The 144,179-nt window shown below is 45.1% G+C and overlaps 1 protein-coding gene across 7 annotated transcripts; it reads left to right on the top strand.

Annotated features, from left to right (window-relative positions):
- The first annotated feature begins 2,105 nt into the window (after positions 1-2,105).
- On the top strand, positions 2,106-61,292 carry ADCYAP1R1 (ADCYAP receptor type I). Of its 7 annotated transcripts, none has more exons than XM_055347294.2 (17): positions 2,124-2,515; positions 12,982-13,103; positions 14,631-14,736; positions 27,785-27,892; positions 30,408-30,428; positions 31,508-31,549; positions 33,944-34,053; positions 34,540-34,637; positions 35,113-35,245; positions 36,183-36,336; positions 36,742-36,802; positions 37,426-37,495; positions 42,463-42,554; positions 45,490-45,573; positions 53,062-53,191; positions 54,667-54,708; positions 56,298-61,292. In XM_055347294.2, exons 2-17 carry the CDS (start codon positions 13,053-13,055, stop codon positions 56,484-56,486), a joined length of 1,491 nt encoding a protein of 496 aa, XP_055203269.1. In that variant the 5' UTR covers positions 2,124-2,515; positions 12,982-13,052; the 3' UTR covers positions 56,487-61,292. The 7 variants fall into 7 exon arrangements, with proteins under 7 accessions (XP_004045317.1, XP_055203269.1, XP_018887184.1 ...); XM_019031639.4 differs by lacking the exon at positions 45,490-45,573 and adding an exon at positions 49,951-50,031 and having other exon boundaries at positions 2,125-2,515; XM_004045271.5 differs by lacking the exon at positions 45,490-45,573 and adding an exon at positions 49,948-50,031 and having other exon boundaries at positions 2,126-2,515.
- Positions 61,293-144,179: the final 82,887 nt, after the last annotated feature.

The raw sequence follows: 144,179 nt of genomic DNA on the forward strand, positions 1-144,179 counted from the left end.
AGCTCTAATGTGTGTTCCATGCCTCACCCAGGCTGATGCTACTCGGGGGGCTGGAATTAGAATCGAAGTCTACGAGGGCTGCTAGCCTACACGGCATCTTTAAGAGAGTTAGAGAGGTGCTGCCTCCAGGTGAATCCACTAGAAAAAACTGCCCTTTTTGGGTAGATGGGGGTATGCCTGGTTTGGTGGGCAGTGGGTAGAGTAGGATCTGGATTTCCAGCCCCACTGGCCCGTTCCAGGGGATCTGGAACCCACAGTGGAAACTGGAGAACCAAGAGTATGGAAAAAGAATAAATCTGGAACTGAGTGCTGAACTTCAAAGTAGGGGGGCCTCTATCTGGAAGCCTGGCCATCCACATTCCCAGGGTGGGCTGGTCTGCCATAGATGACCTTGATCTTCACCCTTCCTCTCACTCCCAGGCCCTCTACGTCCTGCACTCTGAGTCCCTCTTGACTCTGAGACTCCTGGCAGCCTCCTTTCCCTCACACTTAGTTTCACAGTTTATAGAGAGTTTTTATACACATCATCTCATTTGATCTTCACAACACCAGAGTTGGAGGCAGATGAAGAAAGCGGCTCTCAGCTCTCAGGGGTTAGGGCAACAAGCTAAGAAGGGGTTAGCCAGGATTAAAGGGAGGTCCTGTCTGTGTCTGATTTTAGCACAGCACCTGGCCCTTTTCTCTCCATTATTTCTTCTCTCCATTCTCTTCATTCTTTCTTGATATAGATAAGACTGATATTCTCCTCCACCAGGAAGCTTTCCTGGACTGAAAGGAACATGAACCAATCAGACTACCAGTGTGTTGTGTCAATGGGGGTCAGCGGTCATTGGTCAGTAAAGAGAAACATGGACCTAGGAACCTCCACGCGTCTTTCTGGGACGTCAGATTGCTTCTTTCAAGTTTCCATACGGATTCCTCTCCATCCACAGGTCCTTTCCTCTTTGGTAGACTGGGGACCCCAAAGGAAGGCTCAAGGCTCTCCCTCCTCCTTCCCCCTTCTTGAGGCCTCCTGGACAAGGTGGCCATACCTAGAACTTGGACCCACAGGGAAGCTGAGCGAGAATTTACTTGAGTGGGCAAGAACAGAGCCTGGCTGCAGAACTGAGAGCTCTCAGAGACTGATGCCTGAGGCAGGGACCAAAAACCGAGAGCAGAGGCAGGCAGGAGCAGCTGTGGGATGGGGGCTGGGTGGGGTGGGCAGAGGGTGAGAACTTGCCTGGGAGTGGGTAACTAACTACTCTCAGTTAAGTTTGGGCTTCACTGCCAACCCGCTAGGCCACCTTTACCTGTGTAGTTCTCCTTATTAAGCCATTTGCACTAGGAGGAGGTTGGACAGGACTGTAATAACAGTAGCAATAGTAATTTATTCAGCATCGGCGAATCAATGATACCAGGGAGAAACTACTATGGGGTGAGTGTACCATTTTTATTTAATGCTGCTGTGAAGAGCCCTGGGGGCCAGTACTATTGTTCCCTTGTGCAGATGAAGAAGCTGAAGCTCAGAGAGGCTGAGCCACTTACCCAAGCTCACAGAGCTGTGGCACAGCAGGCACTGGAGCCAGGCAGTCTGATATTTTAAGTTGCCTCTGTCCTGTAAGCACCACCATCCCCTTCCTGGTCTTTCTCCGGGGGCGGGGGGGGGTCACATTGGAGGACATCCCGACAGGCACCCCAAAACTAGCTGACCCTCCCAGGCCTGGGCGGTAGGGGCAAAGAAGAGCCCAAGGAGGGTCTGAGACTTGCCTGGTAAGGAAGGCTTCTTGGAGGAGAGGGAAGACAGGCTCTGATACACAGGAAATCTTGAGGACCTAGGGAGAAGAAAGAGGGCTTTCTAGTCCTGGCTGTGATGGAGAGACTGGAAAGAGGGTGGTGAGCCCAGGAGGCCCAGAGACAGAGGAGACGGGGATGACAGGGGGTTGAGGCCTCCACCTCAGCGACCCCGACCCCCGCCGCTGGGATTTCCCGCCGCAGCTCCTGCTCCAGTCTGTGCTGCGGGTGGGGTCGGGTTGAGCAGCCCGGCGCCCCCCACCGCGCCCCTCACCGCACCGCCCTCGATCTAACCCCGCCCCCGGGCGCTCATTGGCCTGCAGCACCCCCTCCCCAGCCTGTGAAGTGAGCAGAGGGAGGCGGTGGTCGGTCGCCTCCCTCCAGCGCCCAGCCTGGCTTCGCGGCGGAGGCGGCGCCTCTCCCGCAGGACGGAGCCAAGCTGGACTGCCGCGCCGCGCGGGGCGGGCAAAGGGGGCGCTGCGCTCGGCCCAGGGCAGGGAGTGACGGCGGCGGCGGCGGCGGCTCCGGGCGAGCGTGGTCCCCGCGTGCGCACACGCACACGCCGCCGCGCAGGGACACACGGACCCCGGCCGCCCGCGGCCACACAGGCGCGGAGACCGGGCTCGGCGCGCGCTCCTCGGCGCACACGCTCCCCATCCCCGCGCCGCGCGGGCCGCGGACTCGCAGGCTGCGCGTCCTTTGCGGAGTCTGCCCCGGCCCCACGGACAGGCCCCGCAGTGAGCAGGTAAGGGTCGCCCCGCCGCGGCTGCCCCTCCACGCCTCGGCCGTCTTCTCCCCGCTCCAGAACCTTCGCCCAGCCGGGACCTCGGATCCCCTCCTCTGGCTTGGCGGTCTCCGCCAGCCGCGACCTCCACCGACGGAGAGCGGGCGAGGGCCGGCGCCAGGCAAGCCTCCCAGATCTGAAATGAAGCCCCCTCCCGCCGCTGCGCCCTTCCTGCGCGTCAGGCTGACACCCCCCAACCCAAGTGTCTGGCGCTGCGCTCGGGGCGGCCGATCGCCGCAGACTGCCGGGGTGGGGGTCGACCTAGCTATCTCACGCCCCTCCTGATGCGGAGAAGGGAGACCAGGGGGGCAGGCAAGCCATGCGGCCGGAGGGACATGCCTCCCTACCCATAGGTGGACGGACGCACCTAAGCGGATCGGGAAGGCAGGGCTGGAGGGTCCCCCGGGGCTAGGTACCGCAATCCGCACGGGGTTTGAGGGCTGGGCAAGCAATGTGCTAGGTGGGGGTTGGGGTAGGGGCCAGTGTAGAATGCCCCTCTGTGGTGACACATTCGGGATTGTTCAAAAGAGTGTCGTCTTCGTTTCCCGTGGCGCGGAGGGGCTGGGGTTGGGGATGCCAGGGCTTCGGTGGTCCTCAGAAGAAACGCCCTGCGGGGTCTGTGGGGAAACGCACCGGCCTTCCCAGGTTGAAGTGGGCCCGCTGAGACCCCTGCCTGCCGCTTTAGAGGCAGAAGCTCCTGCGGCAGCTGCGGGGGGCAGAGGCCATATCCTCGGCGGGACCTTGGCAGGTTAGGGGGCTCAGAAGGGACAGGGGAGCCAATGGATGCAACTAGACCCTCAGGAGGGAACCCAGCCGGAAGCCGATTGCATTTCACTTGGAGCTGAGGAGCGGAGCCTCACCCCTGGATGGAGCTCAGCCCCCTTTTGGAAGATGGGGGTGGGGTGGTGGACACCTGCTAATTCTTCCGACCATTTTTATGTTTTTGAGTGCAGGTGCGTCAGACTCCCTTTATCTTCCCCAGCCTTACAATGTCCCGCAAAGCCCCCCTGGCCCTCTCCAAGACACAGCATTTGGCTCTTCCCATGAGCGGCCCTGGGGAGGAGTTGGGGGATGGGAAGGGGCTGGACGCAGCATGTGGAGGGCAACTTGCCCTGGGACTGCAGCTGGCCAGAGGCAGACAAGCATCCTGAAGGTCAAGCTAGAAGCTTTGAGTGGCGGTAGGATTCCCAAGAAGATGGAAAACTATGTTTGAGCCTTTGGGGGCAGGGGCAGCAGGCAGCACCCAGGTTTTCTCAGGAGACCCCAATTAAATGAGTTTGGTGCTGGGTACAAGTAGCACTGGTGGAGTCCCCAGTCCTAAGCTAAGTTCTGCTCCTCCCTGACCTTGGGGAGGGCAGGCAGAGGCACCAGCTTGGACACAAGCCGAAATCTGAACATACAAATTGGAGGTGGAACACGCTGAGCAGGCCGTGGGCCAGCTCTTCCAACCAATCCATCAACAAGTGTGTGTGGGGTGACGATGGAGGCGGGCCTGATACTTTTCCTCTTTGGTCATGGGTGGTTCATGGGTGGTTGGGTGTCTGGGACAAGACCCCCAAAAGTCTGTTTGTCCCCATGTGTGGTGAGGGGAGGTGTCTGTGGGGAGCCTCTGAAAGGATCCCTCTCCTGCAGTCTCGGGACTGATCTAAGCTAAGGGGTGCGTTAAGTCCTGTTTCGTATAAGGTTCAGGCTGGCAGGGGATTGATTGGAGAAACACTTTGGGACCCATGCCTTTTCACATGGCCACCTCTCTCTGTTGTGCATCAACTTTGGGACACTCCCTCAATTTGTGTCGAATAATTAAATACACACATGGGAGTTTATAGTATATGTGGCTGAGAGGCTAGGAAAGCTAAGGCCACAGGGTGGCTTTTCTCTTGGGGACAGGGCTTAAGCTGGAGTGTCCCAGGTTGCCGCCCTCCCAGGGACAAGCATTTCATTGACCTGGGGCTGGCGCGGATTAAGTGGAGGGCATCTTGTGCTGTCTGCCACAGGGCAGAACCAAGGTGTGCCAAGTGCAGAGCCGGAGCTGAGCTCGGTGCCAGGAAGGCCTTGCTTGCCTGAGACCCACCCACCATGGGGCTGACACTGGAGGTGACAATGAGTTTCCTGTCCTGGGCAGGTTTGTGAGCAGAGGGATGATGCCTCAGACAGGAGCTGCCAAGTGGCTTTCCACCCTGGAAGGCCTAGAGGCCTCAGAGACCCTCAGCCTTCCCTGAGGAGAGGAATCTGATTCCAGGGTCTGAATGAGTTGGGCTTAGTGGTCCAGCTGCCTGGCAAGATGGAGACTGGAAACTCCTCAGCTGCGACGTGTTTGTACCGAGCTCTGGATGCCGTCAGAGGCAAACGGTGACAGCCACCCCCACAGTGACACACAGAGAGGGAGTGACACACAGCTGGGATGGCATATAGGCTTTCTATGACACCTGCCAGAGAGCTGGGGCACAATAGTGACAAGCAACACCAGAAAGACAAATGGACGTTGAGACACACCCTCTCACACAGATCTGGGCACACCCGGGGACTCAGAGATATTTGCCCAAAGAAGATCACAAAGGTCTTCATTAATAAAAGTCCAGCTGAATATTGAATTGAATGGAGGAAAGTGTGTGTGTGTGTGTGTGTGCATGCACGCACGTGCGTGCGTGTGTTGCATAAGCCTAGAACAAGGGTAGACAACCTTTTTCTGTAAAGTGCGAGATAGCAATTATTTTACGCTTGTGTCCATAGACAGCTACCTAATTCCACTGTGTAGCCTACTGCAGCCTTAGATGATATGTAAACAAGTGAGCATGGCTCTGTTCTGATACATTTTATTTATGGACACTGAAATTTGAATTTCATACGTTTTGCCTGTGTCATGAAATATGATTCTTGTAATTCTTTCCAACCATTTAGAAATGTAAAAAGCATTCCTGGCTCACTGGCCGTACAAAAATAGGCTACAGGCTGAATCTGACTGGCTGGAAGGGGTTGCCAGCTCCTGCAATGTAAGGTTAGGAAAGATAAATAAATGGTCAGAGAGGTTGACGAAGGGAGGGGCTTAGCTCTGATAGCTGCAGATGCCTGATGGTACCTAGGATGCTTCGCTCCATTCTACGTGGAGCTCAGAGTGCCCATCTGTTTAATGGGTCAGGCCTAGGAGAGGGTCCCTGCCTGGCCTCAGCACCCTCCCCCAGATTGGCCTCTGCTTTGTCCCTGTGATCGATTCCCCCACTCTAAAGACACCTGGAGACAACATTCAGGACTGAAAAACTGACTGCTGTCACTTGAGCTTGCCAAACAGTTCCTGAGCCCCCTTCACCATTCGCCCTTTGTGTCCAAGTCTGTGCCCATCCCCATGGGTGGGGAAGCCACACGGAAACCTGGGCATGCCCCTTGTTTCTAGACAAGACTCGAAACTCACAATGAACATGATGAGACCTGAAACAGCTCAAAGGAGAGGGGCTCCTTATCTCAGGGCTAGGGCTTCTCAGTAGAGGGCAAGGTCATAAAGGGCAGGTGCTGCCTGAGTGGGCTTCCTGGAGGTGGTGGTGGGGGGTTGAGTTGGCCTTGGAGGATAGCTGGACACTCTCATCCCAGCTCTCCACAGACTCCGTGCATTGCCTTAGCTGCTCTCATCTTTCCCTCCTGATCAATGGGCACTGCAGAGGGTTGGCTGAGACAAACATATATATATCCTTCCTAGGCACCTCTGAACTTCCCAGCTGCTGATCTAAGGCCTGTGGACTTGTGTAGTGAACCAGGTCCTGCCTTCTGTTTCTTCCTTTCTCTACTGCCTCCTCCTGAAATTTCCTTCCTGCCACCTGTGGTGGGGGTGGGCCAGGGAGACACTCCTCTCTCATTTTTCCGTGTCTCTGGATTCTGTCCCCCACTTTCCATCCCAACCGCCTTCCTGCTCAGCTTAGTCCCCCATCACCTCTACCCTAGATCCAGAAAAGGGCCTCAGGGTACATTTCTGCCTGCACTTTCCCCCTTCATCTCTGCTCCCCAGCCTTTGAAGGGATATTTTCTAAATGAGAAGCTGATCACTCCACTCCATTGCTTAGAACTCTTCATTGCCCCACCCCTGTCTGGTGGAACAACCCTCCAGCTTCCACAGACTGGCACCAGCCCTCCACCCTCTCATCCACCTCATCACCTCCTGATATCTTGTTGTGCTCCTTGACACCCTGGAATCACCTTCCCAAATCCATCCAGGGGGCACTCATCCAAGTTTTCTGGGCACTCGTGTGTCTTGCCTGTGCCAGGTGCTGTGGGCACACGCACGTCAGAGCTGGGCTCATGCTCACTTAGGAGAGGCTGAAGCTTAACCAGGGTCTGCACAAAGGGAAGGGCGCTCAGTGCAGAGCTACTCCTCCCCAAACCATACCCCCTGCCGGGCAGGTGCTCAGTGAACATTTTCCACAAGCTTGTGCCTCCCTCTGGCCAGGCTTCCTGTTCCCCTTCCTCCCCTCCCTCCTCTCATTCCCTCCATCCTTTCCCTTCCTACCTCCCTCTTCTCCCCGAATTTATCTTCTGCCTTCTTCCTCCCCCTCCTCTTACCTGGCCCAGGGGGTGCACTCCCTGACTCCTCCAGGTCAGGAGAGGTCCCTGCACTATCCAGTATGGAAGAGAACTCCTCACAGCACCCTGGGAAGGACTCTGCAGCATGACCTTGGGGAAGTTTCCTGGTCTCCTAGGGCCTCAGAGCCTCACCAGTGAGATGGGATGATACTGCCAACGTGCACGGGTGCCCCAGCCTGGCCCTTCCTTGCTTTGGACCTGGTTTCCTACCCAAGCTTGTGCGAAATGCAGGGCATGAGTGGGATCATCACTGGGGCCCCTCTGGTGGCCTGACTCCTGTCACCTTGTCACGCCTGCCATTGCCAGGAGGCCCCTGGCCCAGGAGTTTGTCTGTGCCCTTTATCAGCTCTGGTCTTCTTGAGGAGGAAAGAGGTTCTAGAGGGTTCCCCTCCTTCCCTGCAGCAGCTTCTGTCCCTCCCTTTGAGGGGTGAGTGGGAGGGGGGCAGTGTTTCATCTTTCAGCCTTCTGTCCCTTGTTCCTGGCCCTAGGAGGGAGAGGAGGAAGTAGGGGCGGTCCAGCTCCCCTGTCATGAGTAAATGGAGCACGGGGAGAGCAGGGGAGGCAAGTGATGTACTTAGCCTGGCCATCTCCTTTCTGGTATCCAGGCTTGTCCTGCCCTCTAATGGGGAGGGATGCTGAGTGGCCAGAAGATTCCAGTAGGAGGTGGCACAGATGGCCCCAGCCCCATGGGCAGATGAGAGTCCCAGGGCTGTGTGGCCCAAAGAAGAGGTGGGGTAGGCTGTCCACACCCCCCTGTGTGGGCTTATGTGAGGCAGAGGAAACTGTGCTGCTCTGAGCTGGTTGGGAAGGGCACAGGGACATCAGAGCTTCCCACTGTGGGCCTGGGCCAGACGCTGGAGTGGGGCAAGTGTCCATCTCAAGAGCAGAGTTGCCTTCAGCCAGGGGAAGCAGAAGGGCTCTGCCAGGCTTTGGACAGTACAGGGATGGCTGGAGGGTCTCTGAGTCCCCTCTGCACGGAGATGTGGAAAGTCTTCGAGCCCAGTGAGTCACCGCTCGCTCCCATGTGCTGACTGATGATGCTATCCTGGGTGTGCAGGGGCCACCACTTCCTGGTGCAGCGACTCAGAGGAGGACATGGCTGCTGTAGTCAGTTTCACTCCAGGTTCGGTGGCTGGGCTTATGAGGCCTGAGGAGGAAAGGGGAATGGTGTGCTATTGGGATCCCCCTGAATTCCCTTACAGTCCAGGTATCTGTAACACATCCCATTCTTGCCAGGCAAGCCTCCAGGCTCTATATTGTGTGACCTTGGAAAGTGTGTCGCCTTCTCTGGCCTCAGTTTCCCTATCTGCACCTTGGGAGGTGGCTCTAAAGTCTATTTCAGGTCTGAAATGTTGTGTCTGTAACTAACTCTTCCTAAGGAGGAAACTAGATATAGATATGTGAATGGGTGTAGTGGTGGACCTGACCAGCCCCTGGAGGTGTGTGTAGGGGTCCCTACTAGGGTACCAGTGGACTCTGAACTGATCTTCATTTGACCAGTAAGAGAGGGCAGTGGAAGCATAGGGATGGAGTGCACCAACTTTGGAGCCAGACTGCTTGCGTTTACTTCCCAGCCCTACCAGGGACTTGCTGTGTGATTTTGGGGAAGTTGCTTACCCTCTCTGTGTGTCGGTCACCTCCGCTATAGAATGAGCTAATGCTAGTAACTATTTCAGGCAGGTTAAATGAGTTAACACATGTTTATTGCTTGGAAGAGTGTCTGGCACATACTAAGTATTTAATAAATGTTAGCCATTAGTAAATAAAAGCACAGGAGGCCTGCTGTTCCCATTTTGATTGTGACACGGTGCTGTGGGGGTGGAGGTGACAGCAACAGGGTACAAAAAGTCTGAACACAAAGTGGTGAGATAATAATAATAGTTAACACATGTATAGCCCTTACTGAGTGCCAGGCTATAGTATATACTCTATAGTTTATTTGTATAAATTTGCTGATGCCTCACTGTAACATCTATGAGATAGACATTAATATTATTCCCATTTTTCAGATGATAAAAAGAAGGCACAGAGAAGTTAAGCAGTTTTCCCAAGCTCCTAGGGCAAAAACCTCTGGCAAAATGGTCCCAAGTCTGTCATACTAAATGCCAGGAGGTGACTTTAATCATCCTCCAAAACTATCTGCCCCAACAGAGTCTGGACCCAAGAGAGAGAGCCAGGGAATATGGAGTGACCCATTTTCCCATCCTGAGCCACTTTTGTGGCTGGGCTGAAATCCATCCTCAGGGAGGGGAGAGATCAACCCTGGGCTGCAGTGGTGGGGCCTGGCCTGTCCCTTGAGGGTGTCACTAGCAGCTTGGGAGAGTCTGGAGGAGGAGGAGCCACTGGCAGGGCTGGGGTGGCCAACAAGTGAGGGGACGCATCTCAGAGGGACACTGCAGAGAAGCACTTGGTTTGGGGCAGGCAGCCTAAGTCTGTAAGCTCTGAGCGTTGTCCAGTTGGGGGCAGTGCAGGGTTGTGGTGGGGGCAGAAGTGCCTGGAGGGGCTGAAAAGATTACCGCCCAGAGAGGGGAGAGGCTGCGGGAGGTGATCCCTGAGGTCCCCAGCGGAGTCGAGGCCTGGGAGCTCCCAGGTTCTCTCTCCCCTCCTCTTTGCTGGCGGGGGCGTCTGTGTCCAGTTGGGCAGGGGGTGGACTGTAATGGGTGTGGGGACCAAGAGAAGGTAACAGTGGGAATCAAGAACCCTGGGTCTAGTTCCAGAAGAGGCACCCTATTGAGAGTGCCCCAGCTCCCTTACCCTGGGTCACTGGGCTGGGGACACACCTGTCTCCTAGTAAGCAGCCTGGCGGTGAAGCAGAGGGCTGGAGGTGGGTAGGGGCTGGGGCCTCTGCTGGAGCTTGTCTTCTGTCCCCTGCAGCTACAGCTGAGAAGCTGCCCTTCCCACAGCAGGGGCGAGGCCCCTGCAAGTCTGGGCATCCCTGCATGTGTGCGTGCATGTACACACATGTGCATGTGTGCCTATACCTGCACCCATATCTGAATCCAAATATATCTTATTGCCTCTCTGTAGCTGAATGCCTTTGCTGAGTGAGTGTGTGTAAGCGTGAATTGTTCCGTATATCTACAGTCTGATATGTGACATATCTGAATATCTGAATTGTCATGTGCTTACATCTGCACATATCTTTGTTCTGTGTGTGGTCCTCTATGTGTCTGTGAAGGAGTGTGTGTGTCTGTGAAGGAGTGTGTGTGTGTGTGGTGTGTGTTGGGGGGGGGTGTGTGGTTGCCTGTCGGTCCCTGAAGGAATCTCCACCTTGTGTATCCCATCATGGGAGTTTGTATTGATACCTTCAAGTGGTGGCCCTGGGGATAAATGTCTCTCTTTGTCTCTGTAGGGTTGACATGTCTTTATGATCATCTCTGTGGACCTATTTCTGTGTATTTGTGTGTGTTTGTGTGTGTGTGAGAGAGAGAGAGAAAGAGAGAGAAACAGAATCAGAAATCCACCAGTCCTCAAAACACAAACTCATTCTCTGTTTGCTGCCACCGGCTCCCCCACCCCACCAGAGCTGTTCAAAATCCTAGTTCCTCTGTGCCAGCTCCCTGGGTTCTAATAAAGGTTAAAATAGAGGCTTTATAATTCTAGCTATACACGAGCATCACCTGGAGATCTTTAAACAACACTGCTGCCTGAACCACAGCTGAGAGCTTCTGATTCATACTGGGGTCGGACGTTAGGGCTTTGCTGGGGAAGCAGTGAGTATCTGCTAGGGGGCAGCCCAGTCCTAACGGGGGTAGTGCTGCTGCCACCTCAAGGTGTTGCTGGGAGCAAGGAGCTCTGTTTTCACCTTTTTGGCCTGAGGTTGCGGAAGGTGCAGGGAATCGACGCCTGATCTTGGAGGCTGTCTGCCTTGCAGGATCTCCCCGCAACACTCTGCTGGCCTAGAGAGATGGCCTCCAGCCTCTGTCACTGGTGCCAGACACTCCTCCCTCGCAGCCAGGCAAGTCAGGAGGGTTGTCTCTTTGCAGGCAGAGCCTTGGGTTCCCCAGGGCTGGTAGAAGTGACCAAGCCCTTTAGGGGCCACCAGTGCTAGGTCACGCCAGAGGCAGCCTGTGGCCACCAGGGGTGTGGCAAGCCCTGGGAGCTGGTACAGAGACGGAAGCCTGAGTGCCTGGTAGAGATGGTGCCTCAGGGTGCCTAGAAGTGCTGAGGCCAGTGCTTGCCCAGCCTGCCCTGTCCTCCCTGACCCACAGGAGGAGGCTGGGCCAGTGTTGCCATGGCTCCCAGGCTTCTCGGAGCATCTCTTGGGATATCTGAGGCCTCCCTCCCCAACTCTGAGTGAGCCCTGGTGCATAATATGGGGAGATGGGGGCTCCCTCTTTTTGAGCCTTCCTGCAGCTGGTTTTATTTCTGCTTTTTGGATGCCTGCTTATCTCCAGCTTAAGCTTGGAGAGGCCCTGTGGGAGGCAAGGAGAGAGGGAGGGGACGTGGTTAGGCAGAGAGTGAGGGACACAAAGGCCCCTGGGGTGCAGCAGTTCTGCCTGCTGGTGGGGGGTGTGCGAAGACATGTTGGGATGTACATGTAGGATGTGCTTGGGCCCCCCATGGCCTCCCGGGCCAGGCACCTGTGGGTTAGCAGTGCCCTGATATGGGCCTACTCAATCTCTTTTATAATAATTTAATAGTAATAATAATTTTTAAATAACCATAACCATCGTACAGCTGAACTGGAGCCTATTTAGCAGTGCCTGTTGACGGATGCTTTGCTGTCCCATTTTTTATTGTTGATGCTATTTTAAAGGATGCTGTGGTGAATGTGCTTGCATATGCTTCTTTTTGTCCAATTGCAAATATTTATCAGATGCAGAATTGCTGTGTTGTAGGGTATATGTCGTAATGATCAATTTTAGAAGCAGAGTATACTCTTCCCCTGGGGGCGTGCTGGGCTCTTGCAGCCTCCTTTTTTGACTCCCTGTAACCTGTCTCTCTGGTCCCCACCAGTGGCCCCAGTCCTTGCAGGCCTGCCCCCTTGGAGCTCCTGCAGCTCTGAGGCCTGAGCACATGCTTCAGCTGTCGCTGTGTTTTCCGTGTCATGGTTTAAGACTTCATCCCGAAGATGAAGTAGAGTGAGGTAGGGCAAAAAGTGGGTGTAATTGTTAGGGTACCAGGCCAGGCAGCTGGAACAAAGAGGCCTTTTAAGGGGCTAAATTAGCTAGAAGGTGGTTTCCCTCTGGTGTAACAGTCTGGAGCTAGGTGGGCCTCCAGGCAGGCTGGGTGGCTGGGCTCCACGAGGTTGCTTGGCGATCCTGCCTCCTCTTGCAGCATTGCTCCCTATCCACTCAGATACGGTTCACGTCCACACTGTCAAAGTGGGGTTTGTTATTTGGGAAGGGTTAAAGAGCAAGAGCAGAGATCATGCCATGCCCTCATGCACAGAGGGTGCAGATGGGGCCACATGCTGCCACTCACATTCCATAAGTGCTAATAACTTCATCATGTGCCCACACCTCCAAGCAAGAGATACCAGGAAATATCATCTCTAGGTGAGCATGCATGTGCCAGCTAAAACTTTGTCACTGTGGAGGAGGGGGAAAATGCAAAGGTTTGGGGAGGCAATCCCTCTGTTGCCAAGGAGAAAGCCATTCCAGACCATGCCAGGAGACTGGTGGAGCTGAGCCAGTGTGTGCCCACAGTATCGCCAGCACCTAGCACAGACTGAGTGCCTAGCACATGTTTGCAGGGCAGAAGAAGAAAGAGCAAGACGGATGCAGGCAGGGAGGTGGGGTTATCCTTGGAGGCTGAGAGCCGTGCTGCAGGGAGCTGGGGGAATAAGGAAGGGAGGTGGTCTTGCCCCCGGACACTGCACTGGGCTCACAGGATTCACACCTTTCCTTCCTCTCTAGCCCAGAGACACACTGGGGCTGACCTGCCGCTGCTGTCAGTGGGAGGCCAGTGGTGCTGGCCAAGAAGTGTCATGGCTGGTGTCGTGCACGTTTCCCTGGCTGCTCTCCTCCTGCTGCCTATGGTAAGGGCCCTGGAACATCTCTCTGGGAGCCCCAGGCTCACCTGAGCCCCTGCTCCAGAGAACTCATGTTTTTTCTGTGCCCTCAGCTCAGCTCTTCATCTGGCTGGTATTTCTGCCAACACCACCACTGGGCCACCCAGTGCCTTTGTGTGAATCAGAAAAGACATGCCTTCCTCAAGACCCTGTACTGATTTGACCAGAAATGATTACAAAATTTACAAATCTTTATGATGGTAATGTGTGGCAACCTTTAGAGTTGCACAGTACACAACCTGCTCAACTGAATGCAGGAGCCCTGGTCAGGGCTGCAGAAGCCTCTTTCAATTTTCTCGTCACTAGCCCACAATGCCCTGCCAGGATAGAACTCAGAAGCCTGCCCCCTGCTCAGATCTCTCCCTGAGTAAAGGTGGGGATGGGGAGTGAGCAGAGGAGGACTCCCAGGTTTTGGTCCCGCCACTCTACCTGAGAGTTCAGAGTAGCAGTGGGTGAGGCTGTCCTCAGAACCCTGGGTACCAGTCCTGCCTCTGGCCTGACTCACTGTGTGGCCATAGACAAGCCTGTCCCTTTCCCTGAGAACTGCCTGCACATCTGTGAATAGTAGGGATTGGACTGTGTCCCCAAAAATGGCCCTTGGCAACTCAAATGCCTTGTGACTGCCTCCACACTTGCTGACATCCCCCTGGGGACCATCCCTGCCCTGGGGTTTTGAGTTAAAGGGACGGCATTTGGGAGCAGCTGTCATGATAGCAGCGCATGGGCTGTGAAGTTACTTGGTCCTGAACTTGAAGCCCATATCTACTATTAACCAGTGGTATAACTTTGGGCTGGAGTTTCTTAACCTCTCTGAGCCCCAGTTTCTCCTTCTGTAAATAAGGGTGGCGAGTAGGCCCCACTAAATGGCAGCACTGCTCCTTAGCCTGCAGCTGCTGGGGGCACTTTCTTCCTGAGTTCCTGGAGAAGAGAGAAAATGAGCTTTCTCAGCCTGACTTCTCCCCTACCACTTGTTTTCTCCTCTAAACTGCAGTAGTAGCCTCGTGGCTGCTGGAGTCAGGCCTCCTGGGTTCGAATCCTGGCTTTTCAGCCTACTGAGCCATATGACTTTGAGCAAGTGACTTAACATCTCTGTACTTAAGTTTCCACATCAGTAAAATGGAAAATGATAAAAATAGTACTTCATAGTACTCTCCAGATCCATACACACACACACATATGACACTCAGAATAATGCATGCACAGAGTGAAGTGCTATATGCGCTTGCTAATATTATTATAAGATGTGGAAACTGAGACCCCAGGAGGGAGTGGGACCTGTCCAAAGCCACACATTGAGTTGGTGACTGAGAAGAGCCCTTATGGTATCTCTCAAGGTGAATGTCAGGGCCCCTGCTGGCCCTGACATCTCTTGTCACCCTCCTCTCTGCTTCTGCTCCCCACTCCCCCCAAGACACTGCCCCTGGGGCTTTGGTAGGAGAGCTTACAGATAGGCCTCCTACCCGCTCCCACCATCCATCCTGTGTTCTCCTACAGGCCCCCGCCATGCATTCTGACTGCATCTTCAAGAAGGAGCAAGCCATGTGCCTGGAGAAGATCCAGAGGGCCAATGAGCTGATGGGCTTCAATGATTCCTCTCCAGGTGAGCGGGGCAGCAGGGAGCATGCCACGTCCCCAGTGCCAACTTTTAGAACTGTTTTCCTGTGCTCAGGCTCAACCAGTGAGTGGTCAAGGGTATGGGTTTCTGGGGACTTCAGAAGGCCCTCCAGAATACTGATGTCCTGGATCTGCTCTGGGCAATGATGCTGGGGTTGCTCTCCTCAAGGCTGATGTGGTCTGGATGCCTCACAGCTGTTCTGGGTGACTGGACATGGCTGCCTTCTCTCCCACAGGAGCTGGGATAGCACTGGTGCCTGAGCTGGGCAGTGGCTGTCAAGAGCTTGTTAGCAGGCAGCATGGGCCTGGTGGCAGCAGGGACACAGCTATTGCCTGTGGCTGAGCTGTACAGCACTTGGTCAACGCAGGGCAGGAAACGTGGGGTCCTTTCCCACCTCTTCTGCTCATTGCATCAGAAGCCAGAGAAGAAAGCAGCAGCAGGAACTTCAGTCTTGAAGACTTGGGTACAACGCTTCTCCTGGGGCTGCATTTGAGGAGGGTCCTGCTTCCCTCCACTGGAGGAAGCACACATTGCAGGACATTGAGCGTTCTTAGCCTCTCCCTCTAAATGCCCATAACGTCCCCGATCCCAATGACAACCACAAAATGCCTCCCAAGATTTCAAATGTCCCGAGGGAGTGGCACGATCCCTGGTAAGAACCAGTGGCCCCATCGAACCCCTCTCCTAACTCTCCATTGTGCAGATGGGAAGCTAAGGCTTACAGAGCAAAGGCGCCCTCAGCTCTTGGCCTCAGGGGAAGTTGGGGATTTAGGGGAGGGGGCATCACAGAGGCCTCTCCAACCTCACTTTTGCCTTAATCGTTGAAGGACTGGCTCCGTGCTGCCTAAGGGTAGGGCTCTCTGCTCAGGCTGGAGGGATTCATTTTCCTTCTGGATCCTCCTGGCTCCTCTGAGCACCATCTATTTAAGCACTTGATTAATCTGCAGCCCAGTTAAATGGAATGGTCCCGCTGGACGGAGCTCCCCAGCCAGCTGCTTCTCAGTGAGCAGTAACTGGTGAGGGAGCTACTCTGGACCGTGCCGGCCTTTGCCTCCGCTGAGCTCTTGCTGAGCCCTAACCAAGGTTGAATGTGGATTTGGGGCCCCACCAGTGAGGGAAACTGAGGCAGGGGGCCCAGAAGGGCACACAGTTGGAGGAGACCCAAAGAATATCCCAAGAATATCTGGTCCAAGTCTCTGTTTGGAGGATGGGACTGCCGAGCCCTGAGGGCAGGGATGGTGTGGATCACATGGAGGATCAGGCTGAGGTGGGTCTGGAACCCAGGTGTCCTGCTCCCAACCCAGGGCCATTGTTCCTGCATTGCATGTCTCAGATACATTTGGGGTTGAGCAACAAAATCATCCAGGAGGGAAGAATAAAGGCAGGGACTGGGGTGGGACAGGGACCTCAGTGTAAGCTGTGTGCAGTTTAATTGCACACCTGCTTGTTGAACTCTGGGCTGAGAGGGCAAGACAGGCCTGTCCACAGGGATGTCGTGGCAGAGACAAGGGAGATGGATGCCAGGCTGGAAATACAGCATCCCTGGAAGGGCCAGGACAGTGCTGGGGAGGAGGTCTCACCTGCAGGTGTCCTCAGGAGAGGAAGAGATGAGTTCTTTGTGGGAAGGATTCATATATTGAAACTGGATCCTTGCTTCTTAAACCTGGCTGCACATCTGAATCACTGGGGAACTTTCAGAAAAACGTACTCCAGCCACAATCCAAACCAATTAAATCAGAAGCTTGGGTCCGTCATAGTCACCATAGTTTTTAAAAGCTCCCCAGGCGATTCTGATGAGAAGCTGGTGTTGAGAACCCTTGAGCTAGGCCCAAGGGATAAGTAGGTATTTGAAGGTGGTGGAGAATTGAGGGACAGACGAATGGGTGAACACTGTAGGCTGAGGAATCCACAAGAGGCAGGAGCCTGGTGTTTTTGGCAGTAGTGAGTAACCTCCTGTATTTGGAACTCAGTATTGGAGCAGATGGGTTGGGCTATTGAGGGGGCATGGCTGAGGGCCCAGGGAGCAGATATTGTGTATTTCATGTCATCTCCACTGGAGATGAAGGTGGGGGAAAACAGTGGCCGGCTCCCACTGAGCTGGCATCTCTGCAACTGCCCCAGGGGCTCCACTTGTGCCCTCTCAGGGACCTTGTGAGTCAGGGCTGGCCATAGGAGGTCAGGGTGTGAAGGATTCTCCAAGAAGTGAGTGAATAGCTCTCCTTTAACCCTGCCCAGATGGGAGAGGAGGCTGCAGCCTCTCACGATCTGCCTAAGGAGAGGGTCCCTCATCTATCCCTACTCGTCCCCTCCCTTGAATCATAGGGTGGGGCTTTATAAAACAGAGCTGAGCTAATTAAGCAGAAGCAAAGGGCAGCCATTAGGTGGGAAAGAGGAAAAGAGTAAAGGCCCAGTTGGACCACCAACTCCATGGCCCTTTCCTGCTCTGGGCCTCAGGAGCTTCTCTTTTAAAATGAGTGGGGTGGGGTGGATCATGTTAATAGCCAGACCCTCTATAGACTTCCTGTGTGCCAGGCTCTGTGCCAGCACTTCATTCTATCACCACAGCAGCTGGAGGGTGGGGGTGGGTCTATTATGACCCCTATTTTATAGATAAGTGAACTGAGGCACAAGGAGGTACTTTGCTTAAGGACATAGTCCATTAAGAGGCAGAGGCAGCCTGTACCCTCCACTGCTGGGATGCACCACCTCTAAAGAGTGACATGCTCTGGGTCCCAGCACCCCCCCGGGCGCAGCACCAGCCATGGGATCTTTGAAGGGCCCTTAACACCTTAATTTTCATGTCTGAAAAATGGAGGAAAAATGATACCTACCACATAGGATTGTTGCATTACGTGATAAAAGCCTGTGAGAAGTGCTAAGGACAGCGTATGGCATTTGCTAAGCACTTAACTAAGACACTGTAGTTATTAGGAGCTGTCATCTTGGAGTGTTGGGGGTTTCCAGGGCTCCCACCTTCTGCTAGATCCCAGTTCTTCTGGGGAGTAGAGAGACATCTCTAGGAAGCAGGTCAGTGCCACTTGGAACAATCCTGGAAGCCCCTCTGGAAGAGCAGGGGAGAAGTTAGGGAGCAGATCTGGGCTTCAGAGGGCAGATGGAGAGTACAGGAAGGTGGAGAGAAGCATTCTGCTGGGGAAGGGTGGAAAGGGAGCAGTGAGTAAGGTGGGTGGGCACTGTAACAGCCAGCACTTCAAGGCGGGCACTGGGTTATCTGTCTCTCTCTCTCTCTCTCTCAGACACGCACGCATGTGCGCACACACACACACACACACACACACACACGCACAAGAACGCATTTAACCCTCACCAGCCTATGGGCTGGGTAGAGTTTTACCCCCACTTAACAGATGAGGCTGCTTAGACACAGAGACGTTAGGTTGCTTGTCTCTTACCTAGTAAACCCCTCAGCCGGGAAGGTGGAGCCAAGGTGTGCATGTGGATGGTTCTGGAGTCCATGCCTTCACCCCTGGGCTGCATTTGCTGCTCAGAAGAGGAGTGAGGAGACGCCCTGGCCCTCAGCTTTCCCCTTGTCAGGGTGAAAGGTCATACAGCAGAGGCAGTTGCAATGAGGCTGGAAAGAGGCCTTGGGAGACAGGGACCCTGAAATGTGCTCCAGGTCCACCCTTTTCTTAGCTATGAAAAGGCCAAAGGGTGTTTGTGTTTCTAAGGCCCAGGAGAGAATGAGGTCTCGGCCTCTAATGACTTGCTTGGGAAGGAGAGGGGCAGGCCAGGGTGAGGGGAGGCCCTTGGGGAAGCTGTCCTGAGAAGCAGTGTCCATCTTGCTCACTTTGGGGCTGTTGTCTGAAGAGCTTGCCCTGCAGGCTGAGGTTGGGGGACTCCCCTCAAGGGGCCTCAAGTTCAGGGATAGCATTGACCTTGCTGTCACTCACCAGGAGAGGCCTTACTTTTCCCCCATTGCACCTTCAAGAACCTCTGGCCTGCTCTTAGGGGTACCCTGGCTGGAGCTGGGCTTCTTGGCTCCAAATTAAACACACTTGTGAAAGATGGGCCTCTACCCCTCTCGTCATACCTGCAGCACTGTAGAGCCCCCAGGAGCATTTAAAGGTGCTGATGTCCAGGCCCCTCTCCAGACCAAAGTCCTCAGCATTTGGGTCGGGGGGGTCCATGCAGATCTGTGTTAAAAGCCTCCAGGTGATTCTAAAGTGTACCCAGGTCTGAGAACCACTGGCCAGAGCACAGCATCCACCAGGGTACTCAAGTGATCTCAGGCAGAGAGCAGCCCTTCAGGGCCCAGATAAACCAGGCTGGGGAGCTCACTACTAGCTGAGTCAAATCTGAGCGTACCAAAGAATCGACATCTGTGCGTTGTGTTATTAATCCGTGCCAGTCCTCCTGCTGCATCTCTTTCCTGCACCTTCCCTGCCCAGGTGGTCCCCAAGCACACATGCCATGCACAGAAGGCTGGCCAAAGGTCAGCTGATGTCCTTGAAACACACTTGAAAAAGGAAACCTGGCAGCTTTTTCCAATGCCTGTTGAGTGTAAACTCACAACAGTGTCTTTTATCTAGGTTTAATATACTTGTATATATTTTGTGTGTCTCTCATAATTTTTTAAATCTAGTAATATGAGTCAATTGGAACAAGAGCCCTGATCTGTTAGTTGAATTATGTCTGTGGCACTGTGTGTGTGGCTGGGGGGCTCCAGGGGGATCCAGGAAAGTACCTGTTTCCTTCAAGCCCCTGCTCCTCACTGGTCCTGGGACCTCTACCCTAAAGAGAACCTAGGATGGTGCTGTGCAGAGTGGCCTTCAGAGTGGTAGCCAGGAGACAGATGCACTGAGGGGAGGCACCCATGGTAGCAGGCAGCTTAATGGGGGTGAAAAATAGAGCCCAGAGAGGTGGCCGTGGGGAGTGAAAGCAAGCTTGCAGCCTGCCTTGCATTGTTTGCAAAATCCTTGGCATGTTTTAAAGGTGTTTATTGAGGAGAGGAGGGGGTTTGGAGACATAGTCATTTTGTCCCTCGTTCCAAACCCCCAAATGCTAATGGGATTTGAGCCAATACCAAGTTGGCTCTGTCATATGATGCCCACAGAGGCTGAGGCCAGAGGTGGTGGTCATTGGCCAACCACACTGGGGGCCAGAGCCAGCTCTGGGGTGGGATCCAGGTCTGTTATATCAGACAGGGAGTGCCCTTTCTCCCACAGTGCTCTTGTGACCAGAAGGGAGGGACAAAGGACGCCTGTACCTGGGAATTGGCATCTCCAGGCCACACAGCCCCCAGGCTCCGTTCCTTCTGCAGTCTGCCTGCCCAGAATGAGACCAGCCGGCATCTCCTCTTCATAGGGCTGCAGCTTTTCATCAGCCCAGGAACCTTCCCTGCATCTAAGCAGGGTTGGTCGGTGTGGTCCTCCATGGGGGTCCCCACACTCTAGTGGAGGAGGAATAGGAGGCCTGTGGTGGCCATGGCAGGGGCAGCAGAGAGCAGACTTGGAGGGAGGAGGGAAAGGCCTGCTCATTGCTATTCTGACCTGGTCTCAGAGGCCTGCCCAGGGCACCAAATGCCTTGAACCAGTCCTCTCTACCTTCAATAGAGGGGAGAGGCCAAGAGGAGGGAAGCACATCAGGGCTGGGCCCAGGCTTCCCCATCCTTAGAGCAGGAGGAGCTTCTTGTCTGGGCCTCTCAGCTGCTCTGAGACTCAAAAGGCATCAAGCCTGAGGAAAGGGTGGTGTCTGCAGGGACCCTCGTGCTGAGGAACTTATTCGCTGTCTGACACAGGGTGTCACTTCTATCCAAACTTGTGTCTTCGTGAAGTCTGGTCATTCTAAAACTTGAATATCAGATCTTCTGTTAAAACACAGATTGCTGGGGCCACCCCCAGAAGTTTCTGATTCAGTAGATCTGGATGAGGCCTGAGCATCTGCATTTCCAGCAAGTTCCCAGGTGGTGTTGCCGGTCTGTGGTCCATATCTTGAGAATCACTGACTTCCAAAGGGGAGGGTGGCATCTTTAGTCCTATGCCACCCCCAGCACTCAGCTCACAGTGGGATCCTCATTTCATGGAACAGAAACATTGGCCGTAAAGTAAATTTCGGTAAATTGAATTGTTTTTACCCTTAGATTGCATGCTAAAATGGGGACCTTGTTCTAACAATACCTGGGCATCCTCAGGTGGCTTCTCAAAGGGAGGACCACGGCTTTGCCTGAGTCTCTTTGGTGCCCTGCTCTATGGAGTTTTGAACACTGTGGAACTGGACAAAATCATCACCATGACAACTCAGGATTAGCTCCTTATTTTGTTCCAGACAAAAGCTAATAGCTTATGCGTTCTCTTTCAGTCGCTCTGCCTGAGTGGATCCCTTTCCTCCTGCTCTCACACTTCACTGCCACTCCTGGGCACTTTATAAGGTCTTAGGTGGAAGCAGCTAGGGAGAGTGTACGCAGCACTCCCCGACCCACCCCTGGGCCTGAATTCCTCTCCCCATGTCCCCCAATGGGGGCCTATACACAGATGGAGCCACGAGGCTTGGAGTGCTGTGAGGAGTGGAGAGGTCTCACAGAGAACAGGATCTGTTCTCATTTTCAACCTCTGGAGGAGGAAGGGGAGGACGGGAACTTGGCCTGGGCTGCACTCGGCCATCTCCTCCCTGAAACATGTTTTCCTGGCTGCTGTGTCCCTTGCCTGTCCTGGTTTTCTTCCTCAGTCTTCTTTGCCAAGGCCTTTTCTAAATGCTGGCATTTCTATTGGGGCCAGGCCTATTCTCTCCTGTTTTCTTCCCTGATCTTTGCTCTCTCACTAGACAAACCATCCATGTCCGTGGACTAAATAGTATCCCTGTGCTGCCTACTCCCTGCCCTCTTCTCCAGTTGCTACTTCTCTAGACTCCAGAGTTTTTTCCAGCTGCCTACTTCGACAGCTGTCTCCTCTTGGCTCTTAGCACCATCTCAAACTGAACATACCCCAGACTAAGCTCTTGCTTTCCAACTTGCCTAATTCCCCCAACATCTGGTTCTCACCTGGCCCTTTCCACTGTGGTAAATGATCCATCCATCCATCCATCCATCCATCCATCCACCCACCCACCCATCAATCTACTTGTTCATCCAGACACTGAAGCCAGAAACCTGGGAGACATCCTTGGTACCTCTCTCCCCTGCACTGTGTTGGCCTCGACTCTGCAGCAGTAACAAATCAATCTTAAAATCTCAGAAACTTAGCACAGTAACATTTCTTGCGTGCATGTATCATAGGCCAGTGTGATCAGCAGAGGTAGGAGGTGGAGCTCGACTTCACACAGTCATTCAGGGATCCAGGTTTCTACCATCTTGGAACACTGCAACCCTTAACATGTGGCCTTCAAGGGTGGTCCAGAGAAGAAAGAGAGGCAGGCTGTGGAAGCTTATGAGGGACATTTTAGAGGTGGATTCTGCACTTCCACCCTCTCACCATTGGCGTGCCCTCAGTCATGTGATGTGGGTGAGCACTAACTGTCTTTTGCTGACTTGCCAGACAGGTCCAGCCAGTGTGTTGCCAAGCCCTGTCAGCTCTGCTCCTGACTCTGTCCCACACAGGACTCCTCTCCAACTCTGCTGCCATTGCTCCAAATCAAGCTTTTTCATCTCACCCCTAGACTATAGCCATGTCCTAACAGGCTTCCCCATGTCTGCATGTCTGCTATTGGACTATATGATCTTCCCCACACAACCAAATCCAAGTGTGACTCCTTGTCTTAAAGCCTCACTGTGGTAGGTCGAATAATGCCCCCACCCCGCCCTGAGAGGCCCACGTCATCCTAATCCCTGAAACCTGTGAATATGTTACTTTACATAACAAAAAGAACTTTGCAGAGGGAATTAAGGATCTTGAACTGAGAATTTTATCCTGGGTTATTTGGGTGGACACAGAATAATCACATGGGTCCTTATAAGTGAAAGATGGAAGCAGGAGAATCAGAGAAGAGAGACTTGAGGATGCAAAGCTGCTGGTTTCAAAGAGGGAGGAAGGGGCCATGGGCCCAGGAATGTGGGTGGCCTCTTAAATCTGGAAAAGGCAAGGAAATGGATTCTCCCCTAGAACCTCCAGATGAAATGCAACCCTGCTGACACCTTAATTTTAGCCCAGTGAGACCCATTTCAGACTTCTGACCTGCAGGAATATAAGATGATGAGTTGTGCCATTTTAAGACAGTAAGTTTGCTTACAAACTTACAGCAGCAGTAGGGAATGAGTACACCATCCAGTGTCATCTCTAAACATTGAGCATAACAATCTAAAATTATTAACACAACCCACTGGACTAAGAGCTCTGTGAAGGCAGAGACTGGGCCCTTTCTATTCACTCTTGTATTGCTCTGCATTGTCTGACTCGGTATGTCTTGAATAAACGAGTAATTAAGAGAGAGAGGGAGAAGAAAGTGGGAAGAAAAAAAGATAAAAGGAGGAGGGGGAGAAGAACGACAAAAGGCATCTTGAAATCTTCCAGTCTCAACAAAATTTAGCTTTGTTGAGACTGGAGTGTGGAACATATGGGTCTGTAGAAGCTGGACGTACTGTGTGTGAGTGGAAGGAAAATCAGTTGCTGTTTTTAGTTAGAAAAACCCAAGGCTGTCTCAGGAGCCCAACTCCCATCCTCCCAAGCTCCAGGGAAAGGGGCCTGGGAGGATTCAGCTCCAATCCGCTGAGGCCAGAGCAATTTCCATTCAAAAGAGGAGAGGAGGTGGGAGCCTGCTGGGTCCTCCCATCTGTGCTGGGCTGGGAGGTGGTAACTGCAAGAGAAATGGGCACCAGGGCATTCTGGGGAGCCCCAGGGAGGCAGCTGTGAGTCTCTTGAGACCGCAGCAATGCAGGCTAGAGGGCTGGATGGAGGCCTTCGAGCTCTCGATAGGGTCAGGGACATTGTCTTTGGGTCCTGGGGTCCTGAGGTCTCATTCTAGGTTTCCCACCTGCCCTGGTACTATACGAATTGTCTTTAGGACTCTAGAGGGGGCTTAGGCTGGGGACATAAGGGTTACGAGGAGGGCTTTGAGAGCTGTGGCAGATGCATCCTGAGAGCTCCCAGGCCCCGACCTGGGGTGGGGCACCTTAGCAGATGCCCTTTAGGCAGCTGTAGCTGCCCCAGCCGTCCTCTGGGCACCAGTAGGTCCTGGGTGAATCTCTGTTCCAGATTTGAGCTCTGGTCACTCAAAGCTGGGAGCTCACAGAGACACTCAGTTGTCCCTGTGCACATAGGAAACGTGAATCATGGTGGAGGGGGCGGTTACTGGCCTGAGTCACAAGTGAGCCTGTGGCGGAAGGAAATCAGAACTCAAGTTTTAGGGCTTCCGGTGCTAATGCTGAGTAGAGACCTGCCGTTTCCCCTTACTCTATCCTCAAACATCAATTTCACAGCTTTGTCTTTTTCTCCACCACTGGCCCTGGTGCATAGATGGTCCCTGGCACAAGGTAGGCACTCAGTAAACAGTTGTTAAGAGAATGCATCCCCCGTCCTGCTGCCAACATGAGAGCCCCCTTCTCCCCTTGTGCCACCTGCCCGACCTCTGCAGCCCTCCTCGCCCTCAACACTCATGACCCTGCTCATTCTCTCTGAAGTGGCCCTGTGACCTCGGCAGTGTCAGCTGGCAGCAGCAGCTGGCTGTGCCTGAGCCTAATGTTCTACATTAAGGGAACATCTGTTGGCTGGGGCATGGGCCAGACGCAGCCACGCTCCACGGCCGTTCCACGGTCAACATGGGCTGCTGTAGCCAAAGATGTGCTATTGGGTCTCTTTCAAGGACATGATGTCACAGCCAAGCACATGCTGGCTAGATGTCCTCTGCTAATGGTTACACAGGAATTACTGATGACTGGCCTACTGCTATTAGACCTGATACCCAGCTCCCCTCATCTGGCCTTTAATGTCTTTGCCTTCTTGGGTTATTCTTTTCAGAGCTTTCTATGGTACATCTGGTTCCCAAACTCTGTCTTTCCATGAGCAGGATGCTATGGGCCAATGTGACTGGGTGCGAACTCCAAAATAGCCGGGTGTGAATTCTGAGAGACAGGATTTTCTCCGTCTAAAAGCTGTGGATACCTTCTGGTCCAAATAGCACTCAAGCGTCACAGACCCCAACAGAGACTGTGAGCTCATGGTGCCTGCTCCAGGCCCCTCCTCTTCCCAGGGGTCCTCTGGACCTGTCAGCAGCCCTGCCCCAGGCCATCTCACCTTGCAGGTCCCTGCTTTACCTCCCTGCCTATGGAGGCCTCTCGGGGCAATGGTTCCCAGGGACACCTAACTGGGATAATGAAATTAATGATTCTGTCGGCAGTGAACAGGCATTGAATGACCCTGGCTCTGTTCTGAGAGCTTTGCGCGTATGAACTCATTAATCCTCAGAGCAGCCCTGTGAGGCGGGCACTGTCGGTCACCTACTGTCCCTGACATGGCACAGAAGCCCTCTCCATAGCCTTCCTTTACGATCCCCTAAAAGCTGCAGGCCTCTTTCCTGCAACTCTCCTCTGCTGCCTGGCACTCCACACTCCTGCCTCCCCACCATCCTCTGCCACTCTCTCCTGCTCACATCACTACCTGTGCTTCCTCTGCCCACTCCATAAATATGGGTTCTCCAGGGTTCCTTCCTCCATGCTCTTCTCACTTTATGTCCCTTCTCAAAGTGAGCTGTCTCATCCCATGGCCTCAATCACTACCCACAGGCTGGAAGGAAAAGCGAGTGGCAGGGCCGTAGGTAGGGTCGTAAATACCATGTTAAGGATAGAGGGTGCTAAGAGCCCAGAAAGCATGGGATTGTTGGTGGGGGGCTTGTGACATGGCCAGATATTCATTTTGAAAAGCTTCTGGTCATAGCTGTGTGGGGTTTGTGTACCTGTGGTCTCAGTGAGGGGTCCTGAGCCTCTTCACTGAGTAGGGTGAAGGGATAGAGAGTGGGGCATGGATTTCACAAGGTTTCAAGGTAAAACCAGCAAGGGCTTGATCAGGAGCACTAAAGGGAAGGAGCTGAAGTGGGGTGAGTCCCAGGTTTCCAGCTGGGGCTGGAACAGGCAATCAGGTTTGGGCAGGAGATGCTGCACTGAGTCTTGGACTGCTGTGTTTGAATCATCTTTGGTTCTTCAAGGTGGGGGTGTCCAGCAGGCAACTAGCTGTGGGCTCTACCCTCACAGAGTGGACAGGACAGAGTTGTCCACATGAAATTCTGTAACATCCATGAGCAGGGTGAGCTCATCCAAGGTGGGCAGGGTGGGCGGCCAAAGGCAGGACAGCTACCAGCACCTGCATTCGGTCAGGGCTGCAGGGCGGGACCCAGTAAGGGCTGAAATTGTTCCTTGGATTTGGCAGCGAAGAGGTCGCTGGTGACCTTGGTGAGAGGTGTTTCAGCATTGTGGGAGGACAGAGTCAGAGAAGCAGGGATGGAGCAGGAAGAGGTGGTGTCAGGCAGTGCGGGGAACTCTACAGAGGCTGGCAGGGCTAGAAGGAGAGGCAGGCACCGGGGAGAGGGGAGCCGCTGGGCCCCCTAGACCTGAAAATCTGGTCATAAAGCTTGACAGTTTCCTCTTCCTTGCAGCTCATGTCCAATGAGGCACCAAATCTTGGGGATTCCTCAACACCTCTCAATTCGTCTGTCCCTTCCTCTCCATCAGTCTGGAGATGCTGTGGGGGCCTCTGCAGCAGTCCCGGCCTCCACCTCTTCTGGTTCCGGGTCCTTTCACAATTCTTGCTTGGCGCGTGCAGGCTTCTGCCTGGCTGGCTTTCCCCTCTTCTCCAGCTGATGAATTTGTGTCCCCTGCTGGGCCTGCCTTGGGAGTAGGTGGGGGGAGTGGAGCAGCAGCCTTAGACCAGCCTGTTCCTAACCCCTCCCCTTAGGGCGGATGGGGGGCCCTGCTGAGGGGGTGGATCTGAAGTGGGACCCTCAGTGGTGGCTGAGGAGGGGCTAGGGTGGGCATGTGGGAGAGGCTGCTGCAGAGACCCCTGCCTCTCAACATCTCATTCCTAGGGATCCAGCCCTGGCCTGCTGTGTCTCCCCTCCCCACACACCTGTGATGTTGTGCAGCTGTGAGGCTGTGGGTCTTCGGGGCTGTGGGGCGGTGTAAAAACAGGTGAGGGCTCCCTCCTTCCCGACCCAGGAGCTCCTGAAGTGCCTTGCGTCTCCATTCCTGTTTGAGGGATATTACCGGTACAGGGCTGAGCCCTCCCTCAGACTGTAGGCCTTGCCTTTCCTCTCCTAAACCACTCCCGGCCCCCTGCAAGGGCCTGGCTTGTAAGCCGTGGAGCACACCTCAGTGTGTGTATATATAAGTGTGGGTGTGTGTGTACATGTGTGATGTGTGTGTGGGTGTGGTGCATGTGTGCACATTCATGTGTGATGTGTGTGGTATGTGCTTACATGTGTATGGTGTCTGTGATGTGAGTGGTGTGTGTGTGATGAGTATGTGTCTGGTGTGAGTGGTGTGTATGTGATGTGTGTGGTGTGTGTGTGATGTGTGTGTGGTGTATATGTGTGATTGTGTGTGGTGTGTGTGGTGCATGTGTGTGGTGTGTGTAGTGTGTGTGTGTAGTGTATGTGGTATATGTGGTGTGTGTGTGATCTGTTTATGGTGTGTGTAATGTGTGTGTGGTGCATGTGTGATGTGTGTGTGTTGTATGTGTGTGTGATGTGTGTGGTGTGTGAGTGTGTGTGTGTAGTGTGTATGATATATGTGTGTGGTGTGTGTGATGTGTGTGTGGTGCATGTGTGAGTGGTGTGTGGTGTGTGTGATGTGTGTGTAATGTGTGTGTGGTGTATGTGGCGTGTGTAGTGTGTGTGGTGTATGTGTGATGTGTGTTGCTGTGTGGTGTCTGTGATGTATGTGTAGTGTGTGTGTGTGATGTGTGCGGTGTCTGTTGTGTGGTGTGTGTGTGATGTGTTTGTTGGTGTTGTGTGTGTGTTGTGTGTGTAGCATGTATGTTGCTGTGTGTGGTGTCTGTGGTGTGTGTGGTGTGTATGTTGGTGTGTGTGATGTGTGTGGTGGTGTGTGTGTATGGGTGTGTGTGGCTGGCCCCTCTCACCATGGCTGTCTTACCCACAGGCTGTCCTGGGATGTGGGACAACATCACGTGTTGGAAGCCCGCCCATGTGGGTGAGATGGTCCTGGTCAGCTGCCCTGAGCTCTTCCGAATCTTCAACCCAGACCAAGGTGGGTTTAGCCCAGTCTCTTTAGGCCACGCTGGCCTAGCGTGCTCCCCAAATTCGGCCCCAGGCAAGCACCAAGGACAGGGAGGCCACCCTGTGGGCAGACAGTCCCTGCTCCTGAGCTCACATGTGGTGTGGGGGATGAAACCACAGACACTTGCACACACGGGGACACAGGTACACATGGGAACCATCGTTGTGGATGAAAGCAAGGCTGTGCCCTCACGCGTGGGATCCATGCCAGCTGTCACTCACCCTCCAGCCCAGGCCCCTGTCTGTCAGCTGGGTATGTGTCCCGGTGGCCCTCTCCCAGGGTGCTTCTGTGAGGGTAATGTGAAGCGATGCTGTGGACGCCACTTAGCACAGGACTTGGCGCGTTTTGAATGTGCAGTAGTAAATGTTAGCTGGGATAATTGTCACCATCCTCCCACAGCCACAGATCCTCAGCGCCCAGTGGGAGGCATGGAGAGAGACGCGCATGTAGACACCCCCCTCAGGCAGAATGAGACGCGTGGGGAAGGCAGCTGGACACAAGACACCCACGTCCACATTCAGAGCCACTTAGACGCAGGCACAAGGCCCGATGGGGCTGGCGCACACTCACGTTTGCTCAGCAGAGCATTTGCTGGGCCCTAGCTGCCCTCAGGCAGTTACACAGGCTCAAGATGGGAGGAGCTGGGCCTTGGGCTACCTGGGGAGAGGGTGCCACACACGGGGAGCAGTGCCACAGTGCTGTTGGTGACTTGTGGACGTGGGCTTGGAGGCACGGGTGTGCGATGGCGCCTCCCTGAGAGGGAAGGCTGGGTGGGTGCGGTGTCCTGCAGACCTGGGTTTGGGGCATATCTGTGTTTGAGGTCTCTGGGGGCCACTGAAGTGCTGTGGAGATATCCAGGGGCCACCAAAACGATAGAGCAGCCCATGAGTGGGCAGAGTGGCTGAGCTTTGTGCACAGGTGGGATGTAGGGTGAGGGCAGGGGAGAGAAGGCGATGCTCTACCCACAGGCAGAAGCCCCGGTAGCACCATCTCCATTGCAGGGGGTGTCTGAGGGAAAGGGGTAGCTGTAGATGACTTCTTTGGATATGGGTCCCTTGGGCTCTTCCAGAACGGTTCCTGCCTTTCGGCTGGGACCTGTGAACTCCTCCACGGGCCTTCTACCCCATCCCTGTGAGTGTCACAGGAGGCAGGGTGGCCAGCTGAAGGCACTGAGTTGGGGCTGGGCAGGGAGAGCTGGCGGGACTGGCTCCAGCCAGGTGACTTACTGAGCCACCTCCTGGCCATCAAGCCATGGGGGGGGGGCTCCCGAGGGTATCAGAGGGATCTGAGTTGTGTGTGGCCATGTGACCTGGCCTTAGCGTTCTTCTTTTCCAGCCTAAGGCTTAGGCTGATGTCCTAGAAGGGGCGAGTTTCCAGGCTCCACTCCAGCACTGAGTCCTGCCTGCTGCAGTCCCCTGTCTTCTCTGAGAGGCAAAAGGCAAATTTGCTAATTTGCTGTCAAACCTCGAATTCCAATAACTGACTCTGCCCTGGAGGGGGAGGGGCTTGCAGGAGGTGGCAGAGAAAACAGTGGCCTGTGTTGGGGGTCCCAGGTCCCCCCGTCTCTGGCTCCCACCCCAAGGTTTGTCTAAGATGCACTGCACTCTGCAGCAACACCTCCACCTCCAGACCACCGGCCGGCCCGGGAGGAGGGTGGCATTGAACTCTCCCATCTGAGGGCCTGGGGATTGGGTGTGACCTGAGCAGGCCAGAGTGAATTTTGAAAGGGGATACAGGCAGCGGAAGTGCTGGAGTGAGAGATACAGTGGGACTGGGGGGCAGTCAGGCATGGTGGCAGCCAGTGAGTGATTCAGCCTGATTTCCAATTCATTCCTGTAGAAGCCAACTTAATCACTTCCTCCATTCATGTATTTCTTTCGTTCCGTCATTTATTTAAAGTGTGTTTATTGAACATCTACTCTGGGTCAGATTCCATGCCAGACTCCGTCTTCTCAACAACGAAAGGCAAAATGAATCAATGGTAAAATAAGATTTTCTTAAGACACACTTTCCTCCACACTCCCTCCTTCCTCTGGCAGTGGCACAATGAAGGTGTTATTTACACCTGATTCTTAATGGTTCATTAAGGCAGGGCCTTTTAGCACCTCTGTTCACAAAACTTGATTGGTGAGACTTGCCTTGAATACTTTGCAAGGAGAGAATGGGATTCCTGTGTTTCTTCTCAGTTCCCAGGTAGCCTGTTGTGATGACTGTGGCTGTGTAGGATATTGGAGAGACTGGAGATGTGGGAGCATGGATCTCCCTCCTCCTCTCAAATGCCTCTGCTTGTTTCTGTTCTGGAGGTCTCCAGTGTCCCCAGCTTATAGTCCTGATGCCTTCTGGGTTCCCCAGAGCCCCTCTTTAATGTTTGGGGTTGGGAAGGAGGAGGAAGTGATCAGCAAGACCCAAGGAGAGCAGCCCCTGACTTTTCTCACCCCGCTGCTCACCTCTGACTTTTCTCTCTCTCTCTTTCTCTCTGTTTCAGTCTGGGAGACCGAAACCATTGGTAAGAGGAACCTTGGTGAGGATAGACCGCTGTCTTTCTGTCCATCCAGCAGGAGCCCAGCCTCAGGAGATCCCAGGCTCCGGCTGCTGGGATTGGGGTGGGGGTGGAGTAAGAGGCTCACTGGGTATCAGGTTCTTTCCTCCTTCCTTCCTCCCCTCTCCCCGACCTTGGCCATTCTGGAGGTCAGGGGGCACAGGAAGATGCACAACACAAGCACGACCTCAGGTCCCTCACAGGCTTGTTTGGGAGGACGGGACTTACCAATGGAGGGGCTAAGAAACAAGCTCACGCATGAGTGTAGGTGCATATATGTGCATATGCACAGACCTGAACATGTGCATCAGTCCATGCAGATATTGACATCCCTGACAGCTAAGAAGCCGGAATGCACAGTGAGCAAGAGAACAGAAGAGCAAATGATGCAGCATGCAGGCAGAATAGTGAAGAAGTCAGGGGAGGCTTCCAGGAAGAGGTGGCATGTCAGCTGGACCTTGGGAAAGGAGTTTTGAGAAGGGGGGATGGGGTGGAAATGGGGTCTCATTGCTAACAGGGGGTTTGGCATAAGAAAAGGGTGGAAATGGGAATAAAGAGTAGGGAGAGAAGAAAAATTGTCTGAAGATGAAGTCTTCTGGATTCCCTTTGATGAAGAGCAGTTTTGGAGGCTGAGGTGGAGGGTTGAGCACCGAAAAGGAAACCCCAAGCCCTGGGCCCACGTTGCTGTGGTTTGCCCTTTTTTTGAAAAGGCCCAACCATCCCTTTTCATTTTCTCCCATTCCTCTCCATTCTGGAGGCCCTCCCATCCTCCTGGCAGTACCCATTTCTATTACCTGTGGTGGTGGAGAACTGAGTCCTGGACCATCCTGAACATCACAGAAATGCAAAGCAAGTGAGAGTGGTGTTAGAAGGTGTAGTGTGTGAGAAAGGTGCGCGGCTGCTGTGTGTGATATTGCCTCTTGGCCAGGACTCCATCCCCTACTTCCTGTAGACCAGGGGTAGCCTGAGCCTTCCAGGGTGGAGAGTAAACAGTAGCTAACTGTAAGCCAGGCATTTTGATATATGCCTATGTCTGTATTTTTCAGGAGAGTCTGATTTTGGTGAGAGTAACTCCTTAGATCTCTCAGGTAAGGGGTTAGGCTGGGGTTGACCATGGACTGGCTGGAGGGAGGGCGTCTGCTGACATGTGAGCTTTGAGAACCCCATCCCAGGCTGGGCTCTGCTCCTCTGTGGCTGTGTGACCTTTGGCAGGTGACTTTTTTTCTCTGATAAAGGTACAGATTATCTTCATGGAAAAGCACACAGATAGAACATCGTGTGTAGAATTTCAGGGGGGCCACAGATGTCTTAGAGTCCCTTTGTGGACTTCAAATGAAGAGCTCCTGGATTGGATGATCCTTGACTGTTTCTGAACTCTAACATCTAGAACAGTAGCTCTCAAACTTTTACCGTGCATCACAGCTACCTTGTGCACTTGTTAAACCCAGGTTCCTGGCAGTCTCTAATTTATTCCGCCTGGGGTGGGGCCTGAGAATGTGCTTGTCTCGCCAGTCTCCCAGGTGATGCTGATGGGCTGATCCGGGACGGGCACCCCTTTGGGAAACGCTGCCCAAAAGTTTCGTGTTCCTGTGCAGTTACTGGGGCGAATCAGCCTAGTGAAGTAGGCACAATCACCGCGGGGTTTTGACAATCTCAAGAGCACTCCATCTTCCGGAGATTTCTATCAGAACAATACAGTGGCAAATTCACAGAACAGTTCTGAACAAAAGGGTTTATACTTCTCTGAGCCCACACTGTGTTATAAAAAGGAAAAAAAGAAAGAAGGAAAATAAAAGAAAGGAAACCGCTTTTCCTTCTAGAACACTGTTTTCAAAAAAATTGTTTTTCAAAGCAGCTTCCCTTTCCTCTTCCCACCATCCTGATGTGAGCAAAGCAGAGAGGAAATGAGGCCCAGGGAGGGGAAGGAACTTGGCCATGGTGGTGATTTCCCTGGGACATTCAGACTTTCTGAAAGAAGTGTTCAGAGAGACTTAAAAGGAGGTTGCCTGAGACAGATTTGCTGGAAGAAGGGACAGTTTGGCATCAGCTGTGGGACAGAAATGAGCTCCTTTGCTCTCTCTGGGCTTGCCAAACTTCCCCCTTAGCCTGTGCCGTAGAACTCAGAGCTGGAGACGGACTGTTGGAGTCTCCCTGTTGTGGGCAGAACTCTCCTTTCGGGCGGAGTTACCCATCCCAGGAAGTTCATTTCTGACTTTCTTGGCTAAAGAGAACTGGCCTTAGATCTTCTAATGCAGGAAGCGAGGGACACAGATTGGAAAAGTGGAAGGATCTCTTCTCTTGGCCTCTGCCTCCCACAGAGGCTGATCTGCTGCCCTCCTTGCCTCTTTCCTGAGCTCCCTGGAGGTGGCCTTGGCCACAGAGGGGAGGTTTCTGTCCAGCAATATGGGTACTGGAGCCCCTTTTCTGCAGGTGTCTCTTGTTTTATACGATGTCTTGGTCTTTGAATGCTGTGAAGGGAAGAACCAACCACATGTGTCCTGATAGACCGGGTACGCTCCCAGTGTCAGGCTGGGGCCACACTCAGGTGCTGGGCTGGAGGAAAAGGGAGCTGCTTGCTCACCCCCCTGCCCTGGACATGAGTGGCTCACCATTATAAACCATCAGGTGAAGGGAGAATGAAAAAGCAATCATGAAAGACTAACATGGCCCCGGGCAGGGCAAAAACCAGCCTGGACTCTACTGTGCAGCCAGCAAATGACTCATTTAATGGCCATGACTGATCCCACCCCCTCGAGTGTCCCACTGAATGGCCTTAAAGTCAACCAAAAGCAAATTAAAGTACATTAGTGACAGGAAACAGCCCTCCCAAACTCTGAAAGACAACACTTTAAAAGAAACCCAAATATATATCTTCGTAAGATCCGGCCCTACGTTAGTGGAAATCTGGACCTTGTTAATGAAGCAAGCCCTGTGTCCCCTTGATGTGAGATGTTGCAGCTGCTGTGAGGCTTAGAGCTCCGAGGGAAAGCATCACATCAAGCTGTGTTCCCAAGGTGTGCCAAGGACCCCACCCACACCCTGCAGTCACCAGAGGGGATTCCTGAAAGTGCCCAGATCTCCTGACAGAGAATCCCTAAGGGCAGGCCTGGAATCTGCATTTGTGATCAGTCTCCTAGGTGGTTCTGCACACTGACATTTGAGAAGTGCTGATCCAGGGCCCAGGGGAGGACTCAGGCCCATCCCTGATGAGCATTGGGAAATGTTCGAGAGGGGAGGGATGCAGGGATGCAGGGATGCTAGATTCAGCTGGCGCAGTCTCCCCATCTTTGGTTGAGATGAGCTTGCTCTTTGTTTCTCCATCCCTGTGATCAGCAATCACTGATTTCTGAAACCTTTCCCCATGCTTCCCAGTTGGTCATAGGGGTTTCCAGGAATTCCCACTGAACACGTAATTTTTGCATAAGAATTTCAGGGCCCTCTTAATCATTTCTGGGCCTCGCTGAGTTTTCTTTTTGCTGCAGACATGGGAGTGGTGAGCCGGAACTGCACGGAGGATGGCTGGTCGGAACCCTTCCCTCATTACTTTGATGCCTGTGGGTTTGATGAATATGAATCTGAGACTGGGGACCAGGTGAGTGTCTGCACCCTGCTCCCCAGAGGTGGTGAGGGTAGGGCTGAGGAAATTTAGGTCAGTAGGCAGCATTCATGAGCACCTGCTGGGGATGAGAAGCAACTGGGATGCTGCCTACTCCTCCCCACCTGCACCTGGCTACTCTTCCAGGATACTGGAATTAATGCCACTGGGTTAATGCCAGGCCCAGCAAGGGGCTTCCTGGACCTTTGTGTAGTCCAAGGCTGTGTCTGTTCTGATTGGACAGCACTCTTGCCTTCAACAGCATATATTGAGCATCTGCAGAATGCTGACACTGTGCAAAGGGGAGTAAGAGGCTTGGCCAGGGGTGGGAGGTGGTGGAGATGATATCAGCAGAAGAGAGGAAGGAGGAGCTAGGCCTGGAGGTGGGCAGGCCCTGGCCTGGGAGACTGGGTGCAGGCCTGAGGCAGCCTGGCTGTGGGCAGGTCTCACATGAAGTCCTGCATGTCCTGTGCTCTGCTTCAGGATTATTACTACCTGTCAGTGAAGGCCCTCTACACGGTTGGCTACAGCACATCCCTCGTCACCCTCACCACTGCCATGGTCATCCTTTGTCGCTTCCGGTGAGACCCTCAGCAACATTCAAGCAAGCACCAGAGCTGGCCAGGGCCTCAGAGGCCTTGGTGCATCTCTCCCTTCCCCCCTTGATGTCAGCCCTAGAAGACCCCTTTGAAGGCATTTCCCCCACCCCAAGGATAACAGATGGGAAACTTCACTCCAGAGAGGGCAACTGACTTGTCCAGGGCTATGCAGCCAGGCAGAGCCTGGGCAGGAGATCTGCATTCCTTGCTTTTGTCTTCCTGGTCTAGATAGACAGAGGCCACAGGAGGGAGAAGTCTGGCCATGTGGGGTGGTGGAGCTGGGTTATAGGGGCCTGGAAGTCAGTGAGGATTTAGAGAGGTGGCAGGAAGGAGGGTGGCCTGGGTGGGAGACCTGCTGAGATAAAGCCACAGAGTTGGCCCACCACAGATGCCCACATGGAGGGTGTGAAATGCTGTGGGGTCCAAGGCTTCTTTCTCCCCTGGCCCACTCATGTAGGAAGCTGCACTGCACACGCAACTTCATCCACATGAACCTGTTTGTGTCGTTCATGCTGAGGGCGATCTCCGTCTTCATTAAAGACTGGATTCTGTATGCGGAGCAGGACAGCAACCACTGCTTCATCTCCACTGTGAGTGAGCCAAGCAGACCCATTAGGGCTCTGCCGGGAAGGCCCCGCACCATCCCCTTGGTTCCCCAGGACGCACATTACCTGCCTGACACCCTGCAGGTCAAGTGTGTCCCTGCAGGTGAAGGCATTGCCCCACCACCCCTGGTTTATGTGAAAACTCACGAATTAAGTTACTAGTAGCCGATGAGCTAATGTATGACATCACTTCCAGCCAAAATGCTTCCTGTCTCTTGGCCTGGGTGTTGCATTTGGCAAGGCAGAGGAGGAAGGTCAGGTGGGAACACCAAGTCCCACTTGAATGAAGAGGAAACTGATGCTGAGAGAGGGCTTACCTAGCCCCTGGTCATTTAACTAGCCTGGGATGGAGCCCAGGTGCTGATTGGCCAGGGGTCTTTCCAGACACCTCCCCAGGTCTCACACTTCTGGAGGAGGTAGCATGTGGAGAAGCTGGTCTTTGAGGAGGTAGGTTAGGAAGAAGAGTGTAAAGTCCAGGGCCTTGACCAGGAGGACATGCTTGGGGAGCCTCTATGAGTAGAGATTTCTGGAAGCCAGGAATATGTATCCCCCCACCTGAAAGGTGTCCAAATCCTCATACCAAGGAGCCTCCTGCAGGGTCCTCTGGCTGCTTCTCTCCCTACTCCCCTCCTCTGTGGGAGATAGGGAAGGAGCAGGAAAGTGAAGGAGGATGAGCTGGTGGTGGGGAGGCTCTGTGTCTGCCACCCGTCTTTGTCCTGGGTGTGCAGTTTTGCCTCCATGGGCAGCTTTGACTCAGAATCATGGGATGCTGCAATTTTCAACTCTGATCCAGGAATATTGACTCTCTTAGATCCTTGGGATGTTTGAGCCTGAGCATGCCAGAGCCAATGGGCCCTAGGATTCTCCCTTGCTCCTGTTCCTGTTGGGCTCACGCCCCTCAACCTGGCGCTTCTCCCTGCAGGTGGAATGTAAGGCCGTCATGGTTTTCTTCCACTACTGTGTTGTGTCCAACTACTTCTGGCTGTTCATCGAGGGCCTGTACCTCTTCACTCTGCTGGTGGAGACCTTCTTCCCTGAAAGGAGATACTTCTACTGGTACACCATTATTGGCTGGGGTAGGTTCCTGGCTGTGGCTTGGACAGGCTCAGGTCCCGTGGTCAGGTGTGTCCAGGTGTGTCTTTGGTTCCGCCTTCAGGAAGTGTCAGGTGAGGAGGGGCCACTGCCCTGCCCGAGTCTAATGGCCTAGGCTCTGTCTTGGACTCTTTCTCAATCTTCTTGCCTGTGGAAAGCCCACTATCTCAGGGAGGAGTTAAATCCAGGAGTCCTCTGAGAGACAAGACAGCCCTTGGTCTGAGGGAGATATAGACCCTCAGGAGGCCTGGGTGTGAGGGACAGTTAGAATTCCCAGGAATTCCAAGTCTTATGGGGGAGCAATAGCCTCTCGGAGCCCCACGTCTATGGTGGACATTGGACATGTTGGTTTTCCTGTTCTCACGGACCTCTTTTTCTTGTTCTCCCAGGGACCCCAACTGTGTGTGTGACGGTGTGGGCTACGCTGAGACTCTACTTTGATGACACAGGGTTAGTACATGCTCGAGAGTCAGGGCCACAGCACAGAGTAGATTCTTATAGATGGGTTCTCAGTAGCTGCCCTGACTTCACATGAACTGCCCGCAACAAACCATTCAATGCCAGGCCCAGACTAAAGCCCAGCACTGGGCACCACCTGAGCCATGGCCCCATGCAGGTGACCCACCCAGCTGCGTCTCAGCCAGCAACCCAGCAAGAGAATGTGCTAGGTGTCTGAGCCCTTGTCTACTTCTGTACTCAGCTGAGTGTCTGTTTTCCTTTTAGGGAGGGGATGAAGCATGTTGAGGGGGAGGTCACATCCTAAGAGCTGTAGGTCTTATGGGGAAAAATGGTCCTTTCCCAGGAGCTCACTGGTGATCCTGACTTTTGGGCTTCATGCCCTGCCTTGATAGGTGAGCAGAGGGAAAGATAGAGGCTCAGAAGGAGGGGATTTTCAGAGCCAGGACCAGGCTGGAGTCTGTAGCCCGCTGGAGAGCTCTTGTTCCAGCCAGCCCCTCCTCAGAGAGCTGCGGTGGTGAAAGTGTCGGGCACCCAGCTAGGCAGGGCAGTGTCCTGCAGGCTTCTATGCTGCCGACTCACGGACGCGATCTTGCTTTTCTCTGTCCATCTTTCAGCTGCTGGGATATGAATGACAGCACAGCTCTGTGGTGGGTGATCAAAGGCCCTGTGGTTGGCTCTATCATGGTGAGTGTCCTTGGGATGAAGAGGAAGGGAAGAGACAGGGTCTTGGGCAGAAAGGCACGCGAGGAAGAGAAATGAAAGAGTCCCCACACAATCTGACTTCCTCCTCTGTCATGGCTGCATTATAATCTGTAACAGGGATGCACAAACTCTTTAGCTATTCCCCTAACACTGGAGATTTATATTGTCCCATTTTTTCCTTATTACAAAAAATAGAAATAGTTTTGTGCATAATTTTGAGCATGTGGAAATATTTCTTTAGAATAAATCCTTAGAAGTGGAATTGCTGGGTTGAAAGGGGTACACATTTAAAATTTCAGATCCCAAATTGCTTTGCAAAAACCCTTTAACAATTTATTCCTCCTCAGGAAGAGTGGCTCATTTCCCCATTTCATTGTCTATGCTTAATCAATAATTTAATTTTTTGCACAGGCTTCTGGAGGATAATGCTGGCTTATAATTTTAATGTACATTTCTCCATCTCGCTAGTGTAACTGAGCACTTGTTTCCAAACATTAATTGACAATTTGTTTTTATTGTGAATATTCCTGTTTATTTCTCTTGTTCAGTTTTCTATCAGATTTTATTAGTTACAGTTTAAAGGATAGTTAACACTTCCTATGTTGTGTATGTTGTAAGTATATTTCCATTTCTGCATAGCATTTATACAGTCAAATGGTCAAGATTTCCCTTAGTGAATTCCAAGCCTTATTTCTGGTTGATGGAGGCCTTTCCCAACCCAAGACATAAAAATATTGTTCTTGTTTGTAACACTTTTGTGGATGTAAAACAAAGTCTACACTTTTTGTGGACTATTACATGTGCATCTTCAATCCAGCTGAAATTTTATTGTTTTGTCTGGTCTGAAATGATACTCAATTTTATCTAATTTTCAATGGATGGACATTCTACCCTCTCAATCCTTTTTATTAAATCCTTTCTCCATTATGTTGAAATGTCATTTTATTATAAACACTCAATATACTGGTCTTTGGTTCCAGACTTTCTATTCTGTGTTACTAATGTATTTGTCCATTCCCATGGCAGATGCACCATTATGCTAGTTACTGTAACCTTGTAGCATGTTCTGGTATGCAGATTTTCCCTTCATTATTCTTTTGTTTTCTTCAGATTTTCCTTGCACGTTTACTGTTTCTGGTGTACTTTTGAATATCCTTGTCAAGTTGCACCAAAAAAGTCTAGTTAAGATTTGTGTAGGAATTGCATTGCATTTACAGACTAATTTGGAGGAGAATTTATTTTCTTAAAAGATTGAGTCATCCTCTCCAAGAATGTGGCCTGATTCTCCATGTATTCAGTCTTTCTTATAGAGTCATTTTGGTTAAGTTTTTTAGTTTTCTTCCTTGTTCTTGTTATGTTTACCTCTAAGGTGTTTTCCAGTTTGGGCTTTAAGTGGGTCTAGGAATCATTCTTTCATTGTATTTTCTAATGGGCTATTGCTGGTGTACAGGAAAGCTATTGTTTTTTATGTATTGTGTCCTTTCTTAGTTGTGTTTCTGAATTCTCTTATTGGTTTTTATCCCTTTTCACTTGGTTCTCATGGATTTTCTAGGTGGAAAATTATATAATCTTCAAATGAAAATAAATTTTGCTCTTTCTTTCCAGTGTTTACATCTCTTGGCCCTTGTTTTGTAGGGATGATGTTTGCTCTAGTTTTGGCAGTTACCCTTCATTGAATTGGGAAAGTTTTTCTTCTTGGCTTGTTTCAGTTTTTTTTTTTTTTTAAATCAGGAATGGGTATTGAATTGTATCAAATGTGTTTTGGAGGCATTCATTCAAGTAATGATTTATTTAGTGATGGATATTTATAGTATTCCAGTTTTCCTTCATTATGAGCAGTGCCACAATGAATATATTTGTGCATATCTTGAGCATACGTGAATACGTCCTTAGAATAAATCTCAAGAGTGGAATTTCTGGGACAAAGGGTATGTACATTTAACATTTTCATGCAGATCAGATTGCTCTCAATGAGCAAGGTACAAGAGCGCTCATTTCCCATGTCTTTGTTGATGTTTCTGTTGCTGAATTATACTTGCTGGTCTTATGGGGGATAATGGAAGCTTGTTTTAATCTGTTATTGTAACAAATATTAGATTTTTGGGGGTGCATTTCTGGGGTAAAACCTTTATTAACATGATCTGTTTATTCTTTTACTGTATTGCTAAATTTTGTTTTTTAATATTTTGTTTAAAGTTTTTGGCATTGTTCATAAAATTCTATGGTCTTAGGTACACGTGTGTGTGTATCTGTGTTTTTTCTCTCCTTATTCTGTTTTTGTAGAAAAATTTTGTTAGCCTCATAGGTAATCCTGAAGGTCTTCTTTTTTTTATTTGCCTTGAAACAATTAAGCAGTATGTAAATTACATCTTTGTTAATGTTATTCTGGAACTGGTCTATAAAATTATCTGGACCTGGTACCTTTTAATGCATACACCTTTAACTACTTTTTAACTTCTTCTGAGGTTATTGCTCTACTTAGATTTTCTATTTCTTCTTATGTTGATTTTGTTAATATTTATTTTCCCATTTTGTTCAATTTTCTCTCATCATTTAAAATATTGTGTATGTCTATTGTCTTGCCATCTTTCTCATTCCTAAATTTGTTTAATTATATTTTCTCCTTTTTCATTGACTAACACATACAGTTAGCAGTATTACTAAGTACCACAGGTATTGATGTTTTTCCTTTTTTTAAAAATAATTTCAACTTTTATTTTAGATCCAGGGAATACATGTGCAGGTTTGTTACATAGGTATATCACATGATGCTGAAGTTATGGGTACAATTGATTCTGTCACCCAGGTAGTGAGCATATTACCCAATAGTTAGTTTTTCAACCCTTGCCCCCGATCCTCCCACCCTGTCTAGTAGTTCCCAGTGTCCATTGTTGCCATTTTTATGTCCATGAGTGCTCAATGTTTAGCTCCCACTTCTAAGTGAGAACACGTGGTATTTGGTTTTTCTGTTTCTGTGTTAATTCACTTAGGATAATGGCCTCCAGCTGCATCCATGTTGCCGTGTAGGATGTGGCTACATTCTTTTTATGGCTGTGTAGTAGTCCATGGTGTATACGTGCCACATTTTCTTTATCCAATCCACTATCGATGGGCACCTATGTGGGTCCCATGTCTTTGCTACTGTGAATAGTGCTGTGATGAACATACCAATGTGTGTGTCTTTTTTGTAGAATGATATATTTTCCTTTGGGCATATACTCAGTAATGGGATTGCTGGGTCTAATGATGGTTCTGTTTTAAGTTCTTTGAGAAATCTCCAAACTACTTTCCATGGTGGCTGAATTAATTTACATTCCCACCAACAGTGTTTCCATGTTCCCTTTTCTCTGCTGCCTCCCCAGCATCTGTTGTCTTTTGACTTTTTAGTAATAGCCATTCTGACTGGTGTGAGATGGTATCTCATTGTGGTTTTGATTCTCATTTCTCTGATGATTAGTGCTGTGGAGCATTTTTTCATATGTTTGCTGGCTGTTGTACATCTTCTTTAGAGAAGTATCCGTTTATATCTTTTGCCCAATTTTTAATAAGATTATTTGTCTTTTGCTTTTGAATTGAGTTCCTTGTAGATGCTGGATATTAGACCTTTGTTGGATGCATAATTTGCAAATATATTCTCCCATTCTGTAGGTTGTCTGTTTGCTCTGTTGACAGTTTCTTTTGCTGTGAAGTTCTTTAGTTTAATTAGGTCCCACTTGTCAATTTTTGATTTTGTTGCAATTGCTTTTGAGGACATAGCCATAAATTCTTTCTCAAGGCCTATGTCCAGAATGGTGGTTCCTAGGTTTTCTTCTAGGACTTTTATAGTTTGAGGTCTTATCTTTAAGTCTTTAATTCATCTTTAGTTAAATTTTGAATATGGTGTAAGGAAGGGGTCCAGTTTCACTCTTCTGCCTATGGTGAACCAGCAATCCCAGCATCATTTGCTGAATAGGGAGTCCTTTCCCCGTTGCTTATTTTTGTAAACTTCAGACACTGATCAAACTGGGCATGTAGCAGAGAACAAGACTGACAGAATCCTGCCCTCATGGAACAGCCTTTGTCATTCAATTCATCTGTAAAAACCAACAAACAAGATAAAAGCAAAAATAAAACTTTATTTTTATTGATCAGTTCTCCTATTTTTTTCTTATTTCTTTCTGATAATTTTTTATAATTATTAATTTCTTTCTTATATAAGTTTTGTTTGTGGTAATCTTTCCCTAGCTCTTGATTTGAATGCTTAAGTGTTTTTCAGTATTTATTGTTTTTTTAATCAGTTAATTTTTGGCTCTTCATTTTTTTCTCCAAGGGCTGCTTTGGCTATGCCTGAAAGACATTGATGTGTAGTCCTGTGGAGTCCTGTCATTGTGCCTTGTTTCTATGTCTTTGCTCCCCTTTCTCCTCCTTTGTGACCGTTCACATAGCTTCCTACTTTGCTTAGGAAGCTTTTTTCCCTAGTCTTTATCTGAAGGCAATGCTACTATTACCACTCCCAGGCAGCCCTTTAATTAGCAATGCTTATGGCTGTCCATTCTGGTTCCCCATATTTGATGACTCTGAACTTGGAATTTCTCTACAGAACAACTCTCACTTCTGCAATAGTCTTACTTTCTCTCTTTTGGGCTGTAGTTTTCCCATCACCCTGATCCTGTTTTCTCTTTCTCTTTTAGAAATGGCTTACTTTTCTGACTTACTCATGATGTCCTTTCCTATTTCCCATACTTCTATGGAATCCTTTTTCTTCTATCTCTTCCTTCATTTTAATGATACTGTGGGAGGCTGGAGAGATAAATGGGAATTATCACACCGCCATCTTGGATTAGAAGTGTAGATGGGATCTTGACTAGGTGGGGGAGGGTCCTGCTGGGGAAATAATAGCATCTTCGCCCAGAATCATGTCCATCTGCTTTTTTTTTTTTTTTTTTTTTTTTTTTTTTTTTGCTCCTTAGGTTAACTTTGTGCTTTTTATTGGCATTATCGTCATCCTTGTGCAGAAACTTCAGTCTCCAGACATGGGAGGCAATGAGTCCAGCATCTACTTGTAAGTACCATTGTGTGGCTGCCACAGCCATTTCTGACAGCCGAGCGGGCCCTGCATTCAGGTCACGGCAGAAGGCGGCCTGGGCTTTGCTGATAGGGTGACCTAGTATCGGCATTTGCAGATCTTCTTCTGATTAAAGAGCCTTTAATATAGTTGCCCTTCCAGCATTCAGCAAACCCAGGAGCTCCTCAGCTGCATGGCCATCATATGGATGGGCAGGAAGAGAGAGAGAGAGAGAGAGAGCCTGACAGAGAGACTGACTAGGAAAGTCAAGAAGGAAAACATCAGATTTCCTAAGGGAGGTAGGGTCTTGGTTGGTTAGAAGTTGAGTTTCCTTTGGGGTTCCTGGTTCTGTGGGAAGCTCATGAATACCACTGCATACACTGTTGCCTGATATTCCGACCCCCAGCCCAGACTGTGGAAGTTGCCCAGTTCCCACTAGCGAGTCAGGTGGACACATTCTCACTGGTCTGGGTGTTGGAAGGTGGGTACTTTCTTTCCTCCACAGGCCCTCGGGGCAGCTCTACCTCTGCATGTGGTCCTATTTCTTCAACTCCTTCCTTTCTGATGAACATCGAATTGGTTGGGGATTATTGGGTTACAGGGCAGCCTCTTACCATAGAGCGTAGGGCTTTCTCCACTTCCATGGCCACTTGATTTCCAAGAAGTATTTCTGCAGTCATGTCCCTAACAGCCTATCTTTGCCTGCCCTTTCCCATTTCTCTCTCCGCCCTGTCTCATTCTGAAATCAGACATAGCAGCTTCCACCTCCCATCTCTGGCTGTGAATGGGAGCATGACCAGCTGGGTGTGTGGGATATGAGGACATTTCTGATGCTGGGGAGGAAGGTTGGTTGTCCCCTGTGGTTGGCTGGAGGGGTGGATGGGCACACTCTGGTTCTGAGGGCAGTCCTTGGGGTCCGTCTGTTGGTAAGGCAAAAGCCCTATGTGTGGCTTCTCCGCTCCTTCAGAAGAAAGCGGATGAGGAGGAGCTGAGGTATCTTCACTGGGTGCCTCATTGGGTCCATGGTCCTGCCTTCATCAGAGACCCCAGTAGATGCTGGGGTCACAGCATCTACTGGCTGCCCAGTAGATGACGAGTGGGACAGTGAGAGATCCCAGTACAGGGTTCCCCCAGGGTCCCCTTCCTCAGCCATTCTCCTAGAGGGAGAGGCAAGAACTGCTCGGAGACCAAATCCTAGACCCTTCCCTAAGGCTCCTTGAGGCTTCCTCAGGGAGGTGGAGCTTGTTCTTGGTCTGTCAATCTGTTCAGCCTGGGGAACTCCCCATGTGGAAACCCTTCCTCAGGGGTGGGGGACTAGCACAGGGCCTGGGGTGTTCAGCCAGGTTTTTTCTACCTATACAATGATTACATTACATTGGAAAAAGTGCTTTTTTTTCTATCCATTTACTGTTTTTTCTTTCATGTTTTTGCAAGTTTTTACCAATTCTTGCTTATATGTGTATATTATGTAGTAGAAAATTATTCATCAATATAAATCATAAAGTCTTAGAAGCCCTGCCCTGTGGGGTGGGGGGCCAGCCCTTTGCTACTACATAACCTGCCCTAGAGATAACATTCCTGCCTTCATCTCAAGGATTCACAAAATAGGGCCCCGCTGCTCGCCTCATCTCCTGTCTAGTGTTGGACACTGCCCTTGTGTCTGGCCTCAGTTTCTCCTGCTTGGGCGTGGATCAGGTCACACACTAATAGTTGTCTCCCATATTTGAAGCTGGCAGGGAGCTAAGTCAACCTCATCTCTCGTTTGAGCTCTAGTGGTCTTGATTTCCTCCCATTCCTGGTAGGATTCGTTCTTCTACTGAGGGCCCCCCAACCTCTTCTCTGGGGGGGGTCCTCTCAGCTTTCCCTACTAAATAGGATACCCTACTGAACCCTGAACATACTTTGCCAACTCAGACATTCTGCTTTGGGCAGCAAGAACCCCCAGGGCCTGGTGGGAAAGAAGTGTGAGCCAAGGTTTCAGGTTCTCCACAGACCAGGAGCCTTGAGTCTTGTTAGGTCTTCCTAATGCATAGATAAGAGCTACCTGTAATTAGCACATGGTTTATACATTTAAGTACTGTATTAATCTGGGACATTTAAAGATCCAGCTAGTTGGTTTGCTTCTGGCATTAAAAAAAAAATCCCTTTGCAATCTCAGCAAATCTTTTTTTTTTAGAGAAAGTCAAACCTCTGCTAGTCTTGAGTGCCCATGATTAAAAACTCAGATGGATGAAGTCTGTGAGAGTGGGAGTGCCCACACAGGACAGGGGATCAGCTTGATCCCATTCAGTCCAGCAGCATGTTTGAGTGACAGGGTCAAGGAGACCCTGTCGGCCAAAGTGAGTAGTAATCCAACTGACCACACTGCTAAGAACTGTAGAGCACTTGGAAATACTCGCGACCACATCCGTGCACATTTAACACCCGCAAACGTCCAGCGAATCTGGTGGAATAGGTAAACCACTGTCAAATAGAATCACCATGTTACAGCTGAAGGAACTAGTTATCAGTGAAGTGACGTGAATCCAGGAGGAAGGAGGATGCCATGGCTGTGGTGCGGGCAGGCCTTTCACCCCAAGCTTGACAGCACCATCATCCCTGTCCTCAAGGAATGCACAGATGAAAAAATAGCATTAAACAAGTGTGCAAAATTAGGCTTCCTGGAAGAAGAGGCCCCTGGTGGGTTCCAGCCTGTGTGAAAGCCCCGTCAGCCCAGAGTGCTTGGCAGAGCTGGCTTTGAGCTGGGAGGTGTCTGCACTGGGAGGAGGGGAGAATGTCAGGCGCAGGGGAGGTGAGAGGGCAGGGAATGGGGGGAGAGGGAGATTCCAGGGCTGTGCCGGAGTCCCCTGGGGTGCCAGAGTTATGTGTGGGGCCAAGAAGCCCCTTCAGATCTGCCCACAACAGCTCTCCGGTTTTTTCCTCTTATTTCCAGAACAAATTTAAGCCCGCGAGTCCCCAAGAAAGCCCGAGAGGATCCCCTGCCTGTGCCCTCAGACCAGCATTCACTCCCTTTCCTGTAGGTTGGTTCCAGCTGCTCAGGTGATAAGGGTTTGTCCTCCATAGACCAAGACGGTATTCCTGGCCCAGCCTCAGAAGCACCTGTTGGGGTCTGGGGCCTCTGCAGGGGGACGGTGGCACTGAGCCACTCGTCCTCTCTGACCTGATGCTCCTGGTAGGATGAGTGGCTGGGGACAGGACTTGGGCAGTGGGCATCAGGGGCTGGGTCAGGGCTTAGCATGTGCTCAGGGTTGACTTGGTCTGGGGCAGGGGTGAGGGGGGTTAGGGCTTAGCCCTCAGCTGGGGTTGGCATTAAGCCTCGGGTAGGTCAGGGTTAACTGGAGTTGACCTCTGTGAGCAGGTAACTGGTTCAGAAAGGGGAGAGGTGAGGCTTCCAGGGTAGACATTAACTGTTCCGGGAGGGCCTCAGCCCCCTGCCTTGAAGTGAGCCGGCTTCATTCCAGGGGCCTCCTCCCTGGAAGACAAGCACTGGAAGCTGCAGCTTGGGTGGAGGAGGGAAAACCCATTTGTACTCCCATGGGGTCTCCTTGGCCCCATTGGGGAGGATGCACACATCTCTGGAGATGGCTGTGCCGGGGCCAGGCAGAAGTGCAGCCAGGCAGCTTTCAGTCTAGAGGCTTCCTCCACATCCAGAGCCTTCCAGCTCACAAAGCCTCCATCTTCCACTTCCACAGCACCTCCTCCCCTGCCAAGGAGCACCTGATCCTCAAAGTTCATGTTAGGGGCCGGCAGTAGGGACTAGTTACCCTCATGTTGCAGACAGAGAAACTGAGGCCCAGAGAAGGAAAATGGCATCACCTAAGATGACCCACCAGTCAGTGGCTGAGCAAAACCCTGAGCTAGGGTGCCCAGACTTCTCAGCTGGGACCCCTCCAGACCGGCCGGGAGTATGGAGGAGTGGCTCGTCCCTGTGGTTGGGGAGGAGGTGGTGGTGGGCAGGAAGTTCCCAGGATCTGTGAGCTGTGCTGCTAGCTGGGGTGCCAGTGTGGTAGGGAGTACTTCGGGGACTGGGCAGGGCTCCGGGGGTGCACAGCATCTTAGCATCAGGAGAGACCCTATGGAGTGTGTTCAGCTCAGTCCACCGCATTCTGTGGACCGCCAAGTGGCCAGCACCACAGTGATCCCTAGGAATGCAGACGTGAAGAAGACAGGGATGCTGCCTGCAAAGGGCTCCCTGCAGGTGTCTCTGTCTAGCGTTCCTCTAGGTGTTTCCCAGGGCTGTAGCCCAACCAGTCCTGCACACAACAGCTGCAGAAGCATTTCTGGAGTTTGGCCCTCATAGAAACTGTGCTGGATCCCCGGCTGACAGATGTGAGTGCTAAGACATGGAAATAGCTGTGACTTTCCTGCAGACACACAATGAAGCTGTGGCGTAGCCAGCCCCAGAGGCCAAGGCTCTCTGAATGGCAGACGTGGGGGTGAGCCCTGCACCTGTGATAGGGTCTCCCACTTTCTGAGTCAGGCTGCTCTGCTCTCCAGACAGCCCCACCCAACACCCTTGCCTGAGCTTTTAGTCTCTTTTGGATCCAACTCAGAATTTACCACATCAGTCAGTCTAGGTTCATCCCTTCTTCCTGACTTAATTTATTTTCCCTTTTCCCTAATTGTCATGACTTTTAAGACATTCTGACATCTTTCTTTCTCCCACCCTGTTTCTGGCTTTCCTACACTGTTTGTTCTTTTTCTTTTCCATGAGTCCTTTTGTGCAGAGCCATTGAAGGTTTGGGGAAAGCCTTTTCCTTAGACCCATCTCCTTCAAGAGCCCTCCAGGGCCAGTCCCTCCCAAGCTGCTCCTTGATCTGCCCTCCCTGACCCCCATCAGAGCCACACAACTTTACCAGGTGCAGGGTTTCCCAGTGAACTTGTCACTAAATGGTCTTTGGAATACTTTCAAAAAATCCTTAAAAAAAATCAGAGGAGTCTGTGTTTACCATGGAAACATCTAGGGTCCGAGAGGGACAGGAACAATCTTGAAGCTAAAGAAAGCAGGGCTGCAGAGGAGAACTTCAGAATTTGGGGTGAAGGTTTAAGCTTGGCATGTAGGAGGCAACAGATAAAGTTGCGGGGGGGGGGGTCTCCTGGACCCTGATTTCTGTGGTTTACCCAAGCCAAGGTTGAGGGGTCACTGGCCGTAGGAGAGAATAACCAATTATTATTATTATTTTTTTTGAGACAGAGTCTTGCTCTGTTGCCCAGGCTGAAGTGCCGTGGCGAGATCTTGGCTCACTGCAACCTCTGCCTCCTGGGTTCAAGTGATTCTCCTGCCTCAGCCTCCCAAGTAGCTGGGACTGCAGGCACCTGCCACTATGCCCGGCTAATTTTTTTGTATTTTAGTAGAGACGGGGTCTCACCATGTTGCCCAGGCTGGTCTCAAACTCCTGAACTCAGCCAATCCACCCGCCTCAGCCTCCCAAAGTGCTGGGATTACAGGCCACTGCGCCCAGCCTGAGACTAACCAACTTTTCAGCTAGGAAAAGGTACATAATAAATTTGAAGAATAGAATAGGTACCATTTCTGTATACCCAGTTAAGCTATTTTAATTATTGAGAAAAACATACTTATTTGAGTCTGTCTCTTTGTATGACTGTGAAACAGACTTTTGACATTCATTGAGGAATCATGAAGAAACTTCTCAGATAGATGAATACCTCCTAACAGCGCTTCTCAAGCTTTGGCATGCATGCGGATCCCCCAGGGATTTAGTTAAAATGCAGATTCTGACCACAGGTCCGAGGTGGCACCTGGGATTCTGCATTTCTAAGAAGCTCTCAGGTGGTGTTGGTGTTGATGGTCTGGGGACTGCAGTCTGAGTAGCAAAGCATCAAACCAAACCTCGGCATTCCTCTTCTGGAAAAGGGGATCTGTAGTGCCCACCTCACAGTGTGGTGTGAATTGAATGGTGCTGTTTGTTGAATGAGAACCCCAAACCCATTATGCACAGATGCGGGGGTGGGGGGGAGGGGACCTGGGCTTGCCCCATCTTGGAAATGTGTGACACAAATTCTGGCCTCAGCGAAATGACATGTCACCACCTGTCAGGTACCTTCAGGCTTACTCTTAAAGAGCTGGAATCACACAAGGCAGATCCTGAATGCCAAGGATGTGGTCTCTGTAGCTGTCCTCATTTGCATCAGGTCCAATCTGATTTATTAATTCATTGACCAGCACCGGGAACCTCAGAGCCATGTGGTACCTGAGGAGAGTTAGTGAAGTAGCAACTCTTTTGCAATCTGAGAAGATAATACAGCTCATCATCTATCTCTGACACATCTGTCAGAGAAGGGGAAAGTGTTCATGGCTTGTGTCAGCCCAAGTCCAAGCAGGACCACTGTGGGCTGGAGACACGGAGAGTCAGCCTGAGACCTCCCTGAGGAGACAGAAGTCCTGGGTCCACCCAGGAGAATGTAGAGTGAGACTGCAGCCTGGGCCCCCCTCCTTGAGGTGGTTTGTTTCTGCAAGCCATGGGGCAGTGTCCAAAGGTGCTCCTCTCAGTCTTCAGCCCCTGCCCATTGAACTTGTATCAAGAAGTCCAGCCTAACACTGTCCCCTACAACTCCCTGCAGTGATGGGAATGTTCTATGTCTGTGCTGTCCGATATGATAACCACTAGCTCCATGTGGCTGTTGAGCCCTTAAAATGTGGCCAGAACAACTGAGGATGTGGGTTTTTAATTTGATTAATTTAAATTCAAATAGCCACATATGGGTAGTGGCTATCATATTGGAATAGTTTAGGTCTGGATGAATTAACAATTCATTCAATCTGACTTACCTCTGTCCCCTATGTATGTGCTGATTCTGAGTTGCTGGGGGGCTCACAGGGAGGAAGCTATGGACCAGAGGAGAGGGAGAGGGTAGAGGGGAAAGACCAGTGGAAGGACACCCAAGTTGACCTTCACAGCCAAGCCCAGAACTGGCCTGATTTGAGGCTCAGGTTGCCTGTGCTAGGCAGTGCAGAAGATCTGCAGTGTGAGTTTCCAGCTCTCATCTTGTTGAGTGGGACCTTGACGAGGCGGGGCTCCAAGCTTGGAGCCAACTCTGGAGGCAGCCTCTGGCTCCCTGTGTGAGACCTAGCCCAGGCCACCTTCTGAATACACACCTTCCCTCTAAGCCCACCCACCTATCAGTGGTCCCAGTGTGAGTGTTCGTGCGTGTGTGCGTGTGCGGCCATGCACACTCATGTCCACGTATAGGCGTGCGTTTCTCTGTCCAGAGCTGCCCATGTCTTGGCCCTTGGCTCCCTCATTCTCCTCCACATGACTGCCCTGGCCCTGTCTCCATACCCTCCTCTTTTCTGCCTTCCCTGTAAACTGAGTTTCTTCACTGCCTGGTGCCCCCCAGCTGACAGAAGTGCTAATCTTGTCACACCCAGCAGCTGCGTGCAGAAATGCTACTGCAAGCCACAGCGGGCTCAGCAGCACTCTTGCAAGATGTCAGAACTGTCCACCATTACTCTGTAAGTGTGCGTGGCCGAGGCTGTGGCCGGGAATCCTGGAGGGGTGGGGGACGCATGCTGCCACTGCCGCTGCTGGAGGAGAGTGGAGAGCCAGCCTCTGCCTCCCAGCCCCAACCCATTCCCGGCTGTTGCATGTTGGTGTCTGTGTGTCTTGTGAGTTCTCTGCAGCCTCGTGGTCATGGGGTGGGTGGGCAGGGTGTGGGGATGGATCTACGGCCATTGTGGGTGCTTCCTGAGGAGGCAGCACCCCCATGTTCTCTGCCGCTGCTGCCTGGTGTGTGGCCTTCCTCAGTCCCCAACTTCTCTGAGCTTCAGTGTTTTCAACTGCCAAATTATTTCCAAGAGTCTTAGAGCCTGAGTTCATATAGACCTTCCCCAACACAGGGCAGGGAACTTCACTCCAGTGTCCACAGCACTTCGTGTGTGAGTCAGCATTAACTCACTTAATCCCCACAACAACTCTATGAGCTGGGTCCTGGTATCATCACCATTTTACAGATGAGAAAACTGAAGTGCTGAGAGATGAAGTCACTCACTCAAGGACCCCTAATTGACAGAGGGAGGATTCAAACCCAGAGAATCCTAAGCACTTTGCCCCAAGGAGTCTCTGGCTGGAATATCAGATTTATTCAATTTGGACATCCCTTTTACTTAAGGTGCCATTTCCCCCCTGGGCAGCCCACTGTAATTTGGGCATCTCTGATGCCCTTCTTGGTATTTTAGGACTCTTCTGCCCATTGCTGGCTCCTCAGGGCAGGAGGACAGAGGCCTAGGCCCCGTGTCATTATGGGTAATGGCTCACATAATATGTTTCTGTTGCAAGACGTCGGTTAGCTTAGAAGCACAGTCCCAGAACCCTGGGCTCTAGAGACTCCTTGTCTGTCCCTACTGCCCCATTTGCCGAAGTGGCCACTGGGATGCCCTGGCTCCCCAGCAGAAGTCCCTGACTGTTCTGGGGCTGCTGTGGGGCTGCTGGGGAGGGAAGGTGTTGCCCTTGGACTGTGCTGTGGGATGCCCTCACTACCATCACTGCATCCACCTTGTGGCTGGGAAAGGCCTGAAGGGTCACTGTTTCTCACACTCTGAATCCATCCCATGTAATTCCACCGCAGAAGCTGGAGAGATTTGACTTACTGGTTTCCAGGGCCCTTTTTAGACTACAGGGACAAGTACTTGGAAATGGTCCCACCTATGGGAACAGATGCCAGGAGGAGGAAGGCAGGGGCCACAGCCATGTTCTGGGGCCAGCTTCCTTTCCTGGGCTCCTTCAATAGATATCTTTTTAAAAGTAGCCCCTATAGGTAGGGCCACAGAGGAGTCCCCAAGACATCCATGTCCCTGTGTTTCTGGCCATTTTCCTCTGCATTCCCGACTTTCATTCCTTCTACAAGCACCCCCTGTTGCCTTCTGGTGCCAGACATGGATAACCAGAGATGAACAAGACCCGAGCGCCCAAGAGAGAATTCAGTTTTGAGGATGCTGAGGCTCTCAAACTAGGCCTGTGTGCCACATGGATTTCTTCATGGAACAGGCAGCTCCCTGCCCCAGATAAATGAGGCACCACCCCCACCTTCAGGGAGTCACAGTCAGAGACAGACAGATAAGAGGAAGGATGGAAGGATGGACTGGTCAGGATTGCATCTGGGCTTAGCAGGAACCTGCTCGGATCCTATTGGCCCTTGTCTGTGAGCAGGGCGGAAAGGGTGGACACCCACACTCATGGTCCTCTTCCTTTACGGGCTGAGCTCCCTCTGCCTAAAGATCTCCTCAGGCTGCTCCTCCTCCCCCTGTGTCTCCTCCTTCCTTGCTTTTCCTCTCTCAGTGTAAGTAAGCTAGGAAGTCAAGGGCCTCACACAGACTCCAAGAGTTCCGCTTCTCTAGAGATCTGGAGCTCCCATGTTCAACACAACATTCTCTCCCAGAAAGGCTGAATGCGGGAGAGAGGGACACATGGTGTAATTGCCCCAAATCAAACTACTGCCTCATGCCCGCTGTCCACCCCGGGGGACTTAGCTGTGCTGGGAGCTGGGGAGGCTGATCCTCTGGAGGAGTCGGGCCAGGTGCAGCCTGGGGGCAGGCCACATCTGCGGTGCAGGCCACATCTGCAGGGCAGAGCTGGACTCTCTGGGGGAGACCCACGGGGAGCCAGTGTGCCCACTCTGGGTGAATGCTTGCGAGTGTCCCCTATAGAGCAGGACCCACAAGTGCACATGGTCCAGGTGTCCTAGCTATGGGCTTCTGTGGCCCTGTGGCTTCAGAACAGAGCCCCACCCTGCTGTCAGCCTAGGGCCAGAGGCAGGCAGGGGAACTCCAGGAGAGCTGCCTCAGGAAGCACTGCAGTCCTCCGGCCCTTCCTCCCCTGCCTGGCCCACTTCAGAGCATTCTCTTCCACCTTTGACTCAGTTTCCCAGCAGGAGGTTCCTCCTGCCCAGTTGGAGATTGCCGATGCCCAGGGTCCGTAAGTTCCTCCTGGAATCCCTCCCAAGTTTCTTCCTCTGTGGTCCACTCACTGAGCCTTTCCTCCCTCCCTGCCATCAGCACTTCCCCATCACTTGGTGAGTGTCCCGGCTAGCCCCAGACTCCAAAAAGCCAACTGTCTCTGTGGCCCATCGAGGGCTGCTTCTTTCAGGCACAAAGAGCTTTCTTCCAGAACAGGAGAGTGGCTGCTCTGCCTGGGGACCCCGCATTTCCCACAAGCTTGTCAGTCCGATCCCTGTGTTTTGCCCTGACCTTGCTTTTCCAGAAGGTTTTGCACGTCACCCAAGGGGTCCCTGTAAATCGTGTGCACATTTTTAGTGGTTCTACAGGCTATTGACTGAGTGTCTTGCAGACTGGGGATGTCTCCCCACAATATCCCAGAGTCCTGGCAGCCCAGGCCACTTGCACTGGGAGAGAATGCTGAGGGGTCTGTGGACACGGGCCCCAGCTTGGAGGGAGAATAAGGGACTGGGGCTGAGTTCTCTGCCCTCCGTGGCTCTGGCCCTGAGCCCTGGAAGTCCCCAGAGCAGATGTTTTGCTTTCCTCCGACAGGCGACTGGCCCGGTCCACCCTGCTGCTCATCCCACTATTCGGAATCCACTACACGGTATTTGCCTTCTCCCCAGAGAACGTCAGCAAAAGGGAAAGACTCGTGTTTGAGCTGGGGCTGGGCTCCTTCCAGGTAGGTGTGGCGTGTGGGGAGGACAGAACTCACTGGGAGCCAGGGCCTGGTTGCTCACCTGCAAGTCGTGCTGGAGCCTCTTTAATCTTGACTGTGAAGTGAGTGCTAGAGTAGAGGTGATGAGGGAGCCCTGTCTGCTGTCTACCCTTAGGGCTCCTGTAAGAAGACACACTGGTGTCTGCCCATCACTGCATCTGAGTATCCTGAGCCAGCTGCCCCCACTCCTGGCCCCCACGCTGGGTGACCTGAGATGGCATCTCCCAGCAGCCTGGGGTGCAGGGTGGAGTGTCCTCAAGAGCCCAGTGTGTCCACATCCTGCCTTCAGCTTTTTAGGCCATGTACCCCTTGAGTTCTGTCTTACCTACATCTAGGTCCCCAGCACAGGGCCTGGCCACAGAGAGCCCAGTGAGCTGCACAAATGCATGAGCAAACAAACATGAGTGAGTGGGGGGATGAGAGGGTGAACAGAATGCTGCCTTAGTGCCTGGAGGAAGGACTGGATGGACTGGAAATGAGTAAGGGGCTAGGTGAATCACCATGAGGAAATGAGCAGGCGGGAGCAGCAGTAGGTGGATGAAGGCAGGGGCAGCTCCCTGGAGTGTCTGGGGATAGAGCGCCTCTCCCTAAGCCAGCTGTTTGAATTAGTATTTGATCTTGATGGTCAGAAAGTTACTCTCCATATCTGACTTGACCGCCTCCACCATTTTAATTCAAGGCCATTTAACTGGGCCCAGGTTCTTAGTCTGGTGAGACTGGCCTCATGGGCTCATAGACAAAGCCCTGGCCCAGGAGTGAGAGCCCAGGGCTCTTGTCTCTGTGCTTGCTGACCAGTTCTGGGGTCCTTGAGCTATCATTCTTCCAACACCTTCAAACGACTACACAGGGCACAGGGATTGCAAGGAACTAATTTGCAGCATTCAAGAAAATGCTCCTGCTTTTTTGGTGTAGATTTAAAGAATATATAGAGAATAGCTAAGTGCATACGCTGTGCCAAGTACTCGCTCTGCGTGTTCTGCATTGCTGTGTATGATAGTATCTGGCCCGAGGAGGGCAGATTGGGGAGATGATGGTGGACAAGGATGGCACAGGTCTGTTCTGTCCTGGAGGGGTCCTACCCTCAGAAGCCTGCAGGATGGTTAGGAGCTAAGAGAAATTCTAGGGCATTCAGGGAAGGCTTCTTATAGGAAGTAGGATAAAGCTGGCCTTTGGGAATGGGAAGGATCTGACCAAGGGAATGTGAGATCCAAAGCTAGAATGTATCTGTGGGACAGGACTTGACCACCAGCCACGTGGCCTCATGGGTGTGCCCATCTTGGTAGAGTAGAACTGTCCCATCTTACCCCAGATCCCTGGGCAGGTGCCCCCATCCAGGTCATGTTGTATTTCTGCTTCCTAGAGTCATCCCCTCCATGCCCCACACAGCATTTCGGAAAGTCCTTTGCTAGCATCCTCAGGCTTATTTTCTCTATTCCCAGGGCTTTGTGGTGGCTGTTCTCTACTGTTTTCTGAATGGTGAGGTAAGACCTTGGCCCTCTGGCTTCTTGGCAGTGGAAGTGGGGCTTTCTGGGGAGCAGACAGGGGAACCACCTGTTGGCCACATGGGACTGACTCCCCAGAGAGGGCTCTGCCAGTCTCCCAGCACTGAGAGGAGGGGCTGGTCATACAGCTCATGGCATTGTGTGGTGCCAGGACCTCCTGATACCCACACCCTGTGCTGGAATCTGTCCCACTTTGCCAGCTGTGCAGCTAAGGCCCCACCCAAAGAGCAAAGCTCCTGGTAAAAGCGTTGGCTCTGCGGAGCACAGATCTCCCTGGGAGGGTCCTCTCCATAAGACACTCCGTGGTGAGGAGGAATTGACAATAAGGAAGGGTGGGGCACAGGACATAGGACCTACAGGCCATGAGGCTGTGCTAGGCAGAGCTGCTGAGCCAGGAGCTGCCTAGCACTCAGGGTTGCCCTTAACTGGCCAGCCAGCCTGGCCCAAACTGTCCCCTGGTAGAAGGGAGACTGTGAGAATTTGGAAGAGACCCCAGAGAGAGACCTGGAACCTTCTATTAATACTCCATTGTCAGAGCTGTGGTTCAGGGGCTCCCTCTGTACCCTACTGGGATAAAGCTCTTGAGCACAACCCAAAACAGAGGTGCCGGGGCAGCGGTGGGGACTGAATGGCTAGGGTGGATTTGAGAGTAGGCGGGAGTCTTTGCACCAGTGCTTGGGTCTTAGCTGCGTCACCTTGGCAGGCTCCTCCCTCTTTTGCATCTGAGCAACAGAGAGATTGGGCTCTGTGATCGCCCAGACAACCTACAGAAGGATCAGACTAGGACAGACAAGGAGAGGCAGAAAGGGCCCTGCAGGTAGTGGCCAGGAGAGCTTAGAAGTGGGCATGTATGTAGCTTGTTCAGAGCTTGCAGTGAAAGTAGGAGCTGGAACTGGAGAGGGTGGGTGGAGGCGCTGCTTCCAGTTGTGCAGTCTGTGCACTGCACGAAGGGGCTTGACTGAGAAGGCACATGGAGGCTGAGACTCAGCATGGCCCCCACTCACCATGCTAAGAGCTACATGGGTGTATGTTTTCCCAGAGGGGTGCATTATTTAATGGTTCTCAACCCTGACTGGGAAGCTTTGAAAAATATTATGTCTGGGTCTTGTGCAGAGCTTTTGATATAATTGTTCTGGGGTGTGGCCTGTGCATCTGGAATTTTTAAAGCCCCCCAGGTAATTCTAATGTGTACCCCACTCTTACTGGTCAGCCAAGAGTGGGGATCCTTTCCTGATCCACCTGCCCTGTGGGACTGCTTGTTAAAGATTTCCTGAAGGACCCAATGGACTATTCTCTGCCTGGCCTGAAAACAACAGGGAGCCGTTAGAGGGCCTTGCTCAGAAAGTGGCAGGGGAAGGGGCTGTTCCGGTCAGCTCCTCAGAGGCTTTCCTGCCTACAGCTGCTAAAAGCCCCCACTGGAGACCTTGAGGGCCGCAGGCTGCAACTGGGGAGTGGGGAGGGTGCTGAGGGTGGCAGTGCCAGCCTGGGAAGGGCCCCAGGCGAGGACAGGGCCTGGAGGCTGCAGAGGATGTCCATCTGGAAATGACCGTCCAATTTGCTCCCTGCAGGTACAAGCGGAGATCAAGCGAAAATGGCGAAGCTGGAAGGTGAACCGTTACTTCGCTGTGGACTTCAAGCACCGACACCCGTCTCTGGCCAGCAGTGGGGTGAATGGGGGCACCCAGCTCTCCATCCTGAGCAAAAGCAGCTCCCAAATCCGCATGTCTGGCCTCCCTGCTGACAATCTGGCCACCTGAGCCATGCTCCCCTCCTCCTCCTCTCCTCCATCCACAGGCTGGGACCGCAGGCAGGTGCCAGCCCACGCATGTTTGCGCCTCTTCCCTCCCCTTGGGCAGGCCCTGGGCTGGAAGCTTGGCTCCTGAGGGGGGAGAAGGAGGCAGGGCACAGACTGGGATTGTCTCCTCCTTGTTTTGGTACTGGTCCCACCCACTGTGGTCCCCTGGGCCCTGACCCCAGACATGTAAATACTCCTCAAATTTGGAAAAGTTGTCCCATCCCTTCCTCCTCTGCCCCAGTGTCCCTGCTCACTTCCAGTCAGGTCTCAGCTCCACCCCACTGTGTCTTGGTCAGCCTCAGTGATGGCCTGACCCCAGCTGTGAGGCCTTGTGAGCTAAGGCTGAAGAGACCTTGCCTGTGGGAGCTGGGGTGGTACCTGCCCCAACAGTCCCCCATCATCTGATTTTGGGTGTGACCCCTCAAGTGTGCATGCCACCCTGGGGCTCTTCTCAGTCCTGGGCCCAAGTCCCTGAAGCCTAGCAGAGGGCCAGCTCAGGTGGCCAGAACACCCCTTGGTGCAGGCCTCCTGGCACTCGCCTGGCATCTTGGTGTCCGGGTGCTCAGCTCCTGGGTCCCAGGGCAGTGGGACAGCTCCCAGGCTCTTCTCATCAGAGACTTCAGTTTGGGTGGGGAGTCTGCAGGTCAGGGAAGGTTCTGGTGCTTTTCGTTTGATCCAAAAGGAGCTGAGAGCCAGAAATGTGGCTGTGATTGCGAAAGAGACGGAGTTTGGGAGACCCATGGAAGAAAACCTTCGCCATCTCCATTGTTTTACCCCCAGCTCAAGATGGACAGGGTTCTTCTGGTCATCTCCTTTCCACCTCTTCCACCCTCATGGATGCCTTCCAGAAGCTGTCTCCAACCATGCACACCACAGAGAGCCCTTAAGCCCTCCCCTCCCCATTTCCCCTAAGTCAAAGCCATGACTAGGATGTACCAGCCACCTGCCTCTGATGTCGGCGAATCCTGAAGCACCTGCACCCGAGTCTGGGGCCCAGGGCTCCCCGACCCCCACCCCCATGGATGATGAGGAGCCCCAGATACCAGCTCCTCGGGCCTGGACTCAACTATTGAAATCTCTCTGAGACCTCTGCAAAGATGTCCCTTTTATGCCCTTGACCTTGACTCACCATGGGCTGCTGGGGTGTCGGGAGAAGCCACACCCAACATGCCCATTAGCAGAGGCTGCTGCTGATGTGGCAGCTGCTCCCTACCACCCGTCCTGGCTCTCCAGCTGCAGGTTGCACACCCTCAGCCTGAGAATGTAAAATAGGGCAGTGCCCAGCTGGGGAGGTAGAGGAAAGTGCTAGAGTACATGGTCCATGTGTGGCCTAGCTCATTCCATGTCAGCATTTGGTGTTACTCCTGTCCAAGTTCTGTTTGCAGACTTGTTTCATGATGATGCTCTGGAATGCTTGGGGACTTTGGGTGGAGGAGGATGTTACTTCATTTTATAAAGAGGAAGGGGCCTGGGAGACTTGGGAAAATGTTTCCGGAGAGGCTTTCACAGTGGCTGGAAAAGGCTCTTGTTGCTGTAATTTAGAGAGGAGCTCTGTGTCCTTGGCCAGTCAAGTAAGTCCCTGGATCTTTGGCAAAGCCAGAGGAAGAAAGGAGCTACCTGCCCTTTCCTGGGCATGCTTGGTGACTCAGATTGATCATGGAGTGTGCAGTGGCCCTTCTACCCTGCACCTGACCTCATGATCCCCTCCACTCGCACTGGTGTGCATTACTGAAGCAAGGGTCCTGTGGACATCTTGCATTTTGGGCACTGCTAGGGGGTCTGGGCTGCTTGGAAGGAGCCATGGCCTGGGGTTCAGGAAACTAGACTCTATCCCAGTCGGGTTCAGACTGCTGTGACTGTGGACACGATGCTCCCTGTTATGGGCTCCAGTTTTCCCATTTGTGAGATGAGGCCACTTCCATTGCTTCTCTAGGCCCTGCACTTAAGTGATTTTTCCAGTTCAAAGTCAAGGCAGGTAAAAGGGCATGCATCATTGTGCCTCATATCAGGTTTTGATGAATATATGTATGTGTGTGTGTGTGTGTAGAGGGATGGACAGGATGCTGTTTATTTTCCCTTTCTTGGAAATGGACCTTCTGTCCCTTCCATTTGGACACCACAGTGGAAGCTGGTGGCCTGGAAGGAAGGATTAGGTCATGGACATTTGAACAGGTGCCTTGGGCATGATGTACAGATGCAGTCATATATACCTTGCTGGGGTGGGGTGCCACCTCCAGTGGCCAGCTCCAGATCCAAGGAGCAGCCCCCTGGGGATGGACCCCATTCATTCATCATCACTCCCGACGGTTTTCATTGTGGAAGAAGAAACTTTGGCATTATAGAGACATCATCACAAAACAGTAAAAACAAAATCAACCCTGAACCCCATGCACTGTGCTGCTTCCTGAGCCTGGCCCTGCATCCTCATAGAGGTGCTGGGTTCCTATTGGTTAGTTGGTTGTTTTTCCGTCTGAGTGAATTTTTGCCAGTCTTGTGAGCAGATGTACCTGATGTATTCTCAATGTTCCAGGAGGTTCTGGCCTTCAGGGTCACAGGCAGTAGGGGGACAGCATAAGGTCTGTGTAAAACCCTTCCCTCTCTGACCCTCTGTTTTCAAATCTGTAAAATGGGCAATAAGACTAGATGATTTGTATATAGCCCAGTGCATCTCTGGAACTCTGTCTAAACACCAGCCATCTACTTAGAATGGGCCCCAGGACTGTGGTATTTGCCTGGGCCAGGAAAGGATAAGAAATCCTGTCATGTGAAGACAGCTTGAGAGGCTTGGGAAAAGTGGGGCTGGGGAGGAGCAGGCTTGTCAGACTTCACCCCTGTTGATGATCATTCCTGGGAAGGGGTTTCTCGTTCTATGCAATCCTAAAGGACGAAACTCACCCATGGGAGGCCAAATTCTCCTTGGGATGAAGAAATTGCTCTTTCCCTGTCATGACTGTCCAGCCAGAGAGCAGGGAGGCAGTGTCAGGGAGGGACTCTCATCCTGGGGGAAATGGGATTCCAAGTCAAGGATGCTGAGGCTGTCAGGGAGCCAGAGAGGGGGGTCCAAGTGTGGGATGTGGGTGGCTCTGTGGTTCAGTGGCTCTGTGGTGGTTCCTAGCACTGCAGACTTCATGACTCCCCACTTAAGTCCAAGTCACATTCTCTATCCCAGTGTGTAGCTCTGTCACCCTGCTTAACACATCCAGTGGCCTACAGTGACTCTTCTCTAACCCCACCCCCTCCAAGCTGGGTTCTTTGTGGAAGAAGGACAGGGAGCTAGAGCCAAGCCCAAGGCTTGAGAGACACCTGCATCTATAATCCCCGCCAAGGATGCCCACTCACCTCTCTCATCTGATCCTCACTCTTCATGGAAGGGAAAGCTCAAAAGGACTCTCTCTTTTTTTTTTTTTTTTGAGTAGTACCCTTGCCCTCTTCATGGCCACTTCAAAGTGAAGCCAGCAAGTATTAATACTTAATCATTTAGTATTATCATAAAGTATTAATCCTTTTCATGAAGTCTTCCTTGAGCCCAGGGACCATGGAAGTCAGCTAGAAGAGCCCTGAGCAAGGAGCAAGGACTTGGGCTTCTCCAAGCTTTGCTCCTGGCTTGTTTGACCTTGACTCATTCCCCATATGTCTTTGAGGAGGCTCACAAAATACTAAAGCTGGGAGGAAACTTGGAGATCTATAGGTCAAACCTCCCCATTGGGCTGATGAGAAAATACACGCAGGCCTAGCATGGTGCCTGCCACCATGGTGGGAACCAATATGTTTTGTAAATCTGAATGAGTAAATGGCTCAGCAATTTATGCACAGCCCTGCACATGAGCAGAATGTGACACTCAAAGCATCCATGCAGTACGCATGACAGAATGTGACACTCAAAGCATCCATGCAGTACGCATGTAACCTTGCACAGGAGTGGGGCTCTGGTGACCGAAGGTTGTCCAGGACTCTTGCAGGAGAAGCAATGGAGTCAGCGTGGTGTGGTGAGACTTACTTTTTAACCTGGGCTTAGCCACCTGCTCTGTGATCCAGGGCTTACCTTCTTTGGCCTCGGCCTCCTAATCTGGGTAATGGGGAGGACTTCATTGGCATTGTTAGTCCCACAGGCCAAGGATAAGGTTGAAATGAGACGGCTTGTGTGTGAAAAGATTTTGGAAACTACACAGATGTAGGCTTGTTATTGGGATGAAGACTGCTGGAAGGGACTCCTTGCTGTTTATCTACTGCTTTGAGCCCTCCTAAGTTAACCTGTGCCTCATTTGTAAAACCACCAGCATCAGGAGTAAGGGGGAGGCCAGAGGGCTCAGATGGACACAGAATTCTAGCTTTACCTGCATCAGCTGATTCAGTTTTCTGTTGGGATCAGAGTGAGGATACTTCCATATGGGTGATAGCAGCCATGGCCCTGGGAGTCAACTTCAAGGATCTGGGACATTTTGGTGTGCCCATTCCTTCTTTTCCTGAACTCACAGTCTTGGGGTGTTTTTGCACTTGGCTATGTGTGTCTTGTCTGATGTCTGTCTTCTGTAGCTTTGCCTCTGTCAGGGCTGGAGTGGTGCAGCCCCTGGCATCTCAGACATGGTTCCTGCCTCACTCGTGGGAGCTGGACCAGCCTGGGTTTCATCTCCCACAGTAAAGCTAAGCCCCACAGACCTTACTGCTACTGCTGCTGCCATTAATGCTGTGCTCACTATCTTGTCCAGGATTTTAAGGATGTCAGACTGCTGTAGATGACTCAATAAATGTTTTGCCATTTTTCCTGGTGGCTGTAACTTGGCATAAGTGGAGGGAAGGGAGGAGAGGAGGGGGAAGGGGAGAGGACTACCCCCAAAATTTGATCATCCCAGAGTAATCCAGTGTATACAAGGCCCAGTGGACTTTAAGATTCCAAAGGAGAAATATGAGAGTGGGCCTGAGTGAGCCTAGGATGGAACTCAAAAAGTAAATTAGAAGTCTTGGCCTTAAAGGATCTCCAGGGATCATGGAAACTGAGTGAAATCATGACCTTCCTATTGTACCTTGGGAGTACCTACCAGATATCCCAAAACATTGACTGCAGAGAACATTTCATCCCAGGTAACTACAGGTATATCCTTGGCTTCCAGGATCCCATCCCCTAATACTTCTGGATATTCCAAACCATCAGTCCCAGCCAGACCAGATAACCAATTCAAGGTAACCCTTATTTCCTCGAGGTTCTGTTGATTGTCACAATCCCAGTGTCCATTTTCATATTGGTCATAATGTTCATTGCTAGCAAAAGAAGATAATTTTTGCTAGGTCAGAAAATGAGTTTATGAAAAAGATGTTGAGCTGGTCATAGAATTCTTGTAAGGCTGGAGAAACTAGAAAAGGTATCTGAAGCCATATCATGCTGCATGACTGATGATGAAACTGCTGCCACTGTTGCTGCTGCCACCCCAGTGATGTCTCTTCCATGCCAGGGACATGACTTCGCAATTATTGCCACCTCTGAAAGCAGAGAGCTTTGCTGCTGTTCTCACCATCAAATGAGATTCCACTTTCAGCCCTCTTCCTCAAGTTGCCCACTTCCGCATCAAAGTTTCAACACCATTGGATTGGCTGTGTCCTCGCTACAAGGAAGACTGGAAATTGGACTTTTCTGGATTCTACCTTGAGGTCAGGGTCACAAGCCTGAAGATTTTCTAAACATAACAATAAAATCCTGGGAATAATAAATGCCCGCTACAACAGGCCTGAGGTCTATAGCAAATGCAGGGCCAGCTTCCTCCAGCAATCAGGTGGGCCAGTCTGAAGAAGTCAAGTCAATGAAAAGATGGATTTTAGCCTAATAGTGTGTTAGCCCTGCAATCAGCTAGGGCTGTGTGGATCACTCACCAGATGCCCCCAGGTGTTCGGGGGAGGGGGGGGGTTCCCAAGCTGGGACACTGGTTAGTTCTGCTTTCAGAGGCTGTGCCTGCTCCTCTTTCTCCAGACCCACCTCTTCTTTCAGTCCTAAAGGAGATGACCAGGCTATGTTATATGACCCACTTAGCAGATATTTTGAGTTGCTTCCAAAATGGAACCTATGCTCAAGGCTGAAAATTAGTCTCCTTGTGTCAGTTTCTGCTGGCTGATCCTAAGGAAGACTTCCCTAGTGTTTAGAGAAATATTACTTTCACTGATGTGACCATAATGAATTGAGCTTCCATATGTTTCATCCTTTGAAAGAGGTCACGTCCAAAAAGCAAAGGTACGATCCAAAATTGAGTTGAAAGGCTTGAATTTCACATTAAGCTTGAATTTCTTGGCAACAGTGAAGATCATCAAACTCCTGGGTCCATGTGAGCATTTATTAAATCCTGTTTCCTCTGTCCACTTTCCAACATTGATAGACTAAGCCCTCATTTCTCCCAAGACCCTCTAAAAATGCCTTGAATCTTGGCTGTTCCTGATGTTGCTGTCTGTTTTACTGGTACTGTGTATAATTCCTCTTGGGAACCCAGTGGTTCTTAGACATTATCCTGCATCAGAGTCACCTGAGGGGCTGTGAAAACACAGATTGTGGGACCTACCCCCAGAATTTCTGATTCAGCAGGTCTGAGGTAGGGCTGGACCATTTGCATTTGTAAAAGATTCTCAGCTGTGGCTGTTCTGCTGGTCTTGAGACAGCACTTTGAGATCCACTGTTCTACAGGTTCTAACTGAGGACACTGGAAGGGCAACATAGTCCCTGTTTGTGAACCATGGGCCTGGGTTCACAGGATTACCTTCCCAGGAGGCAGAGAACAAGCATAGACATTCGCAACAGGAGCTTTAATTTCCTTTTCCTCTCAGGCCAGTGTCTTAGAACAGAAAGCAAAACGTTCCAAGAGGAAATCAGCCTGCAGATGTCCATTCAGTCTCAATCAGTGTAAGTATTAGACTGTCTCTGAAACAACTAGTATCAAGTTCAGTGGGATATGACAGCAAAAACTCCAATAAGAAGTGGCTTAAAGCAGACAGAAGTTTACTTCTCTCATATGAAGTCCAGAGGTAGACAGTCCAGAACAGGTGTTGTGGCTTTGTGGTCTCTCTGAGGACTCAAGCTTCTCTCTTTTTGCTCCTCTATCTTTAACAGGTGAGTTCTAGTCTCCCTGGAGCTTTGGCTGTCACTGGACTTAGAAGCAAATGGGAGAAGGCAAAAGAACTCTTCCCCTTCTTCAGTCATCTTCTTTTAAGAGGCCTATGTCTGCTTACATCTCATCTTGTGTGTAGTCACATGGCCACACCTCACTGCAAGGCAGGCAATGCAGTGCAACCTTAATAACATTGGAAGGAAAGAAGGGATATTGACTGGCAAAAAGTAGTTTGTGTCATAAAAATCTTTGGGCAGTCCTTAGTGGTGAGTTGGGTTCATTCAACAGAGCCTGTGGAAAGCCAGAGTCATATGGCTCTATGTCCTATTTTACTATACTGGGAACAAACTCAGGAATACAGTCTCCAGCCTGGACCATAAAGCCCCCTGATCAGAAGTGGGGAGGTGTGTCTTCCCACACATTGAAACTAGTCTAGTTTCAAGGGGTGAGAGCATGTCTGCACCATTTCTGGTAGGCTCTCCCTCATGGATACAGTTCCTGAGTGGACTCTGTGCCCTGGTGCTTTCTACATTAAGTAGTCTCTTTTTAATTTGGGGGATCCTCAGAGTAGTGATGGGGGTGTTGGGAGGGATGAAGGTCTTGTAATTTCTGACTGTTAGTTGCCCTAAAATGAACTAATGTAGATGCTCTGAGCCTCCCAATGTTGTTATACTGTGCCCTTGTGGATAGCCCGTTGCAGTAGTTATTCTGGTGTGAACCTGGAAATTCCCTCTGCCACTGTCCTGGATGCAAAGCTGTAAATTCTGTGGGTGAAACCCAGTCATGAGGAGCTCTTCCATATGCTCTTTCTAGGCCAGAGAGGCAGTCCTTAGCAGATGGCAGACCTTTACAAAGACATCATATGTATCCATTCCAATTCATACAGGCTTTCAGCTGAATGGGGACTTTGCAGTGATATCTCAGCTTCAGTCAGCAAATCTTCCACCAACGCAGTGGGCAGGGCCTTTGTTCTGACCCTCAGGGCCCTCTCAGGACCACTCCTCTCAGTCACCCTCTTCTCCCTTCCCCTTTCAGAAGGCCCCCACCTGCAGTGTATTGTATTCTAGGTTCCTCTCCCTCACCCCAGGTCCCTCCTCCCCTCTGCCCCTGATGTAAACTCAGGCATGGCTTGGGGTGAGTTCTACTTGAGCTGATACTCTTGATGCCCTTATCTTTTGGGTGTCCCCAATACTTGAGAATCATCTGTAGTGTTCTCCTTAACCCTATTGAGACACTTTTTCCATGGACAAAAGCATCCATTCCTATGACATTAAGCCTCACTTCCATTAATAAACCCAACTATTCACCACCAGGAGCAGCTTTGGCTTGGGCAGTAAGTACCATGGAGAGAGCCAAGTGAACCTTGAGTCCAGCACCACAGACAGTTCCAAGACTGTACCTACTTGGCAGTCTGTGTGGCCTATTTTTATCTGATATGAACAAAGACAGATTTAGATTTTATGAAGTTGGAAACTCATATAATTTGGGGAGTCCTCTTTAATACAAAATGAAAAATTTTTAATTAAAATTAGGTATAAAAATAAGGGTTTTTTTGAATGAGAAAAGTTGACAACTATCATAAACATTATGAAATCCAGAAAAACAACATCATCTTTGTATCAATTACTCTCTGATGCTGTTTGCCTACTTGTTTTGGTTGCATACTCTTTGATAATCTCTTTATTAGCTGATAACATTTATATCATTTTCTATTCATAAAATTTGAATATAATTTAGTCACATAGTTAATCAAAATGTGTGTTTTATTATTGAACATTTGGACTCAGCACCAATGAAAACAGAATCCTCCAATTACAGTGTTACACATATGATGACTGGAAGATTTTTTTCACAGACTGGCACCTGGCTCCATACACATCCAACTTTGTTTCTGCAGCACTGTGCACACTGCCAGGCACTGTAGGACATTTTAATATGATGATATGATATGATCTCTGGCCCTCTCTCTGCCTTTGTAGATAATGCTGAGTGAACAACAAGAGCATTCCTGGAAGGACAGTATAATATCACTGTATAATGAAGCAATGACACACACTCATGTGAAACCCACTGAACCAAACTGAGTGTCTTTCTAACTTAACCTCCCCTTCGTTGGATCCCCAAAGTGTTCCTGGCAGTTGAGTGCTACCCAACATGTAAGAAGGTGTGGTAGAGGAGATGTTAGGGTGGAGAGATGCTGTAGGCTTATCCAATTTGGGGCAAATAATTTACTTTTCCAAATTTTCCAAAAACCTAAGATCTTGTGAACACACTTCTGAGATCCAAGTGAGAGAGAGGGGCTTGGAAAGTGCTGTATATGACCCACATTTATCTGTCATCACAGGAAGATATTTTTCAGTTTTACAAGACTGAAGCCCGTAATGCAGAGAACCAGAGATTTCTGAGGTCCCTGTTTTCAAATGATATCGTGTCCTCTCTGGAGCATTCAGGTCACTCTTTAGATGGATGGCTGTTACCCCTCCATTCAAGAATCTCTTACTGGAAACTAACTATGTGGTAGAGGCATGGAGGGCACAGTTTGGCATCAAGAATGAACCAGAAACATTTTGTCTTCATAGTCAAGTGGAGAAGACTAAAATAAGTAAACCAGGCATGGTGTGTGATAAGGTATAATTAAGGTATTAAGGGATCTGTGGGTTAATAAATATTTGTAATTGCTGCTTCAGCCTCCGTTGCCCTCAGCTCCCTCCAATAATTCCCTGATTTTGTTTTATGGAAACTGCCCACCTCATGATCAAACACAAGGTTTGGGTGCCTACACTCCTAGCCTCTGGGGTGGGTCCAGATAAACAAGCCAGGCCACATGGCCCTTATCACTCATTCCTCTGGCTGTAGTGACTGGCCCAGGGACAGACACACAGGCCATGTGAGGAGTCTATTTCTAGGGTTTCTGGGAAAGAGGGATTCCTCTTTTTTGTGAGGAAGCTTATTGGAGAGACACCCGCTTGTCCCCTGGAAAGCATGACATGAGAATGTGAGGCTTGCAGGTGCCACAGACATTTGCAATTATGAGGGAAACAACCGGAGCTGTTCAGAGAACATGGTAGGGATCCTCAAGATGAATCAGACAACAAGGGAGGCAGAGGGGAATAACAAAAGGAAATGGAGTCCTTGGCATTATCATCAGAACCACTTGATCAGGCCTCACCTGACTGATCTACTCATGGACTTTCCTAGGGACTGATGGGTAGGAGCGTTATTTGAATGGGCAAGATATAGAAAAGGCATCCTTTTATCATGAATTTTTAAAATAAATGCACTAAAGTACAGAGACCAATACAACAAATTCTGTGTCCACCCCAGAACTAACAATATGCTATTATGCTTGATTCAGATATTTTAATTTTTTTTATGAAGGAACACATGACAGATGGAATTTGGTCTGCATTGTGGTATTTCTCAGTTTGATTTCCCTTCCTCTCCCCTTCCAGAGACAGCCACTAATGAGAACTTAGTATGTATCCATACCATTTATGTTTTTGTACTTATAGTAAATATCCATCAACATTATTTAGCATGTGTGACTGTGTGCTTTTAAGTTCCATCAATGGCATCACACTAGATCTATCATTCTGCCTTTGTTTTCTAAGTAATTCTATGTGCTACTTATTTATTCATACTTGTACATTTAGATCTAGATGATTCCCTTTTAACTGTATAATATTACATCATAGAAACTTGCCAGGCATAGTCATTGTCCTCCCTGTGGGAACATATGTACTTTACATTTTGAAGTTATTTCAAACAATGTCTTATGAAGATCTCGTTATTTACATGTGCAGGAGTTTCTCTAGACTTAGAATTGAAAGAGCTGGATCCAAGGGTGTGAAATTTTCAACAATTCTCAGAGAAGAAGGAAGGAGAGGCAGATAGCATTTCATTTTTACTACTAAGGGATGCCTCACTGTGTTTCTATTAATGCTTATCTTTTTGCCTTAAATTCTATTTTGTTTGATAGTAATATAGTTGTAACAATTTTCTGGTTAATGTACACATGGTGTTATCTGTTTCTACCCATTCACTTGCAATTTTTTGCCTCTTTATGTTTTTTAACTGTACAATGACATACAGAAGTTTATTCAGTTTATACATGTAATTTCTCAGATTTATGAAGTAAAAAGCTAGACTGCCAGAGGAAAAATTCCTTACATTGATATCAAAATATCTTCTAGTCCCCATAAATCATCTGCAATCACTTGATAGAAAAAATATCCACAACCATATAGATCATGCAGACTTTTAAAATGCTATTTGTATTCAGTTTGTTTCAAACTGAGCAAAACAGTGCAACTTTTACTTTTGTATACATTTCAAAATTATATTAATGTTCCTTCTCATTTCAACTCATCCCATTACCAATAAAACGGGAGTGCGATAAAAGGGGAGAAGTTCCTTGACTGCTTCTCATTTTCCTTGAAATAAACTAATAATTCATTACAATTTTAATAAGTCATTATAAGGATAATAAAAGCCTCAAAGACTTTTTAAAATAAAATTATATAGTAAATAAGTAAATAAGCATTCAAATGTTAGTAACCTAACAGGCCCTAATACAGCTTTCAGATAGTTTCATATTAACAGGCAAATATTAGCACAGAAAAGAAGTTTCCCAAGAGGGACTCATTTTAAACATAAATCATAGCTTAAATTACTACTATACAGATTATACTGAGTAAAGACAGAAAGAATGAATGCTTTCCTCCGTTCATGAACTGTGTAAGGCTACGTTACAAAGTCAGATAATGGACTGTGAATCACCTACCATACCGATCAACCATGTTTATTTAAAGTTTTCTTAATATTAGACATTTTTAATGGGGGTAGGAAAAAAGTAAACAACCATTTCGCTTCTTCTCTTCTTCTACTTTAGCCACATAAGCCAGTTGTAATGGATGATACAGGTTTCAGCTGCAATTTGTAAAATATTCCAAGAACTGCCATAGTCCCAAGAACTAGAGAAAACTGCCACCCACAAATAACCTACCAAAGTAAATATAAATACAGTATGATTCTAATTTTCTTTCATACAATCCAAGACAACCCCAAATAACTTTATAAAAAAGGAATTTACAAAGCTATCAAAACTATTTAAAATATTTAAAGGCAGAGTGGTCAAATTTCCTTCAATCAGACCAGAAATCATCACAAAAATTATGATCACAGTTACAAGCAGAATGAAAGGAATGTTTAAATTTAGGACAACCAACCCCATGTGACTTTTAAAAATGCAATAATTTACTCAAATATACTGCAACTAGAAATGACAATAATACAGGAAGCAAAAATAAGCTTGCGAGTGAAATTTCTAGAAGCTCATGGAAACCATCCCATCCCATATTGCAAATGCAAAAGGAAAAACAGTTCTTATAGAATTAAGAGTACTCTGGTCATTGTTGTTCGTTTGGTCCTGCAAGGTGTTAACCACCTTCACTTCCCGTATCACAAAATTAGCCACAAGAGGAGCAGGTGGATCTTGTTCATTATGAGGACTGGTTGGCTTTTCAGGTACGTCGGATCCTCTTCAATTAGGAGGTCTCAGTAGAAACAAGACCACTGCAGTCACCAGCCAGGCCATCAAGATCATAGTAGCGCTGATGCCATTATCATCACAGGGTCCTGGTCATTCTTGCAAGCATCTGTCTCTGTGCAGCAGAGTTGGGGCTGCCACAACAGACTGGTCAGCCTTGTCATCGCATATTCATGAGAACATATTCATAGGGATCAAGCTCACTTTCTGCCACGATTACCCAGCTTGATTTTACTTGACTGTTTAAATACTTCTGGAGGCTGGGAAGTCCAAGATCAGGGAACTGGCAGATCTGGTGTCTGAAGAGGACTTGCTGTCTGGTTCATAGATGGTGCCTTCTCACTGTGTCCTCATAGAGTGGAAGGGGTTGTCTTTTTTATATTTTAGATATATCTTTTCTATGTAACATATTGATGAAAAATTTATTTTAATCCCAACTGATAGCCTGTGTTTAGATGGGCATAATTAGTCTATGGTTATTCACTGCGACTGAGGACATTTTGAGCTTATTTCATTACCTTACAGTCTAAACGCCATGCCTTTGTTTCACCCCCTACCTGCTCACCTGCTCTCTCTCTTTTTTTTTTTTTGCCTTCCATTGCATTATCTTATTTCCCTTCACTTTCTTTTACTGATATGGCAAATATACATTCTATTCTAATTGTGTTTTTACATTTACAATTTTAACAAAATACCTAATTTTATGTTTTTCCATAAAACTTGAAAGTTGATCATCCTTCTTTCCTTCTCCAAAACAAGATACATACTTAAGCATGTGTAACTTTCTCCAAGATTTACATTTGCAGAATCTGTTATTGTTGTCTACTCTTTTAGACATACCTTATTTAAAATCCTAAATATAGTTACTACAATTGTTTGTAGTTTGAGCTTATTGAGCTCTATCAATATACTTCTTTGCTTAAAATATTTGATTTCCAATCTTTCCTTCTTGTTGAAGTTAATCTTTTGAAGTAGTTCTGTGTAGGGGAGAGCACTCAGTTTTTATAAGATTGAGTTCAGAAAGTGGCTATGTATTTTAGTTGGGCAGTTATTTTCTTTCAACACTTTTATACTGTGATTGCTACTGACATTTATTGTTTTTGAAGATAAAAATAGCCTGACAGTTTTTTTCATTCTTTGGTTGCCTTTAAGCTTGGTCTTTATTATTGATGTACAGTTTCATTCTTACCCTGTTTGGCACATGTTTTGCTTTTGCCAGTCTGTTAATTCAAGTCTAATTCTGGAAAATTCTTTACCAGAATATATTTGAACGATGCCAGTTGACAACAGAAATCCGGAGTGTGGATGTAGGAGGAAAGCCAGGGGAGTGTAGTGACAGGGAAGCCAAGAAAGGGTTTCTAGAAGGAGAGGACAGTCGTCTGGATCAAATGCTGCTAATGGTCTATGAAGAGTGGAATGGAAACCAGCAACTGGCTGAGAGGAAGGTGGCTGGGTCATCTCTTGCCCCAGGCTTGAGAGGGGAAGGCTTGAGGGCCTCCATCCTTGGCTTTGACTGGGCACCCCCAGGACTGTCTAGAGCCCCATCCCTGTTTGGAACCTGACACTCAGCTTGGAGGAGAGGTCTGCATGCCCTGTAGCCTGTGTGAGACCCAGGCTGCACTGAGCCTCTTGGCAACACCAGGCCTAAGTTTGGGTCTGGCCCACAGGGCAATGTTATAAAAAACAGAGTAGCTTTCCCCAGGAGGGTCCGGGATTCATTCTGGCTCCCCAGGGCTTCTAGACCTAGAAGTCATCTGAAGTGGTGAGTCGGGGAGCTGGTTGGTCCTTTTGCAGTCCTCATTTATCTTTGCAGTTAGGGGCAGGCTTCACACCTTCAGGAACCAAGGGGCTACTCTCACCACAGCCCAGACCTCATCCCAGCCTGCCCCATGGCTCCAGAGCTGAGAACCAGGCAGAGGAAATGACTGGGTGGGGAAGAGCTGGCAGCTGGCTCAGAGCTGGATAGCTCAGTTGGGAGTCTTCTGTTGCCCCTAGAATCCACTGGGACAGGCCCCAGGGTTGGTAGAAGCCATGGAGAGTTCTCCCATGAAAGCCCAATCCTCATCCTCATCCTCACTTCCTGGGAAAGGAGTAGGCAGGTTCCAGGCCTCACACTTAGGCCCTGGAAATGATGTAGTGGCAATGGAAAGGCCCCTCCCTGGGAAAGGGACCTGGCAGTTTGCAGTCCTTATTTGCTCCCAAGAAAGAATTTTGCTGGAAAGGAGTCCTCCCACCAGAGTGAAAGGGATACAGAGGAAAGGATTAGGTTGCGAATGGAATGATTTATATCTTTGGGGGAAATTTAAGGAAACACTGCTCTCTGTCGCCCACTCAAGCAATCAAAATATCAGACCCACCCCTGGTCCTCAGAATGTCCCCATCTTCAGCTTTGACTGGCCCCCGAGTGACTGGCTGGAGCCCCATCCCTGATTGGAACCACACACTCAACTGTGAGGAGAGGTTTGCCTGCCCTGTGGCATATGGGAGACCCAGGCTGCACTGAGCTTCTCAGCAACACCAGGCCTGAGATTGGGCCCAGCCCATGAGGCAGTGTGAAAGGAAAAGAAATCTCAGGACCAAATCAGTAGGCCAAAGAGAAAAGTGAAGTTGGGAACTGGGGGCAAACCTGTCTCTCATTTTATTGCTAAATGAGATAGCTACAAAGATTAAAAAAAAAAAAAAAATCCTCCCTCCCTCCCTCACAATTTGCTCACTGGGAAATTCCTTCTGGGACCCAGTGTCTCAACCCTAAAACAGTTCTGTTGAATTTTACCCCGACAAAGTACACTGACAGCTTCTCTTCATAGGTACGGGACAAAGAACAGGACTCAAAGCCATCCCTCGGCTCCCCTGAGACAAACGCATATCTGATTGCTTCCTCTGCCCTACGTTTATTTTATCTTATGTAAAAGTGCAGATCCACTGAGCTAGATGAATTCATAAGTGACTGTTCCTCTACCCCTTCTGGCATAGAGAAAAGCTGATCAAACTCAAAAGAATGCGACTGTTTGCCTCTTATGAACCCACACCTTTTAAAAATGTCTTCCTCTTCCCCCATTAGCTACCCTTTCCCCTCTAAGTATGGAAGTCCTCAAAATCATCTTTGGAGAAAGACACAGACCTGTCTCTCGGGCATGAATCCTTAACCTTGACAAAATAAACTTCTAAATTGAGACCTGTTGCAGGCACCGTTTGGTTTACAGTAGCAAACCTGGAAGCACAGAAAGGCAGATCCCAAGCAGAGGAACACTTACAGCGGGCCGTGGCCCAACCACAGTCACTTAGCCTGAGTGGCGGGTGAGGCAGCAGACAATAGAATATGTCTGGAACTCAGAGCCACTCCTCCCCCAGCCAAGCTGCCCCTCAACAAGTTCCCCATCTTGGTTTCTTAGGGCAAAATTCAGCGTCTGGGTGTGCACTGCCCTCTTCTGGTCATTTGGTTGTTAACACGAGCAGCCAAGAGCTCCCCTTTGGAAATAGCAGGAGCTCTTTCTTCCCAGTTCCGATTTTTCTGCCAACCAGGCTTGTTTCCACACAATGACTCATAAGTGAGATAATGAAGGGCAAGAACAAGTTAAAATATTTACTCTAATTTACATTTGGAGGAAAAACTTAAGTCTTACATTGCCTGGAGAAAGAATGTGTCCTACAGAGGATTTTGCAGTGGTTTAACCCTTTATATTTTTTTGATAAAGCACACATTTACTTTTTTTTTTCTGATCATACAGAAAACTTATTTATTGAGACCGCATGAATATAAGAAGCATGGCTTTGGTGTCATTTAGAAAGCGAACATGTGTCTAAGAATTTTCACACTAGATTGTAAACACTAACGTAACTGATCCATCCATCTTTGGATTTTCATTGAGATATTTACTAAGTCCATCATCCGATGCTTTTGAGGACATGAAAGTTAAAGAGATAAGAATCTTGATCTCAAGCAGCTTTATTATTTTTAAGAAAGTTAATAAAGACTCTAAAAAGAAGGCAAACAGGGAAATGCATCCTCGCCAAAGCTGCTAGTGCCAGGACCAGGCGCCTTCCCCAGTCCAGCGGCTGCAGGTTGGGTTGCTAAGAGCTTACCCTGCCTTCTTCTGCAGACAATTGCTGGCAGAATTCTGAGGGGTAAGACTACCCCCTTCACCTTTCTCATCCAGGGTGGCCGGTAGCCAGTGACTGAGGGATGTAGGGGTAACCGCCCAGCCGCCTTGCCTCTGGTTGGGACAACCTCTGTGGTTCACATCAGTGGCTCCTGCTGGATCAGCATGAGGCTGATTCTGCTGAGGCCTGGCTCCTTCCTCCACCCATCCCCGCTTCCTCACTGCCCTTCAGTGTCTCCCTATGCACTCCTTCTGTAAGTTCCCTGCTCAAGGATCTCTACTTCAGGCTCTACTGCTACAGAATCTAGACAAAAACATGTGCCATCAACAAGGCCCAGAAAAGATAAGGTCCAGTTTCAGGATTAGGGAAAACTTGCCTTGAAGGTCAGGTTAGATCTGGGCATGGAAGAACTGTTCATCTAGCCTACTGACACTTATTGACTGAGTGCCTTCAATGAGCTGGGCACTCTTCCAGGCCTTGGGGCATAGCAGCAGATATGACAATCTTGTTATCACTGGCACAATAATTCTAGCAGAGAGGGAAAGAAACAGGAAACAAATAATGGAGAATAAGATGAATTCAGTTAAGTTCTTTTTTTTTTTTGGAGACAGGGTCTCACTCTGTCTCCCAGGCTGAAGTGCAGTGACTGGATCACAGCTCACTGCAGCCTTGACCTCCTGGGCTCAATTGATCCTCCCACCGCCTCCTGGGTAGCTGGGATACAGGTGTGCACCACACCACACCTGGCTAATTTTTTTGTTTTTTTTTTAGAAATGGGGTTTCTCCATATTGCCTAGCCTGGTCTTGAACTCCTGGGCTCAAGCGATCCACCCACCTCAGCCTACCAAAGTGCTGGGATCACAGATGTGGCCACTGTACCTAGACAACTTACGTTCAATAGTGAAAATAAAATATGGCAACCAGCTACTGTCACCAGATCCATTTTCCTACAATTCTCCAAAAATTTACCCTTGAGAAATTAGGTGATTCATTTATCTAGTTATAACCATTAGAACCTTTCTCCTGTCATAATTCTTCATCTCCAGTGGTACTGGCTCAGTCAATGTCAACTTCCATTGAGTTCCTGCTGAGGATACTCACTTTAAATCATGGCATTGACACCAAACTTATTCTACGGTCTGTATTTGGGGTCTGGCACAGTGGCTCACACCTGTAGTCTCAGCACTTTGGGAGGCCCCAGCAGGAGGAGCCCTTGAGCTCAGGAGTTTGAGACCAACTTGGGCAACATAGTGAGACTTCGTCTTTACGAAAAATAAAAAAAAATTAGACAGGCGTGGTGGTGCATGCCTGTGGTCCCAGCTACTTGGGAGGCTGAGGTGGGAGGATCACTTGAACCTGGGAGACGGAGGCTGCAGTGAGCTGAGATCGCACCACTGCACTCCAGCCTAAGTGACAGAGTAAGAGTCTGTCTCAAAAACAAAACAAAATGAAACAAAGCAAAGCAAAATAAAACAAAAAACAAAACCCAAAATAAACCAAAGTCTGTAGTTGGGATCTTGAAACATTCTCTGGGCTTTCCATGTAACATTACAAGCATTGAAGCATTTTGTTTGGGTTCTGGACTCACCGCAGAGAGGCAGCCTTCTAAAGCAGCGGTTCCCAATCTTTTTGGCATCAGGGACTGGTTTCATGGAACACAATTTTTCCACGGACTGGGTGGCAGGAGGATGGTTTTGGGATGAAACTGTTCCACCTCAGATCATCAGGCATTAGATTCTTATAAGGAGAATGCACCTAGATCCCTCCCTGCGCAGTTTACAATAGGCTTGAGCTCCTGTGAGAATCAAATGCAGCTGCTGATCTGACAAGAAGCGGAGCTCAGGCGGTAACGCTTGCTCATCTGCCACTCCCTCCTGCTGTGCAGCCCAGGTCCTCTGGTCTAAAGGAAGGCAGCCAATACCTGTGACTACCCAAGAGATGCCCCTGGGACAAAGGAACTGTGCCTTTGAGAGAGCCCAGGGTTGACGCATCCTGCATAGCTGCTCTCTTGATTCCATTCTCCATGCCAATGTCCTGCAGCCACACTGTCCTTTGATCCCATAAGCCTTCCTAAGGCCTGCAGCCTCAGGAGAGAAAATGTCCTTTTTTTTTTGACCTATAAGCCTGGTGGCAGGCATGTATTTTATTCATCTTCCTATGCCTCATGGGCACAGCAAAATCCCATTACACAGGAGTTAACCAGTGAAGTTGGTGGAAATAAGTGAACTTCAGGGTCCTCCATAATGCCCACTTGCCCTTTTCCTTCTTAGGATCCCAATAGCCAGGCCAGAATCCTCTCTCTATTAAACAAGCCTCTAGCTTTCCAGCCAGTGTGCCTTGGCTCAGCCTGTTCTCCCGCTCAGAGGCTGCCTGGTAGAACAGAAAGGAACCCCAAAGTGTGTAACTTAGGGCAAATGGCTTCTCCATAGAAATCTTGCATACAGTGTCCAGCTCCTGTCAGTATATAGTAGGTGTTCAAGATACTTCATTCTCTAGCTCTCCACATTACAACAGACCAAATGTTTGTGGCCCCCTCCCCACCCAAATTCGTATGTTGAAACTTAACCGCCGTTGGATGGTATTAGGAGGTGGGGCTTTTGGGAGGCAATTAGATCATGAGGGGGGAGCCCTCATTAATAGAATTAGTGCCCTTATAAGAGAGATCCCAAAGAGATCCCTTCCTCCTTCTTGCCATGTGAGGACATAGAGAGAAGACAGCCATGGATGAGCCAGGAAGTGGGCCCCCACCAGACACCTTGATCTTGGACCTCTGCAGGCACCTTGATCTTGGGCTTCTCAGTTTCCAGAACTATAAGTGAAATCTGTTGCTTATAAGCCACCTGTTCTCTGGTATTCTTTAAAGCACCCTGAATGATATCCATCTTCCACCCAGTAGACTTTTTTATTTTACTTTTAAGTTCTAGGGTACATGTGCACAACGTGCAGGTTTGTTACATATGTATACATGTGCCATGTTGGTGTGCTGCACCCATTAACTCGTCATTTACGTTAGGTATATCTCCTAATGCTATCCCTCCCCCCTCCCCCAACCCCACCACAGGCCCCGGTGTGTGATGTTCTCCACCCTGTGTCCAGGTGTTCTCATTGTTCAATTCCCCCCTATGAGTGAGAACATGCGGTGTTTGGTTTTCTGTCCTTGCGATAGTTTGCTCAGAATGATGGTTTCCAGCTTCATCCGTGTCCCTACAAAGGACATGAACTCATCCTTTTTTATGGCTGCATAGTATTCCATGGTGTATATGTGCCACATTTTCTTCATCCAGTCTGTCATTGATGGCCACCCAGTCCACTTTTGAAAAGTCTTCCTCTGTTCCCATAACCTAGCAGCCCACCTTGCAAATCTCACCTCCTCCAAAAAGGCTCCTATGATGACTCTGATGCAGACTGACCTTAGATTCGAAGTTATTTTTCTCTAATTTGTGTGGGATAGGATCTTCCTAATGTAAGACTTAACAACTCCACAAAATTGAACATTCCTTTTTTTAACACTTGGGTTGTCATTAGGGATTTTCCAAATATTCTGATCCTTTTCTTTCAGGGAACAGAGTTGGGTGACTTTGGCCCGAGGTCGCTGAAGTTGGGTGTGACCATGTGACATACAGTGGTCAATGAACAGCAGGAAGCTGAGCCACTTTGTTGTTGAAACACTAAAAACCTGTATATTTGGCATGCTCTTGTTCCCTCTGCTGGAGCAAAGAACAATGTGCACATGTAATTTGAGCCAGAAACAACCCTTTTCAGCACAATGTAGCTCATTATGACTGTTGCACCCAGTTTACTCTCCTGAGATGAAATCTATAGTATCTATGTCTCTGTGTATGTGTCTGTATGAGTATGCATATATATTACTTATTTTTTTAAAGGGATTGTAATGATCTAGCTGCAAACAAAGGAGAAAGAGGGGGCATTAAATTGTAATGCTTTATATCCAATAAGTAAATGCTCTTATTGGACAACACTAGGAGACATAAGGAAGTAGATGCTTGTACCTACATATCTCATCACCTCAATGCAGCAGTTGCAAGTGCAGACTCTTGCCGATGTGCCAGTGACTCAAAGACCACTGTTGTCACTGACATGATTACCCAGAGATACCAACACATCTTAGGAAAGTTTTTGACAAGAGAGAGTTTAACCCTCCCTCAACTGGCAAAGCAGTTACATTCCTGGGAAAATGCAGTGGATTTGAAACTATGCCCCAAATACCTTGTGTTAGGGGACCCTAAGTAGTACAAACAGGAGTTGTATTCTCTTTTTTTTTTTTTTTTTTTTTTTTGCTGGAGTCTGGCTCTGTTGCCCAGGCTGGAGTGCAGTGGTGTAATCTCAGCTCACTGCAACCTCTGCCTCCCGCCCGGGTTCAAGCGATTCTCCTGCTTCAGCCTCCTGAGTAGCTGGGATTACAGGTGCCTGCCACCATGCCTGGCTAATTTTTGTATTTTTAGTAGAGATGGGGTTTCACCAGGCTGGTCTCAAACTCCTGATCTTAGGTGATCCACCTACCTCGGCCTCCCGTAGTGCTGGGATTATAGGCTTGAACCACTGTGCCTGGCCCAGGAGTTGTATTCTTGATCTAGGTTTAAATGTAAACCTACACTTGGCCTAGGTTTTAAGTAAAACCCTACGTGTTTTTGCCTATGTAAAGGTCTGTTAGGACATTGGAAAGTTGTGCAGGATATGGGACAGTTCTTTCTAGTGTGACCTGCCCTGAATACTGCAGGACATCCACTATCCCTGACCCTGCCGGATAATGCAAGTAACACCCCAGCTCCAACTGTCATGATGATGAAAAATGCCCCCAGTATTGCCAAAGTGGAACTTAGAAGCTGGTTTTTCCCTTCTTGAAGAGCACCGAAGCCTTTCTGAAGAAGGATGCCACCTATGTGTCATCTGGATGCCTAATAATAGCACCCGGCACTGAGTTGGGTTGGAGGTAGCTTCCTGACTCTGTTGAACCAAGTCTTTAAAGCCGATTCTGTTAAGCCGGGTTTGTCTCGCCAGCACATGATGAAGGCTTGTTGCTATGGACTGAGCCTCCAGGATTCTATCTGTGATGGTGTGACTGGGGCCCATGACAGAGGACATCACAGTGGCTACGCCAAGGGCTGGATAACACAGAGATGCCCTCTGGGCCAGCACCCCCAAGTGCCATGTATATTTCCAGAGCATCTCTAAGTTTCCCTCATTTGGCTGTGAGACCTCATTCACAAGGCCTTCCCCTACCTCCTATGATGATCTCTGGGGTCGCCACCGCATCAGTGCCTTCACAGCATTCCTTGGAGATGGCAGTGCATAGCTGGGCTGGCTCAGCTGAGAACAGCTGTCCACGCGGAACAGGAACCCATTGGAGGCAGCACATATTCTCGGCTGCTCTGGAGAGAGTGGTGTTTCCAGATTCTGGTGGCCCTCCCTCTCCAACACAGCATACCTGGCTGACCTCCAGCTTGGCCCTGGAGGGGTTTCCCTCCTCCCTTTTTCTCCACAGCTTCATTTGAGAGTGGGATTCAGGAGGATTCTCCTCCACCAGCAGCTCACTTCCTGTTTGCATCGTTCGGAAAGCCAGGCAAGATCTGGGGATAAGTAACCCCTGTCCCCCACATTTAACAGCTCTGAGGATTTTCTAAAAGGCTGATCAACAATCTGATTCCTGGGGACTCTGCTCTACTCTCTAATTTCAGAAAGCATGTTGCACTGTGGCCCTCAACTGGGCATCCTGCCCTTAGAGTCCCGTCTCTTAGCATATCCTAGGTCTCAGCTAGGTGGCGGCTTTCCTCTGCTTCTGAAAGTAAACAATAGTAGCAGAGGGTAGAAGCCAGCTATTCCTTGCCCCCAGGCCTCATTTCTAGGGTTGGCACTCCATGATGGCAAGAGACATTATCTCTGGCAGACAGCAGAGGGTGGCAGGGGACTGAAGATCTCATTTTGCCCATTTATGCGATTCCTCTCCGGCCCCAATCTTATTTCCTGTCATGTTCCCACCTTCTGCCTCTGTTCATGTATAGGCTTTAGCACACGGCAGACATTTAGCACACGGCAGACATTTGACATTCTGCAACTCTGCAAGATGTTCAGTTTCCTGATTATTGAATACCTAGACCTTCTTAATAAGCCTGAGCCTCATTTCCATTCTCATTTCCAGTAGGCCAGCTTGAACCAAACCATATTGCTATCATAAAGAAGCTTACTAGAAAAATAAAGAAATGAGAGAGGCTATAGTGTGTAGGGATTTATACTGCATAATAACACTTCAAATAAATTAAGGAAGTGATTACTGTAAAAGTCAGAATCATTGTTAATTTGGGAGGCAGAGACTGGACTGTGGGTGGCCTGGAAAAGTTCTATTTCTTGATTTGCATGCTGGGCTCCAAGGGTATTTAGCTTATAATAATTCATCAAGCTATGTATTTTTGCATACTGTGTATATATGTATTTATTTTCCAGTAAAAAGTTAAACAATCCAATCAAAAGGCAGAGATTGTCAGGCTGGATTAAAAATCATGACCCAACTTTAGATTCTAAGAAACAAGCAGGTTGAATGTAAAATAATGGAAAAAAAGACATAGCGGGTAAACAACCACCACGAGAAAGTGGAAGTGGCTATAGATGTGCACCTAATACTGAAACGTCAAAACACACGAAGCAAAATGGACAGAAAGGCAAGAGAAAGATAATTCAACAATCGTTGGATACTTCAGTACCTCACTCTCCATAATAGATGGAACAACCGGACAGAAGATTGCTGAGGAAATAGAAGACTTGAATAATACTCTAAACCAACTAGACCTAGCAACATCTATAGAACATGTCACCTAACAACGGAATATATACTCCTCTCAAGTGCACATAAAACATTGTCCAGGAAAGATCATATGCTAGGGCATAAAATAAACATCAATACATTAAATAGGGTAGAATAATAAAAAGTGTGCTCTTCAGTCACAACGAATAAAATTAGAAATCAATAGCACAAAAAATCAGGAAACTCACAAATATGATATAATATTCCTAAATAATAAATGAGTCAAGGAGGAAATAAAAAAACTATTCAGAAAGTGGCTGGGCGCGGTGGCTCACACCTGTAATCCCTGCACTTTGGGATGCTGAGGCGGGTGGATCACCTGAGGTCAGAAGTTCGAGACCAGCCTGACCAATATGGTGAAACCCTGACTCTAGTAAAAATACAAAAATTAGCTGGGCATGGTGGCCCGTGCCTGTAGTCCCAGCTACTTTGGAGGCTGAGACAGGAGAATTGCTTGAACCCGGGAGGTGGAGGGTGCAGTAAGCTGAGATCACACCACTGTAATCCAGCCTGAGTGACAGGGCAAGATTCTGTCAAAAACAAAAACAAAAACAAACAGAAAAAAGAATTCAGAAACTACTTTGTGGTAAATGAAAATAAAGATCAATATATCAAAAATTTATAGGATGCAGCTAAAGCAAAACTTGTAGGAGAATTTGTCATTGTAAATGTCTATATTCAGAAAGAAGAAAAATAAAAAAACTTGTATGTAAATGTTTCAAGCAGCATTCTTCATAATAGCCCAAAGTGGAAACAACCCAAATGCCATCAACTGACAGATGAACAAATGTGCTATATGATACAATAGATTGTTAATTGGCCAGAAAAGGGAATGAAGTACTGATACCTGCAAAAGCATGGATGGATCTTGGAAATGCTACGCTAAGTGAAAGATGCCAGTCACAAAAGAATATACATTATATGATTCCATTCATGTGAAATTCCAGAACAGAGAAGTCTACAGAGACAGAAGGTGGAATAGTAATTACTTAGGGCTGAGGGAGGACGGGGAGGTGGATACAGGGATGATTGCTAAGGGTGTGAGGTTGCATTTTGAGTTGATAAAATGCTCCTAAATTGACTGGGGTGATAAGTGCAAATATCTGTGAATATACTGAAACCGTTGAAGTGTACACTTTAAGTGGGTGACTTGGTTGGTATCTGAATTACATATCAATAAACTTGTTTTTTAAAAAGTTAAAAAGTGTTTAGAAACATTGCTGTACGTACCTTTGAATACACATGAGTCAGACATATTTGGGAGGATCTGTAAATTCAGATTTAACCAATATAATAGTATTAAACATTAAAAGTTTAGTTTTACTCATCTTTATCCAATGTAAACTGTATTTTATACTAATACTATGATAGAATAAGCTCCACTTTTTATATTTAACGTCTTCAGCATTTTCTAATATTTCAATTCAGTTTTTGTAATTAGCTATTTTAAAAGTCTGTATACAATTTCAAGGAGTGAATTTGCTAAAGTTTATGTAGTAATTCTCCCTATCCCCTGTAAGAAATTGTCAAACCATTTTCCAAAGTGGTTGTACCATTTTGCATATCCACCTGAAATATATCAGAGTTCCAGCTGCTCTACATCCTCATCAGCGCTCTATGTTGTTAGCTTTTAAAAAGCTATTCTGGCCAGGCACGGTGGCTCATGCCTGTAATTCCAGAACTTTGGGAGGCCAAGGCAGGTTCGAGACCAGCCTAGCCAAACATGGTGAAACGCCGTCTCTACTAAAAATACAAAAAATTAGCTGGGTGTGGTGGCAGGCGCCTGTAATCCCAGCTACTCGGGAGGCTGAGGCAAAAGAATCCCTTGAACCACAGAGGCAGAGGTTACAGAGGCAAAAAAGTCACTTGAACCCCAGAGGCTGAGGTTGCAGTGAGCCAAGGTCACGCCATTGCACTCCAGTCTGGGCAACAAGAGTGAAACTCCGTCTCAAAAAAAAAAAAAAGCTATTCAGCTATTCTAATAGGTGTGCAGCAAGATCTAATTATAGTTTTGATCTGTACTTCTCTAATTATGCTGATGAATATCTTTTTATGTGTTTATTTGCTACTCATATCTTTTTGGCTAAATATCTGTTCATGTCTTTTTCCAGTTTTTCTAAAAGTTGGCTAATTTGATTTCTTATTGAATTGTGAGAGTTTTTAAAATCCATATTATTTACACAAGACCTTCATCAGATATGTGATTTACAAATATCTTCCCCCAGTTTGTTGCTTGTCTTCATTGTCTTAACTGTATTTTTAGAAGAAAATACTTTTAAAATTTTTGTCTAATTTATTAACTTTTAATTAATTAATTTTGCTAATTTTGTTTTCAGGGACTATTTTTGTGTGGCAGGAAATAGGGAGATGTTGAAGAATTTTGAGCAGGGGAGCAACATATTAAAAGAGACATTAGGATAAAAATTGGTTTGATTGTAGACAACAATTTAAATTGAAGTAGAAATAAATCTAGGGTAAGAGAAATTAGCTGTTACAATAAATGAGGCATGAAATAAATGAGGAATTTAGGTAAGTATGGTAACAACCAGAATTATTCCTTATTAAAATTTCATCTATCTGCTTAACTAGAATCTGCTAATGATTGAATAGATTTTCTTATAGCCAGGGTTACTTAGGATGACTCCAAAGGGAAATCCAGAGACTTCCCTGATCAGCAACATGAGGAGGCCCAACCTCCTTAATCCTATTTGGCCAGTTCCTCAAATGCCCTTTTTAAGAAAATGTGTATCATGGTTTTCCATGCAGTAAGGAAACATAAACTTTCTAGGATGCAATTTCGTCATAATGCTTATATCTATTAGTTATTGCTATATCACAAACCACTTCAAAAGTTAGGGTCTTAAAACAACCATCAGCCGGGCGCCGTGGCTCACTCCTGTAATCCTGGGCCGAGGCAAGCAGATCACTTGAGGTCAGGAGTTCGAGACCAGCTTGGCCAACGTGGTGAAACCGTATCTCTACTAAAAGTATAAAAATTAGCCAGGCATGGTGGTGGGTGCCTGTAATGCCAGCTACTCGAGATGCTGAGGCAGGAGAATCACTTGAACCCAGGAGCGGAGGTTGCAGTGAGCTGAGATCATGCCACAGCACTCCAGCCTGGGCGACAGAGCAAGGCTCTGTCTCAAAAAAACCAAAAACAACCAACCAAACAAACAAACAAAAACAAAACCGTCGTTTACTTAGCTCATGATTCTGAAGATTTGACCATTTGGGGTGGGAACAGCTGGGTTCTTCTGGTTCCTTCTGGGTCCTCTACTTGGCTACAGATGGCTTTGTTGATCTTGGCTGAGCTCTGTCAAATGTCCTGGTGCCTTGGCTAGCTTATTGAAGCCCAGGCTTAGCATTAACAAGTGCCTTCCATGGTATTTAATTGGACAAAGTAAGTCAAAGGCAGCCCAGATTCAAGGAGTGCATACAAGGAAGGGAATAATCGTAGGCATTTTTGCAAACAATCTACTTCGGTGCTTATCTTCAGACCTGAGATATGGTCATGTTTGTGACATTCCTTGGAAAGAAAAGCATCCTAGAGACCTTTCTAGGAGTTATTGGTGAAGGAAGTATTTAGAAGATAAACTTTCATTAAATTCATTGTAGCAGGATCTGGGAATTAGGATCTGAAGGGGAAATCCCAACTCTTGTTGTTTGCTTCCCATAAGAATAAGAAACAGCAGCATTATCAAGTGCTGTACTTTACTACAAATATTAACCGGCAACAATTGACCCTCTCTGGGACTTTCCATTTAGTTATTTACTGGAAGCTGTTCCTGTAATTTTCAACAGTGCTGTTATCTATGAGATTACTTTTCTTTTAGCTGTGCTGGGTTTTCAGATGCATTAATATAGCTTAATATCTCTTCCTGTTGCTTCTCTAATTAAAAGCTTGTTGGATTTCCAAATAAGAAATAACATACACAAGCACTGGTAATACAGGCTGCTAATAATTGGGAGAAAAACCTCAGCAAGGAACAGCATCAACCAGGCATGAGGGATCTTATGATCCGGCAAAGAAAGAGGCCTAGGAGTCTGGGGAGGATTGCAGGGCAGTGATCTGGCTCTGAGCAGCTGGCCGCCCTGAGAGGGGCTGCTGCAGATGGAGGACCGCCAACAGACAGCCTGCGTATAGTGCATGTGCCCTGTCCCAAGATGGATGTTTGAATCCTGGGTCCAACAGAAGAGCTCATGTCTGTTTTTCCAATCACTGCTTGTATCCTTTCATGCTTCCCCAAGTCCCTCATTCCTCTCCTCCCGGCGGCTTTTGCCCTCTTTGGTCCAGGCCGCAGGAAACCGTTCCTCTAGTTCTAACAATCGGCCACTAGATGGCACTAGATGTTCGGATTAAAGTGCATTCCTGAGCTCCACGGGCCCAGGGCGAGGGCAGGCAGGGTCTGAAGACGGCTTCTCTCAGCCACCGTCATTCTCTCTCCCACTTCGCTCTTCACTTCTCATCTCTTCCTCAACCCATTTAAACATTAGATTCCTTCCAGCAGCGGTGTTTGCGTGATTTCAAAGGTAGGCAAACCGTGTGTTTCGTATGGTGGGGTGCCGGTGGAAGAAAGGGAGTTTGTGGGTTCCACAAGAACCTTAGGTGCCCGCTAAGGACACAGATCGAACTCCGGGCAAGAAAGGCACAGCGACGGCTTCCCTCTCTCGCGCCATGAGCACTGGCCTCTCTTAAGCAACCCCGCTGAGCTGTTGGATAGACCCCTCACACTGTTACTTCAAAAACTGAATTCTTGGTTGGGCGCGGTGGCTCACGCCACCCAGCACTTTGGGAGGCCGAAGCGGGTGGATCACTTGAGGTCAAGAGATCAAGATCAGCCTGGCCAACATGGCGAAACCCCGTCTCTACTAAAAATACAAAAGAAATTAGCTTGGCCTGGTAACAGGCACCTGTAATCCCAGCTACTCAGGAGGCTGAGGCAGGAGAATCGGTTGAACCTGGGAAGCAGAGGTTGCAGTGTGCCAAGATCGCGCTACTGCACTCCAGCCTGGGCGGCAGAGTGAGACTCCATTTCAAACATAAATAAAATAGGCCTGGCGCGGTGGATCACGCCTGTAATCACAGCACTTTGGGAGGCCGAGGCGGGCGGATCACGAGGTCAGGAGATCGAGAACATCCTGGCTAATACGGTGAAACCCCGTCTCTACTAAAAATACAAAAAATTACCTGGGCGTGGTGGCGGGCTCATGTAGTCTCAGCTACTCGGGAGGGTGAGGCAGGAGAATGGTGTGAACCCGGGAGGCGGAGCTTGCAGTGAGCCGAGATGGCGCCACTGCACTCCAGCCTGGGCGACAGAGTGAGACTCCGTCTAAAATAAAATAAAAAATAAAAATAAATAATAAATCAAATCAAATCAAATAAAACACAACAATTGAACTCTTCCTTCTCTCCACCCTCTCTCATCCCAATCCATTCTTCTTTTTATAGTTCCATCCTCACTGATGTGAATTTTTTGTTTGTTTGTTTTCTGAGACAAAGTCTCTCTCCATCACCCAGGCTGGAGTGCAGTGGTGCGGTCTTGGCTCATTGCAAGCTTCGCCTCCCGTGTTCAAGCAATTCTCCTGCCTCAGCCTCCCGAGTAGCTGGGACAGGGCCCACCACTACACCCAGCTAATTTTTGTATTTTTAGTAGAGACGGGGTTTCATCATGTTGCCCAGGCTGGTCTCGAACTTCTGACCTCAGGCAATCCACCCACCTTGGCCTCCCAAATTGATGGGATTACAGGCGTGAGCCACCGGGCGGTCTCATGTCACCTTTTAACCCAATCATTTCTGGAAGTTAAAAGTCATCCTGTTTTCTTACATAAGTCTAGCGCCTTTTCCAATCTGCTACCATAATGCTCCCTAACTTCATGTCTGCCCCCACCCCTCCCTTTCCGTTTGTACTGAATAATGGCGCCGGTTTTTGGATCATCTATTTAATTACACAAGCCCTGGTATTCACACTGGGGATACAGCAGTGACTTCCAAGCTGAAACTTTAAGGATGAGTTGAAGTTAGCCAGGCAAATAGGGGTAACAGCAGTCTTGATAGAGCAGATTTCAGCTGGGAGCGACTTTGCCTGGAAGGAGCCATTTGACAATATCCATAGACATTTTTGGTTGTTACGCTCTGGGGAAGGAGTGGGGTTTTCTCCTGACATCTAGTGGGGAAAGCCAAGGATGCTCTAAACATCCGGCGATGCCCAGGACAGTCCCCCCACAACAAATATTTAGCTTCCAAATATTAGTAGTGCTAAGCTTGAGAAACCCTGTAATAGAGAAAGCTGCAGAGAGAACATGGCTTTTTTGATAAACTGAAAGTTTTCTTAGAATGGGAATGAAGGTTGGGAGATGTGACTAGGGACCTCGGTATGCAGAGCTGCACCTGGGAGTTTGTACTCTCTCCCCAGGCCAATGGAAGTAACTGGAGATATTGGAGCCACTGGAGACTCTATTCCAAGGGCCATTGAAAACCATTGATAGGAGGTATGGACCCTCACAAATATGTGAATGAATAGGCTCCATTTCTGTCACGGGTTTGAACCAGGCCTTCTTGTCCAGACCTCTGTAAATCAATATTGATATGCTATCAGCCTTCTGAAATAAACCGTAAGTGTAATATTCACTTACTTCATAAACAAGCAAATACAGTAATTGAACTTGTGTGACAAAGCACTGTTCTATGCTTTTCAAAATGATTTTTACTTTTCATCATCCTGATGTGTCCAGAATCGGTTCCTTCCAGTGGGTTCTCGGTCTCGCTGACTTCAAGAATAACGTTGCGGACCCTCGTGCTGAGCGTTACAGTTCTTAAGAATGGTGTGTCCAGACTTTGTTCCTTCAGATGTTTAGATGTGGCTGGAGTTTGTTTCTTCTGGCGGGTTCGTGGTCTCGCTGCCTTCAGGAGTAAAGCTGCAGACCTTCCCAGTGAGCCTTACAGCTCATAAAAGCGGCGCAGATCCAAAAACTGAGCTGCAGCAACAATTATTGCGAAGAACAAAAAAAAAAAAGCTTCCACGCTGTGGAAGAGCACCTGAGCAGGTTGCAGCTGCTAGCTTGGGTGGCCTGCGTTTATTCCCTTACTTGGCCCCACCCACACCCTGCTGATTGGGCCATTTTACAGAGAGCTGATTGGTCCATTTTACAGGGAGCTGATTGGTCCGTTTTGACAGAGTGCTGATTGGTGCATTTACAATCCTTTAGCTAGACAGAAAAGTTCTCCAAGTGCCCACCCGACCCAAAAGCCCAGCCAGCTTCACCTCTTGCCACAGTCCTCTCTAATAAATATCTTTTTGTTTTTTAAATCCTTATTTTTTCAGGTAAGGACACAGAAGCCCAGGGAATATAAGTAACCTCCCAAAAATCACACAGCAGGTAAGTAATAAGGTCGAGAGTTTAATCCAGAGCGCAAGATGGCAGAGTCCAAGTTCACAGCCATAAGCTATACTGTTATTATGCTGTTTTGCCATATTTCCAAAGAGTAACAAAAGGAAATGATCACCCATCTTTTATATATTTCAAGGCTACTATTCATGTCTTTTATATATGTCGAGGCTACTATTTCAGTAGCCTTGAAAATAGAACATAGATTTAATGTACTTTCTTAGAAAACTTTGTTCTATGTGTATTCATTTTTTGAATAGTATAATCCAATAATAGTTGGAAAGAACTTGAAAAAAATACACTCCACATACTTACGGTCATAAAAAATAAGTATTGAATTAAAAAGTTAGGAGTAAAATAATCAAAGGAACCCAAGAAAAGCAGAAAAAATAAAAGCAGAAATGTATATGTTAGAAACTAGAAACATTTATAGAAACTAAATAAATGCATGAGTTTGTTTGAAGAATCAGAGAAATATATAAACTATTAGGTCATCTAATCGTTTTTTAAAAGGAATACCTAAAACCATGTATTAGAAATGACAATGTAGAACTAATTGCAAACCAGAGGAAAGTAAATGAACCAGCATAACATGATTTTTGCTTAATATTTACAAATATACCTATATGAAATTGGTTGACATTATAGGAAAATATGAAGTAACAAAATGTATTTTTTTTTTTTGAGATGGAGTCTTGCTCTGTCTCTCAGGCTGGAGTGCAGTGGCGCCATCTCGGCTCACTGCAACCTCTGCCTCCCGGGTTCACGCCATTCTCCTACCTCAACCTGTATCTGGGACTACAGGCGCCCGCCACCACGACCGGCTAATTTTTTGTATTTTTAGTAAAGACCTGGTTTCACCGTGTTAGCCAGTATGGTCTCGATCTCCTGACCTCGTGATCCGCCTGCCTCGGCCTCCCAAAGTGCTGGGATTACAGACATGAGCACCACGCTCGGCTTTTTTTTTTTTTTTTTTTTTTTTCTGAGACAGAGTCTTGATCTGTCGCCCAGGCTGGAGTGCAGTGGTGTGATCTCGGCTCACTGCAACCTCCGCCTCCCGGGTTCAAGCAATTCTCCTGTCTCAGCCTCCCGAGTAGCTAGCACTAACAGGCACTGGCCACCACGCCCAGCTAATCTTTGTCTTTTTAGTAGAGACGGGTTTCGCCTTGTTGGTCAGGCTGGTCTCGAACTTCTGACCTCAGTTGATCCACCCGCCTCAGTCTCCGAAAATGCTGGGATTACAGGCGTGAGCCACCGCACCCGGCCCAAAATGTATCTTAAAAGAGTTAAAACATATATAGGCCAAAGACAGTAGAAGAAATAGAGAAATTTGCCAAAGAGTTACTGCTAGCCTCCACAAAATGCACCAGGCCCAGATGATTTCATGAAACTATATGACCATAACTTTGCTGAACATGGAACTTTAATGTGCTTTAAATATCTAAAGAATAGAATGGAAAAAAAGAAAAATCCTTCACATTCATCTGATGATGTGAAAAACATGCTAATATCAAGCCTCTCAAAGAGAAAATAGAAAATGATAGATAAATCTTTATTTTGAATATTGATGTAAAAATTGTGAAAAGAATTCAGTAGCAGATCGATGCAAATAATATTCCATGAATTGTGTTTATTCTGATAATGTTAGAATTGTTCAGTATTAGGAAATGTGATGGTTAATTGTGTGTATCAACTTGGCTGGGCTCAGTTTCTAGATAGTTGGTTAAACATTATTCTGTGTATTTCTATGAGGATGTTTTTGGATGAGATTAACATTTATTTTTTTCTTTAAAAATTTTTTATTTTTAATTGTGAGTATGTAGTAGGAGTATATATTTCTGGGGTACATAAGATATTTTGATACAGGCATGCAATGTGTAATAATTACATTAGGGTAAATGGGGTACCTATCCCCTCATGCATTTATCCTTTGCAATACAAAAAATCCAATTATACTTAGTTATTTTAAAATGTATCATTAAATTATTATTGACTATAGTCACTCTATTGTGCTATCAAATACTAGGTCTTATTCGTTCTTTCTACTTTTTTGCACCCACTAACCATCCCCACATTCCCCTCCCCCTCCTGCCCACCCCTCAGTCCAATTAGCCTTCCCAGCCTCTGGTAACCTTCCTTCTACTCTCTAGCTCCATGAGTTTCATTGTTTTATTTTTTAGCTCTCACAAATAATTGAGAACATGTGAAATTTGTCTTTCTGTGCCTGGCTTATTTCACTTAACATAATGATCTCCATTTCCATCCATATTGTTGCAAATGACAGGCTCTTATTCTTTTTCTATGGCTGAATAGTCCACAATTGTGTATATGTACCACATTTTCTTTATCTGTTTGTGTGCTGATGGAACTTGGGTTGCTTCCAAATCTTGGCTATTGTGAATAGTGCTGCTGTAAACATAAGAGTGCAGATATCTCTTTGATATACTGATTTCCTTTTTTAGGGGTATATACCAAGCAGTGGATCATATGGTAGCTCTAGTTTTAGTTTTTTGAGGAACCTCCAAACTGCTCTCCATAGTGGTGGTCTTAATTTACATTCCCACCAACAGCGTACGAGGTTTTCTCCACATCCTCGCCAGCATTTGTATTGCCTGTCTTTGGATAAAAGCCATTTTAACTGAAGTGAGATGATACGTCATTGTAGTTTTCATTTGCATTTCTCTGATGATCAGTGATGTTGAACACGTTTTTATATGCCTGTTGCCCATTTGTATGTCTTCTCTGAGAAATGTCTACTCAAATATTTTGCCCATATTTTAATTGGCTTATTAGATTTTTTTCCTATAGAGTTGTCTGAGCTCCTTTTATATTTTGGTTATTAATCTCTTGTCAGATGGGTAGTTTGCAAATATTTTAGCCCATTCTGTGTGTTGTCTATTCTCTTTATTGATTGTTTTCTTTGCTGTGCAGAGGGATTTTTTTTTTAACTTGATGAGTTCCCATTTGTCCATTTTTTCTTTGGTAGCCTATGCTTGTCTGGTATTACTCAAGAAATCTTTGTCTACTCCAATGTCCTGGAAAGTTTCCCTCATGTTTTGTTGTAGTAGTTTCATAGTTTCAGGTTTTAGATTTAAGTCTTTAATCAACTTTGATTTGATTTTTGTATGTGGTGAGAGATAGGGGTCTAGTCTGATTCTTCTGCATATGGATAGCCAGTTTTCCTAGCACCATTTATTGAAGAGACTGTCTTTACCCCAGTGTATGTTCTTTTTAAAAATGAGTTTGCCGTATCTGTGTGGATTTGTTTCTGCGTTTTTTATTCTGTTCCATTGGTCTATGTGTCTGTTTTTATGCCAGTACCATGCTGTTTTGGTTACTAAAGCTCTGTAGTATAACTTGAAGTCAGGTACTGTGATTCCTTCAGTTTTGTTCTTTTTTCTCCAGACAGCTTTGGCTATTCTGGGTCTTTTGCAGTTCCATATAAAACTTTTAAGATTTTTTTTTCTATTTCTGTGAAGAATATCATTGGTATTTTGATAGGGATTGCACTAAATTTGTAAATTGCTTTGGGTAGTATGGACATTATAACAATATTCATTCTTCCAATCCATGAACATAGAATATATTTCCATTATTTTCGTGTCCTCTTCAATTTCTTTCATCAGGATTTTATAGTTTCCATTACAGAGATCTTTCACTTCTTTGGTTAAGTTAATTTTTAAGTATTTAACTTTATTTGTAGCTTTTGTTAATGAGATTACTTTCCTCATCTCTTTTTCAGATTGTTTGCTGTTGGCATGTAGAAATGCTACTGATTTTTGTATGTTGATATTGTATCCTGCAAGTTTGCTGAGCTTGTCTATCAGTTCTAATAGTTTCTTTGTGGAGTCTTTAGGTTTTTCCAAATATAAGATTATATCATCCTCAAACAGGGATAATTTGATTACTTTCTTTTCAGTTTGGATTTCCTTTATTTCTTTCTCTTCTGTGATTGCTCTAGCTAGGACTTTCAGTACTGTGTTAAGTAACAGTGGTGAAAGTGGGCATCTTTGTCATGTTCTACACCTTAGAGGAAAGGCTTTCAGTTTTTCCCCATTCAGTATTATACTAGGTGTGGGTCTGTTGTGTATGGCTTGTATTATGGTGAAGTATGTTCTCTCTATACCCAGTTTTTTGAGAGTTTTTATTATGAAGGGATGTTGAATTTTATCAAATGCTTTTTCAGCTTCAATGGGGATAATCACATAGATTTTTTTCTCCATTTTGTTGACATGATGTATCACATTGATTGATTTGTGTATGTGGAATTATCCTTGCATCACTGGGATAAATCCCACTTGGTCATGATAAACGATTTTTTTAGTATTTTGTTGAATTTTGTTTGCAAGTATTTTGTTGAGGTTTTTGCATCAATATTCATCAGGGATATTGGCCTGTAGTTTTGTGGGTTTTTTTAAAAATGTGTATTTGTCTGATTTTGGTATCAGGGTAATACTGACTTTGTAGAATGAGTTTGGAAGTATTCACTCCTCTATCTTTTGAAGTAGTTTGAATAGGATTGGTATTAGTTTTTCTTTAAATGTTTGGTAGAATTAAATAGTGAAGTTGTCGGGTCCCAGGCATTTATTTGCTGGGACACTTTTTATTATGGCTTCAGTCTCATTACTTGTTATTGGTCTGTTCAGGTTTTGGATTTCTTCATGGCTTAATTTTGGTAGGTTGTGTGTGTCTAAGAATTTCATCCACTTCTTCTAGATTTTCCAATCTATTGGCATATAGTTGCTCATAGTAGCCACTAAAGATCCTTTGAGTTTCTGCAGTATTGATTGTAATGTCTCCTTTTCATCTCTGATTTTATTTATTTGGATCTTTTTACTTTCTTTCTTAGTCTGCCTGAAGGTTTGTCAATTTTGTTTATCTTTTCAAAAAACCAACTTTTTGTTTCATTGATGTTTTGTAATTCAATTTCATTTACTTCTGCTCCGATCTTGAATATTTCTTCTAGTAATTTTGGGTTTGGTTTGGTCTTGCTTTTCTAGTTCTTTAAGATGAATCATTAAGTTATTTATTTGAAGTTTTTCTTCCTTTTTGATGTAGGCACTCATAGCTATAAACTTCCCTCTTAGTACTGCTTTCGTTTTATCCCATAGGTTTTCTTATGTTGTGTTTCCATTGTCATTTGTTTCAAGACATTTTTCAGTCTCCTTAATTTCTTCACTGACCCACTGGTCATTCAGGAGCATATTGTTTAATTTCCATGTCTTCGTATAGTTTCCAAAATTTCTCTTGTTATTGATTCTAGTTTTATTCTATTGTGGTCAGAGAAGATGCTAGATATTATTTCAGTTATTTTGAATGTTTTAAGACTTGTTTTATGACCTAACGTGGTCTATCCTTAAGAATGATCCATGTGCTGTGGAGAAGAATGTGTATTCTGCAGCCATTGGATGAAATGTTCTGTAAATATCTATTAAGTCCATTTGGTCTATAGTGCAGATTAAGTCTGATGTCTCTTTATTGACTTTCTGTCTGGGAGATCCATCCAATGAGGAAAGTGGGTGTTTAAGTCTCCAGCTATTATTGTATTGGGGTCTATCTCTGTCTTTAGCTCTAATAGTATTTGCTCTATATATCTGGGTGCCCCAGTATTGGGTGCACATATATTTACAGTTATTGTATCCTTTTGCTGAGTTGACTTCTTTATCATTATACAATGACCTTCTTTGTCTCTTCTTACAGTTTTTACTTGAAATCTATTTTGTCTGATATAAGTATAGCTACTCCTACTCTTTTTTGGTTTCCATTGGCATGGAATATCTATTTCCATATCTTTATTTTCAGTCTATGTTTGTCTTTATAGGTGAAGGGTATTTCTTATAGGCAGCAGGCAATTGGGTCTTTTTTTTTATTTTTTAATTTTCACTCAGCCACTCTGTGTCTTTTGATAGGAGAGTTTAGTCTATTTACATTCGGTGTTATTATTGATAAGTGAAGACTTACTGCTGCCATTTTGTTATTTGTTTTCTGGTTGTTGTGTGGTCTTCTCTTCCTTCTTTTCTTCCTTCCCATCTTACTTTTAGTGAAGGTGATTATTTCTGGTGGTATGATTTAATTTTTAATTTTTATTTTTTGTGTATCTGCTGTATGCTTTTTGATTTGAGGTTACGATGAGGCTTGCAAATACTATATTATAATCCATTAATTTAAACTGATGACAACTTAACACTGATTGCAGAAACAAACAAATGAGCAAAAAGGAGACTAATACTCTACAAAACTCCTCTACTTTTAATCTTTTTATTGCTTCTATTTATATCTAATTGTACTGTCTATATCTTTAAAGGTTGTTGTAGTTATTATTTTTGATTGGTTCATCTTTTAGTCTTTCTAAGAGTAGTTTATACAGATTAATTACAGTGTTATAATATTCAATGTTTTTCTGTGTCTTTACTATTACCAGGGAGTTTTGTACCTTTGGATGATTTCTTATTGCTCATTAATGCCCCTACCTTCCTTCCTTCCTTCCTTCTTTCCTTCCTTTCCTTTCTTTCTTTTCTTCTCTTTCTTTCTTTCTTTCTTTCTTTCTTTCTTTCTTTCTTTCTTTCTTTCTTTCTTTCTTTCTTTCCCTTCCTTCCTCCCTCCCTCCCTCCCTTTCTTTCTTTCCCTCCCTCCCTCCCTCCCTTCCTTCTTTTGGCTTTCTTTCTCCCTTTAGCATTTCTTTTAGGACACGTCTGGTGTTGATAAAATCCTTCAGCTTTTTTTTTGTCTGGGAAAGTCTTTATTTCTCCTTCATGTTTGAAGGATATTTTCACTGAATATAGTATTCCAGAATAAACGTTTTTTCTTTCAGCACTTTAAATATGGCATGCCACACTCTCCTGGCCTGTAAGATTATACTGAAAAGTCTGCTGCCAGATGCATTAGAGCTCCATTGTATGGTATTTATTTCTTTTCTCTTGATGCTTTTAGGATACTTTCTTTATCCTTGATCTTTGGGAGTTTGATTATTAAATGCCTTGAGGTAGTTTTCTTTGGGTTAAATCTGCTTGGTGTTCTATAACCTTGTTGTACTTGAACACTGATCTTTTCCTAGGTTGAGAAGTTTTCTGTTACTATCCCTTTGAATAAACTTTCCATCCCTGTCTCTTTCTCAACCTCTTCAAGGCCAATAACTCTTGGATTTGCCCTTTTGAGGCTATTTTCTAGATCTTGTAGGCATGCATCATTCTTTTTTATTTTTTCTTTAGTCTCCTCTGACCGTGTATTTTCAAATGGCCTGTCTTCAAGATCACAGATTGTTTCTTCTCAATCAATTCTGCAATTAAGAGACTCTGATGCATTCTTCAGTATGTCAGTTGCATTTTTCAACTCCCGAATTTCTGTTCAATTCTAATTATTTTAATCTCTTTGTTAAATTTATTGATAGAATTCTGAGTTCCCTTTCTGTGCTATCTTGAATTTTATTTAGTTTCTTCAAAACAACTATTTTGAATTCTCTGTCTGAAAGGTTACATATGTCTGTTTCTCCAGGACTGGTCCTTGGTCCCCTATTTAATTCATTTGGTGAAGTCATGGTCTTGATGCTTGTGGATGTTTGTTGCTGTCTTGGCATTGAAGAGTTAGGTATTTATTATAGTCTTCACAGTCTGGGCTTGTTTGTACCCATCCTTCTTGGGAAGGTTTTCCATGTATTTGAAGGGACTTGGGAGTTGTAGCTAAGTTGTATGTGCATTAGGGGGCACTCCAAACCCAGTAATGCTGTGGTTCTTGCAGACTCATAGAGGTACTCATAGCAGCCTTGGTGGTCTTGGATACAACCTGGAAGAATTATCTGGATTACCAGGTAGAGATTCTTGTTCTCTTCCCTTACTTTCTCCCAAACAAACAGAATCTCTCTTTCTGAGAGAGCTGAGCTAAGAGTGGGGTGACACAAGCACTCCTTTGGACACAAGTTCCAGGCACCACCACTGGGACTGCACTAGGTCAGACCTGAGGCCAGCACAGTGCTGCATCTCACCCAAGGCCCACTGTAACCACTAATTGGCTACCATCTATGCTCACTCAAGGTCCTAGGGCTGTACATTCAGCAGGTGGCAAAGCCAGCCAGGCTTGTGTCTTTCCCTTCAGGGTGGTAAGTTCCTTCAGTTTCTGGGCAGGTCCAGAGATGCCATTTGGGAGACAAGGCCTGGAATCAGGGACCACAAGAGTCTGCTTGGTGTTCTACCCCACTGTGGCCAAGCTGGTACCTAAGGTACAAGACTAAGTCATTTTTTACTTTTCCCTCTGTTTTATTCAAGCAGAAGGAGTCTCTCACCATAGCCACCACAGCTGGGAATGTGCTGGGTCTCACTTGAAGCCAGCATATCTCAGAACTTCACATAAGGCCCTTGACATAGTACCTGGGTATTGCTGCTGGTTCTTCAATGCCCAAGGGCTCTTTAGTCAGCAGATGATGAATCATCCAGGACTGAGCTCTTCCCTTCAAGGCAATGGATTCCCTTCTGGCCTCGGGTGTATCTAGAAATGTCTGGGTGCTAGGGCCTGGAATGGGGGCCTCATGATTTCCTAGTGCCCTATGCTACTGTGGCTGAGCTGGTATCCAAGATGCAAGATGAAGTTCCCTTCACTCTTCCATCTCCTCTCCTCAAGCAGAAGGAAGGAGTCACTTTTGTTACTGTGAGCTGTGCTGCCTGGGGTTGGGGGAGGGGTGGTGTAAGCACTCCCTTAGCCACCCCAGCTGGTGTCTCAGTAGGTCATGTGCCCCCCATATTCACTAGCTCTGGGCTCAGCACAGCGCTAGGATTTGCCTAGGAATTGCAGTCCTTATGGCCTAAATTGCCTTTCAAGTTTATTTGACACCCCAGAGCACTTTAGTTCACAGTGGAGAGGCTTGCCAAAACTCAGGTTCTGACCAGTAGGAGTGGTGATTCCCCTCTGGGAAAGGCTGGTCTACATGCTTCCTCCATGGGCGGGCATCAGCTGAGTTTAGCCCAGTTTTGCTTTCTGCTGTGGCAGGGCAGCACTGAGTTCAATGCAGGCTCCCACAATCACTGTGCTCTCCCTTCCCCTACTGCACAGATTATCCACACCACACAGCCGCTGATGGGGGATGTGGGGAGGGTGGCACTGGGGAGTCAAGACTGTCTTTCCTACCCTCCATAGTGCCTCTTTCAGTGATATGAAGTTAAAAACAGGTGATGTGATTGCTCACCTGATTTTTGGATCTAATGAAGGTGGCTTTTTTGTATAGATCATTGTTAAATTGGTGTTCATGTGGGGTGGTGGGGAGAATGGTGAAGGCTTCTATTCAGCCATCTTGCTCTACCCTCTCTCTGAGATTAATGTTTAAATTGGTGGACTTTGAGGAAAGCAGATTACTTTTTACAATGTGGGTGAGTCTCATCCAATCAGATGAAGATCTGAATAGAACACAAAGACCAACCCTTGCCCGAGTAAGACAAAGAGGAGCTGGTACCATTCCTCCTGAAACTATTCCAAACAATTAAAAAAGAGGGACTCCTCCCTAACTCATTTTATGAGGCCAGCATCATCCTGATACCAAAACCTGGCAGAGACATACAAAAAAAGAGCACTTCAGGCCAATATCCCTGATGAACATTTATGCAAAAATCCTCAGTAAAATACTGGCAAACTGAATCCAGCAGTACATCAAAAAGCTTATGAACCATGATCAAGTCAGCTTCATCCCTGGGATGCAAGGCTGGTTCAACATACACAAATCAATAAACATAATCCATCACATAAACAGAACCAATGACAAAAAACACATGATTATCTCAATAGATGCAGAAAAGGCCTTTGATAAAATTCAATATCCCTTCGTATTAAAAACTCTCAATAAACTAGGTATTGATGGAACATACCTCAAAATAACAAGAGCTATTTGTGACAAACCCACAGCCAATATCATACTGAATGGGCAAAAGCTGGAAGCATTCCCTTTGAAAACTGGCACAAGACAAGGATGCCCTCTCTCACCATATTCCCTTTGAAGCATTCCCTTTGAAAACTGGCACAAGACAAGGATGCCCTCTCTCATCCTATTCAACATAGTATTGGAAGTTCTGGCCAGGGCAATCAGACAAAAGAAAGAAATAAATGGTATTCAAATAGGAAGAAAGGAGGTCAAATTCTCCCTGTTTGCAGATGACATGATTGTATATTTAGAAAACCCCGTCGTCTCAGCCCAAAATCTCCTTAAGCTTATAAGCAACTTCAGTGAAGTCTCAGGATACAAAATCAATGTGCAAAAATCACAAGCATTCCTATATACCAATAATAGACAAGCAGAGAGCCAAATCATGAATGAACTCACATTCACAATGCCTACAAAGAGAATAAAATACCCAGAAACACAGCTAACAAGGGATGTAAATGACCTCTTCAAGGAGAACTATAAAATAATAAAAATAAGAGAGAACACAAACAAATGGAAAAACATTCCATGCTTATGGATAGGAAAAATCAATATCGTGAAAATGACCATACTGCCCAAAGTAATTTATAGATTCAATGGTATTCCCATCAAGCTACCATTGACATTCTTCACAGAATTAGGAAAAACTACTTTAAAAGTCATATGGAACCAAAAAAGAGCCCGTATGGCCAAGTCAATCTTAAGCCAAAAGAACAAAGCTGGAGGCATCATGCTACCTGACTTCAAACTATACTACAAGGCTACAGTAACCAAAACAGCATGATACTGGTACCAAAACAGATATATAGACCAATGGAACAGAATAGAGACCTCAAAAATAAGACCACATGTCTACAATTATCTGATCTTGGACAAATCTGACCAAAACAAGCAATGGGAAAAGGATTCCTTATTTAATAAATGGTGTTGGAAAACTGGCTAACCATATGCAGAAAACTGAAACTGGACCCCTTCCTTACACCTTATACAAAAATTAACTCAAAATGGATTAAAGACTTAAATGTAAAACCCCAAACCACAAAAACCCTAGAAGAAAATCTAGGCAATACCATTCAGGACATAGGCATAGGCAAAGATTTTATTACGAAATCACCAAAAACAATTGCAACAAAAGCTAAAATTCACAAATGGGATATAATTAAACTAAAGAGATTCTGCATAGAAAAATAAACTATCATCAGAGTTAACAGGCAGCCTACAAAATGGGAGAAAATTTTTGCAATTTACCCAACTAACAAAGTTCTAATATGCAGAATTTACAAGGAACTTAAACAAATTTACAAGAAAAAAACAACCCCAACAAAAAGTGGGTGAAGGACATGAACAGACATTTCTCAAAAGAAGACATTTTTGCAGCCTACAAACATATGCAAAAAAGCTCAACATTACTGATCATTAGAGGAATGCAAATCAAAAACACAATGAGATACCATCTCACACCAGTCAGAATGGCAATTATTAAAAAGTCAAGAAACAACAGATGGTGGCAAGGCTGTGGAGAAATAGGTGGGAGTGTAAATTAGTTCAATCATTGTGGAAGACAGTGTGGCGATTCCTCAAAAATCTAGAACCAGAAATACCATTTGACTCAGCAATCCCATTACTGGATATATACCCAAAGGAATATAAATCACTCTGTTATAAAGATACATGTACACGTATGTTTATTGCAGCACTATTCACAATAGCAAAGATATGGAACCAACCCAAACACCCATCAATGATAGACTGGATAAAGAAAATGTGGTACATATATGCCATGGAATACTATGCAGCCATAAAAAGGAATGAGATCATGTCCTTTGCAGGGACATAGATGAAGCTGGAAGCCATCATCCTCAGCAAACTAACACAGGAACAGAAAACCAAACACCGCATGTTCTCACTCATAAGTGGGAGCTGAACAATGAGAATGCATGGCCACAGGGAGGGGAACAACACACACTGAAGCCTGTTGGTGGGGAGCAAGGGGAGGGAGAGCATGAGGACAAATAGCCAATGCATGAGGGGCTTAATGTCTAGGTAATAGGTTGATAGGTGCAGCAAACCACCATGCACATAGTATCCTGGAACTTAAAGTGAAATTAAAAAAAAATTATTTGCCATATGAAATCACTGCCAAGCTCACCTCTTTATAAATTATTTTTCTCAAGGATCTTGGTTTAAGTTCTCACTACCTTTTTAGCTCTCGAGTATTTTTAAATACCTATTTTAAAAATGGATTCTAAACATTTCTAGTTGTCTTTAGTGGGAGAGTTAGTCTGAAACCAGCTATTCTGTCATTACCAGAAGCATAAATCTCTGATTACTAATCTTTGAAGTATATACAAATTTCTGACACCAATTGCTTATAAGAGGCTTGTGTAGAACAATCAGGGCTCTCTATCAAACTAGGTAAAATTTTCTGACCCAGGGTTTGGTGTATAAGTTCATCTAACTTTATTTATTTTCTATAAACTGGATAAACATTTGTGGAATTTTCCTTTTTACCCACTGCTACAAAGAAAGTGTTTATGATTCCTGTGTCTATTTTTCTAATTGTTTTTTTTTCAACCTTACAAAGACTTCCAGGAAGATGAATGGAGAAATTCTAACTTTATAATGCTATGTTTAAATCAGAAGTCTGACCTCATTTATATTTTAAATGGATCTCTCTGGCTACTGTGTGATATATTAATTCAAATAGCAGATGACTGGAATGAACCTAAGTGTACATGAATACAAGATGGTTAAATAAATTATGATAAATTCATTTAATAAAACATAGCAATTAAAAAGAATTAGGTAGCTTTCTATGTAATGACATGGAACTATTCCAAGTATTACTGAGTGAAAAAAGCAAAGTGTAGAACAATGTGTGTGGTATTACTGCTACCATTTGTGTGAAAAAAGATTTTGTATACATATTTTTATAAGTGGATAGACTGTCTCTGGAATAAAATGCAAAGCTAGTAAAAGCTGCCAGTTTTTAGAAAAGCTGTTTCTAGGGAATGAAACAAGGTTAATGGGGACAGGTCCAAGATGAACATTAACTTTTTAATGCATATTCTTTTGTATTTTTTGGATGTTGTATTGTGGGCATGTTTTACCTATTCAAAATGTAAATAAAATTTTTACTTAAATAAAATGTATATTTTACTGCCCTCCAGTGATATAATTTTCATTTGGGGATATGGCTAGCCCATTTATTTTTTCATTTCTTTATTAAAATACATATTTGATATAGAGAATTTTATGTCTTTTTTGATATAACATATTTCATTTTGTTTTATTACTTTCAAAATTATAATTTAAAAGTTTTGCATGATGTTTAGTTCAGGTATAACAACTTACTTACCTTTCCCCAATATTGGTCATTTACATATTTACATATTTCCTTATAATATATAATATGGTAATGAGCATCTTTGTTAAAGTGTATGCATTTGGTTCCTATAAATTGCTCTAATGCTTAATGGTTATTTGATAAGATTTGATGTAAATAAAGCAAGCACTATGAGGAGTTGATAAAAGGTCAGAAATGATTATAGATGATCCCTTGAGATACTCATAATAAGCATGGCAATTTTCATTCATTCTAACATTTGTCAATATGGGTAAACCAAACAGAGTTGTTGCTCTTTAAATGTAGGTACAGTAAAAATTGAACTCACAGGAAATAATACACTTAAAGAATCATTAATTATTACCTAATTGCTTGCACCACTGTGGCAGGGACAGAAAAGTACTCTGCGATGATGAAGTTGTCAATTACAGTTGATAATTAAGGGGCCAGGTGCATATTTAACTTAACAAGATAAATATCTGCCCAGATGTTGTTTGTCTGCTGCTTCATTACCAGGTAGGTTAGAAGACTTTCATAAACTAGAAAGACTATTAAATACACAACCTTGCTACATCAAGAAACCTTTAGTAAATCTGTTACTATAGCCAATATTCATTTAAGAAGGCTGTTTATCAGACTTCCTAGAGAGTTGAAGTAAGCATATCTATATAATACCATCTTTGCAGATTCTCAGTGAAATGGATTTTTCAAATATAAAACAGATAGAACATACAGTAGTATTGGGAACTAGAGAGGTTGCCTCCTCATGTTAGGCACATAAAGGAATTTTATGCAAGATTTAAAATGCCAGATTAAATGAAGACAACAAAGAATCAATCTATGTCTGGACCATTCCAAGGAACCCAAGATCCTTGGATGTAAGAGGTTAATATTCTGGCAAAGTTATAGTAAGGTATCCTAAACTGAAGGGCAGAGACTAGGAGAAAAGAACTGGCTGCATCAAAAAAGCAGCCAGATCATGTCATTGCTTGTATTCGTTTGCTAGGGCTGCCATAACAAAATGTCACAGACTAGGTGGCTTAAAAACAATGGACATTTATTTTCACACCATTCTGGAGGCTGTAAGCCCAAGATCAAGGTGCCAGCAGGGTTGGTTTCTCCTGTGGACTCTCTCTTTGGTCTGCATGTGATTGAGTCTCCCAACAACCATGTGTGGCCTTTTTTCTGTGTGTGCAAATCTCATGTGTGTCTTCCTCTTCTTGTAAGGACACTAGTCATATTGGATTAGAGTCCCACCCTTATGACCTCACTTACCCTTTACTAAGTTCCTATCTCCAAACGCAGTCGTATTTAGTTCTTAACATATGAATTCGGTGGGGAGAGGACACAATTCAGTCCATAACACTCCTCTCCTTAAAACTCTCCAAAGTCTTTAAAATGGCCTCTAATCTTCAGTGCATTCAATGCTGCCTCTCTAACGTTTTCTCCAGAATATTTCACCTTTGTATGCTTCGCTCCATTCACATTGGCTTTCTTCCTGTGTTTCTGACAGAGAGGTTGACATAGGGAGAGTCAACCATTTGAAAACCAAAGAGAGATGCCACAGGAGAAATCGACCCTGCTGGCACCTTGATCTTGGGCTTCCAGCCTCCAGATTTGTGAAAAAAATAAATGTCCGTGGTTTAAGCCACTCAGTCTGTGATAGTTCGTTATGGTAGCCCTAGCAAACTGATATAAGAAGTGACATTCCCCCCACATCAGGGCCTTTGCAATGGCTATTCTCTGTCGTTGGACATTTTGCCTTTAGAGAGCCACAGAGCTGGCTCCCCTCACTGCCGTAAGGTCCCTGTGCAACGAGATCTTTGCCAGTGAAATTTTTTTCTGATCATCGCATACAAAAGAGAATTCGCTGTCGCTTTCTTTGCCTTCTCATGCAGCTTTATTATCTTTTTTCAGAGCACTTAATTATTGATATAAATATAAATATATATAGCTCCCTCTCCCTCTCCCTCTCCCTCTCCCTCTCCCTCTCCCTCTCCCTCTCCCTCTCCCTCTCCGTCTCCCTCTTTCTACGGTCTCCCTCTCTTGCGGAGCCTGGACTGTACTGCCATGATCTCGACTCGCTGCAACCTCCCTCCCTCGGGCTCTGGTGATTCTCCTGCCTCGGCCTGCTGAGTGCCTGGGATTCCAGGCACGCGCTGCCTCTCCTGACTGGTTTTTGTATTTTTGGTGGAGATGGGGTTTCGCCGTGTTGCCTGGGCTGGTCTCCAGCTCCTGGCCTCGGGTGATCTGCCTGCCTCGGCCTCCCCAGGTGCTGGGATTGCAGACGGAGTCTCGCTCACTCAATGCTCAATGTTGCCCAGGCTGGAGTGCAGTGGCGTGATCTCGGCTCGCTACAACCTCCACCTCCCAGCTGCCTGCCTTGTCCTCCCAAAGTGCTAAGATTACGGCCTCTGCCCGCCCGCCACCCCGTCTAGGAAGTGAGCAGCATCTCTGCCTGGCCGCCCATTGTCTGGGATGTGAGGAGCCCCTCTGCCCGGCCGCCCCATCTGGGAAGTGAGGAGCGCCTCTGCCCGGCCGCCCCGTCTGGGAGGATGTGAGGAGCGCCTCTGCCCGGCTGCCCCGAATGGGAAGTGAGGAGCGCCTCTGCCTGGCTGCCCCCGTCTGGGAAGTGAGGAGCGCCTCTGCCCGGCCGCCCCGTCTGGGAAGTGAGGAGCGCCTCTGCCAGGCCGCTCCATCTGGGAAGTGTACCCAACAGCTCCGAAGAGACAGCGACCATCGAGAATGGGCCATGATGACGATGGCGGTTTTGTCTAAAAGAAAAGGGGGAAATGTCGGGAAAAGAAAGAGAGATCAGATTGTTCCTGTGTCTGTGTAGAAAGAAGTAGACATAGGAGACTCCATTTTGTTCTGTACTAAGAAAAATTCTTCTGCCTTGGGATGCTGTTAACCTATAACCTTACCCCCAACCCCCTGCTCTCTGAAACATGTGCTGTGTCAACTCAGGGTTAAATGGATTAAGGGCAGTGCAAGATGTGCTTTGTTAAACAGATGCTTGAAGGCAGCATGCTCGTTAAGAGTCATCACCACTCCCTAATCTCAAGTACCCAGGGACACAAACAGGGCCAAAGGCCGCAGGGACCTCTGCCTAGGAAAACCAGAGACCTTTGTTCTCGTGTTTATCTGCTGACCTTCTCTCCACTATTATCCTATGACCCTGCCACATCCCCCTCTCCGAGAAACACCCAAGAATGATCAATAAATACTAAAAAATAAATAAATAAATAAATAAATATAAATATATATATATGGCACATATATATGTATGTATGCTGGCTGCTTTCATGGGCTTGCATTGAGTGTCTGCAGCTTTTCCAGGTTCACGGTGCAAGCTGTCAGTTGATCTACCATTCTGGGGTCTGGAGGATGGTGGCCCTCTTCGTATATATATATGTATATATGTGTGTGTGTGTGTGTGTGTGTGTGTGTGTGTGTGTGTGTGTATACATGCATATGTATGTATGTGTGTGGGTATATATATACATGCATATATATGTGTATGTGTATATATATACACACACATATATATACACACACATATATGTATATATATATACACACACATATATATATACACACACATATATGTATATATATATACACACACATACATATGTTTGCTTATCATCTATGTGTTCCTAGTAGATTTAGACAGTACCTGGTATGAAGTTAGAGGCTTGGGCTTTGTCTGTTTCTGTTGCTGTTACAGCAGCTGGAAATAGAACACATGTCTTACAAAAGAAGGACAATTTGATTGACAGCAGATGTTAGCAGCAACAACAGAGGACAGTAGACAATGGAATAGTTCCAATTTGTTGATAGAAAATAATTGCCAACCTAGAAAATCATGTTGCAGGACATTTTCAGGTATAACAAAATAGAAGTCATTTGCCTTCAAGAAATATTCACTAAAGAAATTTTGATTCAGGCAGAAGGAAAATGATCTGAATTGTCTTTGGTCTAAGATGTAAGAAGAAAGATTAAGAAAATTAATAAAAATAAGTGTATAAATCGAAACATATATTATTTAAATAATGTCTAATTTATGGGGTTAAAAAAGGCAGAATCAAAATATATATAAGGGTATAAAATTCTAAGCCAGTAGAATAGCAAAAATGGATTAAGAAAATGATGAATAAAGGCTTACCAACTATAAAAAGAAAAAGAAGAGAGAGAAAACAAGCATTAAAAAGAGATACAAATATAGATTTGATAATTAAGATTGTTAAAACCAGCCAAAGTATACCAGAAGTCATAATAAAAGTAGACTCAATCCACCAGTTATAAGATGAACTTTGTCAGGTTGGGTAAAAATTTTTAAAAATCTGTTTATTTTATTCATAAGTAAAAGAAGAACATTGAAAAGGTGATGGTGAAAGAATAGAAAAATATATACCCTGCAACACTAACCAAAAGAAAACTACGGTAGCACTATTACGTTTAGACAAATACAAAATATAATTTAAGTGAAATAAAATAATTCAGGACAAGGCGGGTGTATTAGTCCGTTTTCTTGCTGCTGTTAAAGACATACCCGAGACTGGGAAGAAAAAGAGGTTTAACTGGACTTACATTTCCACATGGCTCAGGAAACCTCAGAATCATGGCAGGAGGTGAAAGGCACTTCTTACATGGTGGTGGCAAGAGAAAATGAGAAACAAGTAAAAGCAGAACCCCCTGATAAGCCCATCAGATCTTGTGAGACTTACTATCACGATAATGGCACAGGAAAGACTGGCTGCCATGATTCAATTACCTCCTTCTGGGTCCCTCACACTACCTGTGGGAATTCTGGGAGATACAATTCAAGTTGAATTTTGAGTGGGGACACAGCCAAACCATATCAGAGGGTCACTACATAATATAAAAATTTTAATTCACCAGGAAGACATAATCATTATAAACTCTATATGCCTATAAAATAATGTAGAGAAATAAAAATATATAAATGTCAATACATATGCCAGATTGATAAGATTGTAAGGATAAATTGACAGTCATCATCATAATGGGAGATTTCAACATAGCACATTCAATTACAAATAAGCCAACAAAAATTATTAAAGCTGGAGAATATTTGAACAATATAGTCTAACAACTTCGAACTAGTGAAGCTTATAAAAATTCTGCACTGACAAGTAGAGTATACTTTCTTCTCAAAGAATAAAACTTGTATACAAATCTATAATAATTTCAACAACATTTTGTTCTCTGACCTCAGATGGACTAGAAATAAAAAATTAAATCCCACACATTTGAAATTAAAAAGCACACTTTAAAAAATTAATATATCAAAGAAGAAAACAATAGAAATAAAGAATACTTAGAACTATGTACAATGAAAATATACATTAAAATTTGTATAATACATTAAACTTTGTGGGATGTAGCACATGGTACTTAAAAAGAGATTTACTTATTTATGTTTTTTCCAACTTTTAAGTTCTGGGGTACATGTGCAGGATGTACAGGTTTGTTACATAGATAAGCATGTGTCATGGTGGTTTGCTGCACAGATCATCCCATTACATAGGTGTTAAGCTCAGCATCCATTAACTATTCTTCCTGATGCTCTCCCTCCTCCTGCACCCACCCTCTGACAGCCTCCAGTGTGTGTTGTTCCCCCCATGTGTCCATGTGTTCTCATCATTTATCTCCTACTTATATGTGAGAACATGCAGTATTTGGTTTTCTGTTCTGCATTAGTTTGCTGAGTATAATGGCTTTCCAGCTCCATTCATGTTCCTGCAAAGGACATGATCTCATTCCTTTTTATGGCTGCATAGTATTCCACGGTGTATATGTACCACATTTTCTTTATCTAGTCTATCAGTAATGGGCATGTAGGTTGATTCCATGTCTTTGCTCTTGTGAATGGTACTGCAGTGAACATATGTGTGCATGTATCTTTATAATAGAATGATTTATATTCCTTTGGGTATATACCCAGTAATGGGATTGCTGGATCAAATGGTATTTCTGCCTCTTAAGTCTTTGAGGAATCACCACACTGTCTTCCACAATGGTTGAACTAATTTGTAGCCCCACCAACAGTGTAAAAGTGTTCCTTTTTCTCCACAACCTCACCAGCATCTGTTGTTTTTTGACTTTTCAATAATTGCCATTCTGACTGGTGTGAGATGGTATCTCATTGTGGTTTTGATTTGCATTTCTCTAATGATCAGTGATGTTGAACATTTTTTCACATTTGTTGGCCACATGTATGTCTTCTTTTGAGAAGTATCAATTCATGTCCATTGCCCACTTTTTAGTGGGTTTTTTTTTTTTATTGTAAATGTAAGTTCCTTGTAGATGCCGGATGTTACATCTTTGTCAAATGGATAGATGGCAAAAATTTTCTCCCATTCTGTAGGCTGCCTGTTCATTCTGATGATAGTTTCTTTTGCTGTGCAGAATCTCTTTAGTTTAATTAGATCCCATGTCTCAAGTTTTGCTTTTGTTGCAATTGCTTTTGTAGTCTTTGTCATGAAATCTTTGCATGTGCCTATGTCCTGAATGGTATTGCCTAGATTTTCTTCTAGGGTTTTTATAGATTTGGCTTTTACATTTAAGTCTTTAATCCATCTCAAGTTGATTTTTGTATATGGTGCAAGGAAGGGGTCCAGGTTCAATTTTCTGCATATGGCTAATGAGTTCTCCCAGCACCATTTATTAAATAGGGAATCCTTTTCCCATTGCTTGTTTTTGTCAGGTTTGTCAAAGATCAGATGGTTGTAAGTGTGCAGTCTTATTTCTGAGTTCTGTATTCTGTTCCATTGGTCTATGTGTGTGTTCTTGTACCAGTACCATGCTGGTTTGATTACTGTAGCATTTTAGTATAGTCTGAAGTCAGGTAGCATGATGCCTCCAGCTTTGTTCTTTCTGCTTAGGCTCATCTTGGGTATTCAAGCTCTTTTTTTGTTTCATTTGAATTTTAAAATAGTTTTTGCTATTTCTCTGAAGAATGTCAATAGTAATTTAATGGGAATATCACTGAAATCTATAAATTGCTTTTGGTAGTATGGCCGTTTTCATGATATTGATTCTTCCTATCCATGAGCATGGAATGTCTTTTCACTTGTTTTTATCATCTCTGATTTCTCTGAGCGGTGGTTTTCAGTTCTCCTTAAAGAGCTCTTCACTTCCTTTGTTAGCTGTACTCCTAGGTATTTTATCCTTTTTGTGGCAATTGCAAATGGGAGTTCATTCATGATTTGGCTCTCTGCTTGCCTGTTGTTGGTGTATAGGAATGCTAGCAATTTCTGCACATTGATTTTGTATTCTGAGACTTTGCTGAAGTTGCTTATCAGCTTAAGAAGTTTTTGGGCCAGGCACGGTGGCTCATGCCTATAATCCCAGCACTTTGGGAGGCTGAGGCGGGCAGATCATCTGAGGTTGGGAGTTCGAGATCAGCCTGACCAACATGGAGAAACCCCATCTCTACTTAAAATACAAAATTAGCCAGGCATGGTGGCGCATGCCTGTAATCCCAGCTACTCAGGAGGCTGAGGCAGGAGAATCGCTTGAACCCGGGAGGTGGAGGTTGTAGTGAGCTGAGATCACGCCACTGCACTCCAGCCTGGGCAACAAGAGCAAAACCCCGTCTCAAAAAAAAAAAAAAATGCTTTTGGGCTGAGACAATGGGTTTTCTAGATAAAGGATCATGTCATCTGCAAAGATAGTTTGACTTCCTCTCTTCCTATTTGAATACCCTTTAATTTTTAAAGAGAGATATATAACCTTCAGTGCTTAATATTTAAAAAGCTTTAAAAAGTTAGTAGCATAAAAGATCAAAATCAAAAGAAACAACACAGAAATAAAAGAAAATTTCAAAACAGAATACTCAGTCGAATAACTAGAATATTAACTATTAACATAAACAAGTTAATCTCTTAACAATTACTTTCAGATTGGCTTTTAAAAAATGAGCAAGAAACCCACTTATATGCTATATACAAAGGAAACATTTAAACCCACGTAAACTTAAAGAAATGCATCAAAATACATCAGGAAACCCCAATCCAAAATAAAAACCATACACTGTTAAAGAACCCAATCACAATTAAAGTATATAATCATGATCATAAATATTTGTGTAGAGAATAACATAGTATCATATATAATAAACAGAATGTTAAAATATGAAGACAAATTGGCAGACACACAATTGTCTCTGGACAGTTTAACAAGCCTTTTTTTTTTTTTTTGATTAGGAGTCTTGCTCTGTTGCCCAGGCTGGAGTGCAGTGGTGTGATCTTGGCTCACTGCAACCTCTGCCTCCCAGATTCAAGCGATTCTCCTGCCTCAGCCTCCTGAGTAGCTGGGATTACAGTGCCCTCCACTGCACCCAGTTAATTTTTCTATTTTAGTGGAGATGGGGTTTCACCATGTTGCCCAGGCTGGTCTCAAACTCCTGACCTCAGGTGATCCACCCACCTCGGCCTCCCAAAGTGCTGGAATTTGCAGGCATAAGCTACTGTTCCTGGCCTTAACAAGCCCCTTTAAGCCTCTGATAGATTCATAAGCCCAGAATAAGAATATAGGATATCTATTCATTCAAGATTAATGTTTTATTCTTATCTATTCAAGATAATTTTTATGTACTTAATATCTATTCAATATAATTTTTATGTACTTAATAGGTACATAAAAATTTTCATACACAACCAGAAACTCACTTTCTACCAAAATCTTAATTGGCATATAAAAAAGGGGATTCAAAAATTTCTTGACTAAATTAGATTTTTTCATGTACAAAGACAAAAGAATGACTGTCAATGAATTAAGTGTTTTATTAGTACTAGGAAAAGACCTATAACAATCTCGACCACTTTATTCAGGATTCTTTGGTTGCAAAAGACAGAAATGCAGCACAAATTAGCTCAAGTCAAGAAGAAGGATTTATGGACACTTTCCCAGATTGTGGAAAGATGAGGTGGAGCTAGCTGTAGGGATAAGAGGGTTCTTACCTAAACCTATATCTAAAGCTATAAGACTTCCCCTCATTATTTTTCATTTCCACTCTCCTCTCATTCCTTCCACATAGAGTTTCTCTATGGTGGGGGACTTGGCTGTCTTGGGAGCTCCTAGCTAAATTGAGATTTCAGTACCAGGTAGCTAGCAAACTTGCTCTCACAGGAAGTGAAAGGGAGCTGGACATGGGTGTTTAGAGTGTGCCTTTCCCAGGATACTTCTTTTACCTGGTGCACGGCCTTATGCCTCTGCCTGTGAGCAGAGGGTCCCTCACATGGGAAACTTGTTTATACTGGCAGATGCCCTTGTGGTTCTTGTCTGACCCTTGCCCAGTGTGTGCTTGCCTGAACATCGCTGTAGGCTAGGAACCTGCTCTTGTGTCCCATTCCCCACCTCCCACCCCTCCCACATCCCAGAAAATCCAGACCTAGGGCAGCCCCTGGTTCTTCAGATAGAAGGCAATCAATTCAATACACCATCATAATAGGAAACAAGTTCAACGATTTCTACTTAAAGATCCTGGGCAGAGAGGCTGCAATGAATTGGGAGGGCAGCCCACCATCCTTGGGTCATGGAAAGCAGGAATAGACAGTCAGGTGGAGAGGGAGAGAGAGAGCGAGTGAGAGAGAGAGAGAGATTGAGAGGGCATGCGCATGCACTTGGCAACTTGCGGGATATATAAGGGGATAGAGTGCGGCATACTTTAAGTTCATGAGCAGATGCCTGAATGGTCAGTTCAAAAGAAGCAGTGGGAAAAATGGAATGCCCAGTCTGCTGGACAGGAGAGGTGCCTCTAAGTTCTTATCTCTGGTCACTAGCTTGAAGCATTTGGGTGTGGTATAGAACTCAAAAACTGTGTCATGTGTGACTGAGCCCTGCTACTGGTATGAGAAACTTAAATCTGTATTCCAAATGGATGCTGAGGTAACATAAAATTATAAGGATTCACTAGAGTGGCCTGTGACCCGTCCAGATGCATGCACTATCTATGATTGTAGTGGAGACAGCCACTATGAGTTCATTACCCTGCAGCTGCTTTCTGACACAAGGAATATGGCGTTTTCCAGCTTCTTTTTCAGTTAGTTTGGGGTCCTGTTGTCAGTGAGCTCCGTGGATGAGAAACGAGTCACTTCTGGTTGGAGAGACTTCAGAGCAGGCGTGAGTTGTCATGCTCTCTCCTCCCTTAAATGGTGACCCTGCAAGTCCTGTGTCGAGAAGCAAAGCTACAGGGATGCTTGAGTCATGACTTGTGAAGGGGTTGGTCTGGAATGCTGATGGACTTGCTGAGGACTTCATGTAGTAAGGAATGAATTTGGGACATTGTTTAGCATAACCGATACTTGTCTAAATAAACTGATACTACAGTGACAAGGATATGTTCCCCAACAGCTTGAGAAAATCCTGAAGATGGATTCTGTTGGAACCATGTTGGCTTATCTGTCATCTCTGGACTAATCAATGGGGACGGCAGGATAAGGTAGTATGACTGGCTCAATCCGGATTATGTGTGCACTCCTATGGCTAGAGGATAGGTCTGTTATGGGAAGAGAGGATGGGATTGCACAGACATGGCTACTGCTGGGAGTCGTGAAGTTGTCCCAATTTGTGGCTACTTTATTAAACCAAACAAGACAATGCTAGTAATCATAAAAACAGAAGTTATTGAAAATAAATAAAACCAATAAATAAGCTCAAAAATTCTTTTGTTGAAAGAGAAAATAAAATAGATAAGCCTCCAGCTTTGTCAAGAAAAGACAAACACAAACACAGATTTAGAAATGAGAAATCAGGAAAAGGATATTGGCCATATCAAATTTGAGCGGCAGATTTATGCTAATTGTGTTGAAAAACTTTGTAAAATACATGGGCCTTTTTCAGAATGTGGCGACATAATTCTGAAAGTCATTTATAATAATAAATGGAAGAAAATTACTAAGAATATTTTGAAAAAGAGATGGGGGATGACCTTCTTTACTCATTAATACATAAAATCATAAGTAAATTATACTCACATAGGAATTACTAGGTTTTTTCTTACTGCAGAATATGTTAAATCTAATATATGTTTTTCTTACTATATATCTTCTCTTTTAAGCACATCATTTGAATTTGGATTCTATTTTCCACCATACATATAATTTATAATTTACTAAACATATTTTTATTTTTAACTGATTTCAGGACTCACTGCTAATCTATTTTTCGATGTTTATAATCATTTTTAAAAGTTATTTTTTGATTTAATCTCAGTTTTCCACAACAGTTATCACCATTTGATATATTATGTGTATTTATTTGGTTTTTTGTTTAATGCTTTGTTTTCAAGATTCATCTACACTGTTGTGCAGAGTAATAGTTTATTCATTTTCGTTAAATGTATACTATTCCATTAAGTAAAGATATTACAATTTATCCATTCTACATAAATGGATGTTTGGGTTACTTCCACTTTTTTGGTGGTTATTACAAATAATGCTTCTATGAACATCACTCTATATGTATATGGGCACACATAAGTATGCATTTCTGTAAGATATACACCTAGAAGTAGAATTGGCAGGGAATAGTTTACAGGTATGTTGAACTGTACTGAAGAATTCAGCTTGGCTTCCAATGTGGTTGTAATTCATTTTAAAGCAATCTAGCAGGTGTGTAGTGATATCTCCTTGTGGTTTTAATTTTCCCTGCTCTGATTCCTAATGAGGTTGAGCTCCTTTTCATTTGTTTATTGGCCATTCGAATTTCCTCCTTTGTGAAGTGCCTATTCAGATGTTTAGTCTTGGTCATCTGACTTTCTTACTGACTTAGGAGTCCTTTGCTTATTCTGGATATAATGTATAATACAAAAAAAGCTACTCTGGATATAATGTGTAATGCAAAAATCTACTACTCTGTAGCTCAATGATCTCTTTTGATGAATGTGTTTTTTTTCTTATTTTAATGATAAGTGCTTAAGTCTTTTCTTTAAGGGTTAGTGATATTTATGTCTCTTTAAGAAGTCTTTTATCTAGGACCCCAAGCCAATCAGAAGGTGCTCCAAATATCCAAAACTAAAACAACTTGAGCAACAAAATAAATAATGATAGTATTGGTAGAACAATATATATATATGAACTAATACAAATAAATAATTGAATAAATAAAAGGGAGGAAAGGACAGTTCTTCCTTATAGAAGAATATTAATTTTAAAATGAAGAAGAAATTAGAAAATAAAAAATCACTGTTAGGCAAACACTGCAATAATATTTGTTGTAAGCAGGGTCCCCTAGTGGATGCTAAAATCAGTAGAGGAAAAACAGGATATTTCCTTTGTCGAAGTATTTTCCCCAAATATTTATTAATTGCGAAGGGAAAAATAGTTAACTTTATAGTGGAGGAAGCTGGTAGACACCATCTTAGCCAGATGACCAGAGTTAAGATTACAGGTTGTAAGACATACCATTCACCTCCTGGTACAATGAACTGAAAACAGACTGACATCACTTCTATGTATCTTGTCCAAAATGCATTACCTCAATATAATCATGAGAAATCAATCAGGCAAACCTAAATTGAAAGACTGTGTATGAAACAACTGACTAGTATCTCCAAAAATGCCAAAGTCATGAAAGACAAAGAAAGATTGAGAAATTCTCATAAGTTGGATGACACTAAGGGGACTTAACTAAATGCCATGTCGGACCCTAGACTGGATCTCAGAATAGAGAAAAGACATTTGTGGAAAAACTGGTGAAATTTGAATAAGGTCTATAGTGTGGTTCATGGTATTGTACCAATATTAACTTCCATTTTGATAATTGCACTGCGGCTGTGGATAATGTGAAGATGAAGGAGGCCTGGGGAATGGGTTTAAGAAACTCTCTGCATTATTTTTCTTTCAGCTGTTCTGTAACTGTAAAACTGTTTAAAAATAAAACATTAAAATTTCTGTGTTCTTTATTTCTGAGGTCAGTTTGGTTGGATGAAAAAACTTTGGCTTTTATTTATTTTCTTAAGTATCATAAATTGTTACTCTGTTGTCTTCTATTATATCACATTACTGTCAAAAATAAAATGACAATATGATTTTCTTTCTCCTGTCAGTGACTTGGTCTTTTTGTCTGGATATGCAAAATATGCTTTAAAAAAATTGTTCAAAGTTTGATACAATTACTAGACTATGTCTTGATATTGGCCATTCTAGATAAATTTTCCCAACACTTTTAAACACGGAATTTTAAATTTTCCCAACTCCTTTAAACATGGAATTTCAAATTTTGAAATTTACTTTTTCAGTGAAGTTTTCTCCAACCTTGTATTAAAAAAATCCTAGCATTCAGAAAAATTGAAAGAATGTTAAAGTGAACATCTATATATGCTTCACCTATATTTGCTAATTGCTAACATTATACTACATTTGTTCTATATCTCTGTCTATACGTGTATGTATATTGTTTACTTGTTTATATTTGGCAAGAATTTTGAGTTTCTGATGTGAGGATACCTCATCCTTAAATATTTTACCATAGGTCTTCTAAAATGAGGACATTCATCTATTATTCGCACAACCTAATTATTACACTAACATTGATAAAGTACTGTTATTTAAGTTATATTTACATTTTCCGAATTCTTTCAACAATGTTCTTAATAGCTTTTTCTTCAATCTAGGTTCCAATAAAAGATCACACATTGCATTTTGTTTTCACATTTCTTACCTCTTATTTTTATTTTATTTAAAAAATTTATATAGCTTTAGGGGCCCAGGGGATTTTGGGGTATGTGGATAAATTGTATAGTGCTGAAGTCTGGGCTTTTAGTGTACCCATCATCTAACTTGTGTACATTGTACTCAATTTTAAGTCTTTGATTTAGAGCAGTTCCTACAGCAATTATACAAGGTTGAACCATCGAAGGGACTCAGAAGACCTCATAGGGCATACTCTTATAGAGCTTTAGGAAAGTAGAGGATACAGTACAGCAGGAGAAAGAAGACACAAACATCAAAGAGGTCCAAGCTTCCAGGCACAACTCACAGGGTTCTTGGTCACATTGTGTGTGCTTCTTCAGGTCATAAATTACCAAGACCCACACAAGGAACCTGGTCTTATATGCCACAGTTTATCCCATGGGAGTCTTTTATAACCCTGAGATCATACAGCCAAAACCAGCCTACAGGAGTCTCAGGAGTCATCCGATGTCAGTTTGCCATTATTACAAATATTTGTTGTGATCACTCATCTGCCATATTTCCTCATTGTAAAGTACTTTTTCCCTATTTGTAATAAATTACAACTGAGCAATGATACCTAGACTCTATGTGAATATCTTGTTTCCCAACACATTTTCACCCAAGAGATTTCACATTCATTGATGGTCCTCATGTGAATCAGTTATTATAAGGTGGATGTAAAATGGTGTTTTTAGAGTTCTGTTATTCTTTCTACATTTAATAGTTTGAATTATTTTGTAAAGAAGAGCCTTTTATTTTCCTTCTTTCTCCCCACTTCCCCCACCTTTTGAGGGTCCTATGGATTTATTGGAGTTATTAGTATTTTTAAAATTAAATAAAATTAAACATATTATAAGTTATTAGTATTACCCTTTATGATGTTCAAATTCTCCCAATTTCTACCTGTGGAAGCCCCTTTAAGCTAACTCCTGAGTCCTGCCAACATATCCGCATTCATTTTTTGTGTGTTTTTCTTACTTTATAATACAACGAGCCATTCTGTTCTCCTTGCACCAGGCCTGAAAGGTTGTTTCTTCAAGGATCCCTGAGATTAGAATCCAAGATCTGGGTAAACAGGTGTGCTCATTGCCCCTGGGGTGTCATTACTTCTAGACCCGTTCAGTGGACAAATCTAGGAAATGTATCTTTTAAAATTAAGTACTGTAGTGAATGCTGTGGTGCTCCATCAAGATACTTTCTTCATGCCTCCTTTTTAAGTTATTAACTGTGAACCTGTATGTCTCTACCACTAAGTTATAATAAGGTGCACAAAAGCATGAGTTACATCTTGTTTATGCTTATAATTGTTAATATCCTGGATAATTGCTGGGCACATAGAAGGATATCTGTTAAGTTGAAAAGACTCTTTTCTCCTGTTCAGTCTTCATCAGTGGGAGTTAGGTAATGTCTATATGGTGACCTTTTTTGCAAAGTGAATTTGCTGATGATATGAAATGGAAGCAATTAGGGCACTTTAATTTTATTATTTTTGCTAAAGTGGTCCACGTACAAAAAATATTTGAGGGCTATCACTGATTTAATCATTTGCATTTGTGAAAAAAGAAATATGAATAAGGTCCATATAAAGAGGTTTAAATGAGTAAGACTAACAGTTCTTAATAGTCAGTGGTTATTATTCTGGGGCCATAAAATACATCCAATATTTTGTTTATACCAATATCCTCTATCTCAATTGGCACAATCAAATTTAAGTAAAGATTGAGCAAATTTTCAGTATATTTGATTCCTTAAGTAATCATAGTCTAGAAAGCCAGATATTAATAGCCACCATTTATAAGCATTTACCAATTAATTAATGCAACTGAGTTAGCAGATTTCACAGACTGATAGATAGATCATTTATTCATCCCAAGACATTTGCAAGGCAAATAGTAGTATCCCTGCTTTTACAGTGCAGCATGTATAAGCAAGATAGTTAAGTAAAATGCAGATGACCCCATAAGTTATAGAAAGAGGATTTAAAGTCAGGTCTGTCTGAACCTAAGCCCTACTCTTTTCACTATGGAACATGGTGTATTTGAGAAACTCAAGTGTACAGAATATATAAAATGTCTGAAGGTCTCAATGACTCACAGGGACCAGTCTGTACTGGATGAGTTAAAGAGCTGTTTCCTGAAGCTGCATCCCTCTGTACGTGGCACAGCATCCCCCTATCACCCAGTGCTGTGAGTTTTAGGAAAGAAGACATTCCCTACTCAAGGTCTCCCTGCAGCTTGACCTTCCAGAAGCCCCATGCTTTGCCCCTTCTGCGGAAGCCCTGATATTTCCCTTCTCACTTTCTGACACTGGCAGGTTCTTTTTGTGGAAGGCACCTATGCTGGGGTGGAGCACACATGGGGCTCCACCTCAAGTAATGGTACTGATTGGGTGAGTGCTTGGGTCCTGACTGTTTCCGTAACATGAGCTCTGGGAGAAGGAAGTTGGATTTGGATAATCCCGTCCTAGTTTTTGAGATCAGCATTTCACCTCAATATAGTAGTTCCCCTTATCTGTGGGGGGTAAATTCCAAGGCTCCCAGTGGATTCCTGAATCTGCGGATTGTACTGAACCCTATATATACTATGTTTCTTTCCTTGCACACATATCTATGATAACATTTAATTTATAAATTAAGCAAAGAGATTAACAAAATAATAAAATAGAACAATTTTAGCAATATACTGTAATAAAAGTTATGTGACTGTGGTCTCTCTCTCTTTCAAAATATCTTACTGGACTGTACTGTACCATAGGAAACTGAAACAGAGGAAAGCCAAACTGTGGATAAGGGGGGACTACTGTACTTCCATGTATTTAAAAAAGAAATCAACTTTATTGAAGATTAATTTACATACTTCCTTATATTTTGGCAGGTTTCCTTTCCCTCCTTTTTTCCTGATTATCATTATACTATATATTTATTGTAAAAATGCAAATAATTCAGAAATATAAGACAGAAAGTATAAAGTTTTAAAATTCTTAAAAAAGCACTATTTGTTAGGTACTTACTATGTCCCATGTACTTGACATGTATATCCTCATTGATTTCTTGCAACAACTCTATGAATGGAAATTATCATTCCTATTTTGTAGGATTTTTTAGGATTCTTCTAATCATTGCATTGGGTTACATTGAACACTTGCTTAGCTGACCTGCAAGCTTTCTCACTTTGACTCTGTCCATTGGGGTCTTTTCTCCACATGATCTTTATTAGAACCCTTTTCCCCTCTTTGACTTCAGTTGTATCTCTTTTTTAAAGACATGTATGGTGAGGTACTCACTAGCTAATAAGCTTTATAAGAGCAAGAAGTAATATTGAGGCTGGGTGCGGTGGCTCATGCCTGTAATCCCAGCACTTTGGGAGACTGAGGTAGGCAGATCACTTGAGGTCAGGAGTTTGAGACCAGCCTGGCCAACATGGTGAAACCCCATCTCTACTAAAAATACAAAAATTAGCAGGATGCGGTGGTGGGTGCCTGTAATCCCACCTACTCGGGAGGCTGAGGCAGGAGAATCACTTGAACCCGGGAGGTGAAGGTTGCAGTGAGCTGAGAGTTGAGATCACACCACTGTACTCCAGCCTGGACGACAGAGTGAGACTCTGTCTAAAAAACAAAAAAAAAGTAATATTTACTTACATAGCTGCTGTGCATACATAAGATTTTAATGAGCACAAAATGTGACATGGAGTTGTTAAGTGGTAAATCTTTACTGAATGAATGAATGAATGATTTTAGCTGGCAGCCTCTCTTTATGCATTCTCATTTGGTCTTATTAAAAAATATATGGTTCATTTGGAATGGACAATGTACACTGTTCCCCTGCTGAATTCAAGTCATGAGTTTCATACTAGTGATTGTTTACATAATAATTTACTAAAAATAGTAAGAGTTTAGGATTTTTTTATGTGCTCTTTGAAGAAGCCAAGTGTGTGTGTTTTTTTATGTATTAATGTTGATTTATCCATCCTACTCTGTTTTTACCATTTCATGCGGGCACTTTCTCTCTTGCATAGTTTAAAGCTTTCTTGCTCTCTTCAGGAGTATATTGCCAAAAATTCCTTATCAGTTCTCGTTAGACACCCTCTGCCTTATACTGGTAGTCATCATGTTGGCATTGTAAAATGTAGCTTAAAAGTCCAATCCAGTTGTTCACTTATTCCAACCTCTTTATTCTTCCACAGTCAGAACCTTCATGGGGGATAAGGAGTTGAAAACACCCCCTGAATCTCATTTGCTTTCCTCTTCAGGTCCCCTGGGGCTGTACTCCAGGTTTCCCTGGCTTTGCATTTGTTCTCTATGAAATTATGTAAGCAGGAACAGCCCCAGGTGCTTGGAATGCTTGGTGGCTTCCTTCATGAGTGGGTTTACACATGGTGACAGAAGAGGGCAGCTGCTGGGGCAGCAATGTTTGTCTCTCCAGGGTCTCCACATGGACACCTTGTTTCTCCTTTGGATCTCCATTGGCCCTGCAATGAGTCAAACTTGCTAAACCCTGTGCTTCCCTCTGCCCCAGCCACAATCTCAGATGGAGGCTGACTTCAAATCTCTCACTGGTTGGTGGTTTGACCTTGAAGAAGTTGGTAGACCTTGTTTGATCACCTGGGAAATGTAAGTTACTTCAGAGAGAGAATCAGTGAATTGTGAGTCGTGGGATCACAAGTCTAAAAAAAAAAAGCAGCTACAGGAGTTAATTATGCTAGTGTTTCTCCACCCATTTTGTTGATGAAAGAGCTTCCACATCATTGCCTGTCAGTCTAAGCATTGAGATAAAAGAGTCTCGCTTTGAAAATAGTCATTATATGAAAGTCTGGGAACCAGTATCAATATTTATTAGGGGGCACACACCCATCCTGTCCTGTTGTATCACAGATTTATAGCACAACCATTTATCCTGGACTCCCTAAGCTCTTTCAAGGATTGTGTTAAAATTAAACCTGTCAGCTGTTCCTTGGGAGGATAACAAACTTTTAGGCATTCCTGTAGCTGACTTGCCTGCAAATGTATGGAAGTAGTTTCTTTAAAAAAACTCTACTTAGCAAAACATTTCTTCTTCATTTCTTTTATTTCCTCTTCCCCTGTGGTTCCTGGTGATTGATATTTGAATGTAGAGTTCCTCTGGGAAAGCCTGACTTATTCTTCTGCAACTACATAGGTTGAAAGAGGAGGAGATGTATGTTGCCCATTGTGTGAAGGGAAAAACAGAAAGATTAGCAATCTCTAGAAGCTGTACCAGGAGGCATAATAAATGTACAACTGTGAAAGAAAGAAAAAATAAACTTTCTTTTAAAAATATTAATTTTGGAGAAAGATTACATCAATCAGGAACATTAACAGGAGCTCAACATCCAATGCGAGGAGCAAAAACTGATTTGATGATCCATGTGAACTGAAATTAGTGTCAGGGTGGATTTAGAAAGAACTAGCACGAGCCGGGCATGGTGGCTCATGCCTGTAATCCCAGCACTTTGGGAAGCCGAGACAGGCAGATCACCTGAGGTCAGGAGTTTGAGACCAGCCTGGCCAACATGGTGAAACCCTGTCTCTACTAAAAATGCAAAAATTAGCCAGGTGTGGCAGGCACCTGTAATCCCAGCTACACAGGAGGCTGAGGCAGGAGAATTGCTTGAACCCGGGAAGTAGAGGTTGCAGTGAGCCGAGATCGCACCACTGCACTTCAGCCTGGGCAACAGAGTGAGACTTTGTCTCAAAAAAAAAAAGAAAAAAAGAAAGAAAGAAAGAAAGAAAGAAAGAACTATTATCGTGACTTCTTCCTGAAGGGAAATGCAAGCATTAGTCAACAACCAAGTGTTGAGCTGTATACAAGTCATAATTCTCACTTTGGAATCTCCTAGAATTTTCTGGGAATAAGCATATAAGGTGTTCTTTGTTGAGTGAGCTATTGAGTGAGTGAATGAATGGAGTGAACAGAAGAAGGTTGATGATACATCTCTAACCTGGTCAGACTGCCCCTGGAATATTGTGCTCAACCAAAGGACCACTTAGATGGTGAACAGTCTGGGCACTATGTTCTGTGGGAATTTTGAAGAAATAGGAGAACATTGGTTTTGAGAAGGGACATTTAAGGCTGTGGAGGTACCTCATGGCTACATTCAGATATTTAAAGCCTTAATAGATTAAACAAAAACTGAGCATAAACTCAGGGTTGGGCACCATGCATGATGCTGGGGCCACGTAGAGAAGAATATGAATATGTCTCTGCCTTCTGGACACTTTTCATGCTGATTCTACTCACTTCTAAGCAGCAAATTAGGAATAATGGTGGCAGGTATAAGAGAGGAAGATTTCAGTTTAATGAAAGAGGACCTGTCCTAAATAGGAAGGGGCTGCTTGGGAGTCTTTAGCGTAGGAGAACCATGAGACTTTAGCTGCTCATGAAAGTTATCACGATAAGGGAACTTAGAGGTCACATTGCAAGTATTCAGGAAAGACTGGATGATCCCTTGTTTGGGCTGTGCTTGGACGGAATTCTCAGTTCCCTTTCTCTTCTCACGAATATGTGTTTCTGAATCATAAGGTTTGGGAAAATAAAAGAGCACAGAATAGCCAAGTAATGAAGGATTCATAGTTTGAATCAATTAAAGCATAAATAATAATTGTTAATTTTTCGAGAGCTTACCAAGTGCTTGAGATGTTGGGCAGTATCTATCCTATGCAGTGCTACTATTTTATCTCCTTTTCACACCTGAGAAAACTGAGCTAAAGTAACTCGCCCAAAGTGACACAGCAGGTACATTGCCATGTGACCGGAGGCTCATGCTCTACCCTCCAAGCTGTGCTGCCTTGCTCACCCACACTTTGCTTCATTTCTTAACTGAAACCTGCACTTGAGTGCCTTTCAGGAATGACACCTGCAAGGATTCTTGGGACTGTATTTAATTTGCTTCAACGTGCATAAGCTCATGTGAATGCATACCAAATGCGATCAAACTGTGGGAATGTGAGTCACTGTGGAAAATTGTTTAGAGCTAGAATTTTTAACGAGAGGTCTATGTCTGCATTTATGTGTATGTGCATGCATGTGCATGGATGTGGGGACTTGCACACGTGACGGTCTACGAAGAGATTCTGTATCTTTAATTAGGTTCTCAAAGGAATGACTGATAGCCTCACAACAGTGTAAGAAATACTGACTTACGGTCTTCTCTAGCTTTTGTGCAGCGAAGAGGGTCTGCCCATATATAAACTTTCATTCAGAATGGGAATCAGCTAGTTTAAAATGAAAAGAAACAAACCAGCAGTTGAGGTTATTAAACCGATTCATTCTGATTGTAAAAGAGACATCTAGATGTAACCTTTTGGGACTCACATTACTAGGTGTTTCAGATCCTGTGTGAGGAGGCATTTAATGGATGCTTCTTTTCCCTAAAGGAAGTTTGGAAATGCAGGAAGAGCATTTCCAAGGCACTCACTTGGATGGGAGAAATGAGGATTACTCACTGGCTTTCCTTAAGCACCCCTCCCCTAGGCTTTTGCAATATTCAACATAGGAGTCTCTGAGTGATCATTTTCTTCCCACATCACTGCATTTTTCCTGCCTTCAGTCTTTGCCTAACGTCATCAAGCATTGCATGCCAGCAGAAACAGGCAACAAAATAGAAACCATGTAGATCAAAAGCAGTCAGATCTCCAAGTAGAAAAATTCGTCTCCGTTTCTGAGCATCCAAAGATGCTTTCACCATTCTTGCTGAATGCTTTGATGCGAGATAACTGCAGGAGCATGAAACTCTCCTTGCATAATATCCACATACTCATTTGAGCTGTTGAGATTGTTCTTTGGCAGAAAAAACTTTTGCAGAGGCTACTGGGAGAAGAGAGCACTTAGTTTTATTAACTAGTATTATATTATGCATTTAATGATTACATTTCCATATTTCTATTAACACTACATAAAATACCAACACCATTTTGCCTTTTTATTAACAGTCCATTCTCTTGCAAGAAACCAACCAGAAAAAAGAAATAAAATCAGGTTCTTTCAACCAGTGAAAAAGATTACTTCCATTTGGAATCAGCCTTCTTTTTCCATGCTTAATTCTCACATCCACTCTGGAAGGATGTTCTCTTGCCTAAGTACTCATCACCACACTACATTAACTTACTGAAATCTCACTTATGTAACCTGCTTGGGATTCCCAGTATAGCTTTTGCAAATCGAGGTTTCTTAGTTGTTATCAGCAATAGTTCTTGATTTGTTAGCCATGAGGCTGTTGGTCAGTACAGACTAGTTTTGTTATTTATCTCAGGGTAGAATAATATAGCTGATATATGGAAAGTTTATCACAGTTTATAAACTGTCTTCATATTTGGATCTCTTCTGATCTTATTAAACATATTTGCTCAGAAAATAGTAAAACATTGCATTAGGTGATAGTCTTACAAAAATATGCAGAAAGTGACCAGATGAATCTATCCTCACTGGCACAAGGTAGTTAAACAGCATATGTTTCTGAGTCCCTCCCTTAATTCATGCCTGGACACACCTTGTGAAAGACAGAGAGGCTGATGGAGTTCATTTCCATCATCAGCTCTTAAACACCATGAGAAACCCTTGTAGGGAGAGGTGAAGGAGTTTAGGTCCTGGTGAGAGGGGATGGACAGTTGCAATGGCTGCGGGGATGGGAGAGGCCAGGACCCAAGAAGGCAGGGCCTTTGGGGAGATTCTGTCCTGACAGTTGCCCTGCATAGACCTTTGTTTGCCCTTCCTCTACTGTAATCTGATGGGATTTTTCTTAACAATGGCATCTTCTGATTGCGTAGGCTTTATTCCAGAAATGCAAAGTGACAGAGGAAATAGCAAGTGCAGAAACCTTGTGATGGAATGGTGTTGACATGCTGGAGAATTTGCCAGGGGTCAGGGTGGCTTGGAAGAGAGTGAATGGGAAGGATGGTAGGAAAGGGAGGAAATGAGGGCATAGCAGTGATCAAGGGGGCAGATTTTGTAGAGGATCACTCATTCTTGGTGTGACTCGGGAAACACTGGTGAGTTTCAAGCAGAAGAGTCACATGTATCGGACATATATTCTAGCAGAAACATTCTGGCTTCTGTGTGGAAAACGGACTGAAACAGAACAGGGGGAAGCAAAGCAATGTTAGAGACTACTGCTGTAGCTCTGGAATGTTAGAAAGGCGACTCACCATGGTGGTCCATGAGGTGGTGTAGTGTGGTTGGCCCAGGACATGCTTTCAGAGTGGAGCTGACAGGGTTTGCTAATAGATTGGGTAAAGAGTGTGAGGACAGGAGAGGAATCAAAGATGCTCAAAGATTTTTGTCAAGGACAACTGGAAACGTGGAGGTGCCATTGACTGAACTGAAGAGCAAAGGGAATGAGCAGCTTGTGGAGGAAAATCAAGAATTTGGTTGTGGGCATAGTCAGTGTGAGATGCCAGATGTTCCAATGGGACATTGAGTTAGCAGTTGGCTGTAAGTGTCTGGAGTTTGGGGGAGAGGTCAGGGCAGTACACATATATTTGAGGGTGTTAACATGGATATGGTATTAAAAGCCAGGGGAGGCCGGTCATAGTGGCTCACGCCTGTAATCCCAGCACTTTGGGAGGCCGAGGTGGGTGGATCATGAGGTAAAGAGATTGAGACCATCCTGGCCAACATGGTGAAACCCCATCTCTACTAAAAATACAAAAATTAGCTGGGTGTGGTGGCAGGCACCTGTAGTGCCAGCTACTCAGGAGGCTGAGGCAGAATCGCTTGAACCCAGGAGGCAGAGGTTGTAGTGAGGCAAGGTCATGCCACTGCACTCCAGCCTGGCGACAAAGCCAGATTCTGTCTCAAAAACAAAAACAAAAACAAAACAAAAGTCCCAGGGAGTGTACGAAAGCACCTACGCTCCTGTGTATTAATGGTGAAGAGTAGGGCTCCACTCCTATGGGAGATCTCTGGTGTTTCCCCCATTTAGGGTCAGACAAAGGAGGAGGAACTATCAAAGGAGACTGAGAAGAAGTGGCTACTGATACAAGAAATAACATGTAGTTCTATGGAAACAAAACGAGAAAGTATTTGTTTTCAACAACAAAGAAATGGAGGCAACAATAACTTTGACAAATGCCATTGAGAGTTTACTTAGGATGAGTGCAGAGGATAGACATTTGGATTCAAGAACATGATCATTGGCAACCTGATGAGGGCAATTTGGTAGAACTTAATAATATTAGGTATGCCTATGCGGTGTGGCCCAGCAATTCTACTTCTGTGTATATAACCCAGAGAAACTCTTTCAGAGTCACATGAAGATGTTTATTAGGATTTTTACCGTAACAAAGTTTATGGGAACAAGGACTTGGAAGAGGTCTAGCAACAGGAAAATGGGTGAAGTATGCTTTATGCACAGGGTAGAATACTATGCAGCAGTCAGAAATAAGGGACTCAATTATAGACAACACTTTGGATAGATTTTTAAAATAATATTGAGTGAAAATAAGGAAAAAGTTTTAAAAAGTAAGAAACATTTATAGCATGTTACTACTATTGTACACATTTTTAAATGATAAAGTCAAAAACACTAATATTCTGTAGAATGTGAGGAAGGTGAGTTGGAAGGATGGGGCTTGAATAGACCAGAGTGGGTGCATGTGGGGTAAGGATCATGGGGCTGGAGGGACTGAAGGAAACGTGGAAAACATCAAACCAAACCCGACCAAAGAGGTGCCTCTCCTGGACCAGTGGTTCATTGCTGTGAGTTTAAGGAGTATGTGAACTCAATTCTATCCACCTGAGGCTTTAACTCCCATCCTCACAAGAAAAAAACAAGCTAAGCAGCCAAGGGGCAGAGTGAGAGGCGGGCAGTCTGTCCCGGACTCACTCCCTCCCCAGGCCTCCCCATCTCCATCACCTGCTTCCCGACCTCCTTCTCTTCAGGACCAACTTGATCTTTCCAAAAGCCCTTCTAAGGGATACAAAAGGCACTCAGATAGAAGGAGAAGTCCCAGCCTACGATCGTACAGTAGATAGTTGAAAATTTATTATATATTTCAGAATAGCTAGAAGAGAAGAATTTGAATGTTTTCAACATACAGAAAAGATAAATGTGTGAGGTGATGGATATCCTAATTGCCCTGATTTGATCATTACCCATTGTATACAGATATCAAAGTATCACATATACCCCCCCAGATATATACAGCTATTCCACAATTAAATAAATAAATAAATAAAAAGTACTTCTGGTCAACCACCCCTGCAGGATGCGTCTCTTCACCTTTGACAATGTAGGGTTTCCTTAAATGACCTCCAGAGGGAGTTTCTCTCTCTCTCTTTCTAGGCCCCATAACACACTCCGGATACTGTATTTGTGCTGTCAGTCTTTGTCACAGTGTATGTGATTAATTTTTTTACACTTTGCCGCAATGTATGTGTTTACACATCTATTGGCCTGTTTTAAGGCAGCCCCAGAGGTTTCAGATCCCATTTAGGAATTTTCTCAGGGATTCTTCTAACATTTCTCCACGAATTGGGAACTGCATATATCGTTTATCCTTCAGCTTTTTTGTACAAGGCTCGGCTCATTTGTAGGCATAATTGAATTTCAGATTTATGGAGTGACTAATTCAAAATATATTCCTCAGATGGACAGATTAGTAACATTGTAGATAAATGACATTATATCTTTCTTTTAAAAACCTTTATACTATTGTGTTCAATATCTTTTGAGAAGTTATTTCTGAGGGGGAAGAGACAAATTTCCCATACAATGGAAGTCAAAGATAATTTACATAGAGACTCTGCCCTCAAGGAATAGAGCCTAACTACCCGCTGTTTAGCTGTGGGCTGTACAGAGTGGGTTGCAGAAAAGGATTTCTCTGCGGTGGAGAGATTTGATAAACACTACCCTATCCAGGTTGTCAAGGTTAATATCAGCAGTCACAAATTATGTTGATAGTATATCAATATAATGTGATAAAAATGACACTTTATCGCTATGATCTTCCTCCCCCAAACCCATAACCACAAGGAAAATATCAGACAAATTCTGATAGTGGAGCATCCTGCAAAATACTTGACGACTACTTCTCAAAGCTGTCAGAGTCATCAAAAACAAGGAAAGCCTGAGAAATTGTCAAAACAAAGAGGGACCATAATAAATGAATGTAATGTCGTGTCCTGGAGGGGATCCTGGAACTGAAAAAGGATATGAAGTAAAAACTAGGGAAATATAAATAAACCATGCAATTGAGTTAATAATAGTTTATCAGTATCAGTTTATTAATTATAACAAATGTACCAATGGGGAAAATTGGGTGTGGGCTGTATGGGAACCCTGTACTATACTGTAAATTGTTCCATATATCTAAAACTGTTCTAAAAATAAAGTCTATTTAAAATGAAATGCAGATTTCCTTCTTAATGTGATTGCTGATATTCTAAGAGTGATGGCTTATGTGCTTTCTATTATTGTCAACATTGTTGGCCCAGGGAGCAAGCCACAGGCCACCTGCACCACCCCATGTCAAAGTAGTAAGTTCACGTGTGATGACTATGATCACTCATCTATAACACTCACACAGCCCAAAAGAGAGTTAAGCAGTCAGTGCTTAGGAGAAAGGTCAAGAAGTTGACTAATAGTTTTTTTTGACAATCCTTTACCGTGGCTAAGAGTAAGAAAAGAGAGAGAAGTGAGCTTTAAGACTCTTGAAGTAATGGCCATTCATTATGTGGTGAAACTTTAGTATCTCCATTGCATTCAAATATATTTTATACATGTATCATATATACATATATAATTTGTATACGTATGTTTATATTAAATGTCCTGGGTCATGAGAAATAAAAGCATGTAATTTTAGTTAAAACAAAAACAAAGTATACATGGTAACATTCGGTCCTTGGAGGTTCCAGAGTTAGAACTGTTCAATAAGAAGAGCAAATGTGACTGTGGAGGGCAATGGTAGTAATTAATCAAAGGACTGTACCTGGAGCAAATCTCCAGCTTCACTTCTGAAGCTGGGCCAAATCTCCAGCTTCACTCCTGCAAGCCCTGTGTTTACAGAGAGCGTGGCTGCAGTGGTTTTGGCCCCAGGCAAAAACTAAAAACCTGGTGGAAGAGCGTGGATGATGAGAAATTGGTTAATGCCCCTTAACCAACTGGGTAATGTTAATACTCATTAACATTAACAATGTACATTATTCAGGTGATGGATACCTTAAAAGTCCTGACTTGACCACTATGTATGTAACAAAATTGCACATGTACCCCATAAATTTGTACAAATAATAATAAAAAAACTAAAAACCTGCTCTCAACTGAAATAAAATTATTTGTGTAGGGAGGACATTGACTTCTACTGTGGGAATTGGACTTCTGTTTTGTCATGAGCAGAGAGAAGGTGGAGGCAGGGATGGCCTGGTCTAACCTATCCAACCCGCTTAACAACCTTACATGGAGAAGAGTTGGCCATTGGATATAGGCTGTCCATGTGCACAGAGGTCCCATGCAGAGGACACATCTGTTAGGAAAATATATCTTCCTGAGACCCAAAGTAATCCATCTCAGTCACCAATCCAGTCCTTTATTTATGAATGTGAAAAAACAAGCATCATCAAGTTTTGTTGAGAAAAACTTGTAACATAAAAAAGAAGGACCAAGAAAAACAAATAGAACAAACTATAAGAGAAAGCATGCATGTAATTTAGGAAGCTTTAAAGAAAAAACTTTAAAAATTATGATTATAGTTCTTAAAGAGGAGTATAATAAAAACCTAAGCAAAAACCAAACAACAAACAAAGAAACAGTAACAACAAATAACCAAAAATAAGCTGCTATGAGTAAGAATCAGGATACGAAAGAACTATTGAAAACTAGAGGCATGACTTGTTAAGTAAAACACTTCATAGATAGGTTTGAAAATAGGACTGAAACAATCTCTCAGAACATAGAACAATGGCATAAGATGAAAAACATGAGATAAAAGGAGACAGTGAATCGATCCATGAGATTCAACATTCATTTAATATCAGGTACAGAGACAAGAGAAAAAGTGGAATGCTAAGATTTTTTCAGAGGAATAACAAGAAAATATTTCTCAAAATTCAGAAAGACATGGGCCTTCATGGTTCCCTTAGAACACAATCAGATGTGAGAAAATAAGATGGTGAAAGTTTAGAACACCAGAGATAAAATGCGATACAGACCCTAAAACTTTCAAAGGAGAAAAAACAAAACAGTTCTTCAAAGGAACGAGAATCAAACTGGCACCAAATATCTCATTAGTAGTACTGATACTCCAAGAAAATGGGAACTTTATTCAAAATACTGAGAGAAAATGACTGTAATCTTAGACTTTCATACCCAATCAAACTACCAATCAAAAATGAAAGCTGAAGTAAGGCATTCCTAGATAGATAAGGATTAGGAATAATTGCTTCTCATAGGCCTTTCGTATAAATTTGCCTGAAGTAAAAATAAAGGAGCAAACAGACAAAAATAGAGAAAGGGACATACCTAGTGAAAGAAATCCAAGCAGGGGGGAGTTGTGCAGAAGGCAGAGGGTCCAGGAAGGAGATCTCTTGGTAAATGATGCAAAAGACAGCATCAATGAGAGGAGAGAGAAACCCAAGAAAAAGGCTCATTATACATGAATAAAGAGAATGGCCATGAGAAACTCTAAGATGAATTAAAAGTTGCTGCAAATGTATAATCCAAACATTAAGCAAACAAAAATTGGCAGGATTATAAGCAAGCAATGGAGAGAAGAATAAAAGAAAGAAGGAAGGAAGGCAAAAAAAAAAAAAAAAGGAAAAAAAGCAGAAAGGCAGAAACAAGGCAGAGACAAAGAAAGAATCCATTTAATCTTGCTCCACAAGTATTCTCTATTGAATGTCCAGAAGTTAGGACATTGAGTCTACAGAAAATGTGATGCAACTCTATGTTGGACAGCTATAAATAATATTTAAATTTAAATGCAACTTAAAAATTTTCAACTTTTAGAGTCCACTTATGAACAAAGAATAGATGATTTGTTTGCAGATGCAGAAATCAATGTAAATGGTAATGAAATTAACAATGGTCAAGTACAAGTTACATACAGGGTAGAAGGTGAAAGGAGAGGGTGTTAGAAAGAGTGAGAAGTTTACTAATATCTTCCTTGCATTTAGAAGGAAGTTAAGATACTGACTTAGGTTGATAGAACAAAAATAGTCATGATGTTGGATGGAGGCCAAGTTATTATCCCTTTTTCTTTCTTGAAGCCTCAGTGAAATGGTCATGTAGGAATAATCCCATAATAGCAAAGAGAAAAAAGGGAGATTAATAGCAAATAGTGCTTTCAGTGAGTTTGTGTGTAATGAAAAAGTGGAAGCCCAATGATAGATAAAATAGAGCAGGAAATCTGTAGCCTGGACTATCCAGAGGTGCCCATACCACCAAAGAGCATCACTCTGCTCTCTGGACAGAAACCCAGAGGGCCTTCAGGATTAGGAGCTGATGTTGGTGTGAGTGAGAAGGAAAGCTGGAAATGCTGGTGGGGAGAGGGATGCAGTTAGTTGAAAGCCTGTCTAGCAGTTTCTCAGTGGAGAAACTATTGGCATTTTATACTGTACCAGTTTTCATTAAATGGAACAGTCCTGTGTGTTACAGTTTGAGATCCCTGGACCCTCCCATTAAATACTAGCACCAATGATTTTCTAGTCGACTAAAATGTGCCCCTTTTTCCAAATGAAAATCATTACTACCTCCATTTAAGAAGCACTGGATAGAATTTGTGTACTGCTCCTGCCCCCTCCACCTTACCTTTTCCTTTCTGCACAGAGGGCAAGCAGCCTTGGTTTTTACCCACAAGCCTATTCTGGGCAGTGCATCAATTTCACCTAAAGAAATTGGATAAGGTTTCTGGAGAGAATTAGGGCTACAGGGTACATGACAGTGACAGCCCCACCCATATGTACAAAACTAGTCAGCTTTGCTTTTTTTTTTAACTTTTATTTTAGGTTCAGGGGTATGTGTGCAGGTTTGTTATACAACTAAATTATGTGTCTTGGAGGTTTGGTGTACAGATTATTTTCTTGCCTGGGTAATAAACATAGTACTGAATAGACAGTTTTTCAATCCTCACCCTCCTCTTATCCTCCACTCTCAAGTAGGCCACAGTATCTGTTGTATTCTTGTTTGTGTCCGTATGTGCTCAACGTTAGCTCCCACTTATAAGTGATAACATGCAGTATTTGGTTTTTTGTTCATACGTTAGTTTACTTAGGATAATGGCCTCTAGCTTCCTCCATGTTGCTGCAAAGGACATGGTTTTGTTATTTTTTATGACTGTAGTATTCCCTGGTGTATATGTACCATATTTTCTTTATCTAGTGTATCACTGATGAGCATTTAGGTTGATTCCATGTCTTTGCTGTTGTGAATAGTGCTGCAGTGAACACACAAGTGCATGTGTCTTTATGGTAGAATTATTTATATTCCATATATATATACACACCACACATATATAAATATATATATACATACACACATATATAAAAATATATAAATATATATATATATATATATATATATATATATATATATACACACACACACACACCCAATATTGGGATTGCTAGGTCAAATGGTACTTCCAAGTTCTTTGAGAAATCACTAGCTGTTTTACACAATGACTGAACTAATTTACACTTCCACCAGCAGTGTATAAGCATTCCATTTCTCCTCAACCTTCCCAAAATCTGTTATTTTTTGACCTTTTGGTAATAGCCATTTGACTTTTTAGTAATAGCCATTGGTGTAAATGGTATCTCATTGTGGTTTAGATTTGCATTTCTCTACTGATTAGTGGTGTCGAGCATTTTTTTCATATGCTTGTTGGCCGTGTGTATTTCTTATTTTGAAAAATGTCTGCTCATGCCCTTTGCCTACTTTTTAATGGGGTTGTTTATTTTTTGCTTGTTAGTTTGTTTAAGTTCCTTATAAATTCTGGAAATTAGACCTTTTTCAGATGCATAGTTTGCAAATGTTTTCTTCCATTCCATAAGTTGTCTGTTTACTCTGTTGATAGTTTCTTTTGCTGTGCAGAAGCTTTTTCATTTAATTAGGTCCCATTTGTCAATTTTGGGTTTTGTTCAATTGCTTTTGGCATCTTTGTCATGAAATGTTTGTCAGGCCCTATGTCCAGAATGGGTATTTCCTATGTTATCTTCAAGGGTTTTTTTTATAATTTTAGGTTTTACACTTAGTCTTTTATCCATCTTGAATTGATTTTTGTATATGGTATATTGAAGAGGCCCAGTTTCAATCTTCTGCCTATGGCTAGCCAGTTATCCCAGCACCATTTATTGAATAGGGAATTCTTTCCCCATTGCTTGTTTTTGTTGACTTCATCAAAGATCAGATAGTTGTAGGTGTGTGGTTTTATTTCTGGGCTCTCTATTCTTTTCCATTGGTCTGTGTGTCTGTTTTTGTACCAATACCAGGCTGTTTTGGTTACTGTAGCCTTGTAGTATAGTTTGAATTTGGGTAATGTGATGCCTCCAGCTTTGTTCTTTTTGCTTAGGATTGCCTTGGCTATTCAGGCTCTTTTTGGGTTCTATATGAATTTTAAAATTTTTTTCCCTAATTCTGTGAAGAATGTCATTGGGAGTTTGATAAAAATAACACTGAATCTGTAAATTGTTGTGTGCAGTATGGCCATTTAAGCAATATTGATTCTTCCTATCCATGAACATGGAATGTTTTTCCACTTGTTTGTGTCATCTCTGATTTCTTTCAGCAGTGTTTCGTAATCCTTGTTGTAGAGATCTTTCACCTCTCTGGTTAGCTGTAACCCTAGGTATGTTATTCTTTTTGTGGCTATTGTGAATGAAATTGCAGTCTTAATTTGGCTCTCAGCCTGAAGTCTGAACATTGTTGAAATGCTACTGATTTTTGTACATTGATTTTGTATCCTGAAACTTTGCTAAAGTTGTTCTTCAGATCTAGGAGCTTTTGGGCTGAGACTATGGGGTTTTCTAGGCATAGAATCATATTGTCTGCAAACAGAGAGTTTGACTTCCTCTCTTGCTATTTGAATGGTGGGGTGTCTTTTATTTCTTTCTCTTGCATGGTTACTCTGGCGAGGACTTCCAGTACTATGTTGAATAGGAGTGGTGAAAGTGGGCATCCTTATCTTGTTCTGGTTCTCAAGGGGAATGCTGCCAGCTTTTGCCCATTCAGTGTGTGATGTTGGCTGTGTGTTTGTCAGAGGTGGCTCTGATTGTTTTGAGGTGTATTTCTTCAGTGCCTAGTTTGTTGAAGGTTTTTAACACGAAGGGACGTTGAATTTTATTGAAAACCTGTTCTGCATCTATTGAGATGATCACATGGTTTTTATTTTTAGTTCTGTTTGTGTGCTGAATCACATTTAATGATTTGCATATTTTGAACCCACCTTGCATCTCAGGGATAAAGCCTACTTGATCATAGTGGATTTGCTTTTTGATGTGCTGCTGGATTTGATTTGCTAGTATTTTGTTGGAGATTTTTGCATCTATGTTCATCAAGGGTATTGTCCTGAAATTTTCTTTTTTTATTGTTGTTGTGTTGGTGCCAGGTTTTAGTATCAGTGTGATGCTGGCCTTATAAGATGCGTTAGGAAGAAGCCCCTCCTCCTCAATTTTTTGAAGTAGTTTCAGTAGGAATGGTACCAGCATTTCTGTACCTCTGCTAGAACTTGGCTGTGAATCTGTTTTGGTTCTGGGTTTTTTCTGGTTGGGAGGGTTTTTATTACTAATTCAATTTCAGAACTCACTATTGATTGGTTCAGGGATTCAATTTCTTCCTGGTTCAATCTTGCGAGGTTGTATGTTTTCAGGAATTTATCCATTTCTTCTGGGCTTTCGTTTTTCCTTTTTTCTTTTTTTGAGATAGGGCCTCACTCTGTGGCCCAGGCTGGAGTGTAGTGGCATGATCATGGCTCACTGAAGCCTTGACCTCCTGGGCACAAGTGATTCTCCCACCTCAGCCTCAAGTAGGTGAGACTACAGGCATGCACTGCCATGCTTGGCTTTTTGCTGTTGTTGTTGTTGTTGAGATGGGGTTTCACCATGTTGCCCAAACTGGTCTCAAACTCCTCAGCTCAACTAATCCTCCCACTTTGGCCTCCCAAAGTGCTGGGTTTACAGCCATGAGTCACTGTGCCGTGCTTATTTCTTCTAAGTTTTCCAATTTGTGTGCATAGAGGTGTTTGTAATAGTCTCTTATTTTGTATTTCTGTGGGGTTAGTGGTAATGTCTCCTTTGTCATTTCTAATTGTGATTATTTGGATCTTCTCTCTTTTTTTCTTTATTAGTCTAGCTAATAATCTATCAATCTTATTTATTCTTTCAAATAGTCAACTCCTGGAATCGTTGATCTTTTGCATGTTTTTCTGTGTCTCAATTTTATTTAGTTAAGCTCTGATATTGGTTATTTCTTGTCTTCTGCTAGCTTTGGAGTTGGTTTGCTCTTGTTTTATTAGTTTCTCCAGGTGTAATGTTAGGTTGTTAATTTGAGATCTTTCTAACTTTTTGATGTGGGTGTTTAGTGCTATAAACTTTCTTCTTAACACTGCTTTAGCTGTGTCCTAGAGATTCTGGTATGTTGTATCTTTGTTCTGGTTAGTTTCAAAGAATTTCTTGATTTCTACCTTAATTTCATTGTTGCCCAAAAGTTATTCAGGAGAAGGTTGTTTAATTTCCATGTAATTGTATTGTTTTGGGTGATCTTCTTAGTATTGATTTCTATTCTTATTGTCCTGTGGTTCAAGAGTGTAGTTGGTAAGATTTTGGTTTTTTGGAATTTGTGGGGAATTGTTTTATGGCTGATTGTGTGGGTCGATTTTAGAGTATGTGCCATGTGTAGATGAGAAGTATGTATATTCTGTTGTTTTTAGGTGGAGAGTTCTGTAGATGGCTGTTAGGTCCCTTTGGTCAAGTGTTTAGTTCAAGTGCTGAATATCCTTGTTATTTTTCTGCCTTGATGACCTATCTATAATGTCAATCAGGTGTTGAAGTCTCCCACTGATAGTGTGTGGTTATCTAAGTGTCTTTATAGGTCTCCAAGAACTTGTTTTATAAATCCACATGCCCCTGTATTTGGCACATCTATATACATATATATATATATATAAATATTTAGAATATTTAATTCTTCTTATAGAAGAGAACACTTTACCATCATGTAATACCCTTCTTTATCTTTTTTGCTAGTTGTTGGTTTAAATTCTGTTTTGTCTGAAATTAGAAATAGCAAGCCCTGATTTTTTTCTGTTTTCTGTTTGCTTTGTAGATTTTATTCTCTATCCCTTTACTTTGAGCCTATGGATGTCATTGCATGTGAGATGGGTCTCTTGAAGACAGCATACTGTTGAGTCTTGTTTTTTTATCCAACTTGCCACTCTGTGCCTTTTAATTGAGGGCATTTAGCCCATTTACATTCAAGATTAATAATGATATGTATGGATTTTTTTTCTATTATTGGAAAAGACCTAGGCATAAGGTGATGGAAAGGGAGATGTCCATTTACAACAACAAAGAGTATACCACCAGTGACACTGAAAAATAAATCCAGTTTTACATCAGTTATCACTGGATACAAAGAAAACAGCAACATAAAAATGAAATCCATGATAGACCAAATAGAACAGTAATCCTAGAAGAAAACTGCTAAATAAGAGAATAGAAGAAGTTTTTTTTTTAAATCCTCTACTTAATGTGCTTTGAGAGGTTCAAGAAGGTTTTGTATCTATAAAATAAGAACATTGTGATATGAAAAAGGAACAATCATAGAATATAAAAGAGCTCTTGGAAATTAAGCATCTTTTCCTAAAATTAAAAATTTTAAATAATTGAAAGATAAACTTAAATATATATCCTATAACATGAAAATAAAGAATAAAGAGACAGAAAAGTTAAGCAGGGAGAATCATCCAAGGAAGTACAATATATTACTACTTTCATAACAAGCTTCAGAAATAGACGTTATCATGCATGTATCTTATTGATAGAAATAAATGAATGCAAATCCATGTCAAAAGAAGTTCTTCATGTACTTGTTTTAAATTTGAATGGGCTCTTCTCTGCTCTATGTAGAATATAGTCTTAGGATCACAGATTCACTCCTTTGATAATTTCAGAGCTTATGAAACATGTTAACCTTATTAAAATCATATTAATCTTAACCATTATTGAGGCCAAAACAGAGTTGGGGTGCAGACCAGGAGATCTCATAGGAAGGATATCACAAGGAGTGATCATATCTGATTTCGATGCTGGGAAACTTGTGCCAGCCTCCACTATCCTACTCTGGGCATAGGCACTTAAACAGTTCTCTCCCCAAAAATAATCCAGTAATTTCCATCAAATATTTGCCTGGATTGTTCCTCACTTCAGTCAAATTTCTGTTCAAATATTATCTCCAAAAGAGGCTTGCCCTGGTCCTCTGAACAAAAAAGACCTCTCCTACACTATAACTCTCTATCTGCTTAGCCAGCTTGACATTTTGACATTTCTTCTTATAAATGCCTGGCAGTACGGTATGTATTTTCTATCTTCCCCACAGGAATGTATGCTTCATGAGGCTCAGGAGCTTTTTTGTTTGCCTTAGTATTCCCAGTGCTTGGCACATGGTAAATGGTCAATAAATGCTATTATTTGGTGGACTCTGTGCAGGGATACCATGAGGTAAATTCTGTAGTATTTTTATATTTTAGGGAGCTTCTCTTTCCATTTTCCACTCCTGTCCTTAGCTCCTTTCCTGCTGGGGTTGCTGTGAGAACCAAAATGGCTGACAAGGATAGCAAAAATGCAGACAGAAGAGCTGGGGTCAGAGGGGAATGTTCCAATTGTGATGGTGGAACTGTGTTAGCCCTGAATGCTATTCTTATGGAAATTTTTACCCTTATCCCTGCAACACGTTCTAACCACATGACTGTCTCAATTGCCAGAGTTCAAGCTCTTGGGAGTGGAAGTCTTTGAAGCTAGGAGAAAAATTTATAGAATTTGGATCATATGTTATTTGTTCAGCTTCAGTTACAAATGACTTAGCAAAACAAAGTTTAAAGTTCCCAACTGGGCATTTAAAATAAAAATAGAATTTTGCAGAGAGCATAACACCTTTCATTGCAAGAAGGAATAAGCAAGCAGTGAGCCTTTTCTGGAAAATGGCATGATGGAACAATCCAAGGTGACTGGAAATTTTTGTGGGAAACTACAAAATTCTAGCTACTGATGACCTCCTTCCTTTTGCAATGCTGAGAGATGGTCATCAAAGTATATGCTTAGCTACAAATAATTCTTAAGTTCTGATATGTCTAAGGAGCTGAGTGGGAGGGAGTTGCTTCATAGTGGCTATTTTAACTCCATACATTGAAAGTTTATTTCCTTGTACTTTTGTAAGTTAAAGGAAAGCCTCATTTTTCCACCACCTTGCTCACTTTATAATTGTCCACAAATGAGCAATTTTAAGAGTCAGCACTAATGAAAATGATAAGAGTGACCTAAATTATATATTTGGGAGAGACCACAATTAGACCTGTTAGCCATCTGATATGGAAGGTTATAAAGCCATAACAAGAGGTCTAAGATTCTATTCCTTCCATTTTCAACCCTGCTGCACCATTGCACATGCCATTCCTACTCCTGGGAATGCTATTTCTCCCAATCTGGTGAATTAATCTCATGTGATGTCTACTCAGTTGTCGTTCCCATTGTGCAGCCTTCCTTGACCATTTTTTCCCCCAAGTAGGGTTACTTACTTTCCCCTCTAAGTCCCCACAGCAGTTGTTTTTCATGCCTCTATTATAGACCCAATCACACACTATAAATAAGAGTTTGTTTGTACCCTTCACTCAATTATTAAGTCGTCCAGGGTAGGGACCAACACCCTCTTTATTCTTGTGGTATCTAGTGTTTAGCACAGTAGCTGGCCCAGAAAGTGAATAGATGAGTGATGTCAGTCATCCATAATATACATTGATCAACTATCACTCCAATTTTATATCCAAATTCTCACATGGCAGACTGCCAGTCTCAGCCTGAAGCTGCCCCTTTGCCCATGGATGAAGTCCTTGCAGGAGAGGTGTTCCTCTGCACATCTCTGGAATGAAATTGCATGGGGCATCCCAGGTGGCAGAGGTTACCCTGATTCCTATTGGCATGATGGATCATTGCTGTTAGGTACATTGCTGTGTGCTTCCTTCCCATTTCGGTGAGTTCTTAGCAGACCCTAAGGGCTTACTATTCAACCTGCTCCAGATGCAAAGCTGTGGTTGACAGGAAGCTTGGGTCTACTTCTTGGTGTTCTCTGCCTATCTTTGATGACACACATATTCTGCTGAGATCAACCAACAGCAGCATGGAGCAGCTCGTCCTGCTCCTTTAAATAAATTTCCCTGTTGTTTTGAGTCTCTGCCTTTTCAAAAGAGTGACCAGATGTCTTTGAGTGCCTCAGGCAGGCTTGGCACCAGAAGACTCTGCCATTGATCCCAGTGTAACTCCATCAGGATGCTGGGCCAAGATGCTGGATCAGGCTCTCCTACCTGCCCTGAGTTTGGGGACTTTCCCAACACAGGCTGAGTTCTTGGACATTTGTATAGGGCTTAGTAAATCTGCACTTGTTAATTTATCAACAGGCCCTTAAATAAACAAACAAAACCTCTCTAAGATCATCTTTTCATGCAGTGGAGATAGAATTAGGTCAAGTTCATTATTTCAGAACCTGGCATCATGCTTTCCCCAAGTAGGTGGAGAACATATTCATGCTGAGCTGTTGAGCCTGGGAGCAAGGGGCTAAGGCACCCCTCCCCAGAGTGACAACAATTAATCATGTTCATTCTTGTTAAAATTAATGGATGTGTCCTTGGAAGGCCCAACTGTCAACCAGCCAAGTCAGCATACTGGTACCTCAATTGCAAATGTGGCTTTTGATTCTTGGTTTCTTAATCTGAAAAATGTGAGAAATTAGTAGTTCACTGGAGGTATTCTTAAGAACACTGTTATTGCTCCTGGGTGCTGTGTTTTAGGACACTCAAGCCCCATGGATAGATGGTGGAGTTCAAATGGCACAACACAGAGCAACAGGAGCCCTGACTTCCAGGCTGCTGCTGCCAACATCTAGCAGTGTGGCTTTGTGACAGCTGCTTACTTTTCTGGACCTCACACTCATCTTGTAGAAGATGAAAGTTCTTTCCACCTCTAGTAACTCAAGCACAGAGAGATCACCAGAAGCCCCAGGGATTCTGATTTTCTGCCTGCACATGTAGGCTCTACCTCAACAAACAAGCTCCAGGTGGTCTGGCTCTGTTTTGTCTAGATCTGTCCACAAGGCCCCATGCTCCTGGGAGTACCATTTTCACAGACTAGAATCCAACGGTGTCCCTGAAATTTTGAGACAGAAACATATATCAAAGCCTGATTATTTCTCCCTTGAAAAGAGATGTCTATTTTAAACTTCATAGCTAAAATTAAATGGATAATGATGTATAAATCAAGAAGCAAAGCATCATTTTGTAAAAAGAAATCTGAATACTGCATACCCCATAGCAAATAATTTTCAGGGAAACATAGCTACCTCAAATATAATAGCATATATATGTGCTTCTCCCCATAGTACCAGCAGTTTTCTTCTTTCTCAAGATCCTCCAGTGTTCAGAGCTATCTTTGCTTCCTTTCCCTCATCTTTTCTATCCAATCTTCTGTTGATCCTTATGTTGTTACTGTCTTCATTTCTGATATCAGCCTTTCTCTTTTCTTTCTTATTCTTTCTTCAAGCTTTCACTATTGTCATATGGAACAACTACAATATCTTTTGTTTTTTCTACTTTTAGTATCTTTCCTTTCTGAGCCATATCACATGCCACTGCCAGATAAATCTTCACGAAGCACAGCTCTGACTAAGCCCAAGCCCAGATCTTACACTGGCCCTCACTGCCTACCAGCAGTGGTTAATACTGTGGGCTGTTTAGACAGACTCCTTGGGGTTGGATCTTGGCTCCGCAGCTTGCTAACTGTGCTCTTGCATAAGTTGCACCACTTCTGCAAGCCTCTCTTTCTTCTTCTGTAAAGTATAATTATTATTATTTTTTTTTGAGACAGAGTCTCACTGTGTTGCCTAGGCTAGAGTGCAGTGGCGCGATATCAGCTCACTGCAACATCTGCCTTCCGAGTTCAAGCAATTCTTCTGCCTCAGCCTCCCAGAGTAGCTGGGATTACAGGTGCCCACCACCATGCCCGGCTAATTTTTGTATTTTTAGTTCAGACAGGGTTTCACCATGTTGGCCAGGCTGGAATCAAACTCCTGACCTCAGGAGATCCACCCGCCTTGACCTCTCAAAGTGCTGGGATTACAGGCATGAGCCGTGGTGTGGGGCCTGGAATTAATTATTGATCCAACATTAGAGAGTGGTTATAGAGTTTAAATGAGGAAATGTATGCTTTACATATAGTAATTGTCACAGGCTGCCAGCTGCTCTTTTTACCATTGGTACATGGTTCTTCAGAATCAGGCCTCAATATTTCTACCCAAACATGTGTGTCACTAACTCCCTTTATGTCACCTGTGGGGGTCTGGATTGTTCCTTTTTCCTTACAGTATACTCAGGTATTCCTACATCTGTACTTGAAGACATGTAGGACTTTACACCTGATTCCTTACTTACACATGGTTAGATCAGTCTTTCAAAAAAATACATGGAAAATTTCATATATATGCCAAAAATACAGAGAAGAGTGAAATGAACGTTCATGTACCCATCACCCAGCTACTGCAATGAACCAGTACGTAGCCAATCTTGTTTCAGCCTCACCTCTAAATGGATTATTTTGAACCAGATCCCAGATATTATGCCATTTCGTCTACAAATACTTCAGTAAGTAATTCCAAAAGGACTCATTTAAAAAAACAATCACAATACTATTACCACTTCTAAAAAGTAAAGTCGTTTTTGAATATTAAGGATCTAGTCAATGTTTAACTTTCCCCAATTGTCTCATAAATGTCTGTTAAATATTTTTTGTAGTTGGTTTATTCAAATCAGGATTCAAAGTCCGCTTATTTTATTTGGTTGCTATGTCTCTTCAATCTATTTTAATAAATACATTCCCGCTCCCTCTTTTCTTCCTTGTAATTTATTTCTTAAAGAAACTGGATCCTTTGTCCTGTAGATTTCCCCCACAGTCTGCTTTTTGCTGATTGCATACCATGGCATGGTTTAGTTTGTTCTTCTGTTTTTTGTATTGCTCAGAAATTGGTAGTTAGGTCTACAGGCTTGATCAGACTCAGGCTTAAAATTTTTGAAGAGAATCCTTCATAGGCAATGTCAAGAAATATTTTTTAATCATTGAGTCCTGGGCATGGTTCTCGGTGTACGGGGGGCATGAGTCACCTCGCCCACCACAGGTTGCATACTCCTCCTCAGGGTCTACTGCAGTGATATTTTCTTGAGAATAAGTTTTTGCCTGGCATCAGCGCTTTGTAGGTGTGAGTCTTCCTTTCCTCTTAGTGATGGTTAAATTTAGGTGTCTACTTGACTGGATTAAGGGATACTCAGATAGCTGGTAAAGCGTTATTTCTGGGTGTGCCTGTGTGGGTGTCTCCGGAAGAGATAAAATTGGTGGACTAAGTAAGGAAGACCCACCCTTGGCCAATGTGGGTGGGCCCCATCCAGTTGGCTGGGGGCCTAGCTAGAACAAAAATGCAGAGGAAGGGTGAATTCTTTCTCTTTTTCTGGAGCTGGAATATCATTCTTTACCTGCCCTTGGACATCAGAACTCCAGGTTCTCCAGCTTCTGGATTCTGGGACTGGTTGTCCCCAGGTTCTCAGGCCTTTAGCCTTGGCCTGAGAGTTACACCACCTACTTCCCTGAGTCTGAGGCCTTTGGACTTGCACTGAGGATGCTACCAGCTTCCCTGGTTCTCCAGCTTGCAGTCAGCCTACTGTGGGACTTCTCAGCCCACTTCCCCATCCCAGCATGAGCTAATCCCCCTAAGAAATACACTCTCATCTCTCTCTCTTTCTTTTATAAATATATATATATATATATATCTCCTCTTGCTTCTTCTCTCTGGAGATCAACTTTATAAACATCTTTTTCTCCATCACCCTGAACCTGCCTAGCGAGGTTTTAATAACAAACAACAGTAAGAACCACGCTAAATAACTAGGTACCTTTTTGATTGCTTAGCCTGTGCCAGGCACTGTGCTAAGACTTTAGCGTGCATTATCTCGTATCATTTCACAAGAACTTTATGACAACGGTATTTTACTATTCTCCTTCCAGAGATGAGAACACTGAAGCCAATAATTTAAGAACTTCACTCAAAGAACTTGTAAGTGATGCCCCGAATCACTGGGATTGATCTTTAGAGTTGGGTCCTTATCTATCACAGTGATCCAGCCCTATGGAAAACACCACTCCCTTTCCTCCATGAGAAACCGTTGACTTTTCCTTGTGAACTGGGGTGCTGAGTTACTAGGTGTTAGCAGAGCTTTTCCATTAATGGGTGAAGGTGTTGAGAGTGTAAATTCAGTTTTGAAAAATGCCTTGAGAGCTGCAGCTTAAAAGAGATTGCAGTGTAGTAGTCAAGAGAGGAGGCGGCTGGGCGCGGTGGCTCACTCCTGTAATCCCATGGCTTTAGGAGGCCGAGGCGGGCAGATCACGAGGTCAGGAGATTGAGACCATCCTGGCTAACATGGTGAAACCCCGTCTCTACTAAAAATGCACAAAAAATTAGCCGGGCTTGGTGGCGGGCACATGTAGTCCCAGCTACTCGGGAGACTGAGGCAGGAGAATGGCGGGCACCTGTAGTCCCAGCTACTCGGGAGGCTGAGGCGGGAGAATGGCGTGAACCCAGGAGGCGGAGCTTGCAGTGAGCTGAGATGGCGCCACTGCACTCCAGCCTGGGCGACAGAGCGAGACTCCATTTCAAAAAAAAAAAAAAAAAAAAAAAGAGGAGGCTATGAGTGTGACCGTTTGGAGTAGAATCCTCACTGCAGCCTGCCAACTGTGTGACCTTGGACAAGTCACTTTGCCTCTCTGTGCCTTAGTTGCCTCATAATAAAATATGCATAACAAATGAACGCGCTTAGAACAATGCTTAGCACATACTAATCACTCAGTAAATGTTACCTGCTACTGCTGTTATATTCTTGCCATCACCATTCAAAGTATTTAAACAATTACCAGAAAGAAACAAATAGCTTTAAAATAACACTTTCTATCTCATGCTGCAAAAGGCGCCCCCCCCCTTCCTTTAACCATTTACTTCATTTCATTTCTTTTCCTCATAAGAAAAATGAGAAGTTCAGAGGTTTCTCCCCACCTCCTCCCCCACCACACACATTTTAATTAAGGTATCTTTTGAGAAAGAATACTTTAATCCAAAGTGATCACTTTGATACTCGAAGAGACACATTTGGAGGCTACTTGGCGAGGGGGAATTAAAGACAGAGAAGCTGAATAAATAGCAAGCAAAATGTTAATGTTTTGGCTTTGTGGTGTCTGCATCTGAGAGCACTCCACGCAGATTTTCTTGGCCGGCTCCAGCTGGAAGCCTTCGGTGTCTCCTTTTGTGTCCGCGGGAGCCTGGCTGCGGATTGCCGCGCTGCCCCTAGAGGTCAGTCTGATCCAGGGATTGTCTTGAATCCGCGCAGCTCTGGACCCGAGAGGAGAGGCTCAGGGAGAGGACAATGCGGCTGCCAAGTGCCAGGCTTGGCCTGGGTGAGAACCCGGAGCTGCGCGAGCACGGTGGCCTCGGCCCGTCCCCCGGCTGTCCCCGCCGCGCTGGGCCGCCCTGCCGCAAGTTCTCTCTACTTTCTCAACGCGGGTTTGCTAAAGTCAGAAAAGGTTGGGATTTTTCTTCAACGTTATATGACTGGGGTTAGCTTGACTTTGTAATGGTAAAAAGAAAAGATGAATGTAAATGGCGTAGTGATATTTTCTATTAAACTATGATTTTTGGTTGTGCTGCATTCAACTGACTGCAACCAGGAGCCAGACGGCCTGAGACATGTGAGGCCCTTTCCATCAAGAAACCAGATTTCATTTCACAAGAAACAGGCCCAGGGAAGAAAAACAACCAAAACACTGTTGAAGTCGCTTGAAAACAAGTCTCAACTCAGGGTTATTTCCACTATACATAATCTCATTGTTTAAAATATGATGAATGATTATTGGTTTTAAAGGCCTTGAATTGACATAAGAAACAGGTATTTAGATGGCAAACTAGCGTAGCTGGTTGAATTCAGAGGCAGGTTGTGTTCAGATGGGGGAGGAGGGAAACCAAGAGTTACCCCTATTTGTGAGGTCCTAGGCAGATTACTTTACCTCTCTGTGCCTCAGTTTACTCATCTGTAAGATGGGATAAATCGCAAGGCTTTATTTCAGGAAAAAAAGCTAGAGAATAATTCAGTGAGCACTCTGTGAATGTTGGTGGCCGTTGTTTATTATTATGAGTAGAAACATTGCAAGGGAAGTCTTGAACACAGAGGGAGGGGTGGGAATGCACTTTCTCATCTTGGGGGGCTCAACATTACTCCTTCAGTTTTTTCCCTGCATGATTTTCAAAGTCATCTTCTTTAAATATCTTTCATGACCAACCCCCTCCATCCCCTCACCCCCCATACAAAAATTCAATGTCCTATTAAAGCAGAAGGAATGTCACTTGGGAACTAGGTAGTGGAATTGGGATTGAGGTGATAAGGACTAGCGTGGCAAGTGTTGGAGGGGAAAAGTCTGCCCCAAGAGACATTTCCAGGGAAGAATTCTCAGGGTTTAGCAACATCCTCAA

Source organism: Gorilla gorilla, chromosome 6, assembly GCF_029281585.2.
Source record: "Gorilla gorilla gorilla isolate KB3781 chromosome 6, NHGRI_mGorGor1-v2.1_pri, whole genome shotgun sequence".
NCBI lineage: Eukaryota > Metazoa > Chordata > Mammalia > Primates > Hominidae > Gorilla > Gorilla gorilla.

Excerpts from the sequence above, each read along its gene's own strand:
- ADCYAP1R1 (XM_055347294.2), top strand. The coding sequence starts at position 13,053 with ATGGCTGGTGTCGTGCACGTTTCCCTGGCTGCTCTCCTCCTGCTGCCT. Across the intron at positions 36,337-36,741 it reads GTACACCATTATTGGCTGGG|GGACCCCAACTGTGTGTGTG; the intron begins GTAGGTTCCTGG and ends TTGTTCTCCCAG. Across the intron at positions 53,192-54,666 it reads TGGGGCTGGGCTCCTTCCAG|GGCTTTGTGGTGGCTGTTCT; the intron begins GTAGGTGTGGCG and ends CTCTATTCCCAG.